This window comes from Pezoporus occidentalis, unplaced genomic scaffold (assembly GCF_034315485.1).
Source record: "Pezoporus occidentalis ecotype Australia unplaced genomic scaffold, CSIRO_AGI_Poc_V1 ctg109, whole genome shotgun sequence".
NCBI classification, from domain to species: Eukaryota; Metazoa; Chordata; class Aves; order Psittaciformes; family Psittacidae; genus Pezoporus; species Pezoporus occidentalis.
In genome coordinates, this window is record NW_026912875.1 from 1,260,213 (window position 1) to 1,404,391 (window position 144,179).

Below are 144,179 nucleotides of genomic sequence, written 5' to 3' on the forward strand. Positions count from 1 at the left end.
CTAATAAGACAGCTCTGCAACATTACTTTTATGGCACTTGAATGCTGGACTTGGCATCCTGATTAAGATGAACAAAAATGTCAACAATATCACCCTGTTACAGAAGCACAACACCTTCCCAATAGATACCAGCATTCTACAAGTGATACTTCTGAACACTTACTTTGTGAGTGGTGTCTCTAGTAACCCACCTTCAATACTAGATTGCCACTCAAAGAGAAATTCCTGTTTCCAACTCCCCATATGAGAGCAGAAAGCAGAAAGCCTCAGGAAGAAAATGAATTTTAATCTGTGACAGAAGTTTTATGGAGAAGAAGGAAAAACATTTTTAGAAACAAAGACCTCAAGACATGATTGAGGTGGCTGTGCCCAAGCCTTTGCAATTTGATGCACTGACACAGTGCATTCTATTTCATGAATGCATGAGGACCATGTTTCCCACACACACTATCCCGCAAAGTTCTTGTCTCGGAGGTGCAGCTTCGTCCTCTTGGTAACTGTGACATTCAATAAAGGGCCAGATACTGCAACTGTGAGGTATTACAAGTGGGGATGCTACTGCTTTATGCGCTTGTTTCTGCCATTCAGGGAAGCTGCTGAATATCCCCAGAGGATCACAGAAAACGGTTCACATACCTCTGGGAACAGGGGGTGCTGAACCTGAGCCCTGGTTTTGCAGCCTGGAGGGGAAAAAAAACCATACCTCCCTCAACTCCCTATTCTGATTGTTTAAATCAATGTAGTGGTCAGAATGCACCAGTCCTGTAAAGTACATGGTAAAACCATAATGCTCATGGATCACAAATAAAACCCAGATCACATACAGGTTTTAGGTGTAGTATTTCATAAGAAATCAGAAATACATGTTTTTTTTTTTTCCTTCCTAAAATAAAATTATAAGGGCCTAGACAGGATGATCCTTCCTGGATTGCAGAGGGAATCAGCAGAAGCCCCAGAGCATGACAGAAACAGACAGTGTATGTGGTGCAAATTTATTTTTAATGTTGCTGCTGTTTACAGCAGCCTACTCCTCTTAAATACCACTCCCTCCTCTTCCTGTGCTGAGACACTGTTTGCTTAGCCTTAAAATACAGGCCTTAGGGTCTATGTGTCAATATAACAAGCAGCTTGATTCTAGAAGAAAGTTTATCCAAAACTGAGAAGCAGCAGTGTTCTCTGGAGGAACAAGACTAATAATAATTGGTAGGACTTTTTCTCTGTAAAATCAAACCCTAGTTGCTGCAGTGCATCAGTTTAGACTAGACTGATGGAGTAGGCAAATACATTGACTTTGTAGCTCTAAAGCCTATCTATAGATAGGAAAGATACGAAATGGCAGCTCTAATACTGTGCCTGTGTCAAAACATTAGGGAGTCTGACTATGAGCTCTTGTTGTTCTGCATCCAGAATCAGGTTATCTACGGATGCTCAGATTTTGCCTTGTTAGAGAACATTTTGTCAAAGACATCAGCAAAAATGGAATTTGAACAATCTGGAAAAAAAACCCCATGGTTTTGGTGTTTTGGTGGTGGGTTGTGTTGTTTTTTTTTGGGGGTGGGGGGGTGTGTGTGTATGTTTTATAATTTATTTTTTTTTTAACTAGTGTCTAGTTTACTCTTCAGGAATAGATAAAGAGCTGACAGCAGATGCAGTGTTGAACAGTATCTGTATAGCTTGCTTGAGATTACTGTGAGAATCTAAGAACTCCTCAAATTTTCCAGCCTTCAATTTTCTCTGTGGAAATAAATGACAGAAGAGAAAACCAGTGACATTTTAAAGTCTCTTTGGAAAGAAAGAACAATTTAGAAACAACGTTATTATAGACTGTAACACACTTATGAACAACATGTAATACAAGCTTTTTAATAATATTTGACTTAATTACCCAGATTACTATCTCTTCAGTATTTCATGGTTATCACTTAACACCTTCAATTTACATTCTTAAATAAGTTACTGTGTAAATAAAGTACGCTCAGAGTGCCTGTATTTGGACAGTACTTACATTTAATTACAGATGATCTGGATATGTTTATAGGTGCAAAATACCTTAAAATTGTTTACAGGAAATAAGCTCAACTAGCACTAACCCTGGAATCTAAATGTTCACAACAGCACCAACAGCAGCTCAGCCATTTATTTGAACATGCGTTTCAAAATGTTACTTTGGAATGCAGTAGAAAAGAAGTTCAAAGAAATGCCAAATAGAGGGAAGCACAAAAGATCAAAACTCCATAGCCGCTTGGATCAATAAAATATTAAAATGCAGTTCTTAAATATAAGTACTACACCAAGTAGTAGTCTGGTTGGTCTTAAATGGTGTTAAAGCCCTTATTTTCTATAGGAGACAGTAATAAGCATTTTGCCTATTCAATCCAATCAAGATTTAGGCATCGTGCTATAAAAGCAAACATATCTGACACTTCTTCTATAACTTTAGCAGTTGGCTTTCCTGCTCCATGCCCAGCCTTGGTGTCAACATGGATGAGAAGTGGATTGGTTTGTTTACGGCTTCGGCCCACAACATATTGCAAAGTAGCAATGAACTTCAGTGAATGAAGAGGGACCACACGGTCATCGTGGTCTGCTGTGAGAAGCAGCGTAGAGGGATACTGGATGCCATCTTCTTCTGGTAGTTTGATATTGTGAAGCGGAGAGTACCTGAGAAGAGCACACAAATCTTTACATATTTTTTCCTCAAGATCCAACAAGAAGGTCGTCTCATACTGAAATCATCACAGTGGCATTTGATAACACCCACAATACTACAGTTTTCAGTTGCATATATCAGAACTGCATTACTGGCAACTACTGATGGTGGCCACAAAACTCTGGCTCTCAAGTGTGAAGCAAGTACATTTTTTTAATTTCAGAGAGGCATATGCATACACCACCTAGAAATGCCAAAAATATCAGGAATAGGCAATGGGGAAACTGAGGGAACACCATGCAGGAAACAGAAACAAGAGCTGTAAGTTTTCCTGCTTTTGATAAATTACTTCAATACTTATCTGCTGAACAATGAACAATCTAACTTTCAAAATTCCCTTTCTTTGCAGGAGAATGTGCATCTTTTAGCTACTGTAACTTAACATAAAAGGTGTATCTACATACCTCAACAAAAAGTACCCTCTAGTATTAGAAATTAAAGGTAAGCCACAAAGAATTCCATCTAAACATTTCATACTTCATTTAGACAAAGCTAAACCCAGGGAGAATGTTACATACCTTAAATCAAGAGTAAGATACTGTTTTCCCCCCTATTTCATGACAGGAAATACAGAAGGAAATTTTGCTTTATTTTTGAATGAATTTCTCACTTGCAGGACTACCCAGGAAGTAACTCCAAATTATGTTTAAGAACACGTGACAACATTTGAATGTCTAACCTAGCAGATCCCTGGCTTCCTCATTTTCATCAATGGAACAATGTAAGTGAATTTTCAGACTATTATATGTTTTGAAAAGAAGTTAAATGACAGTCACTACATAACACTATTTGCCTTAATGTATTTTTTGAGTGTCTGTAAAGGTATTGTCTAAGCAACATTAAATATAAATATTCCTAAATTTGATAAGCAATTGCCAGCTATTGAAAAGGAGGGAAAGAAGGAGGTGATCCTGCCCCTTTACTCTGCTCTCATGAGATCTCACTTGTGGTATTGTGTGCAGTTCTGGTGTCCTCAACATAAAAAGGACATGGAACTGTTGGAACAAGTCCAGGGAAGGGCCACGAGGATGATCAGGGGACTGGAGCACCTCCTGTATGAAGACAGGCTGAGGATGTTGGGGCTGTTCAGCCTGGAGAAGAGAAGGCTCCGTGGAGACCTCATAGCAGCCTTCCAGTATCTGAAGGGGGCCTATAGGGATGCTGGGGAGGGACTCTTCATTAGGGACTGTAGTGACAGGGCAAGAGGTAATGCGTTAAACTTAAAGAGGGGAAGTTTAGATTAGATATAAGGAAGAAGCTCTTTACTATAAGGGTGGTGAGGCACTGGAATGGGTTGCCCAAGCAAGTTGTAACTGCTCCATTCCTAGCGGTGTTCAAGGCCAGGTTGGACAGAGCCTTGGGTGACATGGTTTAGTGTGAGGTGTCCCTGCCCATGGCAGGGGTGTTGGAACTTCACACACACAGTATCACACAGTATGCTAGAGATTGGAAGGGACCTCAAAAGATCATCTAGTCCAATCCCCCTGCCGGAGCAGGAACACCTAGATAATGTTACACAGGAATGTGTCCAGGCGGGTTTTGAATGTCTCCAGGGAAGGAGACTCCACAACCTCCCTGGGAAGCCTGTTCCAGTGTTCCGTCACCCTCACTGAGAAGAAGTTTCTTCTCAAGTTTAAGTGGAACCTCTTGTGTTCCAGTTTGTACCCATTACCCCTTGTCCTGTCATTGTTTGCCACTGAGTAGAGCCTGGCTCCATCCTCGTGACACTCCCCCTTTATATATTTATAGACACTAATAAGGTCACCCCTCAGTCTCCTCTTCTCCAAACTATAGAGACCCAGCTCCCTCAGTCTTTCCTCATAAGGGAGATGCTCCACTCCCTTAATCATCTTAGTTGCCCTGCGACTAACTTGATGATCTTAAGGTCCTTTCCAACCCAAACTATTCTATGATTCTATGATTCTAAATATTTCAGATTCTGCCATATAAGATGTTTCTAAAATTATGCATTGAGATTTTGTGAGTAAGCATGTGTTTAAGTAGGTATGGAATGACTCCTTGCTGCAGATGTATTTATCACAGAATGAATTTAAAATTTTGCTTCTACTTTGCCTCTTCACAATATCTGAATTTACAGATGTGCAAGGAAATTTCAGTGTCCAAAATCATGAAGATTGTTTGGAAAAGAGTTAATCTTTTATCTAAAACCTAATTTATCCATTGATAAAAACTGAATTATGAAATGTTAGTTGTTTCATGCACTATATTCACAAAAACATATTTTCCATGGAAGACTTAGATTAGACAACTGAAGGTTTTGAAACAATCTAATTACAATGGTCCCACCTGATCATCTAGTATTTGGACTTGACACTGAATTCTAATTTTTATCTTTTATTTTTTTAATAACCTTTCCAGACCTCTCAGCAAGGAGTTAGGAAATGAATGAATACCCTGTGATGGCCATTTAATTCTTACAAATAGATCCCGTTCACATTGTATAATATAATTCACAATGGCGATTGTCTCTCCCCATTGTAAAAAACACCATTTACGTAGCAGTTCACCTGAGAATATTCTGTTGTGACAGCCTAAAGGAGTCATTATTCAGAAAGAAAACCTTACGAGTTGGTAAAGCTGTGTAGAACAAGGTCTTTGAAAATATGACCAGTTGACTCAGCAGGGCTTTGAAGATAATCTTTCATGCGAAACTGACTTGTATGGAAATGCTGTATTCCTCAAATCTAGTGTGGGAAAGGACGAAGTAATTCTTAGACTAGATATTGAACATGACAACCTGAAACTGTTCAGCAGACTATGCATTTTAACAACCACAGAGGTATTTAAAGGCACTTACTTGCACAGCCATTCAAACTGCTCTTTACGGTCAGAGCAACCATAGTCAGTGGTCCAAGCATGGCCAATAGTGTACTTGTGGAACTTGAGCATGTCCATCACTCCCACTTGGGCAATAGCACAACCAAATAGGTCAGGGCGCTGATTAGCACAGGCAGCTTTGACAGGAAAACAACTCTATTAGCATTAATATCTTAAAGAATTAAGCTCAGCAGTGAAAGGTCCACTGCCAAGTTCATGAAAGACCAACTTTCAAAAAGTTATGTTTTATAAACTCAGTTACTTAAAAACAAGAAAAAGAAGAAAAACTGTAAAGTTAAAACAATGTGAGAAGAAATATGGATTACCATATAACACCTGGAACAAAAAAACTTCAGTACAAAATATCTGATATAAACCCAATTGCACTGGGAGAAGACTGCCAGGGAATACAAAATCAAATAGACTTTTAAGCAAAACCAAAAGCAAAAATGCTGACAAATAAAAATTATAACTCCCAAGATGACATGTTCAAAATTCCTTAAGAGCAATTTCCCTGTTCTTCAGGCACCAAACATGTTGTTCTTTGAAAATCGTCTTCCAAACTAGCAAACTGGGTTTAAAGGAGAAATGCACTTTTAAAACGTGATCTTTGGCCTACTGAATTGAAGGCTCCTAAACCATTCACTGTCTAAACCGTTATTATTAACATCAACAAAGAAAAGGGCATTAAGGAACTGATGAAAGTTTTCTTCTATGATTACTATGTAAACCCATATGAAAATAGTTTTGAGAAAAGCATACTACAAAAATCAGAGGAATAGCCTCATCTTAATAGAACAAATTACTGTTATATGTTCTTTTTTTTTTTTATGGCCTCCATCTTCCTACTACTGGAAAGGACAATTTCTTCAAGAACAATGCTTGCCTCATGTATTTAAAAAATAACTACGGCCCATCTAGCTAAGTGTTCAGTTTATAAGAGTGGCTATTAGCATGTGCTCTGGGAAAAGGCGTAAAGCAACTACTGGGAGATACTTCTGTACATTTTCAGCTTTGGAACTAGTTTAGGTTTTCCCTGAGTTAGAGTTACCTGCAGCCATCCTTTTAAAACAGCCATCAAAACACATATCCTCTGTAAATACATCTAATTCCTTTCTTAAAGTTTATTCATCTAGCATTAAGTCACAAAGATTCCATCTATTTCATACTTCTTTTACAAAAAGCTACACCTAGGAAGAATGTTACATTCCTTAAATCAAGAGATCTAGTGTTCATCATATCCTGTAGCAATAGGTTATAGAACCTCAGCCTTCCCCAAATCCAGGGTAGCCAGTCTCCTGATAGCTTCCAGAGGGGGCCTATGTTGTTCCTAGTCTGTCTTTTATTTGCTACGTACCTATAGAATCCTTTTCTGTTATCCTTAACATCCCTAGCCAAGTTTAATTCTAACTGGGCCTTAGCTTTCCTAACCTGGTCCTTAGCTTCCCAGACAACATCCCTGTATTCTTCCCATGCTGCCTGTCCTTGCTTCCACCTTTTGTAAGCCTGTTTTTTCCTTTAAATTTTCCTCAGCAGTTCCTTATCCATCCAAGCAGGTCTCCTGGCCCTCCTGCTGCACTTCCTTCTGGTTGGGATACAACACTCTTGAGCTTGCAGTAGGTGGTCCTTGAATATTAACCAACAGTGTTGGGCCCCCCTGCCCTCTAGGGCTATATCCCATGGAACCTTCCAAAGCAGGTTCCTGAAGAGGCCATAGTCTGCTCTCCTGAAGTCCAGGGCAGTGAGCTTGCTGCACGCTCTTCTCACTGTCTTGAGGATCTCAAACTCAACCATCTCATGATCGCTGCATCCAAGGCTGCCCTGGAGCATCACATTTCCAACGAGCCCTTCCCTGTTGGTGAGCACAAGGTCAAGCATGGCACCTCTCGCTGTCGGCTCCTCTATTACTTGCAGGAGGAAGCTGTCTTCCACACAATCGAGGAACTGTCCCACCAACAGAAATGAGGGTGGTTGAAGTCCCCCATGAGAACAAGGGCCTGCGAACATGAGGCTGTTCCTATCTGTCTGTAGAGTGCTTCATCCACAGATACCTCTTGATCAGGCAGTCTGTTACAGATCCCCACAGTAATGTCTCCTACCACTGTTCTTCAATTCCAGTCTCTATTGCTTGATTTTAATCTGTTGTCTGGTGATTTTACAAATTCTTCTGCTTTTTTTGAATTTTAAGAAGTAAGAGCACTGGAATCTTCACATACCTACTACAATGGATCCCAGAATCCTTGTCTTTATTCAGAGCTAATCACTGTACATCCACATGTAGGCACAGTCTTTCCCAAATTATTCTCTCTCTCTCCTCATTTTCATCCATTGTGAAAATGGATCATTTATTCCCATTCTTTGCCTCCTGCTAACCAGGATATTGTTATGACATGACCTTGTTTTTTGCTCAGCAAGAACTTTCTTGCACAACCTTATGCAAGGGATCTTGTCAGAAGCTTTTGAAAATCCAAGAATAACTCCTCCCCAAGATCACTGTTAAAAGCACCATACACTGTCTGACAGCTCCTTCCAATAGCTCTAATAGATTTGCAAGATGTAACTCCAGCCTGCTAAATTCTTCCTCACTTGCCAGCTATTACTTACTGGTTTCAGCTGGTTAGCCTATCAGAAAAGGCAGCTTTACTCATGTGCAGCTTGTGGATCACCATGAACCATTTAAAAATTGGCATTAAACTTGCCCCCTTCTGTTCCTCAGATATTCAGGCTTAGTAGTCTACAATTTCGTATCAGAGCTCACTTGGATCTTGAGTGTTCACCATCTGGTCCTGGCAACTCACTACTTTTCATGTGATTGATTTACTCCAAAATCTCTTCCGCTGTTGCTTCAGCTTGAATCAGCTCCTCAGTGTTCCCCACGAGGAAAGACTCTGGTGCAGGGAACTCCCCCGGCTCCTCAGGAGGGAACATCAATATAAACACACAATTTAGTTTTTCTGCTCTGTCACTTATCTTTCCTCTAGTACTCCTTTTACACCTCACTTGATGTATATGCTCCACAGATCCTCTGGCCAGCTTCCTGCTTCTGATGTACATAGAAAGCTTTCATTGCTAATGTTTATAATGGAAGCAATTTGCTCATTAGTCTCCTGTAGTCCATCAGTCTCTCTCAGGGTTTACGCTCTACCCCATTTTCTACTTTTGAACGTGATTTCTGTTTTCTGAAGGATGCGATTTTACTTCTGGTCATCTCTGTTATGAAGATATGCTAACTCTTTCTGGTTCCTTTCTGAGCGATTTTTGAAAGATGTATATGGCACCTTAAATGGCTGCCGTGTAAAAACTCTCAAAAGTACCTTTGATCATATCCCTCTCCTTCCTGTTATTTCCTTTTATGAACATAAATTATATTCTGGTAGGAAAAAAAAGCCAAAACAACTACTGTATAATGTTTCATTTTAGCACTCTTTATTGCAGAGTGTCTCTTGAAGCACTGTGTGTTGCTCAGGATTTCATAAAAAATTGCTGCTCCTAGTTCCCTAACTAGTTATTTCAGTAAGAAATCATTTATGGAGACACTCATCCATTTCCACTGCACCCCTTAATTAGCCATCATACTTAGTTATATGCATTAATAAACTGTAACCTGGAACAGAAATTTGTGAATTTTACTTCCCTACATTTACTTGGAGCTTTAAAATTCAGTACAAAACTAAGATTTCAAAACCTCAGATCTGTTTGTCTAAGCAAACATCAGAGGTCAAACTGCATTTGCATGAAAGAGGTTTTTAGCTCACAGCTGTGGCACTACTCAGCTTAGGGATCACACTGCAGGACAAAGAAGTCTTGTTTTGCAGTTGAATGAAGCAAGAGCTCAAGGCTCTGCATTCCTCAGAGACACCTCCTGTTAGTCTGACTAAAAGGAAACGGTATTTTGGGAGAGTGACAATAGTCTTTCTTCCTTGTCACTTTTCCTTCAGTAAATGAGAACTGAGAAAATCTGGGAGTGGGTCCTTCCACCTAAAGCAGGAGTTATGCTCCCTAGTGCTGCATGAACAACTATTGCAAAATCTAGTTCTGCTTTGATGAAAAACCACTTACAAGAATTTATTAAATTCACGTAATTCTACCCAGTCAAGGAAAATCCCTTTCTGGCTCATCAAATGCATGGAAATACATGGATTGTAATCCATCTACGAGTAAAAGAGAAGGTTTCTAAAAACAGAATTTTCAGAGCAAGGAGGTCTAGATTCCTAACATCTGCCTCCTACTGGAATGAAGTACACTCTGCAGATGTCACTTGCCTCCCCTTACCTAACTAAGGAGCCCAGCTGACTTGTTCAGCCAGAAACACAGGGGGTTTGGTGACTAAAGATGGCTAGGATGAATCTCATCCTGAGTGAAACAAAGTCCATATAACCAGAAGACAGTGTTTTTGGAAGCTATGTAAAATGTTGGAAGTTTAACTGCATTTCCAATTATATATTTACACTCACATAAAATAGACTTGTGCAATGGTGTGCAAACCCTTTAATCTGTTACCATAGCATTCATTTCTACTGGTGCTCCTATTTACAATGCACAAATAACTTCTGCCACGTCTAACCAAGTAGTATATAAGCAGAAAGCAAAAATTCCATTTTACATATACTTGCTATTTTAAAAATAAGAATGCAGGAATAGCCAAGATGCCTTAGATCAAATATCTGTATGACTCCAAATCCCGCTTCTTATGCGGGATGCTACCTCACTGAAAAATAAAATCAAATCAATAGAGCCAGTATTCAGTGGCAGATAAATAGGAAGGAGTATAAAAAGAAGAGCAAGCAAAGAGTGGGCCTAGTAAGTCTCCTCATTTTCTATAAATCAAGTCATTTACGAACTTGAAATGCCTTTTTTTTTCTTCTCACGAGTAGCTCAATTCTGTCATACTGTCACATGCGTTTCATGCTATTAAAAAAAATACAAACCACAGTATTACTCATTTGTGTTCCCTTCTCCTTTCAAAATGGAATAAAATCTCCCTTTTTCTTCCACTACTTTCAGACTGAGGGATTTAAGAGAAACACATTTTGTAGTTCTTTAAATATTGCTTAGACTGTTGAGACATTTTTCTGTTTAAGAGGAGACTATTAATTTCCTTGGATTAAAGAACATGGTAGTGAATTACATGTGAAAAAGATGCATTTATAACAAAGTGCTACAACTGACAGTCCCTCAAAAGCTCATGACTTCTTCAGGTAGCTGTACTTGTATTTTACATGTCTCACCAGAGACATTAATGATTTTATTTGTGGGCATGTTTTAACTATACAATGAAAGCAGAGCCAGATTGTTACATGTCCCTGTTTAAGGCTTTAATCACAGAACTGTCATGTTTTCATTTGCCCTCTAAGAACAAGAATTTATGACCACAGAAAGAATGAGTAAGAAACTCTGCTGAAGGATCACAGGACATGGGTTTCTGACTTATGCTACAGATAACACAAAGTTCCTGATTCTACATTACAGATTTCTGGTTACTCAGTAATTATTTTGTAATAGTTAGCCTTAAGAAAGAAAAAACTAAAAAAAAACCCAAATGTTTTTTAAGCATTCTTACTTATTGTGTTATTCTACCACAGGGTTAGCTCTACCGCACAAGACAGTAATTTTAAGTATGGCTTTTAACACTCAGCCTTTGCTATAGATTGCAGAATCCCAGTGTCCTATGCAAACACCAAATGAAGTACAACTGTATGTGTTTACACCTGGTATAGACAAATGCACTGATATTCTGGCAATTTCTGAAAAGAGGATCTGGTAGATTTTTGTGTGGTTACTTTGATAAACCCAGTACCAAACCCAGGAAATATACAAGCAGTTCTTACCAACTAATAGGCCCCCATTTGAGCCTCCATTAATAGTCAACTTCTTTGGGGATGTGTAGCCTTCCTTGATGAGGTATTTGGCAGCACACTGAAAGTCATCAAAGCAATTTTGTTTGTTGGCCAAGATACCACCTAGCACACAAATAAAACAAACTAGTTGATACCATAAAATCCATTTGATACCACCTCTTCAGAGAAACATGCATGCAAAAATACCTGGGAACAATTCCAGTTTCATGAACATTTTAATAATTGATGCAGCTCAGAAAGACAGCAAAAATGAAAGATTCTTTCAACAAAGAGAGGGTATAAGATGGTTCTGTCAATAACACTAATGCTTTCAGAAACTGAATAATACATACCTATACTGTGGAATGAGTGCCAGGTAATGCTTCTAATTAAAGCTAAAAGCTTTGCATTGCAAAACATATACAAAATGACCACATACAATCCACTTGAGGCTTGATTTAATGGGACTTTAACAGCGTTAAATTCAGTGACAGTTTCTTATGGCAGTAAAGCCTCAGTTTATAAAATAAGCTATATAAAATAAGCACTTCTAATTTCCTGGGCACAGAATATGTGGCTGACAGTTATTTTTTGATTAGTTGCCTTCTAATCAGATGATATATAGCTATGATCAAACAGGGACTTCGGAATTGCATCTTGGTTTGAAATTTTATTAACTACCAATATGGAAATGCTTAAGATGCTGCCATCCTGTTAAACAGAATTCCAAACATCACAAGACGTATGAGCAATAAATCATGACTGAAAATGTAGGTCCAAATGATATCATTGGATATCATTCAGTTCTCAAACCAAAAAATTTTGCATGGAGGGATGTGAAAGGAAAAGCATGGTTTCCCCTACAATCTTTCAGCTATTTGAGCAGAAGATTATCAACCCAGACAACACACAGTTGATCAGATTTCACGATCTTCCCATTTTAGATGCCTGTTTGGCAAGATATAAAACTGGCTTCTCCTTGAAGGTTATCCTATCTTAAGACTTGTTGTCTTCTTTCTGAGGCAATTATATGCTAGTAAGGAATAGGAACTAGGAAGAATTTCCTCATATGCCTATAGCAAAGGCTGTGGTCCAGGCAGGTAAGAGGAGCTCAGTGGATGCAGAAAGGGAACTCCAGTTCCTTCTACTTTAAAAGCTGGATGCTTATTCGAAGCTGAGGTTCCCAGTGTCACCCAGGAACCTGTGGGACAATTAATTCTACTCTTAAATAAGTCAGCTGAGCTATAATCTGGAGGTTTGTCTATCTCCATTGTTCATCCAGTGACCCTAGACACCCTATTCACACTGGATGCTTCATTTCTATGTTGCAAAGCTTTGGTAAGGTAACTCTCATACCTGGTCATACAAATCACAAAGTAATCTTCAAATGTGTGGCAATAAAGAGGAAATAAATCTTACTCTTTACTCAAAGTTCTGGTTTGGTGTTAGGTAAAAATCCTACCTATGCAATTAAACCTAAGTAAGCAGACTTCTGGAGTTAACAAAACCCAGATACATCTCTTATTATGCAACTGCAACAAAAGACTTGGGTCAAAATTAAGCAGGAAATAGGTGGACCAAAGAAGCATTATCATATTACAATAAATTTTATTAAAACCTATTACAAACCAATCAGAAAATTAAAATTAATGAAGGATACTTCATCTTTAGCAATAATATCCTGTATCTGCAAGCATATATAGCTTCTATTTATGAAACTATTACATATTTAACTCAATTGTGAGGAAATGACCCAGACAAAAAGTTACCACACATGAAATAGTAAAACCAAGATGTAATGATCTGGGAATACTATTCTGTTTCATAAAAAGTTATTATGGATTAGTCCCATAGCAAATTGCTGCATCATAAACACCACTGTGCATTTTGGTGCATTTGCCTTGCTGACAACATCTCCAGCAACTTATCTCCCAGATTCTTGGGATATGAATGAGGCATCACCACTAAATAATTATGGGTATGTTACAGAGATGAGTAAGACTTTTCCCATCTTTTTCCTCTGGGAAAGTGATGCACTAAACTGTCAACAATAAGGAAGGTGGACAATCACAGGATTAAGACAGTGATTAGACTGGAAAAACATGGAAAGAAACACATCAAAGGTATTAAGAAAAAAGGAAAAGAGATCAAAAGGGTTTTATAGTGAGTGATTTGGTTTCCCTGTGGCATTAAAATCAGCTTTAAAAACCTGCCTGCCTACAAGAAGTTTGACTCCCTAAGAGAGTGTGGAGGGTATGGCATGTTACTGCACGTGTAGAGCCGATTGTTTTCATATGAACCTCTATCACAGAATCATAGAATTGTTTAGGCTGGCAAAGACCTTTGAGTCCAACCTTTAACTTAACACTGCTAAGTCCAGCACTAAACCATGTTCCCATGTCCCACATCTATATGTTTTTTAAATCCCTCAAGGGATAGTGACTCAACCACTGCCCTGGGCAGCCTGTTCCAGTGCTTGACAACCCTTTCAGTGCAGAAATTTTTCCGATAACGTTCACTAAAAATAACAAAAGGTTCTGTTCATAAATTGTGCAAAAACAGCATAGAAGAATTACATTCTGAACTCACAAGTTCACATATTCTGTAAGGTTCTGGAAATAGGGATTTTTTTTTGTGTGGTACCAAAAACAGTCCAAATAGTTACTGTTGAATTGTGGGGCCACATGCAACTGCAAATAATGAGAGAGGTATGTGAAAGCAATCCAGGCCTCCTGCAGTATAGACAAACAGGTTTTTTTTTTAAATCAATTCAAGGTAAATCGCTGCATTTTCAAATCCTTAGGTATAGGGAACATGACTTTGCTTTAAAAAACGCAATAATTTCCTTGGAAAGTATCGTGTCTGTGCAAAACCATTTTTCAGTAGGTTACAAAAATTAAAACAATCTGAAGAAAACCATCAACTAACACTAGACAATGTAGAGATGTAACACAGAAGAAATTAAAAAAAAAAAAAAAAAAGAGAAAATGTTGTAATTTTCATTGCTTAGGCTGCAGTTTTTTTCCTCTGTTTGGACTGATTTACCTTTGTGCCAGGTCTCTCCGTATTCACCACCGCCCCTGATGTTCGCCACTGCTAGAACACCCCCAAGGTGTCGAACAAAAATAAGTCTTGACACACTGAAAAAGCAAACCAATAGAGGATTATTTTGATTTCCAATTTTTATATCCTTATCACTTTTATAAAGTGCCACTTTGAGGCAAAGATCTCTCCCCAAATTAATCATGAAATCATGAAGTTTCCCTTGATGGCAAACCTGAGTAGCCAGGATTTTTTCAGTAGTTACCCATGGAAATGAAACCCTCTGCAGCTTTGAGAGAGGAAAGAACCAGTGCTGGTCCATTCTTCCTCCTTTAGTTCTGCACTTTGGAGGAGATTAGCCAGTGGTTCTGCCTAACAGACCCCCTGCTTTTTCTTTATCTTCAAAGCCTTCGGTGCAGGGACTAGAGCTATGCAGTACCACTGGACTCCCATAGTTTCCTGAACTGTTTCTCTTCTGTGTGTCCTCCACCTTTTTCCGAGAGGAATGGAAGGCTTAGCCCAGATGAAGAAAGAAAAGAATTAAGATCAGCACTTGATCTTTGTTTATGAACAGGTATTTTCAGCACTTCTGCTTGATGTACCTTCTTTTTTTCACTTTTGCAAAATTGTATTTGCAAAGAAAAACTGCTTCTATCATTGTTTTGTGTCAGGCTCTGCATTCAAGGCCAACCACCTTTTTATTTATTTTCCCCTTGCACTATTAAATACACAAGAAATAGTAAAAAATAAAATTACAAATTCTGCCTTTCCTAATAGCTCTAGAACCTGCTTGAAAGCTAACGTATTACGTAGTGTTGGTTTTTTTTAATGCCAGACTGCAGAAGTATCAAAACTATTGCTACCTTTATAAAAGGGACTGAAATAATTTAAATTATATTTAACAATTAAGAAGAGAAATGGATCTTGTATCTGCTGAAGCAGAAGCTTAACACAGCAGAAGCTGCAGATGGCAAACCACACATATGCCAAGGAGACCAGTGAAAGATTAAAACTGAATCCCAACAAGTTGGGTTTATTCCATCTAGTAGGTTTAAATTTCTTACTTGAAATCTTTGCTCATACAAGAAACCACTGCCTGCAGAAATTATTCCTATTCAACCACAAGAGCAAGGATTGGACCCTTCTACCTTTAAGTTCCCCTACTGCATATAAGAAATGTCTTAGAAGATGGCAGTCCTACAGTGTCTCATGTGGATGTAATGTCAAAACAGGTAAATTTTTCATACTTTCCAAAGCAATGATCTGTGCACTGCCACTTGTTCTTCAGAGTATATACCAAGGATTAAAAAAACAAAAAGAAAAGCAGAAGGATAACTGATAGCAGATTTCTGTATTTTGATAATCCATCAAAGGAAAACCTTTCCACCTAGGCTGGTTATCTGTGGCCATCAGATGGCTCAGGAAGCATGAATTATCTCTGCTTCTGTAAAATCAGTTCTGAAGTCCATCACTACGCATAGTATTTTCTTTAGATTGCTGTGACATGCTGATCAGATCCAAGATTGATATTCTCTAAGCACACTGTGCAAAGGTCAGAGAGCATTATTCTGTTAGACTCTAGGATGCCTAATTTTGACAGGTTGCTACACAGCTAATGTGGAGTAGCCTGACAGTAAGATGCCTCATGAGACTTTGACTTCTTATTTTTTTGTATGCTAGAGCCACAAAACCTCCCAGAATATTCTGCACAGAGTCCATCCTCTTCCACCTGCTGAAAGAAACGTGCTGAGGGATCAGCATATTTAAACAGCAAAGAGTCTGTGAGCAATGCAAAACCATCCTGTTGAGTACATCCCATCCTGTCCATGGACTCTCTAACAGAGGTGGCACCTTGATGATAATTTCTAGAGGGGTCTAACTGACTTAGCCTCTCACAGGATATGCAGTACTCATTATAGGAAGCTAGTCCCCATTTCTAAAAGCAAATAATCTTTCTGTTGCACAGACCCTCAATGGGACAAAGTCCAGAGTTTGGCAGCAATCATTATGTTGCTCAAATTATAAGTAAAGTTTAGTACATCTGTGCCCACTACTACCAGGATTTAGGTACTTCAGAAAACATCACCCCGTATACTCCAACATATACATCTAGTAATGTTCCTGCTAATGACTATTAATTAATACCCATTTTGGTACAGTCAGCAGTAAAGTGAGTCGGGACTCTAACTTAGAATCATAGAATAGTTAGGGTTGGAAAGGACCTTAAGATCATCTAGTTCCAAACCCCCTGCCATGGGCTGGGACACCTCACACTAAACCATCTCACCCAAGGCTCTGTCCAGCCTGGCCTTGAACACCACCAGGGATGAAGCATTCACGACCTCCCTGGGCAACCCATTCCAGTGCCTCACCACCCTAGCAGGAAAGAATTTCTTCCTTATATCCAATCTAAACTTCCCCTGCTTAAGTTTTAACCTGTTACCCCTTGTCCTGTCACTACAGTCCCTAATGAAGAGTCCATCCCCAGCATCCCTATAGGCCCCTTTCAGGTACTGGAAGGCTGCTATGAGGTCTCCACGCAGCCTTCTCTTCTCCAGGCTGAACAGCCCCAACTTCCTCAGCCTGTCTTCATACGGGAGGTGCTCCAGTCCCCTGATCATCCTCGTGACCCTCCTCTGGACTTGTTCCAACAGTTCCATGTCCTTTTTATGTTGAGGACACCAGAACTGCACACAATACTCCAGGTGAGGTCTCACAAGAGCAGAGTAGAGGGGCAGGATCAGCTCCTTCGACCTGCTGGTCACACTCCTCTTGATGCAGCCCAGGATACGGTTGGCTTTCTGGGCTGTGAGTGCACACTGAAGCCGGCTCATGTTAAGCTTCTCATCTACCAACACCCCCAAGTCCTTCTCCACAGGGCTGCTCTGAATCTCTTCTCTGCCCAACCTGTAGCTGTGCCTAGGATTGCCCAACTCTTTGAGGCAGATGTGCCTAGAGCTTATAACAAGCTTTCTCAAAGTGACTTTTAGGTTCAAGAGACTAAATTTTGTAAGTATATAATCAGGAATTAACTTTTTTTAAAGTGAAAATTCCAAGTGATCAGACAGCACAATATTCAGGTTTCATATATAACCCTGCTATTGCCTCCTGCGTTCTTCCATGTGGGTTCTTGCTTCCAGGTTTGAGTTCAAGTCACTGCAAACTGACCAGTCACCCTAGATACCTATGAAACACCTCATTCTGCAAAGGGAAGTCTTGGTCCCTGTTCTTCCAGAAGTCTTTATAGCCTTTTGCTCATCCCTGAGTCTCTGGACTTGGTTGCTTTCTTGGCTTTTGTGGAGTAGGAGGGAGTGGTACCAAACTAACTGAAAAGACTAATCTTGCACTCTGCACCATGGCTGCTATGTTGCCTGACCTTTCTCTGGCCCTGCAGTCTTTCCCTGCACTACCTCTTTGCTTAAAGGCTTGGTACAACCTGGTCCTGTAGCAGCGAAATGCAATTTCACAGTCTGCTTCACAATCAGCTCTGTTCCAGGATGCATTAGAAACTGCTTTTCCTGTACCCACAAAGGCACATACAGGACAGTGAAGGGAAACACACTGGTTCCTGCAGGGTAATTAGCCGAATCAGAGGCATTAGTGGTACGTCTGTCATGGCATTTCCCCAGCAGCTCTGACAAGCCACTGGTGTCAGCTCCATCAGCCTTCACTCGTGCTCACTACACAGGCTGTATAATTAATGACAGTGCTCTAGTGGGCACCATACGTGACCTACTACTAAACGCAGCTCTTCAGTCTTGAGGAGCATATAAAAAATTCATGCTTGCACTCAAAAATAAACCACTACTGTAACTGACTTAATGACTTTGGCCTATCATTCTCCTAGTTATTTCTGGATCCTCTAACCTGTTGGTTTGTTTCTATTGCTTTGAAAAAGATTTTAATTTTTCTGTGTTGGGGAAAAAATGAAAAGCAACACCAGATTCTGAATCACACAAAAATAAGCTCCCCAAGCCAGAAAGCTGTCTGACATTAATTGGTGTAAAATACCAGTGAGAAAACATTGTACTGGCTTGAAGAAACACATGACAGAAACAAACCACTGTAAAGGAGAAGAAGGAGTGCTTTGTAAAAAGTTGTAAGAACCCTAAGTTCAAATAAAAAAATCAGTAATCTTTACCCAGTAACTCGTTTGTTTGCTTTAAAGGTAAGCAGGCTACTACTCAGCTGCATTTCTGTAGCTATGTCTCAGCTCAGGATCAGGTGGACAACGTGGCAAGCTTCCGCCTTGACCATCCTGCGGCTGCTTTCTAGCACTCATGTTTGTGGTCATCTACAAAAAACCTGACCAAGTCACGGTGTTGGGCTGCGGCTGGAACAGCCCTTGAACCTGGTAACTCCTTGTGGAATACTGCAATAAACAGTAAGAGGGATATAGTCAAACATCACTAGAATCTATCAGGTAAAGGGGAACTGAATGTCCTGTCCTTCTGGCATAAATTCTCTTATCAGAATTTCCTTTCCTGATCTTACCTGCCTATTTTTGCAGCACACTTTCTCACTAAGTTACAAAATTATCAAGTTATTAACCATAAAGATGCATTTGAAGGCTTTGGCTGTTCTTATTTGTCTTTTAGGAAGAGAAAGGCTGAGAAAGGGATATGTTGATATCACAGGGAGTGAATGACAGATGTGTGCCCAATCGTGTTTTATTTACATTGTCAGTGGGATAATGTATTTTGATCTGGTGATGACTGACAGTTCTCTGTGCGTTTACTTTTAAGCGACCATAACAGATTCATATTCTTATGAACTGTGTTAATAAAGGTTTCATAGGGTTCAGGATGACATAGATCACTGCTCCCACCTCCCATCTTCCTGTCTTCTGATTGTCACCTGCACCCTCTTGCTGCTGTTTGGCAGACTCTACTAGAACCAATTTTCAACTAGCCAAAATGGCAGAAACCCACCCATTCTGTTTTGTTGGGACAGTTTTTTTTTGCCATTCTTCCAAGGTAAATCAGCTTAGCAAAGATTCCAGCAAGCACCAGGGCCAATGGATGGGAGGTGGAAGGAGGCACTGTGAGATACCTTCTTTTGCCAGCGGCCAGCTGGTGTCAGTTCTGTAGTACTTCAAATTTTACCTTAAATCAACAGATACATAATATTTACTTTAAGAAAGAAAACATGATTAAGTTTTATCACAGTTTTCAGCATCTACAATGAACTCTAATTAGTCAGTGCTTCAGCCTAATCTAAAAAAGGAATTTAAAAACTATTCTGGTAATATAATTGTATCACTCAAAAACCACAGGAAATTAAACATGTAGCTTTACAAGGCAGATAAAAAGCCTTCAAATAATCGTGGACACAAGATGGGAGGCCCATTGTTAAACAAAGTATTTATTAGAAAGGACAGGAAACTGTAAATGCTATTTAGAAATACAATCGCAGTGACTTGGAAAAGCAAGTACTACAAAGGATTTCTTGAAATGTGCTGAGTCTAAAGCAAGACTGATAGCACCTAAACTTAATAGGACTGTTTCATAATAGGTTATTTTTGTGTTGGTGAGATGCTCTTCTGCTATATGAAAAATTGCTTTCCATTCAGTCCTCTGCATTTGTTTTCCCCTGCCTAAGAGCATTTCTTATGTATTACAGACAACCAGTAATTCTATAAAAATTCCCTCGCTGAAGAAATAAGCTTTTTCTTTAAAAAGATCATCTATTCAATAAAGCTTATGGCTTTTGAGGTCTACAAATCCTGTTTTGCACACAGCAGTTTTAGTTTACAATGCACTGCTTTGCATACACAGAGCCCATAGCAACTGCATCTCAAGACAATCATCTTTCCTCTTTCATGATCATATGGGAACACAGTAGGATTTTGCTTCTAATGTAATCTCCTCAGAAGTATAATACAAAAACACAGCCAAATTTTAATTATTTACATTCATTTAAACAAATGTTTCTTTAGTATGTAAACATAGGTAATTGCATAAGTTGGAAAAAATACTTGCTTAATGTATGTCCATATGCTCTTCTGTTGAGCTCAGTGACAGAATGGGAAGAGGTTAAGGTGCAATCCAAAGGGCAGGGCGCCTGTTGTAAACCTCAGAAAACCACTTCTCTGCTCTGAGACAGATATATTCTGTGACCCTGGGCAAAACCCCTGAATTCAGAACTAACAAAGCAGATAAAATAACGCCTGGACACCAATGTGCAGTCCTTATGGCTCCCATGTTGCTTCTCAGGGACCTGAAATGCACTACTCTGTGAGATCCACAGTCCACCCTTACTCAGTCTGTGACAGTTGTTGATACCTGATACTTCAGAAGAAGGTATAAATTACCCTGCTTACCTGTAACTTGGTGTAATTGATATGTTGAAGCCTCCATAACCATACAGGAAGGCAGGATGAGAACCATCCAGTTTAATTCCTTTCTTGTGAATAATAAACATTGGGATCTTAGTGCCATCTTTGCTAGGGTAGAAAACCTAAGACAAGAGAAAAAGAAATCTGAAATGCTGCTACTGTCATAACTCTCCACAAGTGGTGTTAACAAGAACCAGAAGCAATTGCTTTCATGGTGTCCAGTGAGTAAAACTTTCCAAGCAATCTGCACCAATTGTCGAGGGCAGGTTCAGTAACGGCCATCACCCAACTTGTTGCTTAACAGCTGTGGAAAATGTATCAAAATAAGACAATACAAGGAGAACGACAACATCATTTCTGTGTGTCTTATTCATCAATTCTACATACAACAGGGCTTAGGAAAATGCTGCAAAACCAATACAGCTCTCTGCAAGGGAAGACTGGTGTTGTGAAAACACAAGAACTGCGTGGTCCATCATATATGAGAGCAGCAAAGACTGAGCCGGCAAGGAGAATGAACAGAACTAAAACCAGATTTCCCATCTAAAATTTCAAGTGCTAAAACCTTCTCCTTTTTAAAAATTCAAAGTTTCAGATGCTAGAGAAGAGTAGACAGAGAAGAAAAACTCATGATAGGGTGGTGACTGAGACCCCACTAAGCATTACATTGTTTTGGATAACAGAGAGCTATGCTACTACCAGTAAACATGTAAAACGATGAAGATCTTGTCTTGTACTGCTGAAATCAGAGAATTCCTTTACATCAGTTGATGCAGCAGTCTTTGCTTGTAAAAACATAAATTTAATCACAAGCAGAAGGCCAAAGATATTTTAAAAGTCACAGTATTTTGGTTTTAGTATTAATACATTAGCATTAACAAAATTTCTTAAGAGTCACTTCATACACAAAATTCAAGTCAAAAGAGCAGATTTTGAATAGCTGATGACACTGTTTCTTACTAAGCCTTGTGAAAACAGAAAAAAGCTGACATCTCAACACTGATACTTGCAGCATGATTTCACCAAAGCAAGTCTCTATCCAGTAAAGTGGACTAAGCATTAGCCAGTCTTTCCAGCTTGTCTCATCAATCACTTCACCTCATCAAGGTGGTAACATAAGCCATGACAGAAACATTAGTAGCACTTGGTGCGTTTTCAGATATTATCTGGCAGCTAGAACCAGGAGCCCTAACACTGCAGAACCCCAGATCCATCCAGCAAGAAAACAGAACTACCTGTCGGCTTTCAATAAATCAGCTTCCAAAACGCCAAGTATGTGCATAGCACATGCTTTCCTGTGTCTTTCCATGACTGCCACAGCACTGTGTGGACTTAAAAGCTAAATTCCAAGCACGCAAACATAGATTGCAAATGCTTTATCTTGGTTGCCATATCTTGTTTTGATGCACGTACCTGCCTGCATACACTATTTTAGGACCCAGGGCGTCTTATTTTGCCAGTCAAGCAAAATATGTGGGTGTGAATGCAGATAACTGCTTGTCCTAAAGTTCTGGTTGACTACTTTTCATTGCTTTGGCTTTAGCATCATTATTTGCAGCTTCTAGTCTAATTAGAACAAAGAAGTGGTAAATAAAGAATGACATTCTTATCATTTTGCTGCATGTTTACAACCCCTGTGCTCTTAAAGGAAACAGACCTACCACGCTTTATTATAAAGCATGTGATCAGCAGTATCTATTTTTATAACACATGAACCTCATGAGTAATATGAACCTGTGCAACACATTTATTCTGAGCATTGACTGTAATGTGAAACAAGTAAATCCACATGGCATGTTGAAAATAGAATAATTGCATTTAATTTTAATCATTGCTAAGGAAATGTGAGAAATTTCTAATGAAACTACATCTAGCTCCAAAGGCTTCACCAAAACCTGCAGACATATTCCAGATAAAATCTGGTATTTCACAGTTCCCAGCAGATGAAAAAATTCAGAACAAAAGCCCGAAGGCATTTTTACACAGATTCTATCACTGTTTCTAACTATTGCTACAACTTTACTGACAAGTGCTCATCAGAACTCACTGAAGTAGGATAGAAAGGATTTTCAATTTCAGTATTTAGCCTAACAGTATTTAGCGCTCGCAGCTCAGAAAGCCAATCGTATCATGGGCTGCATCAAAAGGAGTGTGACCAGCAGGTCAAAGAAGGTGATCCTGCCCCTCTACTCTGCTCTTGTGAGACCTCACCTGGAGTATTGTGTGCAGTTCTGGTGTCCTCAACATAAAAAGGACATGGAACTGTTGGAACAAGTCCAGAGAAGGGCCACGAGGATGACCCGGGGACTGGAGCACCTCCCGTATGAAGAGAGGCTGAGAAAGTTGGGGCTGTTCAGCCTGGAGAAGAGAAGGCTGCATGGAGAACTCACAGCAGCCTTCCAGTACCTGAAAGGGGCCTGTAAGGATGCTGGGGAGGGACTCTTCATTAGGGGCTGTAGTGACAGGACAAGGGGTAATGGGTTAAAACTTAAACAGGGGAAGTTTAGATTGGATATAAGGAGGAAATTCTTTCCTGTTAGGGTGGTGAGGCACTGGAATGGGTTGCCAAGGGAGGTTGTGAATGCTTCATCCCTGGTGGTGCTCAAGACCAGGTTGGACGAAGCCTTGGGTGAGATGGTTTAGTGTGAGGTGTCCCAGCCCATGGCAGGGGGTTTGGAACTAGATGATCTTAAGGTCCTTTCCAACCCTAACTATTCTATGATTCTAAAAAATTAAAATATTCCATGGACAGAAGAACAGCTGAGGCTGGTGATGAGGAGCTCCACAGATTCCTCTTTAAGATGCTACCCATCAACTCCAGTTGCAGCAGGCAATTCATGCAAAGTGAGCACCTGGCCCTCCTACACTTACAGCAATTCCGGCTTTTGGCCAGTCCTTTCCTGATGATTAAAGGATGCCACTGATTTTACTGATTCTTTCTGAACAAGGGCTTTTTTTTGAAACAACTCCCTGAAAACTGATTTCAGTAGGGCATTTATCATCATCAGTTAAGATTAAATAACATACCATTAAATGAAAACTCAACAAAAAGACTATACATGTCAAGGTGACATTTGCAATTTAAGAGTTTTCACTCCTATCTTTGCTAAAATAATGATTACCTCTCCCTCCAAGATGAACAAACAGGAAGGGGGTGGAAATCAATTCAGTGAGACACCGAGATAGGTGAGGCTATTTAAGCTTCTCCAAATAGACTATTTTCAACAACTGATTCAATTTCACCTTTAAATTGGGTGTTATCTCTGAAGCAAGTCCAATGGTTTATTTATGTAACCAATAAAGCAACGTGCTTCTATCTCAAAGATTAAGGTAAACTGGAAAGGGCAAGCCCTAAAAAGAATTCCCCAAGATGGTATTTCATAGCTTATTTTAGAAGCAGTCAGCTTTTACAGCACTAAATGCTAATAAACGGATACTACTGTTTTCTACTTTATCACAGATAAGAGTGATCCACTTGTACTGGTCACATTATATTACCCATTGCTCATATATTTTCAAATAAAGACTCATCACTACAGACATTAGCACGTAAGAGGAGGATATATCAGCAAAGTGATTTTGGAGGGAAAAGGGTGGAGAACAATGCTCCAGACATATTATCATGAATGCTGAAACTCACTATTCATGGAGACTCACACTAAAAATACGTAATCTCAGTCTCTAGAAATGCACCACAACGCTGTGTGGTTGACAGGGCACTCCTGCTGTTTGCAAGCCTTCATGCTATTCTAGGAGCATACCGCTGAAGCGGAACAGCAGCCCTGAAATAGCAGTAGCTCACTTCATCTCACACTAATGTCCCTATCTGTCACACAGCAGAGGGGTCATGGTGCCAGAAAGAATCACTTTCAGTTCAGACTGCCAGAACCTGAGGCATGAATTTATAGCCCTTATTCTTCTTCTTATGACCCAGGGAGAAAGCGTCACTCTTTGCGCAATTACTCATTACTATAAATTACAGGAAGATCAATGTATACAAGCTACATGAAAACAAATCTAAGTCATTCTTCTTTAGTGCATACATACACATTTATAGAGCCGTGCATTGTTGGTTTTTGTTAACTTAGCATTCGAAAGCAATTTACACTCCATTTTCACCTAAAAATTACAACGGAAATTTGCTTCCAAGACAGTTTACATAGTAAGTTTTACAGGTAAATACAGTTAATGGCTGTGTGATAGGGTTTGTACTCCTGAAATAATATTACTTCTACAAAACCAAAAATTCTTCTAAGCAAAATTCAACCTTGAACTTGTACAGATTGAAAATTAACCTTATAAAGGCAAGATTCAACAGTTTGAAATACTGCTGTAAAACACAAACAAAAATAAAAAATACAGGTTTAATGGATATATTTTCAAGCTGTGAGCAATACTCAAATGTCCACAAGCCTTTTAGAATTTCTATGATTCATTAATAGCAAAGAGAAATAAAATCCAGTTCAGAAGTGATTAGTTTGGCTTTTTAGTAAGAATTATTTCCTGCAGATTATATGTGAATTTTACATATGAAAAGGAACTTTGACTTCTGGGACTTGAAAACACCCCCTAAGTCACAGTAGACTAATTATTCTTAGAAAGCCCCTAGTGATTCTAAAAATGGCTCTTTCAACCTCTCTTTCAAGATTAGGTACTACATACCAGAGATATCAATTCTTTCCATGTCTTTGTGTGCTTGATCAAAACCAGTTAAGAGTTACGCTTGTCATTAGATTGCCATCCATTGTGCGAAATGCCAAAGAATTTTACAAAAAGCAACTAAAAAGGCATATAAATTATGCTGGAATACTCCTTATTAAGAATGAATGATCCACAATTTAGGTTTAATAACACCATGACAAAGCCTTTAAAAAGAGTTTTGTTCCAATGTCCTCTACAGAATTTTACTGAGATAATTCTTTTCATTTGAAACACATATGGGATGCAGCAGTCTTGTGAAGTTTAACAGCTGTTTTCTGCTTCTAGGTAAGAGCGGCTGCCCTCACACACAGCTGCTGTGATTCCACCAGTGGCCACCACAAAGTTACAGACAGTAGTAGAGAAGTGTAATGCCCTGTTCAGTCACACCACCCATGGGCACAAGTGAAGCAGCTGATGAGCTGTGTTGAGCAGCTGATCAAAAGGAATGACTACTTCAGTTTTTATTTCCTGGAATTACATTTCAAGGGTCCAGTTTCACATAAAGTACTTCCTTCATTAAGTGTGAGATGAAGATTTCTCATCACACTTACACACATTTGTGCTTTGAGATTTGGGGAAGGAAAGCATAGTGTAAGTAAATCATGTAATGTCACTCATGCTTTCCCAAATGCTGCAAATGCTTTGTTAAAGGCTCACCATTTTAAAAGTCCCCCGCAACTATTTGAAAGATGTCTGGAAGAGTAAACATAACGGAGTAGTCCCTGGAGAAAGTATTCCTACACAGATGTGGCAAAAGGGTGTTCAAACCTGTATTTGGGTACAGAGGAACAGTGCCTGAGTCTGAACAATGCTACATAGCAACACCTCCCACTGACAAGTTCTAATAGCTGCTACTCTTTGCTTCAGGAAGGCAAGTCACAAAGACCCTGCCTTCACACCAGCAAGTCTGAACACAAGTCTCCCTTCAGCACTAGCAAGCAGGGAGAAATCCTCTCCTCCAGATACCAAGGGAGAAATCTCACCTGTTCACACAGAATCACATGCTACCTTCCCCCCCCCCCCATCTCATTCCATCCCTCATTGCCTCAGACCATATAAAAAATCTGATACCAGTGTGAGGCTAAAGATTATAGCCCATCACAAGCAAAACATCTTATTTATTGCAGCATTGGCACAGACCCAAGTATAAGACCACCAGCGGCCCCATGGATAACTCTGGCAGCCAGCCAACAGCCACTGTAAGAGCAGCTCTTACAACCAGTTTTTGTATTCCTATATACAGCATGAACCACAAGCCAGGAGAAGTAATAGAGAACGATTACAACTACACAGCAAATCCACGGGATCTGAGGTTTCTTTTCTTTAGAGGGGAATCCTCATCAATCTTCTTTAGTCCTCTTAAATTAGCTTCAAAGCAATTCTGCGTGGGTTGCGAAGCTTGCTTAATACAGAACTGGACAGGGGCCAAAGTTACTCAGCACAGTAAATATTCATGCAGGTAAAACCCAGAAAGGAGAACAGTCATTTGCAAAAGTACTGTGAAAATAATCAAGAAACCTTTTAGAAGAAATGATTTTACAACCCACTCACTGGCACAAAAAGCAGCCTCATGCTGATAGAGGCAATGTGCCAGGAGATGGTCTTTTAGAAGAAATGCCTCCTTACTAAGTTCAGCTGCTTAGCTCCAAATGATTGCAGGGAGGTGTATCACAGGCTAGTGGGAGGAGGGAGGGGAAGGCAAGACAAAAATATAGCTGAAAGTTCAGAAATCCTGCAAGACTGATATGCGCTTTTAAATTACACTTTTCTACATTAGTTAAAAGGCAGCATTCCCTTTGCATAAAGCATTAGAAGCAAATGGGATGCAATGAGAATCCCCTCTACTCCACTTTTGCAACCTGGATGACTTCTTACTTCTTCTCTAAATGTTTATCCTCTGCCCCTTTCAGAGTTCCTTGCAGCAGAATTAGCATCTGCCACATCGTTTTCATTTCTTTTATCAATTTGCCTTAAAGAAAACTGTGTACGGTGCAGAGACAGGCAGATATCAGATAGGTAACATTTACCTTTTGAGCTAAATATACATTGTAGTCATGTGAAACAGAAAAGTGTCCCAGGAGCCTCTAAAAGTTACAGTCTAGTTACTTCTGTGGTTACACATTCGAGAAATTATTATTATGTAGTACAGCATGAGATAAGCAAAGTACTGTCTCAATAGGACGAGCACAGTTATAAATAAAAACATAAATAACAGGTGCTGGGTAGTGCAATTTCTTTCATTAAATCAAGCTTTACTTCATTGAGAAAACCGCTCTGGCAGGAGTCAACTCACTGTAATAGCGTGTAAGCATTAGAAAGTAAACACTACTCATCTTTACCATGCTGGGTATCAGCTCAAGCTGTAGTGAGAAACACTACAAGAAATAAAATGTAGAAGCAACTTACCATGGGGTAAGCAAGGGGAGAACTTAGCTTATATAAGCTACTCCACAACAACTATTCTTATTTATGATTTTGCACTGTTATAGGTACATACATCTAATTCAACATAGTGAGAAAAAGATATATTCACCTCAAACAGTAACTGTCTCATTCAGTTTTTCTGTTTCTGTCTTTGTCTTGCTCAAAACTGGCTTGGTTACCTCAACCCAGCCCTGCTTCAGAGCTCTTACAAGAGTCAAAAAGATTACACAACCACTGTTGGTTTTTCTCCCTTACACCTACATGGTTCAGGGTGCTCAAATTTCACCTGTAAACCTGTATCCAAAAATTCTTACACAGAACAAATTCAGTCTTGACACTGGTAATGTCAAGTGCCCAGCTTGTGTTAATGCCTGAAGAAGACCCACATACTCAACATTGCCAAGATGTTTTATTTATGACTTTCAATCCCTGGACAATTTCAGAGCACTCTGCTTTCTCTTCCTTAGAATATCATAGCATGTTTATAGGTATCAAGTTGGTTACCCAAAACCAGAGGTGCTATAAATCACTAAACACCTACAAAAAATTCTGAATGTGACTAGTATAATATTGAAAAAACAGCTGATACGTTTCATTCACAGGGCTGGAGGACCTCTCCTGTGAAGACAGGCTGAGAGAGCTGGGCTTGTTCAGCCTGGTGAAGACAAGGCTCCAGGGAGACATTAGAGCAGCCTTTCAGTACCTAAAGGGGGCCTGAAAGTAAACTGGAGAGGGACTTTTTACAAGGGCATGTAGTGACAGGACAAGGGGAAATGGTTTTAAACTTAAAGAGGGTCAATTGAGATTAGATATTAGGAAGAAGTTCTTCCCTGTGAGGGTGGTGAGGCACCGGCACAGGTTGTCCAGAGAAGCTGTGGTTACCCCATCCTTGGCAGTGTTCAAAGCCAGGTTGGACAGGGCTTGGAGCAACCTGCTCCAGTGGAAGGTGTCCCTGCCTGTGGCAGGGGGTTGAAACTGGATAATCTTTAAGGTCCCTTCCAACCCAAACCATTCTATGGCTCCTTCTTTTTGGTTTGAAAAGAAACAGAGATCACCTACACTGGATAATACATCTTTCAAAATCAGTCATAGGTCAACCACCCTGTGCATATTTATTCTGAAGAACTTACTGGAATAAACAGGTCACATAAAAGCATTATGAAGCACTTCCTGTGTCATTTCTCACTCACATTGTAGCTACAAATAATTTATTTTCTGAGATTTCAGCTTGAATTTAAAGTTACCCATTTGTGTCCCTACATCATTACAAAACTAAAACGTCAGCAGCAGGAAAAAAAAAATCCCTTGAGAATGGTCAAGGATAAACTAAAGTACTAAAATCCTAGAAAATATTTGGGTTGCTAGCTTAGAAGACAATAATTAAGGATTCAGATGCCACTGATTTCAACATTTGTGTCTGGTGACCACCCCTTGCCGGGAGACAATATTTCAGGCTCATCTATTGTTTTCAGATTTGCAGCACTCATTGTACAACAAAGAAAAATCACCCAGCGAGTAGCAAGAAGAATAAAAGAATTATGAGAATGAATTGCTATGACACTGTTATAACACTACTTAGGGAAAAATTTAAACCAAAACTAGTATAAAGCAACCCAGTAAAAATTCCAAGTGACAGCATAATTTCCAGACAAACATGGTAAGCAAGACTTTAAGTTACCTCGTAACATGAACACCAGGATGTGTACTGATGCATCCCTATAATACTATTGGAAGAGGGAGGAGAAAAATGAGGAAAACAGGAATGCCTTTTCTTTTTAAAGCCATAAGACTAAGGACAGCTCGCAACAATCTTAGGCAAAATGTGAACAGTTCAACAAACTTGTATCAGATATAAGGAATTCAAGTACTAACAAATCAACAGATCAAATGCCTAATGATCTCAAGTCAACTAGAGTGAGTGCTAACATTTCAAAAAACACCAGTATTAGAAGGAAAAAGTTAAGGATGTTCCTACTGGTAAAAGATTGCCTGATTTGAAGCTTTTCTATATCTTGTCTATTTTTATCTGTTAGCAGTGATCTCTGTGCGCTGCTACTTTCAAAAATAATTGACAAATTGGCTGAAAAGCAAGCACTTCAGGGAACTGTCAGGGAGAATTTATGCCTCAGTTTTTCCCTGTCTGTGAGAATAGCAAGCCAGAACTAAGGAAATCATCCATTTCTTTATATCATTCATCTACACAGTTGAAAAACTAGTTACTATGAATAATAGCAGTATTTCTAAGAGGCTCCCCTTGTTCCATAAATTTCCTGAGAGATGTCTCAAGGACAGATCAAAAATAATTAATCTTAGGATAGATTATATTCTTTCAGTACCTCTGGGTAGTGTTGATAAAATTAAATCAACTGCTAAATGAAGATGCAAACTACAAATTACTCTCAATAATAAATACTGCACACTGATGAATTTGTACTGGATCATAAGCAGACAAAAGCCCACAGAAAAAAAAGCTCTCATAATTAGTGGATGAGCTGTTTCTGGGTATAAAGCGAAGTGCTGCCTGGCTTTCTGTTTCTTTGGAAAAAAATTCCTCCAGAATGCCCCAAGATTTTATAATTTTTAATTTTTTATTACTTCTGATCTTATACTGTGAGCATACAATACTGAAGTCTCCTGAATGATCCCACCCATATATGGTCCACTTACACAAGTTCACAACTGCATCTCTGGATACTTATCAAAGCACTTGGTGTTCAAATTGTCCTCTCTCTTCACCAGTGAATGACAATTTAAGGAAAACTAACCTACCAAATCTGTCTAGATAAAATCCTATTGACTATGCACTATTCCTCCTTCCACTGGGGAGGAATAACCCCATGTGCCAGTACAGGTTGGGGGTTGGCCTGCTGCAAAGTAGCTCTGTGGAGAGGGATCTGGTAGCTCCTGGTGGACAACAAGTTGTCCATGAGCCAGGAGCAATGTCTCCTGTGGCCAAAGCGGCCTGGGCTGCATTAGGAAGAGTACTGCCATCAAGTCAAATGAGGTTATCTCTACTAGCCCTGGTGATATCACACCTGGAGTACCATGTTGTCGTGGTTTAAACCCAGTCAGGTAATTCGTTCGCTCACTTCCCCCCCTTTTCTTGCCCTCCCCCTGCTCTCGGAGGGACGGAGAGGAGAATCGAAAAGAATGCAACTCCCACGGGTTGAGATAAGAACAGTTTAGTAACTAAGGTATAACACAAATCACTACTGCTACCACCAATGATAATAATGATAAAGGAAATAACAAGGGAAGAGAATACATCATCTCACCACCAGCCGACCGATAACTCGCCCCCCAGGCCCAACCAAGCTCCGACCGATACCTCCTCCAACCCTGCCGTCTCCCAGCCCTTCCGGCTAACTCCCAGTTACCTCCTGGGCATGACGTGCTGTGGTATGGAATACCTCTTTGGTCAGTTTGGGTCAGGTGTCCTGTCTCTGCTTCCTCCCGGCTTCCCCTCCTCCCTGGCAGAGCATGAGGCTCACAAAGTCCTTGGCCAAACCAAAACATCATTGTTATCAGCTCCGTTCCCGAGCTGAAAGTCAAAACATTGCACTGCACCAGCTACCAAGAAGGGGAAAAATGACTGCTACTGCTGAACCCAGGACACATGTCCATTTCTGGGCTCCCCAGTACAAGGGACATGGAGCTCCTGAAGCAACTCTAGCAAAGAGGCACTAGAATGACTTAGGGTCTGGAGCATCTCTCATATGAATTAGAGATGTGTGCATGTCTACGGGGGTATCATATAATAGGCATCACAGAAACATGGTGGGATGGCTCCTGTGACTGGAGTGTTGGAATGGAAGGTTACAGGCTCTTTAGAAAAGGCAGGCCTGGCAGGCAGGGAGGGGGAATTGCCCTTTATGTCAGGGATAGGCTGGAGAGTATGGAACTGTGTCTGGGGACAGGTGAGCAGTCCACAGAGAGTTTGTGAGTCAGGGTTAAAGGGAATACAGCTATGGGAGACATTACTGTGGCGATCTGTTACAGACCGCCTGACCAAGGAGAACCTGTGGATGAAGCACTCCACAGACAGATAGGAAAAGCCTCACACTCGCAGGCCCTTGTTCTCATGGGTGACTTCAACCACCCTGACATCTGTTGGAAGGTCAGTACGGCCCAGCACAAGCAATCCAGGAGGTTCCTCGATTGTGTGGAAGACAACTTCCTTCTCCAAGTAATAGAGGAGCCAACAAGGAGAGGTGCCATGCTTGACCTCGTGCTCACCAACAGGGAAGGGCTCGTTGCAAATGTGAGTCTCCAGGGCACCCTTGGATGCAGCAATCATGAGATGGTCGAGTTCGAGATCCTCAAGACAGTGAGAAGAGCGTGCAGCAAGCTCACTGCCCTGGACTTCAAAAGAGCAGACTTTGGCCTCTTCAGGAACCTGCTTTGGAAGGTTCCATGGCATACAGCCCTAGAGGGCAGAGGGGCCCAAGACTGTTGGTTGATATTCAAGGATCACCTGAGCTACCAAGCTCAGGAGTGTTGCATCCCAACCAGAAGGAAGTGCAGCAGGAGGGCCAGGAGACCTCCTTGGATGGATAAGGAGCTCCTGAGGAAAATTCAAATGAAAAGAGAAGTTTATAATAAGTGGAAGCAAGGACAGGTGGCATGGGAAGAGTACAGGGATGTTGTCCGGGAAGTTAAGGACCAGGTTAGGAAAGCTAAGGCCCAGTTAGAATTAAACTTAGCTAGAGGTATTAAACATAACAGGAAGGGATTCTACAAGTACATAGCAAATAAAAAACAGACTAGGGAGAACATAGGCTCCCTCAGGAAGCTCTTGGGAGAACTGGCTACACAGGATTTGGAGAAGGCTGAGGTTTTGAATGACTTCTTTGCCTCGGTCTTCACTGGCAAAGTCTCTGACCAAACCACCCAAGTCTTGGAAGGCAGATGCAGGGACTGTGAGAATGAAGACCTTGCGCTCACTGTAGGAGAGGATCTGGTTTGAGACCATCTTAAAAATCCGAACATGCACAAGTCCATGGGTCCTGATGAGATCCATCTGCGGGTCCTGAAGGAGCTGGCGAATGAAGTTGCTAAGCCACTGGCCATCATATTTGAGAAATCATGGCAGTCAGGTGAAGTTCCCAACAACTGAAAAAAGGGAAATATAACCCCCATTTTCAAGAAAGGGAAAATGGATGACCCAGGGAATTACAGACCAGTCAGTCTCACCTCTGTGCCTGGCAAAATCTTGGAGCAGATTCTCCTGGAAGGCATACTAAGGCACATGAAAATCAACAAGGTGCTTGGTGACAGCCAGCATGGCTTCACTAAGGGGAAATCCTGCCTGACCAATTTGGTGGCCTCCTATGATGGGGCTACAGAACTGATGGACAGGGGTAGAGCAGTTGATGTCATCTACCTGGACTTGTGTAAAGCATTCGACACTGTCCCCCACAACATCCTTGTCTCTAAATTGGAGAGACATCAATTTGATGGATGGATCACTTGGTGGATAAAGAACTGGCTGGATGGTCACACACAAAGAGTTGTGGTCAATGGCTCAATGTCCAGCTGGAGACCAGTAACGAGTGGTGTCCCTCAGGGATCAGTGTGGGACCGGTCTTGTTCAACATGTTCATTGCTGACATGGACAGTGGGATTGAGTGCACCCTCAGCAAGTTTGCCGATGACACCAAGCTGTGTGGTTCGGTTGATACGCTGGAGGGAAGGAATGCCATCCAGAGGGACCTTGACATGCTTGTGAGGTGGGCTGATGCCAACCTCATGAAGTTCAACCATGACAAGTGCAAGGTCCTACACCTGGGTTGGAGCAATCCCAGGCACAGCTACAGGTTGGGCAGAGAAGAGATTCAGAGCAGCCCTGTGGAGAAGGACTTGGGGGTGTTGGTTGATGAGAAAATGAACATGGGCCGGTAGTGTGCACTTGCAGCCCAGAAAGCCAACCGTATCCTGGGCTGCATCAAAAGCAGCATGACCAGCAGGTCAAAGGAGCTGATCCTGCCCCTCTACTCTGCTCTCATGAGACTTCACCTGGAGTACTGTGTGCAGTTCTGGTGTCCTCAACATAAAAAGGACACGGAACTGTTGGAACAAGTCCAGAGAAGGGCCAGGAGGATGATCAGGGGACTGGAGCACCTCCTGTATGAAGAGAGGCTGAGAAAGTTGGGGCTGTTCAGCTTGGAGAAGAGAAGGCTGCGTGGAGACCTCATAGCAGCCTTCCAGTATCTGAAGGGGGCCTATAGGGATGCTGGGGATGGACTCTTCATTAGGGACTGTAGTGATAGGACAAGGGGTAACAGGTTAAAACTTAAGCAGGGGAAGTTTAGGTTGTATATAAGGAGGAAATTCTTTCCTGTTAGGGTGGTGAGGCACTGGAATAGGTTGCCCAGGGAGGTTGTGAATGCTCCAACCCTGACGTTGTTCAAGGTCAGGTTGGACAGAGCCTTAGGTGACATGGTTTAGCGTGAGGTGTCCCTGCCCATGGCAGGGGGGTTGGAACTAGATGATCTTAAGGTCGTTTCCAACCCTAATTATTCTATGATTCTATGATATGCGGAAAGCCTGAGGGAGCTGAGCCTTTTCAGCCTAGAGAGGTTAATATTCATACTTTTCCAAGGTAATCACTTTCACAGTGAAAGCAAGAGTTGTAGCTTCAGTTTACAAGACATGCTATTATTTGCTTAGCTTTTTTCCTTTAAATTGCAGTCTGCTCCAAGCAGTGGCCACACAGCCTCATTTACTTTGCAGAGGCTCCTGGTCCTGTCCTATGAACAACTTAGTTATACCAAGTGTGAAACAAGTCTATGTAAAATCTCACCAATATTTGAAATTGCTGTTTTCCACTCTCAACTCCATCAATCTGTTTTCCACCACGATGATGAATGTTAATTAACATCAGCATAAAAAATCCTAATCCACCAAGCAGTTTTGGCCCTGGGTGAAGACAGTATAATTTCATTGTGCTGTGTGATATGTGGCCAAAGTTTATATGCATTTTTCATTAGTTTTAAATATTACCAATTCTAATTTGTCTCCTGTATGCAGAAAATGAGTAGTTATCATTAATCTTCCAAAATCAACTTAGTTCGCTGTTCTGATTTCAAGCTGCTGTTGGTAAGGACCCTGTGATGGCCTGCAGTTCTGTGCTATGCAGCACACCGGTGTATGTGGTCCACGACTAAGACTCTGAAGTACTACAATAATGCAAGTGCATACAGAAGCACCAACCTTCTATTTTGTTATCCACAGGCTCCTGTACTATCTTAAACCTCTTTGGATCAGTCACATGTCAAGCCTAATAGATGACTGCACAAACTAGTTACCGACTTGTGTGCACTGGAGGCCTGCAATTCTGAAACACAAACCTCTCAGATCTGCCAGAGTCATTTCTATTCTGAAAACATCCCAGTCCCCTGATAGTCTACAAAGACACCATTCAGAATGAGAGATGCATCCCACGTAAAGTATTTAAATGGAATATGGAGCTGCTGGGAAGCTTAACTGCTAACAGGAAACACTGAGATGCTGCAGAAAAGAGGTAACAACAGAGTGCTTTTTGGAATGCATAACAAAGGGAAAGCAAAACTACCTGAAAAAGTACAATGCAATTCAGTAAGGCCAGAAATGTAACATACTATACTCTGACAGGTGCAATCACATATAGTCAGAGAACAACTGACTAAAAAATAATTCAGAGAAGTATTTTGGGAGATACAGTACATGCCAAACTGAACTTACACGAACAATGAATTGCTAAGGAAAAGGCAAACCCTAGAGTGGGACATCTAAGCCAAAGTCTCAACCACAAGACTTACAAATAACTCTTTCTGCTGTATGCAGCATTTGCGAAGCCTCAGCTAGAGTGCTGTGTTCAGTTTAAACCATGGCACACCATATACTGAGCATCTAAAGAGACTCCAGTGAGAGGAAGAAGAGTGATAGAAGGCTCAGCCAATACAATCCGCTAAAAAAAACAGAGTGCAGGGGTTTTCTTATATATTTTTAGTCTAAAGGAAAAAAATTGCAAGGACATAACAATGTCAATCTCTAAATATGCACAAGTTTGCTGTAACTAGAAGAGAATAACCCATCTTCCATGTCTGTGAGGGACACTAAGCAATTCAACTGCGGCAAGGGAATTTACGTGAGACCTTGTGCTTGTGAAACTCTGCTCCCTGCAAAAGCTTTCTAACAGTAAATACAGTGAGACACTGGAACAGATTGCCTAGGGAGACTGCAGGCTTTTAAGTACAAGGCAGACAAAAGCCAACCAGGCTTTTTTTTTTTTTTTCTGTACAGGCAGAAGTGACCTACCACTGTGCTCAGGACAGATCAGTATGCTCTAGCTGTGGTAGCCACAATGGTCAGTTTTGGGACATGGGTACATGCCCATGTCACCACCACCTCCAACCACATTCAGGAACTTTAGCTTCTTCTCTTTCCCTGTTTTTCTGTCTTTTGGTTATCACAGCAGTTCTTCTACAGGTTTTTTAATTCACAGCTGCCACCACCTGCTGGGTAATAACAGCTGGTTTCTGTCTCGCAGGAAAAGCCAATATCCTACCTCTTGGACTGTAACACATTCCCTGCTTTGGAAACCTAATGACTCTTCAACAGACTTACACAACTCTGCCAGCACAGTGCTGAAAAAGGCAACCAGGAAAGTCTAGTTGCCTTGGTGGCCTGATAAAGGAATTCAATGCTTTTTGCTACTAGATCAATGGCTCAAACGCTGGCCCACACCAGTGATGACTGACAACCTCAGTCATTTAATAATCTTTTCCCAGCGGTGTGAATAAAACCAATGACTGTAGCCCCAGAGCATCTGTCCTCAATGGAACATTATCATTATGGTTTAACACCCTCCCTGCTAGGCTCTATGAGGCAAAGTAATGGGTAAGCAGATGGACAGAAAAATTCCCACACTCTCAGAGAAGCACTCTCATTCTGAACAATGCTGGCATGCTGAAGCTTGACATTTAGCCTCAGAAAAGGGACAGAGAAAATAAAAGTGGCAGCTACCACTTCTTTCTTTACTGTGCTGATGGAATTAGTCATTCAATCTGCACTATACAGGACACACAAATACCATACTGATCAAAAGACAGGGTTTTCTCAGCATGTAATACTATTAGAGAGATCGAGACTTGGGGCTTTTTAATGATACTGAAGTTTTATGAACTGTTACTTGTTTAAGACTTTAATAACTGGTGTGATTAAGTTTTTAAACCATATCTGAAGATTGAACTCAGAGGATCAGCAAAAAGAGGAGTAGCAAACTACTGCCACTAGAATAGTAAACCATCAAAACATATTCCCAGTGTAACCTCATCAAACCACGGACAAATTTCATTCTGAATCTTCCTGTTCCTGTAGAATGGAGCTAATAATACTCACTACCTTTGAAAAATAACACCAATATCTTACACAAAAGGGAGAAGAAAAGTTGAAAGAAGATTCCCAATGAGAATCATTAAATAGAATTCTCACTTATCTTGTAAGAGAGTTAATTAAAATAGTAATATGTTCATGGTTAATTACTGGAGGTGAGATCAATCACAGGAATGAATATGAAAGCTGGAGAAAAAAAGAGAAGGGAAGAAGTCTTCAGTGATTTGTTTAGAAAGAGGACAAGAAACAAGCATTTTTACTGCAACAACAGTCTCATTTTAATCCCTGTATCAGTAAAGAATCTACCTACAGAGATTCCTGAAAGCTTAAACACACACATTCATTTAAGATGCCTTGAGTGAATGGCCTTTAAGATCTTTTTCCTGATAGGAAATCTATTTCACCATTTATTGTAAGAATGAAAAATATTTTTTTAATTCACAATTAAAAATTGAATAATTTAAGACATGGGAAGATGTAAAACAATCCTTTAAGCTCCATCAGAATTGCTTAAGCTCCTGTGTGTAAAAAGGGAGCTCACACTACACTATGTTCAATGGTTATAGCTCTGTTTTATTCTATGTTATTTCTCCTTGTGTTTTAAGGAATTCTGAGACAGCAATGGAGCACAGAATGCAGCTTGGGATCAAGCATGCCAACTAATATCTCCATCCACTAGAAAAGTGGAAAACAAACCACTGTAAGTTCAAAAAAAAGTTCTACTAAGGCATAAGAATAATATTTCATAATGAGTTTTAGTTAAACTACTAAGCAATTCTCTCATAGGCTTAAAACATGTCTTGAGCATGAAGGTCCTACAGACTAACATTTTAAGCAGCTTTTCAATTCCCTGCACACTTCACAGAAAAATAAGCAATCTAGTACTAAAAGCTTGGAACTAGTGAATCACAAAGCCTGTATGACAATCCAAATGAACTCAGAGACTGGTATTTTAGTATTATCCCCCATACAGTGTGGTCTGGTATTGAGCTGATTGTTCCAAAGAGCAGTTCTGTACTCTCATCCCAAGCCACATTTCCATTGTTCTGCATTCTGCTGAACAAAAGCTCCCACCATCCTAAACTATGCAACAATCCCCTGCGGTATGGAAGAAGGGGAGAAAGCAATACCAGACATTTAGACCTTAAAACAGCGTTTGAACTGGACTGGCAAAGAAAACAATGCGAAGTCCTACCACTTCATCCTCTTACTTTGAATAGAGAGATCTGGTTCCTACTCCAGACATTTAAGGAATACCATGGTCTGTGAGAATTACTGGTGAGAATTACTGGTAAGAATTATCTGAAGTGTACTGGATGGAGCTCCTTAAATATAATCAGTGTAGAACCAACTGCTACTCATCTGCTCAGGCATACGGATTTAAAAGGTCAAGAGCACATAAGGTCATTATGGGAAATTCTTCACTTGATACTCTTCTCGACATGTATGAAGTCTAGCATGGAAGTCCTTCATAATGCCAATTTTCCCCCTTAAAATTACATGTACTCTGCTTGCAAATCTGTAACATATTTAATACACAATCTTTCAGCTTTCAAGAAATTTAGGGCTTTAAAATTAGGGGACTGCATTTTCAGTCAGTGCTTTTTCAGTGACTTGCAATTAGAAGAGGTAAAAGCAGATTAAAGTGGTGTGTTTGTAACAACCACATGCCACGGTTGTAAGATGCTAAATTCACATAGGCAAACAGCCAATACTGCCACAGCTGTCACTGTGATTTTGTTGATGTCCTCCAGAGCAAGCCTGTTGCCTTGGTGCCAAAAACACAGACACTGCCAAAACACTGGCAGAGTTCAGAGCTGAAGACTTCAGTCTTCTTCCCAGGAGCTCCGACGGAAGCAGCTCAAAGCTCACTGTCCCCCTTCAAGAGAGCAGGTGCCTGCCACACTGTGGCAATGACTAAAACTGGTGCATTCTATGATTTGTTCACATTCCTTCCTCCCCCCAATATTCCTTCATTTTTTTCCTTACTGCAGTGTGGAACCACAAGGAAATAAAAGCAATAAAATAGAAACAAACAACAACACTTATTTTCCCCAAAGTATTAATTCTATCCTTCCATTCTGTAAGATCAAGACAGGATTGAAACTCCAAGTACAGTCAGAAGCAAGGAAGTACCACTCCTTTTGGCTGTGCTGGATTCTCAGAAGAGGGAAGAAAATGATGCCAGAAATACTTACTCCTCTGAAGGGAAGACAATTCTTTGTTCAGAATTAATGTAAAAAGTCTATGCCTTTCCTCTCTGGTATGAGAATGCTTTTCCTCAACAGAGACAGTCAAAGCTACTGAATTTCTTTCCAAACTCCAGTGATTTATTCATATACACATAGATAAGGAAAATAAACAACATTAAGACTATCACTACAGCCATACTGAAAAAACAATGATAACACCAGTTCTTGCATTGCTAAGCAGGTTGAACTTACTACATCTCCCACAGGACACTGCCCTCCTCTGCTGCTCTCTGTTACTTTTTATCTTAATGACGGAATTTAATGCTCATGGAATGACACCAGCAGCAATGGAGAGATCCAGGAATAGCGTGGGCAGATGCTGTGCACAAGTTTCTCCCACAGCTCTGCCAATCAGCCTCAAGCCTGACTCATCTGCTTTCAGTATTGTGTTTTCCTGAAACTGTTTTTTTTTCCTGTGCCAAACTGTATGGTGCAGAGTTCCACTAGGTATTAAAATGACTGTAGACAAATTTTCCCTATCATGACTCATAACTTGAAATCAGGGATGTAAGGGCTTGAAGATGGGGGTAAAAGACTGAGGAATAAACCATTACCTATAAAAATACTTTCTGCAAAAGAAAGAGTAGAAAATTAATCCCAGGTGTCCCCCCCCGAAGAATAAATACCCTTCTTGTCCTTCTTTCATCTCTGCAACAGTATCTAAACAGCAGCTGCTTCTGAATCAAACTAAGTTGTAAAACTAAGCTGTGTTACAAATTTCACCGTTCTTCTGCAAGGGCTACTCTGAAGTGCATCTGTCAATAGCAACATCTGGTTTTGGTTCATCTCAAACTATTTTAAGGGCAGTACTGGAAGGTATTCAAAGTATGGCAAAAGGAGCCAAACAACATTTTTATTGTTGCAATTTCAACACTTACAAGCCTGCATATCAGCCTAAAAGTAGGCGAGTTGTGAGCCAGGCCAGATGACTGTTTATCCACAATTAAGTGTCACTGTGAGGTGTTAATATGGAGAGGTATGCAAGAACTTAGTTGGCAACTGTGTGAAGATAAAAAATAAAGACTATTTAAAGGAGCATTTGTATTATTGACGCAACAAACAGTAAAGACTCTTTATTTAAATGAGCATTTGTATTATGGATGCAACAAACAGTTTATGGCAAGTGCCATTTCCAAGTTCCTGTAAAAGTCTTTTTTCCTCCTGTAAAACCCAGCCCAGGCCATATCCTGAAAAAGTTTGTCATCGTGATGGATGGAAGTGTGCATGGAAGGAAAGACAGATTTTAAGGAGCCTTTGGCAGAGGAAAAGTCATTAACACAACTTAATATACCATTTAATAAAAGTAGCCAGGATAATTTTTTGATGTGGCAAGCATTTTAAACAGAGTGACTTTTTCATGAAGGTCAGAGAGTCTTCCAAGGTAAGGGCATATACACAAGCTATTGCACAGTAAGTTAGACTATGTACTTCCATGGTGTCAGAGCCAACAACCTACAGGTATACTCTTAGCCTGGTGGAAACGTCAGGTATGTTGAAACATCTCTCCCTTCCGTGCAATCTAAGTTGGCTATTTTGCTCTTGAGTTGCCAAAGGGTAAGAACTTAACCTCAGGTATTACAAAGCAGCTGCTCTACCATAATTATACTTAGCGTAGTAAACTTTATTACTGGTCCACACTTGCACTGCACAGCATCTGTGAAACACTGCGAAGTGGATCCAAAAGAATAAGAAACAAGCACTGGCAATTTCTAATTGCTGTTAATTCAGGTTTCATATACACGACACCTTACACCTCAGTTCAAATCTTCTTAACTCGGTTATTTTCAAAGACTGCTAAAGAAAAACTCTTCATTAAAGTTTCATATATGTTACACAGAGAAAGCTAGGAAGTTAGCTAGCCTTAGCAGGTATTTATTCAGGTATATGTGAATAAAGGAAGAACCTTGGCAGGAGACCTGCCTTTCATAAAGGACACTGATCAGGACAGAGTCAGTAACATTTTTCTTTACTGCTTAGTAATTCTGATGGAAAGTAAAATTAAGAAATAAATTCCACAGTGGTGTTCACTGTCCTGTAATCAGCAATCTTTGCCTATTCTCAGTATATATCTTGAACTCTTAACTTTGAGTTTCTTTCATAATTCCCCCTGAGTTTTGCAATGGCTATGCAAGGCTTTCATCTAGGCTGACAGCCATTTATAAGCTGCTTTGGTAAGCTGCCATTTCCCTTTCTCTCCTCCAAGAAGCAGCATCATCAAGGGTCCAAGTGGGACCCCACAAATGGACACAAGGACTGGCAGAAGTGGGCAGCACTGGCAGGCTGAGTTACTTATAAACGTAACCAGGCAGCCCCAGGTCTGGCTCTGACAAACAGCCTCTTTCTCAGCTCAGCTGAGATGTTTCTGTTTATTTGAATGATAAGGGAAAACTTAATTCCCAAGATGTCACCATACTGAGATCATTTGTTGATAAAAGGCAACACTAGATGAGTGGTGAGCCAAGACTGCTTTTCGTAAGCACTGATCCCAGTGTAACTACATGGGTCGCATTTCCCTAGAGCTGGTACTGAACAAGAGTAAGGAGAAAACCAGAAACAGTGACATTGACTTCTATTGCATTACAGCCTAGCGGTGAAGCTCTGCCAGTGATTTACAAAGTGAAGGCTTCCAAGGGCATAGCAACAGCATGTTGCCTCCTTGAAATTATTTGTATTATTCTTCTACTTTACCTTATTTTAGCATGTAATTGATTTAAACATAAAATAAGATTTTGTTTTTCCAGACATTTCATAAAATTCTGTTTACTACAAAAATACATTATTTCTAATTTATGGCAACTCCTTCTAAACTCTTTTTAATTACATGGGTATTTGTGTTCCATTATTATCCTTCTGAGTCTGATGGCAGTATTACAATGTAACAAGTTCTTTCCTAAAGAGAATGCTGTTTTCTTTCTCTTTTTCAGCTCACTATACCCTGAAGTTATCCTAAGGAAGTCCCTTAATGAATTTAGGAAAAGCAGCAGAAACACATCCTCTGTGAGAACATTTCCAGCAAACTGTCCTCTACAACACTTCTATTTCTCTCTGGAGACACAGAGACATATGGGACTGTTTACAACCACCTTGTGGTTGTAAACCTGGGTCCTTGCTGAACCCAGGACATGCACACATACTACTGTCATTATGCTTTTAGAGAATCTGTCCTGTATATATGCCAGAAGCAAAATTAAAAATAAGAGATTAAGAAAAATATCTAACCTCCTTTCGAAGACTCCAAGTTATGCTGTCACACTGTTGCTTAACTATCTCCCTAGGTCATTTCACCTTTTTCCTGCCTAAGCTTATTTAAGTTCCACTTTATGCACTGGATCTTGTTATACCTTTGTGTATAGAAAGAAAAATCCTCTATTCCACTCTTAATTTACAGATGCGAAATCCTACGTATAAAATAATTAATCCACTATTCAATATTTCTTCTATAAATTGCAGGTATTAACTATGCTAAGCATCACAGTATAACTGTTTTTCTAGACCCCTAATTATTTTGGTTGAGTCACCATCACTGGAGATATCAAAAGACATGTGGATGCGTCACTTAGGGGTATGGTTTAGTGGTGGACTACGTGTGCCGTCTTAGTGTTTGGAGTTGATGAGCACAAAGGTCTTTTTCAACCTAAATGATTATATGATTTCAGCAAATTTCTATGAATCCTAAGACACACTTCTTGTAACTGTAGATGTAGCTTATGGCCTTCCAGGGATTACAAAGGGAGCTCTGGGATACCCACTGACATAACCTACCTGATTTCAGATTTTGAAGTGGGATAAATCGCTCCCTGATTCCCAGATGTCTCACCCACACTTGGTTATACTGAAATGCAGATTATGATAATGGGACCATTTAATAAGCAGTTGACATCATTATAAATCAGTAACCTGCCATCCTTGTTATCTGCCAGTCTTTGTTAACTCCAAGTACTTTATCAGCAAAGATTTCATTCTCTAGGTTTCTGAGGAGTTTCCTGAATGTCATTAGACCTTGCTAGGAAAGACTTCACTCATTTCTCTCCATGTTCACATCTCTCAGAACTAGGCTGTAAATGATCGATGTCTGTAACTAACTCCATTTGCACAAACTTTTAAATGTGGGGGCCTTTGTTTTATCAGGGCAAAAAGTCACTAACTGCTTCACGGGGGTTTTTATTAGAAATATTTATATATATGTATGTATGTATTTAAAATTGCTTTTACCTTTTGCTCCTTGTTCTAGTCCCAGCACTGCAAAAAAAATGGTCTAATCCTGCTCTTATGACAATCAAAGTTAGTTTCTCCAAGTGTAACTGCACTGATGCACTAATGAACACAATATACTCTGGCACTGGAGGAAAGGTGGACTCAAAACCTTTTGAGTAAGAACTCAAAATTCTTACACAGCATGCATGAAAATGACTTTTCTGCTCACACCACTAGATATTCTCCTGCTTTTCTTCCAAATAATCATAGTTAAGTCCTGAAACACAGAATGTTTCACCTATTGCTGTCACTTTCACCAGTGGGCCTCAGAATACTTTGGAATAGCTGGGAAGATGACTGGATAATCCAAGCTTCCTCTATTTCTCCACTGCCTCTTAAGTCTTGCCCTATGACACACTTGCCTATGGCAGCCATGGCAAGCTGCCCTGGAAAAAACATGGAAAAGCAGCTGCCTGATGTTAAAACAAATATCAAAGAATACTGTAATATGGGAAAAAAAGTAAAGAACATATTGTCTCATAATGTAAGGAAAGTGAGGATTGAGTCTGCCCTGGTTACCTGCAGTGACATCTTCCAATCTCTCTAATTAAGAGTTGGTAGAATTCCTTCAAAGTGAGAACAGACCTCAAACCAGAAGCTAATTAAAGCACTCTCATCCTTAGCCAAGTGCAATTTTCTTAAACTCTTGCATAAGTGATTACAGCAAGACAGCAGGATTCATGTTTATTACCTGAATTGTCTGGTAAACTGAAGGATCAAATCCTTTCACAGTCACCTCCCGAAAAACTCTTGGCTCCAGTTCCTCTTTGGTCAGATCACAGTGATATATAATACCTAAAATAGAGTGCAAGGTTGTCAGCTTAGTGTATGTCTATCATTAAAAGGATGCTGATTTAAGTGCTGTGATGGAATAAAGAATGGCAAAGGTAACTTGGCAAGGTGAAGAACAGTAGCTCTAGACACATTCTTTCAGTTAATATATAATTTAACACATACATATACGCACTTCATCTAGGCAGGGTGCAAAGACTTTCTGTACAGAAGGAATAAATCTCTGTGCCCATATAAAGCCAGCTATCCAAAGTGGCTAAAGCAAAATGGAAAAAATCCTTGTTTTCATAAAGTTACACAGCACTTATTGAAAATGATGATGTTGGAAGAAATAAACAGGATGTCTGTTTTGAAACATCTCCTCTAGAGCCACCATACTGAGACTAAATATATCAAGAATTTCATTCAGGTCAACATTTTTCTCTTTATGATAGAGTATTTTGAAAATACAATTCAAACAGACTGCTGGATAATGGAAAAAGCTAAGCATTCACTTGAAATTGTAGCAGACTGGCACAGTTACCTGTGTAACTGAACAGAATTTGGTCTCATGCAATTTATTTCACAACCTGATCCTGTAGGTTTGAAGGCAACTTGACTTGCTTGAGGTGCACCCATGATTTCCAAAGGACTGTGCGCATGAGAAAATTTATGTATATAAGCAGTGTAAGATTTCTAGGTTGCAGCAGAGGCAGAATCTTAGAGACTGCAGCAATCTAGATATTAAACAGACATGTAATTAGCCAAGAAGAATTCTGTATTTAGACTATGAATTATATTTCCTGTCATTCATCCTTAATAGCATCTGAGCATAAACACTTAGGGTAACATTTTACAAAATCCTAATATTCATGGATATACTGCAGATACATCTGATACATAAAACTAACCTCGGTGTTAATTATTCTTTGTTTTTCAGCTTTACAAAAAGGTGGTCTCTATAAAATTTAAAATGTGTACTAAGGAAAAGAACACTGAAAGTTAAGGCAAAAAGCTCCTCAATGTCATAAAACTAAGGTGGACAGGACTTGATTGAAATACTGTTGTATTGTCTGTATTTTAATTACTTTCAGGAAATCAGAAGTAATTATTACAGAGGTTTAGCAATAAAAAATATATTGAAACATGAAATAATGAGGAAACATATCTGATACAAGAGATTGTTCTCATTAAATCACTGACTGTGGAAAAATCAAAAAGACAGATTGGCAAAGGAACAGAGATGAAAATTAACATTCCTGATAACTGACAAAGACTTTCTATAATGGTGAATTAATAGGGAATCCTATCTGCTGGGAATTAAATTTTTTTCATTTATCACAAGTAAATAGCGAGCCTAATGCAGGGTGACAGGTACAAACAAGTATTAAAACGGCATTTCCCTTAAAGATTAGGATCCAGAAAGTCATGCCAAAGCACAAAGAAAAGCACATGAGGTGGTAACAGGCAGAGCAGACATCTGACATATATTTACAGCCACCCAAGCTGGATAATGCATTGGCAAACATTACACACAGAGCAGGCCGAATAGCTGCGTATTAGGAAACCACATGATAAAGTATAAGCACGGTCACAGACTGCATTTCAGGAGTCAATCAACCTAATATTACAGTAATATGCAACTGAATCCCTGATACTGCATCTCTTGTTCTATTTTTAGTGGCATGGCAGTTAATATGCAAAACCATAGTAACATTGGTGCCTGCACTCTTTTGCTGGGTGGCAAATAAATGCAAAACAATAGAGTGCTCACTTAAGTATCCTACTGGAGTGGACAGCATGGATAACCGTATTTTTTAGGGAACAGCAAAAATTATTTTTATGGTGTCGGAATCTATGGTTTTAGAACTGCTTTCTTCATTATTTCATACATACGTTTATTATTACTTTTGTTTTGGGTATTAAGCATAAATAAACAAGAATTAACATTAAATGTCAATTTATTTCTCATTAGAAAAAAAAAGTACAACTTAATACAAATGCAAATTATATTTATGTAATTGCAAAGTATGAAGATCTATGTTTACCAAGGACCAGCTCCATACCTTTTGTCTGATTATTCCACTGATGGGGCAAATGAAAGCTGCATGCAAAAAAAATATCCACACACCTACCTAAAAATTGTCTCTCTGGTCTGATTTCCTTACCCTTTCCTTATGCCCATACAGTCTACCTCCATTTCTTTCCTTCCTATTTCTTCTAGATTCCAGGTTGCTCATCGCAAATTCTCTGTAGATGCCAAGCACGTGGATAAAAAGTCTGCCTAAGCAGCCAGCAGGCAATGAGAGCAGCCATTGCTGGCTGACAAGCCACAGATTAAAAGAGATCTCTGGGCTCTTCCCCTCCACATGTTTAGCAGTTGCAGAGACTCTGCTGGCTCAGCAGATGTGAACAGTGCAGGCTTGTAAGACTGGCAACTTCTTGCCCATGAGCTGGGATGTGAGCAAATGAGCTAGCTGAACCATCATGCTGGGATGAAGTCAGAGGTAAATTCAAGAGTGTCCTTGAGCTTTTCTCCAGTTGCAATGATCTGAATGCTGTTTAAAAGTTTGTTTAAAAGAGGAACTGGAAACCTATCTTATTTCTGGTTATGCAAACAGTAAGATAATAATAGGAAATCCATCACCCTTCTTATCTGCTAAGCAGAAACATAATTTTGATAATTTGACACAATCCTTTAGGAAAACCATAAAACCTATCAAAACTGTCATACAGCCATTTTGCAACGTGGCTCTGCCCTAACTCAAACAGAGGAAAAATATATGTCAGATGCTGTAAGAACAGTTTGGATCATCTTATGATTCATGATCACTTACAACCCTGGACTAAGATAAAGATTATGAAGCCTATCTCTCCTCTCCATACTTCAATCCTTTCCTGCATTAGCTATTGATTGTTTGGGCTATAAAGGAATTTAAAATAAAACAGCAACAGCAAAAATCTCCAACAAAAACAACAACAAAAACAACCAACCAACCAAAAAACCCCAAACAAACACCACCACCCCCCAAAACAGCAAACACATTTTCTTGTCATATACTAGCTTGACAATTGCATAGAAACTCCCTTATTATTCAAAATCCTAGAATACTTAGTGATGTTCCACACATGTATTACAGAATATTTTGGACAGCTCTGGCTTTGCAAGAGGATTCCTACAGCAATCCAACAGATGTAAGCACAGATAGTAAGAATGCTCTTATGAAGCTATGCATAAATGCATCACAAAGCTATCAGAAAAAAAAAGTGTCTTTTTAAAATGTTCTTCAAAATTGTGACAAAAAATCCCAGTGAATACTTTAAAAATTGTCTTCAACAGAATTTGTAAACTTGTATCTTGCTGTATGAAGCAAGAGCTGTGAGAATGCTACGGTTTCCTCTCTAGTACAAGCCAGTCTTACGTAATTTCTCAATGCAGCTCTCAAATATTAGTATGCTATTATTGAGGCCTCATGGATCAATGCCTGGTACATTTTGAAGTGCACAACCACTGTTTAACTACATGGTGGGGAAGCAGTTTTCACCGTATCTTAGAGATACCTAATAACTACTAAACAGAAAATGAGAAAGATACCGTTTCCAAGAAAAGTAACAATAACTAGGGGAAAACAATCTTACCTGGAGATAAAAAGGAAGTAAACTGATAGAATATTTCGGTGTCCTTCTTTTGGCCACTATATCCCACAATACTGCCAACTTCTAGGGGGAAAGTCTTGAGATGTACACCAGTAGCTAGGTCATGAAGTTGCAGGATATTCTTCACATCATGCAGGTAGCACAAAACCAGGAAGTTGGACCTCACACAAGCAACCCATTCTGCAGATTGCAGAAAAGAGAAACAAATACAGTGAAAAGAATTGTTAAGAGGGAAAACAATCAGACATAATCTGACTGCAAAATTCTTTAGCATTACTAAATACATGAATCAAAATTTCTGACACGCATTGAGGTTAAATCTTTAGAAGTCACCTGCCTTCTGAAACAAAAAGGTGAACCCAAAAGTAAAGGCTGACATTCTTTGGAAACACACCACCCACGATGCTTGAAGCTAATTTATGCAGACAGAGGAGTAATGAACTGCTCAATCAAGATACTTATACATTTGTGGTGCTTATAGACCATTACTGCTCTTAAATACCACATATTTCAGTGTAAAACCGAAGAAAAACACTGATCTTTGCCAGGAAAACTTATGGAAATGCATGAAAACAGAAACAACCATTATGATTCAGACTTAAGCTAAACTCGTAAGAACAGACAGACATGTCCTGTACTGCACACTGAAATATAGCACCTTAAGTATTCAGGAGGCAATTCTCTTAAGTAAGCTCTACTGGATATAAGAAAAGGATTAGTCTGAGGTGACATCCTCAACACACCGTCACAAAAAAAATGTTTATTCAAGAAGCTAATGTTAAACGGCATTCTTCAGACTGTATGCTAGTAGGAACACAGTCAACATAATCTGGCAAAAGGATCAAGGAACAAAATCCTCTACAGAGGTCATTTCCTTTATACCTCTCCCGGCAGTCCTGGACCTTGCAGAGCTGCCCACCTCGGCAGTGCAGGCACGAGAGCTTCTGTTTCAAAGAACCTTTCAGATTCTGAGTTTGTTCCTCAGAACAGTTACCAGAAATGTGTGAACTTTTTAATGGAATGCTGATTTTCTTAACTGGACTTTGGGAAAGCTAAACTAAAAAAAAAAACAAAAAACAAACAAAAAAACCCAACAATAAAAAAAAACCCAGCTCTGAGCTGGCAATTTCTACAAAAATCCCTGCAGTTCTACTGACCATCTCCTTTCAATCCCCACCTTTATAGCCTGTGAATTGTAGAAACTCTTCAGGGCTCCAGTTTACCTGGAATATATCATGTAACATTCTCTCCTGTCTCCTCTGCCACTGGCTTTAGATCTTTAGTGACAAATTCTATTTCTTTACTTATGCAGGAAAAAGACTGAAACCTCTTCATCTCTCTTACTACTTCTGTCATTTTAAAAAACAGCTACCCTACTTTGCAACAAAAGTATTTCAGCTTCTTCTCATTAAGTCACAAATCACACACAATCAAGACAAACTACAAACCAGGTTAAAAGTCAAGGAAAAAAAATCTGGAAGGAAAGAAGGCCATTTTTCGTTTTTTTTTGTTTGTTTGTTTGTAAGACTAGGTGAAGTGATGATTCTTGTCCTCTACCAACTTTAGATGTGCAGCTTCTCTCATACTGGCAACCTAAATCATGGCAAGGTACCACGGACAATGACTTCTCTAATGTGTTGTAAGCAAAACCCGAAAAGATGGAATAAAATGAGCAAGAGAAATTAGGTAGAACCAACAGGGGCACGCAGTAATGTCAAAGTAGCACTGTGAGAAGAGGAGTTTAAAATACCAATATTGGAGGAAAAAACATCGAAAACAAAACAGAAGCAAGCCAAAATTGACTGATTTTCAGTTTTACAGTTTTATGTTACGCACATTTTAGCAGGTCTTTTGAGTTTCCCCAGAGTCCTATAAAACCAAATAATCTGAATTCAGAGTTTTACTGAAGACAGTTTTTTATAAATGGATCTTTGCACATTCAGGCTCCAGAACAAAAGTTCAAAGTTGTATCATGTGCTTCTTCCATTAAGGCTAACAAAGTCTTTCTGAATTGTAGGTCAAAATTCTTTATTCTGTGGCATTTAGCTTCTTTAACAGTCCCTGCTTTCATATACAGTTCAGGTCTGTCATGACCCCCTACAGCTCCAAGACCTTAAAATCCTAATAGCTCAATACAGTCTACTTTCCTTTTAGCTTGCTCCTGAAAGACCTGAATTTAACACTAGTCTGACTTTCTAGCCATACGAATTTATGTTACATAAGCACCAAAATAAAGTTTTAGTACTCTTTTCTTCACAAAGATCACTATTAATACTTTTTTACCCTAAGACATTCCAACTTCCTCATGAGCTTCCAGCCTAAATCTGGGAATTTTCTAACCAAAGCCCCAGAGTACACCACTAACTGAAATTTCAGCCACGAAGCCAGGACCTGAAATAATAAGACACAGCATAACATAACACTGTTTATAAATTAGTAATTCGTGTGTGATTTTAGCTCTGCAGTGACTTAAACTGCTTAAGTGAGGCCAGAGAACAGAATAAACTTTGTAAGTTTAATCATTATATCCAATTACATATTTTGAAATACAGCATCGTTCTTGGCTGTATGAATAAGGAGAATACGCAGTAAAATACTTATTACATTGTCACTGCACATATCTGCTAACATTCATTTGTATAACTGGTTTAACACAAATATGAATTTAAAAAAACAGCATCCCTACAGTAACACACTATTTTTGCTTGCAGATGTAACTAAAATGTCCAGTTTTTTTACTCTTGAAATTTCCTGACACTTGAAAGTTTCACAAAATGGATTACAGATAAAGTTTAAATGTATAATATATAGATTTGCTTCAGCAAAAATACTACTTAAGCAATTTTACAATTAAATTGTGATGATCCTTAATTCCTCACTGATAATTTTATGAAGTATTGCTGTTTAATGAGCGTTTTAATTAAAAGCTGAAGCACATTATTACTTTGACTTAAATTACGAAGAGATATTACTCTTTTACTAAAAAAAAAAGCAGTTGTTGCTGGTTTATGTGAAGATTCCTGAAGAACTTGCCTAGAAACAGCAATATTAAATCAAATCAGAATCAAAACAGAGCAAAACACTGAAGCAGACATGAAAGAGCAGGAAAAAAAAGACACTAAGAACCTACGTTTATACATAGCAAGCTAAAACAATGCTGAATTATTAACAAGAGGTATTTTTTGACTGCAAGCTATATGCTGAGTCTCTGTTACTCCCATGCTTGGCACAGATAACTGCAGATACTGTTGAGTTTGTTGCATTAGCAGACTCCTTGGTTTTGCCCATGCTTTGCAGACCACATATTGCATACCTCTGCACTTCCTGGAACCTTCTTCACATACCTAAAAGTTAAACCTGACAACATTCCTGAAGGCGCCCTTTATAGACAATAGGCAGAAAAAAAGTACCTTTAGAATGCAGTTCACCCAACTGTTTTGGATACACCATTCTGGGATACTGTGAACTTCTTCGCTGAGCAGTTTCTCTAACACAAGTGGGATTTTTATAATAACCTAACCATCTAATACCTCTCTAATATATAAGGTTGGTTTATTTTCAGTTAATACCGATGAACAGAGCAGTTATTTTCACAGTTACATCTAAATTTATCAATTATTCTTCAGTATACTTACAATCCACCTACTTACAATACCCATTCAGGCAAGGGACTTATTTAACAATAAACAAGTAGAGGTTGCCTCTTCCAACCTGAGCCTGTTGGCTCAGGCATCAGAGAGATGGACACAGCTGGAGGCACTGGTAGGTACTGAAAATAGATGTGAAGAATTATTGGCACTGACCATTTCTCTCTGAAGATGACAATGACCACCTGGATAACTACAAAAGATTACACACAATTTTTCAACAGCTAAATTTGGGCTAGACAAGTTATACCTCTTAAGAAGGCTTAGAAAATTAAGCTCAACCACCTCGAAGTTGCAGCTCAACCTCTTAAAAATTCATATACTGCTGCTTTACAAAACCTTTAGTATTTCGACAGTCTTCATTAGTAGCAAAGGCATGCCACTAACTTGGCACCTGCAACATTGCTATGAACAACTTTTTGAAACTTTCTGAAAAGTTTCAGAGAAAAAAAAAGGTTGAATCCTCACACCAAACATCTGTGCCACTAACCTCAATTACTTATGACAGCTCTGACCTTTCATTTCTGCAGCAGTAGCTACAGCACGTCAAGTGTCCAACTGTACAAACATGCTTTGACAGATGCAGACTGAAATGTTGATGGAGAACATGCCAAGCAAGAAAAGCTAGGTAGTCATGAGCTGTCAGCAAAAAACTGCTGAGTTACTTGCTGCATAGTGTGCTTGCGCATCCTCTCAACAACTAGTGAATATATTTCCATGGACTGACAAAGCTGTAGCTGGATGATCATTTTGGTTTCTTTGGTCATCACAGACAGCAACCACATATCACAGTGTCTCCAAGATCAACAGGTATCCATGGTGACCTCAATTAAAATGATCTGTAACCACATCTCAAGGCTACCTATGGAGAGACTTGAAAGAAAAACATGAGCAATTTAGAGAATAAGACATCAGTCATTCTGAAACATGAGTAACTGTTGATGAGCCCTCACAACATAAAGCATGTGTCTTCTCCCTGACATGCCATCCTCAGTGACAGCCTGCCATGTTTAAATTAATGGAAAAGCTCCAACCAATTTCAAGAAGTATTTTATATCCCACATCCTCTCAGCATGACACACAAACAAGAAACCTCAAAGCTCTTCTGAAGCTGCAAACATTAGGAGAAACGCTTCCTTAAGTAACCTAAGGCTTTAGCCATCTGTGACTGATGCAGTTTTTCCATGGTAAAGAGAGTTAAACAAAGCCACAAAAGCCTTGTAAGGGGAGCAGAATAAAACTTTCAGTCAGGAACATTCATCTGGACCACATCTTCTCCTCAGTGACTGAGGGACTGTATCTGGCTTGGCCAGAACTTAGGGGGTGCTTTTTATTGCTGGGAAACACTGGAGCTAAGCCACATTCCAGTTGGTTTGTTTGTTGGGGGGGACTGTGTGTCTGCATATGTGTCCCATTTCATATTAGAAGCTTATCAATCTGGTCATTTGCATTGCAGCCATTTCTGTCCTCACTGCCACACTTCTGCACGAGCTGTCTCTGTAGGATGTTTCCTCTGAGCTGTACACAGGTGGTCACACAACTGTTCCTCACAACAGAGACACAATCCTTCACGCCCCTGCTTTGCAAGCAAAACTCCCAAGAGTGTAAGGCTACAGGTACTCTGAAAAACACTGCAGGGTAACAGAGTACACAAGCTTCCTGACAGCCAAGATGAACACATGGGATTACTCACACCCATGCACACACATCCTAGTCACTCAGGATCAACAATTTCTTGGTGCATATTCCAGACTTTTCCTCCTGGTTTCACTACAGTGCCAAAAGATACATTTCAGTTTTGGGAGGGGAGTTACTGCAATTCTTAAGCATTTCTGAACTAGCTAGCAGATTAAAAGCATGAAGAAAAATACTCTGTTTCACCTGGAGTGCACATTCCAGCTGAGGGAAAGGAAGCAGTTTTTATCACTGAGTTTAGATGTGCAGATGTGTGCAAGGTACAGGAGCATTGCTGGCTTAGACACTGCTTCGTAAATGGCTGAGATTCAAGGAACTGTTCAGGATCACTCATCTCATCTGTGACACATTCAGGAATATGTCTTATTTCCCAGCCCTCCTTACTCAAGGTATCTATTCTGTTTTTCTTTAAATTGTCACAAGTACAGGGCTAGATATAACTGCTGTTCTCAAGGTGTCTTGTGCTACCAGCATTAAGCACTTTTTGGGGGGAGTCAGAGTTCTCAAAATTAATTATTTAGGCTTCTAAAGACAGCAACTTTATCCTATGCCTTAGAACCAGTGTTGCAGTGACTGTAATGATCAGTTTACATTTATGGTTTCATAGCTGCCTTTTAAGTAATTTAGCACACCTACTTGCAGCCATGTGGTCATTTAAAGCCCTAGTTCAATGTTAAGATGTGAATCTCTCCTATGGTTATATTTTAGACTCCCTGAAAATTAAAAGTAACACTTTATAAACAAACTCCAATGGGGAGGAAATGAATCTCATCAGACTTCAGTATGCTCTGAGGCCCCCCTCAATTTCATTTTAAAATAGCTGCAATTTAATTCTTCCCCTCAGCTCAGAGTAGAGATCTAAATTTACCTCAGCTCTGTGTGAAATCCCTGCTGAAAGGTGTAAAATGAGGTGTGTGTACGACCTCATTGCAGTAGTATGTTTGGTTTTTTTCCTGTAATTCCCAAATTAGCTTATTTATAAACAGTTCTGAAAACAAAAAAGGTCAAAGCCAATAAAAAAAGTCTGTCTCGAAGAACATGATGGAACCAAATGACATTCACATGGCCTTGTAGGCATATGTGTTAATTTTTTAGATTACATTAGCTATTTAACATCTTCTCTAAGAATTCATTAGGATACTTTGTGGAATTTCTCTTTTGCACTGATGGATGCTGGCAATTCTTAATCCTGAATTAATTATTCATAAATAAGTCTATTCCTGTGTGTGCACAGTGCATCTTTTATGGAACTGAATCTATGCAGAAGGCTATGGCTACCAGGCTCTTCACACCAGAGTAGGAGACTTTTGGAGCCAAGTACCTATATATCTCCGTAAAACACATTTGTGACCTAAAGCATCACTAAATATAATGTTTGTAAATAAATTCTAATACTTTTTATGAAGATGTAATTAGTTGTCACTCTCACACATATTTAATATTGGACATGCAGCGATACTGTTTTATCCTTTCAATCACTGCTGTCCTAGCTTTTGCAGAAGGGGTCTCATTAGATTGTCATCTCTGGATCACAGAAAATCAAATTCACTTCACTGTAAGGCTTTCAAGACAATGAATTATTAACTGTCTTCTGCTATAATTATGTTTACCTAAATAAAATCTTGGAATTATTAAAAAAAAAACATAACAAAGAGACTGGCTTGCTTGCTGACTTCATCAAGTGAAGGAGTATTTTTATTTATTGAGGGCTACAAACTCTTGAACACAACCAAAATCCCTTACCTTGATGCTGAGAATACAGCACTAATTTGCTTTGTCTGCCACGAAGAAGCGACTGAACAATCCAAACTTACTTTACTGTAGCGTTAAGATCAACTTAAAACTCACAGTTTGATTTTTTAATTTAATCCAATTCCTTTACATACGACTCCAAAAAGCTGAAGAAATGGACATAAGCCTATTCTGGCTTCACATTCAAATACAGTAGGTCACATTCAAATACAGTAGGAGATTAATGACACACAACAGACTCCTGAAAGTCACCCTGATGGTTTTATACGACAGATTATGTTTGCTTTCAAGTGTTTAAGAGCTGAATGCCTGTTGTGTTTACAGTATGAAGGCCAGTGCCCTCAGCAAACCCATTTATCAGAACTTTGTTTTCTAAGTGCAGTTCTTATGTTTGTATAGTCAAGGCTGTCATGTGTAAGCCATTAAAGGAGTGTTGCATGCAATAAATTATTCTTTCATGTGCACAAACATGAACTCAGCATGACTTTGCCTTTAGAATGAAAGCAAAATGGAGTTCAGCTAAATACTGCAGTGTAGTGAAGAGCAGATGCGGCCTTTATCTTACTGGGAAGGAATATATAGCCACTGGTCAAAGCTCCTTATGCTGCCCAAACCACATCTCGGGTAAATCCACACACAGTAACTTAAACTTCATGTCAATCACATGCTTCTGTCCCATTCTATTTGAACACTCAGCATCCCCAAGTCAATTCTTCGGCTTGGTCCCACTTTATAAATTGCTGTTCCTCATAACTTAAGCATGGCTTCACAGACTGGCAGCAAATTTGCATGCAACCTAATCAGACTTGGAAGCAATTTTTCACTTACATGTCTAATTTATTACCTGCTTAGGAACTGAAAGGTACTTCCTCTAAGATGTAGATGGCTCCTGATTCAAACAGTTCACAGTCTTAAGAGTTGTGTCTCACCAAGCTACAGTTTGCTAGTTTTGTGTTTACCAACATGGTTTGCAACATCACTGCAATTCTGGGTGTGCTCAGAGTCACTATTTATGTCACAGTGGGGACACACTTTACCTAGGCTGTGGCAAAAAAACATGCAGAGCACACCACGAAATGCAGACAGAGATTATATTTTTATGTGTCTTGAAAAGCAAGATCTTAAGAGGAATTTAAAAAAGTAGCCAAATAGGTTTGTCTTAGTGAGAAAAGACAGAATTCTACTGATTCTATAAAGCAGCTCTTCACCAGAAAAGTAGCAAAGATCAATGAACTTGTACAAAGATGCTTTAATAATAAAAAAAAAAACAAATAAACAAAGCACAAAAAACCCAAACAAAAACCACAAAACCACAAAAAACAACAAGCGGTCTTTGTGAATAGCTATAAATACGCTAGTCAGATAAATCATAACTGTACCCTCTACTGTATGGAGAACACACTACATAAATGTACACACAGCATTTTTCAAAAAACGGCTTACAGAAGGGTTTTCTGCATTATCTGAAACTAATTCAAAGTTTTCATAGAAATTTCCACAAAATGATGAGACTAAAAAAAATACATCTTCATATTAATTATATCAAAACAAAAAAAAATTAATGTTTTGAACTTGCTTTTATACTTAGAGAATTCCATGCCCTTCAACTTTCTTCAGGCTTTTTTTCAAGTGTTGTCTATTTGTCTTATCCCATGAATAAAAGAAAATCCTGTTTCAAACTCTGAACAAGTCTGTTCATAGTGTGCTACACTATTGCCACTCTTTCTCTCTGCTTCCAAGTCCCTCTTGCTGTAATCTCCAGCTATCTAGTATATGTTTACTACATAGACATGAAGCAGGAAATGAGAGGACAGTATTTTCCTACAAACACAGAGTTAAAACAAGGACAGATGAAGCAACTTCCCTTTGACCACACAGGACATTAGAGATAGAAATAGATCCTGTATCTCTCGAACCTCAGCAATCTTTTAAACCCGAATCCTGAACAAAGTTTAAACACAGGAAAAAAGTAAGAAGGTCTGTGCAGGATTCTCTATAGACTAATCACTGCATCAGTTTGAAAAAAGAAGAACAGAATGTCTTTCACTTTACATGAACTCTTACCTAGAACATCTCTTTCATGTTCAGGGACAAGAACTTTCCATTTGGATTCCCCTGGGTCACTGAAGTCGATGTTGATTAACCGGTAATTTGGAGAATGGCGGTTTGTCTTGAAAGTGAACACTGTTCCTTCGTTGGTGACATACTCATACTCAGCCTCAAAATTATCTATCAGCTTCACCCACTGAAGAATTCCTGCAAGATGAAACATACAATGTAAGTTCTTAACCTTCTGTAACAAAACCTTTTAACACATGAGAGTAAGGCATTCCTGACAATTGCTTTAGGCTCTTTCTCGAAAAACAGCAGCAACTACAAGAAGTGCAGCTGTGGAAAGAACTTACAAAGAATTCTCCAGATTAACAGGCTACAGTTGAAAAATGCCAGTTCATGAACATGTTAACATAATAGTTTTGAGGAATTTCTAGAAAAATATCTGCACAAAACTGACAATTATGGCTAACATTTCACTCCTGTTTTAAGAGGCTGCTGGAAAGCTCAGATGTTTGCTGCAAAGGTGCCATGGAGATGATGCCACCAAGCACATCAGATTCTTGCCAATGGAGCTCACAAGCCCCTACTTCTACAGACTTCTTGGAATGGGGAGTCGCAGCTGAGTCAAGACTGAACTAAACTTTCCAAGCTCGATTTTATTTTTAGTAGATTAAAAAAAAAATATTTAATGATAAAATAAATACTTGTGGTGGTGTGGGGTTTTTTGTCTTTCTGCAAAAAAAAGTTACTTTTTCTTAAAGTGGAAAGTTTTCTATCATCCTTACAAGCCCAGAACCTCCCATAGAATAGAGATGATGCTATCTGAATGAGCACAACAAACTTTAACAGCAGGAGTTTCCCTGTCGATTCAGAAACAATATTCCAGAAGTGCTGTTCTGCAGAAGCTTGCCACATCCAAAGAACAGGTACAGACAGTTAGCTAAAATGTTAACTTCTGGGTTTGCAAAGAATGAAATTGCATTTTCCCTATCAACCTTCCAGAATATCATATTCTCTAATAGAAGGGCACTTCTCTCAAGCATGAACTGCCTCAGTTTACTCACTCTGTATCATAACATTAACATTGACTCAACCTGGAGTTGGGACTGAAAAAACTCCACTACTTTTTATTCACAATTTACTGTTTTGCAGTAGGTTTAGAAAACAGTAGAAAGAAAAAGCAGCAAGGCTAGATCGAATATGCAATATGCATGTTATATCTACAACACAACCTATCAACCAAACTTAATATTATAAGCATCGTACATTAGCTATGCTGAAAAATCAGAATCATTATTGATATGTGAAATTAAAGCTTTTGCATTTTAAAATAACATTTGTCACATCCTCTGCCTCTTTTCTAAAACTAAAGGTTTAGTCTTTTAAGTATAAACACATAAACTGTGTAGCTTAATATAAACATATATATAAACATATATATATAAAGAGATTAATGAAATCTGTTAATCTGTTAATGAAATCCTATAATTCAATGTTCACGTTACTAAAACAGCACATCAGCTTATTTTATAGTATTAAAAGCTTAGCAGAATAATGGAAGTAGATGATAGCTGAGCTGTAATTACTGTAAGTTTAAAAAAAAAAAAAAAGAATAATTGAGGAAGCAGTGCGATGTATAAGGTCATTAAATGTAATAAGAGTATAGCCAGGCCGAGTATATTCATGAAGCTTGTATCTCTTAATTGCCATCTTGGTTTAAGGAAAACTTCCCTGTCTCTTCATGCAATATGATAGATTAGCCAATTAAATTCTACTTTTCATACTGCTGTAATACAAACTATGCAGACAATCCAGCCAACTTAGTATTCTGCCTCTGAATCAACCAACTGCATGTTAAATCTTGATTTTCGCTGAGGTCCGAAGTTTTGTCCTTCAGAAGAGATTTCATGTTGAAGAAATATCCTGCTAAGTCTCTCCAGTTGCTCAGAGTTCTGTAGAAAAAACCTGCTTTGATGCCCACTAAAATAAAGAAAATCCAGCCTACAGTGAACTGTGATATACACCAGTGAAACTGTTTTATGATCCCAAGTCACGTGCAAAAGTGTTTTCGTAAATAAAAACTTAATTGCAATATAACACAGTAACAATATTGTAAAACTTGTATTTTGGTATCTGATAGAATGAAACCATCATACTACCGAACAAGACTCCATAAAAATGAATCCCCAGACTCTTGGAAAAAACACTTTCTAACAGTAAATGTGCACAATAACCATACCTCCATGACTGCAACAGAAGTTGGATTCCATGAAAAACAAGAACAGTAATGTGACAATAGGGATTTACATTGTTCTTGCAACTCATTCATCCACTCCCAAATGAACAGCTAGTAAAAAAAGCAAGAGTGGATATTCAACAGGGACAAACTAAGTTGTTATTATAAAATCTAGAGCATTTTTCTTGTTAAAGAGGATGCTATATAGTCCTTAGAAGACAACTATTGCAAATTAATTACCTCTAAATCACTGTCTCACTGAAGTGGTTAAATTTACCAGTATCTTGTCTAAGTTAAGAGTTTGTAATGAGGAAATTACAAGCAGTTGAAAGAGACCATTATATCAGGTACATTTGCTGCTATACAAAGTATGTACTGTAGTTTTACAGTGAAAGGAAGAAACAGTTTGCAGTGAGAGAGATACCAGAAATAAAACGATGCATTTCTATGGCTACTTGCAGTTGATCCCGTTGTGGTCTGTAACTGAAAGAGATGTTCTATTGTTGCCTTAGGCCATCTGCTTAGATCTCTCCTTTGGGCTAGGAATAACAACCTGGTGAGAAACACCGAGGGGGAGTGAGCAAACAGCTGAGTGGTCCTTAGCTGCCAGCTGGGGCTGAACCATGACAACAGTCATCACCCTTTTCTGGTGCCCCAGAACACTAACAGAAGCAAACAAACAAGATAGTAGTGCTTAAAACCTACAAAAGCAACTATTAAGTTGACAGGTAGATGAAGGTTCGTCTTTTAATTTTCACCGCTGCTTCTCATACCAGTCCTCAGCTTAACTGCACAAGGTTTCATCGTTGAGGGTGCAGTTACCATATAAAAAGTACCTGAGTCTTCATCCAGAAGCACATTTTCATTGCTAAATAAAGCAAGTCAGATCCATCAGACTTACTTAAGAGACTCCTCAGACACTGAAAATTCATACACTCAAAGGCTTCCAGATTTCAAGCATCGTCTACATGAGGAGATTCTGAAAAAAATGGGCATTTAGTCCAGAGTTTGTCACAGTACTAATCAACAACGGTTTTAATGTTCAACAGAAGACACGGTACACAGTGTGCTTCAGATCGATAGAGACTGTTTCAGGGCCTCAGTGGTATGTCTATAACGTATCCTGGGAAATGAATGACAGAGCACAGCCTTTCACTCAGACATCCAACAACAGAATCAAATTTCTTTTTGAATCATGCAATACCCATCTTGCTCTCAAGCTGTCTCTTCTGAGCCAGGCAGCTATGCAAACAAATTCAGGGGTTTTGCGTCCTTCTTCTTCACAACCACAAATATTTAATTGTCTCATCTGGTCTCCAAAGGCAAAAGAGACTTTCAAACAATTTGGACTGTCTTTGAAAATAAGATCTCTTAATCTCTTGGGACCTGACTTCGCTTATGAATGTCTGAGCGGGGGAATACTTGAGAGGACATATTAAGATGTCCCTGAAAGGAATGCAACTTGTCATGTTTGTACTCAAAGGACTCTCAAGTACCACTCATCCTGCAGATGATGGATGACAGCTATTTAATGATCATGGAAAGTTAATGTATTTGCAATTTAAAAAATAAATGAATGGAAGGAGGCAATATTTATTCCTTTGAGTTAAAAAGTTCAGACATGTCAAGACATATTAAAGATTAGCCCAAAAGAAATAAATCAAGCACTTTTATGAGCAGTTTTCTCAATCAGTTTCAAGAATTCTATTTTACCTTCATTTGGATGATGACTCAAAAGACCATGAAAAAGAATATATATGCTTTCTCTCACTCCACACTTTCTCTAATATATACAAAGAAAGGCATAAATACATTATCTAAAAAGTAACTTGTCAATACTATTTATAAATGCAATGTCCAGCCGGACAGTAGCAGCATGAAGATCTCCTTGCTCAAATCAACAGTAAGATATTTAATTTTATTACTAATGATTTGCCTCTAATTAGAAAAAAAAAAAAACAACCAAAACCAAACCAAAACACAAAAGCACCAAAAAAAAAAACCCACCCCAAAACACTGACAGCTCTTTGGAATTACCATTTAAGGGATAAGAATCTTTTCATTAAATAAGCACTCTATTGTTGAGGCCTCCACATATTTTCCAGGACTCAACTGACTCTCTTTCTCCCTGTTGTTTGGAAACCAGCATATAAAGGCTTCAATTCAATACTCATTTTTGAAAGTGGTGTTTGGTTTTTTTTTAAAGTTACTTTAATCACAAAAAAGTCCTTAAATAAAAAAAGAATAGTACTCTCCCTCTCTCCACATTCTACTTTCTAGCTGATGTCTACTGTCTCCTCACTATCATTTTTTTCCTTGTTTATTTTCATTAAAAAGGTTTTGATCTACTTTTTCAAGCTTTGTAGAAGATGCTGACTCATCCCTTAGATGTTACTGTATATAGCACTATTCATTGTGCTTAAAATGACTTTTAAGGGTGTCTTATAAATTGCAAGACTAAACTAAAACACAAAAAGCCAGATAATCCTATTTTCACCAGGAAGTGGACAAATATCACCTTTGCTTTTCCACCTGCCCTCAAGCCACACACATGCTTTCTTCAGTGTGGGGGGAAAAAAAAACAACCTTCTAAACAAAGACACAAAATAAAAATTCTTATGGCTGATAATCCTGCTTTTCAATTCCTTCTTGCAACCAGTCTCTGCCAGTCCAGTGCAAAGCAGTTCCAGCTGACAATGACTAAGCAACCAGCAAGCCTGAACTTCAGTTTTTGCTCAATTCTTTTTGCATCTTTCCAAGCCAGTGGTTCTCAAATAGCTCCTCTTCCTGTGTATGTGTCCTCCCACCACCTTCCACTGTTTCCAACAGACACAAACTGCCCATTTCAAGCAGCCCAATATCCAAGCATAAGAGTCCCTAATACCGTTCTCTCTCCCTAAAGTCCTTGTACCTCCAACTTACATAAACCTATGTTTAGCTTCTAGCCAGTGCAATCTTTTCCAATCCAACAACCCGGGCTATGCTTTCTATCTAGACATTCCTCTCAACTTTTTTTGTATTCCAGAAGCCACAGCAGCCTTTTCGAGTTTTTACGCACCCAGAGGTTATAATGAGAGCTACTTCTTCTGCTCCCCATGCTGCCTTATATCCTTCCTTTTCCTCTCCTCCTCTGTTCTCATGTTTAGGTTCTCATGTTCTCTGATTAAAGACCTTCCTTTTTTTTTTTTTGCACACCAATAGATTTGTGCTAAATTCCCTCTTCACTGCACCAAACCACACAATCGAAAGTCCAGGCTGACAACCTAATTGAAAAGAAACAATCTCATTTCTCAAAGAAAGGGAAAACCAAAATTATCACCAGCCACAGAAACAGCAAGAGACATACTATAGAAAAAGCACTGCTGGGTTTTCATTTGGGTTCGGGGGGGTTGTGTTGTTTGATTTTTGTGGGATTTTTTTGTGGGTTGGTTGGTTTGTTTGTTTCATGGTTTGTATTTTGTTTCTGTTTTTTGTAAAGTGTACAACAGCTTGCTAATATATAATTGCTTGATTAGTGTGTATCCAGCTGTTTGGCTAGTATGAGGCACTTTCAGGTATACCAAGAACAACAGTTTATATAAAGACATTGATGAGAGAAATTTTCCTGTTTGACTGCTTGAACATACAAGCAAACTTGAGTGCTAACAGTATTCTGGCTACTAAAACAATTGTGCTTTACAATGCTCAGCTACTGGGAAAATATATGTGTCTGGTTTTTACAGAAACACTTAGCATTAGATCATTTTAAAATATTTAAGAGTCTTGAAAACCCTACTTGCACTTTGGCAAGGTAAGTGGGGAAAACTGGAGTCCTAAATGAGGGATAGCCACCTGAACATGAACCTACAGTGCTGACCTTCCAGACACAATGTACAGCTGTTGCAGCTTTCCTACTGAAATTTCATAAAGCAAAATGAAACTGCATGAGTTGGTTCAGTGGCTGACAAAGGGTAGTTTTCACTACCTGGCAACAATCCCGTGATTTGTTTTCCCTAATCTTCTTAAACTCCACTGCATAAGGAACAAGAGGCAAGAATGAAGGCAAAAGCCTGCATATCCACAGCCACTTGAAGTAGAGTATATATAGTAAGGAAGTTCCCCCAAAAGTTTAAAGAAGAGCTCAGCTGTCTTCTCCCATTGGTGTCTACTCACACTATCGTCTTGCCAGCACAAGATATTTGCAAAACACTTTTTTGTATGAGATAATAACAGTTTTTTTGTTTGGTTGGTTTTTTAAGTGCATTTGGTTAAGTTGTAAACTTATATTTATAAACATAAAATTCCAGTTGGCAAACCTGCTCATTTCTAACACAAAGAATTTTGTGGTAAAAACTAAGCCACAAACTGGTTTAATGTGGTGAGAATCACAAGATACACATGGTAGTAGGGGAGTAGGGGAAACAATATCCCCCAAACCTCTTCTCTTTCAGACTAATTTAAAATTCTCATAAAAATAGGTATGTATTTTTCATAAGTTACTTATCCCAGTAATTTTCTGTTCTAAAAAGGAGCATTCTTGGCACAAAGAGCTCACAATGGCCTACTTAAAAACCTAGCAAACAACCTGAATATTTGAAGAGGAAAATGACTCAGTCTGTATACAGGAGAAAGACTGTGAAGGGGGAATGGAAAAATAAAGAATATTTTAGCTATCTGGGAAGCAGAAAAGATGCTCAGATGTTTCCTGTAATGTTCGTGGAAAGAAACAGAAACACCACTGTTCAGTTTATCTTCCAGGGAAAACAAACTGACAAGGATTGTTACAGAAGATTGAAGTGCAAACTCAACCTACACCTGCTGACTAAATATCATGAGTAATCACACAGCAAAAGGGGGAAGGGCTGACACAAAAGTTTCAAATGTACAAACAAGCAAGTCAAATCCTTTAAGTTTCTTAAACATTTAGAAATAGTCTGCTCTCATTTATAAGATGTGATCTCCACTCAGAGCCAAGATCATTTCCTGCCCAACACAGAACATGGAGTACCTACATCCTGTGTAGTTTCAACTTTGTCTCTATTTCCTAATTTCAGTAGCTAGGTTGGCAGGTTATCATGCATCCTTATCTATGGGCCGTGCCTCTGAATTTTATAGACTAGAAATGTAGCTCAGGACTGCAGGTTCCACAGGGTAGCAAAGCATCTGGAAGATAAGTACTGAAGTATTTCAGAGTTGTAATGTCCAGGTGATGTTACAGATCTATACAATATGGTATAAAACCCATGAAAATATACATTATGTTCCTTATTTTTAAGGCCCAGTAATCTTTCTTCACTAACAAAGTGACTGAAGACGACTTTCATTCTTCCAAACGGAAGCAACACATGCTGTGAAAAATGGAAATAATTTAAACCAACAAAGACAAACAAAGGTAAGCGAACTAAAACCTAAGTCAGGCACCTTGAAACAGCAAGGCATTTTGATTTATCATCACTGCCTGCCAGACTCTTGTTCAGAAAACAAGATCAGTGGTTTAATGAAAAGCTTAAAAGAGCTGGACCCCCCTTCCCCCCCCTCCCCCCCCCCATCTGGGATTGTTAGCAAAAAGGAGTGAACTTTCTCTTTCATTCCATTCCAGTTGTTGCTGATACTTGTGAGACAATCTGGATCTTCCCTTTCAGTCTCAGAAAAGGTGCAGATTTACTTATCTATTTGTATTGTCTAGATATGTAGTAAAAACAGGACAGGCACATCACTGAGCATAAATACGGAAAAAGTTCACAATTTAAGGAGGCAAAAAGGGTTTTACAGCTTTTCCATTTCATATGCTTATCCTGTTGAATTAATCTTTCAGAACAGACAGAAACTACTGAATTTAATGTGAAATTAAAAAGGAAATGCTATAAAAACAAGCTATATGTAAATAAGAATAAAAAGGGAAGACTATGCATTCCTTTCATCTCCTAAAGAAATAACTGAACCACTGTAAGCCTGGTATGAGATACATTATGTTTCTTAATGAGCAGCTGACTCATCCCTGAATTCAGTCATCTTCTGAGTTTTGCCAGGCAGACATTGATAAGTGGTTCTCATTTCCACACATGAAACACACTCTTCCATTTGCATTCCTTTTTTTTATTTCTTTTCACAAGATAGATGCCCCCCTCCCTTCTCCATTCTATACTTCAAATTTAAGCAAAATAACTCAACCGGATACTGTGTTCTTTGAGGGAATTTTTTTTCCTTTTTTGTCTTTCAGACTTTACACTGAGCAAGCAGCTCTCTTAACTCATAGGTACAAAAATTAAAATACATAAATAAAAAATTGTACCATGTTCTAATATACACAAAGATAGAAACAAATCCCACAAATGAGCCAGCCAACCTTAATTCTAACAACCCTGAGTACAACATATTTATTCCACTGTCATGAGAAACTGCAATGTAACTTTTCTAAACTATGATTTTACAATATAAATTCAGAACTATGGGAAATTAGTTGATACCAGACTTGAAATATTCCACAAGCCCATCTGTGTGTTGAACAGACTAGTTCAACTAAATCAGTCAAGCCCCCAAAGATAAGCATAATAATGAAAAATGGTACAATAATCTCGACACATGACAGAGAAGACTTTCAGTTGTATATGCTCATATATGAATTCTGCCACCTCCCAACCTCTTAAGAATATCCAGTATAATATTACCAGATTGCATGGAATTTAATTTTTTTTCTTAAGTCCTGCTTTAAACAAGAAAAATTATGAAAGCAATTACTATTTCTAAATAAACTGTACAGCACTCCATGAAAGGGATCCAAACTATGAATCATTTCATGGAAACACAAATGTCTTCACTTGTTACAATAGCCTCGGGCTAGAAACCAGAACATTACTACTCAGTAGGAGAACAACTAGCAACAAGTAACACAGAACCACAGAATCATAGAGTAGTTAGGGTTGGAAAGGACCTTAAGATCATCTATTTCTAACCCTCCTACCACTGGCAGGGACACCTCCCACTAAACCATGTTGTGTCTGGTATAGGAATAGTTTATTACCCTGATGCTTTTGCAGTTGAGGGAAGCCCTTCCTTTTGTTTTGCCTGATATAGGCATGAGAAATCAGATCTGCCTATTTACCTTTGCTGCTACAGCCAAGATGCTGCTGTAAAGCAACATACTCAGTACATTGAGCATGTGAGTTTCTACAGTGGTAGTGTGGCATTAGTCCTCAAGTATACACACATGCACTTATTTTGACTCATGGCTCTAAAAGTATTTAAATTCTGATGCATTTCAAAGAAATTTAACAGAATAAAGGATACTCCTATAACCAGACTATGTGAGACTTTGAAGTACAGGTCCAAACACTAAATGTTATAAGGAACAGGGGTGTCAGCAGTTACTACAAGACCAGTTATAATATCAGAAAACCAGTCGCGTTCTTTCAATTTTGAGGTGCATTCCATATACTAGGTCCTTTCCCTTAATTACCAGCTCTGTAATTTTTTTTTCAGCTCATTACACAACCATAGCTGTGTCTGGCAAATTTAACAGAAGCTTTCTTTAGCCAATCAACAATCCAGTAACTAGTTTAGTCAGTCTCACCTTAACATGATGCTAAAACCTACATAAATAAAAATACAGTGGTCACCTTTTCAACTTTCAGTTGCAAATTCAGACATCATTCCCTCAGCAAGTATCTCCAGGATGTAAAAGCATTCTTAACAAAACAATCAGAGCTCTCCTCTTTCTAATCTAGTATTATTTCATCTTTTCTTTAAGGTCACTAAATTGGAGTTTCACTGTCAAAGCACTCCCCCTAAAACATACAAGAAGGATCTGTATCAGAAGCATTATCTGCTAGATCCTAGGCTACCTATAATATCTCAACATTTTCTTTCATTTTTCCATTTCCTGCATTCCCTCTTCGCCAGTCAATACAATTTCTGAAATAACTAATATTGACTTAAATAGTCCTGCAACTAGTTCTCTTTGAGATCTTCTTTCACAAACACCTGTGTCTTACGTAACTTTCTGCCTCACCTAAGCTTTGCACTTTTTTCAAATGCCACAGAAGGAATGTTCTTTTCTAATTTTGGAAAGTGGCTTTCAGTTTTGCAGTCTTTCCCTTTTATTTCTCTCCCTTTAATTTTAGAAGCATGTGACCTAACAGCCATGGGCACCCTCTGCAATCAGCACAGAGGTCCAGACCTCTCCAGAGAGCTGCCCTTATTCCACATGACTGAATCATCCTTGATGACTCGCATTTCACACAGAATTTTTCTGCATAATAGCACAAGAACACAGGAGTCCCAGCTAATGGTCTAAACAGGTAAATTCAGCCCATCATCTCCTCTAACATATCTTGGGTCTGGAACTGATTCTCACTTTACCTCCAACACATAATCCGGCAGTGACCGAATTCCTGCAGGACAGCACTATATAAGAACATTCATGAACCATCTCGTCCACAGTTTGGATCTCACAGCAGTGATGTAACTAGCTGCCAGAAGAACTTAATGAACACTATGACTTAGAGCAACTTAGTCTTGTTATTACCCAACTGACTTCTCAGTTAATAGCCCATTCAAGAAAATGAGCATACAAATTTAAAACCAAATATAACTACCCTATTTATCCACCCTATACATCCTTTAAATCATACACCACACCAGCTAATATTCCTTTACTATGATATTTCATTGAATTTTCCCAATTATAGCAGTTAGACTTTATTTCAACTCTGAGAACACACTTGTCTAACATACTATAAATTGACCTATGACGTACAGTTGTTACCTCTGGGAAAAGTCAGCATAGAAATCAGGTTGTTTAAGGAGCTCTCTAGAAACCTAGCTGCGCTTACTACTGCTCCTTCTAATCCATGGATCAGTTCTGAAACTGTGTCATCTCAGATCACAGTCCCCCACAATGACAAAGCCCTGCTGAACACTATCACAATTTGAGTAAACAAATGCACAAGGGACCCTCTTAAAAGACTACAAAGCATAAACAGAATGTTGCATGTAATGAAGAGACACTTAAGTCTCTGAATGCTGGAACTAATGGAACCTGATGTACAGAGTTATATAAACTTGGCTGACATTTTACCTCAATTCATAATAACGTTCCGCATAAGCAGTGTGCCATCACAGAACACACACAAAAGAGAGCTGGTAAGAATGTAACAGTTGAACCACGAACTTCCATTATCTTTCATGTCTCTGATAATCCACATGGAACCATGACTGAAAGTGTTTTAAGTCTAAGACGGCACAACTTTCTTTTGAAGTCCTCTCTATACCTCAGGCAACCATGATGTTGCTCATCTGAGTGAATCTTCAAGGTATAACAAGATCAGGTTTATGCCACAGCCCTTACTTAACAGGGTCTCACATCTCCCTGGCCATTTGACCCCCAGTGCATTCTTGAGACCCCATATCAGCCTTCCAGTATCTGAAGGGGGCCCATAAGGATGCTGGGGAGGGACTCTTCATTAGGGACTGTAGTGGTAGGACAAGGGGTAACGGGTTCAGACTTAAACAGGAGAAGTTCAGATTAGATATAAGGAGAAAGTTCTTTACTGTGAGGGTGGTGAGGCACTGGAATGGGTTGCCCAAGGAAGCTGAGAATGCTCCATCCCTGGTGGTGTTGAAGGCTAGGTCAGACAGAGCCTTGGGTGACATGGTCTAGTACATGGTGTTCTTGCCCATGGCAGGGGGGTTGGAACTTGATGATCCTGTTTACTCTGGAGAAGAGACAACTGAGAGGGGATCTTAACCAATACATACAAATATCTTAAGGGTGGGTGTCAGGAGGATGAGGCCAAATTCTTTTCAGTGGTGCCCAGTGACAGGATAAAGGACAATGGGCACAAACTGAAACATAGGAAGTTCCAATTGAATTTGAAGAAGTTCTTTTCTGTGAGGGTGACAGAGCACTGGAACAGGCTGCCCAGAGAGGCTGTGGAGTCTTCTCTGGAGATAATTCAAAACTGACCTGGACATGATCTTGTGTAACCTGCTCTAGGTGAAACTGCTGGACCTGGGCTGGACCAGATGATCTGCAGGGGTCCCTTCCAACCCCAACCATTCTGTGCTATCTCAGTGTCCTTTTTAAACCTAACTACTCTACAATTCTATAAAAGAAGACAAAGTTGTTTAGGGAACAAGCATGCATACACATTCACTCTTTCAATGTACTCTGCTATTTTCAACCCTACTCTCTACAAATTCACAGCTAATCTACAGATAAGAGGACACTTTCTCTTCCTCTTCTAGTTCTTGGCTATTATAGTTCCTAAAATGAGAGATACTTTTGCACCTCCCATCTCCAAGAAATTCCTTCTGCTTTTTCAGAAGCAGAAAGTGTAACAACATTTATTTTCATTGAACACAGAAGTTCATGACTTCTTTGCAGAATTTTGCTAGCAAGGGGGCCAAATAAGCAGCCTTTATCACTGCAACCACCATCTCTGACCTCTGACAAACAGTACAGAATGACAACTAACTACAAGGCCTCAGTAAATCAGAACGGAAAGAAATTCACTCTTCAGTGGTTGTACATATTGATTATGAGAACGTGTTCTTTTTTTACAAACATTTAGAAAACTGTTTAAACAACCAAGAAATTGGACTGCCTTCTGTCAAAGGAAAGGAATGCACTACTAACAATCAAAAATCAAGAAAAGAGTCCCTTAGTTAGTTAACATGACATTTTGAAATAGATTTTTCAGGTAGTAAGTCACAGATAAGCAGCAGTTCTTCGCATTTTTGTGCAATTCTGTGTAACAGAAAATTCTTTAACTGATGGTTTGACATGTAGCATTTTGAACTATGCAGCAGTACGTTTACTTTGAAATTGAAATATTTTTAAGAAAAGAGCAGTTTATGATTACATGATTGAAATATTATTTTATAAACAATATACACTACAGAGTAGCTTTAAAAACAATCTGCTGAAGCATGTTGTTCTGTAATTAGGGTTTTGCCACAAACTTCATGAGAATCAGAATCTCATCCAATACTTTTGCTTTGCAGTTGCTCTTACTTCCTCACAAAGAAATATGTGGTGTAAGTAACGGACGCCATGTAAAATATTACTGCCTATTACTTTTGAAAAGGCCTCATTGCCTTTAGTGTTTGATGCCTTTGAACAAGTCTAAAGAAGTTCAAGACTTGAAAGATCTAAAGCATAAAAAGAAAACACTCCAGAGAACTAGTGTATTCTTGGACAACCTGGATTAAAAAAAAAAATAGGGAAGGAAAAAAAGTGTCTGAAATTCTGATTATTTATCTGTATTAAGTACCATCTAGGACACTTTAAAAAACCCCACTAGCTATCCTAGTTTTCTTTCCTTCATATGCTTTCCAAAACCAAGATGAGATATTCTGAACTCCAGAACAGAGTTTTGGACAAACAGAATACTGTAAACAGGTCAAGTAAAAAGGCTCAGATTAAACACTCAACAGTTCTGAAGGAAGAAAATGACAAGAAGTATCTTAGATGTCACCAAAGGTGAGGTCTACCCATAAATAAAGTTTGTTCTAAAAGACAGAAGGATAATGTAATACATCTTAAAAGTACAGGTATTTCTCAAAGACGCTTGATTTTCTTAACACTTCATAACAAGTGGTATGGTTTGATACTTACATAGACCCTTGTCCAGAACACTGCATTCTATTAATGGCGTAACAAGAGCCAGGAGTCAGTATTTTTGTATCTCATGGTTTTGTTAATTATGTGCTTCTGTTATACTTAATTCTCTAAGTAGCACTTAAACTTAACCCGTCTGAACATCGTTTGAAATATATTACTGAACAGTCTGTATAAATTGGAAGTTAAATGCAAGTCTTGAGAGACTTGCAGTTAAACTCTTGTTATTCTAGAGTTGCTCATTTACTTCTCTAAAACAGCTAAAATAATGAAATTTGGCATTAATTTATCCTAACTTCACAAGCAACCCCTTCTACACCTTCTGTCCCAAAAAATTAAAAGTTGAACTGAAATCATACCTCTTGCGGTCTAGACTGATAGAGCCAAGAATTAAGCTTACATATATCACTGCTTGCTCAGCTTACTGCCTCTGGCCATCAAAGGCTGAAGGACCAGTGGGTTGGGGTATTTACATTTCAACTCTAGGAAGCATCCCAGATGCTTACTGTTAGGCCTGTGCTTACTAACATGGAGGTAGAAAGACAAGGGTAAATGTAAAGAGTCTTCGCACTGAAAACACATTAGGCAACTTAGTGACACAGATATGGAGAGTTCCAATATTTATAAAATGGAGAATTCATGCAAGCAAATGGCTACAGTTAGATCTTATATATATAAAAGCTTATAGTATTTCAAGTCTTGTCTTAAAATTAAGCAAAACTTCAAAAGAAAGACAACACATACCTGATATACCCTGAGACTCTTTCTGTAGATCACAGTACCACAATCTGTTCACTGGATCACAGCCTTCTCGGATAGACAGCAAGACATATCGACCATCATCTGATACCTGTGAGAAGTTACAGAAAAATCAAAGACAATTCACCCTCTGGGGGGGGAAAACCCAAACAACTTGAAAAGTTAGTCTATAAACCCCTACCAAAAAAACAAACTGATGCTGAAATTAGTTAAGTGAACAAACAAGTATGGAATATGAGAACTCACCAAGAACCCACATTCATCACCTACATCAACAAATAAGGTAAGTATACTCTGCTGACATTTCAGGAGATGAAACTCAAACAGCATTATCTGCTTATTTCCACTGTGAAAAAAGTATGATTATTAGAAGTATTACAGCTAAAAAGATGTTTGAGTCAGAGTGGATACCTGCTCCATTCTGGGCCTCCATGGGCTGCAGGAGGACAGCCTGCCTCACCATGGTATACACCACAAACTGCAGGAGAATCTCTGCTCCAGCGCCTGCTCCTTCTGCACTGACCTTGGTGTCTGCAGAACTGTTTCTCTCACATATCCTCACTTCTCTCTCTGTTGTGCAGTTGTTTTTTTTTCATTTTCTTACATATTTTAACACAGAGGTGCTACCAGCATCGCTGATGGGCTCAGCTTTGGGCAGTAGTGGGTCTGTCTTGGAGCCAGCTGGCATCGGTTTTGCTGGACATGAGGTTAGCCCCAGTGCCTTCTCACAGAAGTCACCCCTGCAACTGCCCCAGTACTGAAATATACCACATATGCCCACAGCTAACACACAGCACTAACGTGACATTTTAGTAACTAAGAATGGACTCACTATAAACAGTCCAAAAAGCCAACCTGCTGGCAAGGAGGAAAAAAAACCAAACCAAACTAACAACAGAAAACATTAAACCAAAAAAAAAAACCAAACCATCCAAAGCCCCCCAAACAAAACAAATCCCACAAAACTCACAAAACCAAAAAAATGGGGCAACCAGTGGCTTCTGTCCAAACAATACCCAAAAGGTTTCTTGAAGATGGTGTCAAAACTTATGAACTTCCAAACCCCTTTATCAAGGTATCAATACCATGCAAAAAGGAATTTGCATCTCTCTCCCCTCCCCCCCATAATCTTATGGAAACAGCCCAGAAGCAACATCAGAAGGCCCAGTTGCAAGTATCTCTTTGAAAATCAGCAATTTGGGATATACATATTAATTCAAGTATTTTAAAAGATGCAGAGATGTACCAGGACTGCACTTGCTCATCAACCAAAGCAAAAGTTGTGCTGCTAAAACTGCTAATACTTCAGTGAAAGAGGCATTTATCTCAGCCAGGTTTTTATTTTGATCCCTGTGTAAGCCCTTTTATTACTTATTTTACTGTGTAACCTGTCAGCTAAATAGAACCTGCTTCTTAAAACAGGCCCTCAGTGAATCTTACAGGACTACATAAACTGTATGCTGCCTCCTTTACATGAGGAGCTCTCACCATTCTTCCTCTCTCTACTATATCCAATACAGTCAGTATTTGAACCTGTGAATATCCTAGATATGCCAAAATCCAGGATTTTCAAACAACTCTAGATTCACACTTGTCATGAATTGAGCCCTGTAAGATAATACAATGCCTGCTGCTTGAATGGGAAAACCAAAATTCAATTGCTCACAATGGCAGGACAGTGAATACCATCAAGTCAGCTCTTGGCATATTGCAAACATACTTGCTCTACATAGCTGCTTTGCCAATCCAACTTTTAAAAGCAAAAGATGAATACTCATCTACTTAATGCTGTTATTCACAAAATGACATACAACAGGAAGAACTACCCAAGTGGTAGAGGTTAGCTTTGGATTTCTGGCTGCCTTAAAGTACCTACCAGAAGTTCATCTCAGATGCAAAAAAAAGCTGGCAGCTTAGTCCATCTGAATTGACAATCACTTAATTCATAGCAGATTTTCCCTCAAGTTCTCAAGTGACAGAATTAATAAGATGTGTTTTCTGTCACAAAGCAGTATGAAATTTCTTAGAAACCATCCAAGCTGATAATCTTAAGGACACTTCTGCTTATTATGGCAAGCTAAGTGACATTTAGAAAGTTTGAATAGTTGACATTTTCACTAGGTTTACATACACTAAAATCTAACACTGCTGTTAAATGAACATTAAAGCTACAACCACATTACAGATTTTCTGATAAAGCCTCCTGGTTTGCTTTTGCACACACACACACACACACACACACACACACACACACACTGCAGTTTCCAAAATGGCATGTAACATCATTAATGAATTGTTCTTTCTACTCAGGCTTTGCAAACACACTGTGTCCTGGCAAAGCTTTTTTGAAAGTGCAAGTCCATCAAGGAAAGGCAGGAAGTAACAAGAAGTCATCAGCTTCAAAGTTTTCCTCTCCTGACTTAAGCTGTTTTGAGCGTATTCCAAAATTACCAGAATTAGGGGTTTTATTAACAGCTGATAGAGAAAGCTGTTTCCTGCCCATGTTCTTATATGACAATATCTCATGGAAAATGTCACAACCTAGTTCTGGAAGCTTTCCATTTGGCCTCAAACACATCTTCAAAAAAATTTTTATATATTGTAATTACTTCTTCAATTCACTTCAATATTTGTAACATTAGTTGTGCAAAGTATCTCTAGAATTAGTTACACAAAATAAATTTCAGAAGAATTAGGTCCCAATTATAATGCTGTTCAAACACATCCACAACTTTGAAGACACAAGAAAGGAACTTAGGAGAATACAGAGGCAAAGCTCCATGTATGAAAGCTAACAAAAAAAACCCAACCACCAAAGACCCCTCAAAACAAACAAAAATAATCCCAAAGGTGTGTCTGTAAACTGCATTTTTTACAGGCATTTTGTCAACAACTAATTATACCCCTAAAAAAAGTCCATGCAGCTGAAAGCTCAGAAGGAAAATAGAAAAGAACACCCAAGACTCCTACTGGACCAAAAAACCCCTATTGTATGAAACAGCTAAGACAGCTTTAACAGGACAGTCTGCAAAATCGAGACATTTTGCCTCCTTCTTCCAAGATGGGAGTATATTCAGAAATAGAAACCAAGATCAGGTGATCTTTTTTGAAAGAAGCATCTTCAGCATTTTCAGACAAACATCAACTGTGAGTATCAGTTCTAATTAAATTAGTGCCTGCAATATGCTTCTTAAACAACTGTTCATACTGCAAAAGCACCAAGTCTCCTTCTCTCCCTCACAAAACATGTCAAATAGTTTCAAGTAGTATATACAAAGACAAATTTCAGTTAAACTCAAGAGTATGACACACAAAATTCTTTCAGTCATAGTCAGAACCCACATAAATTTCTTCTTTGATGATGTGAGTTAACAGAAGACCACTTGTTTTGCCCAAGAAAAAAAACCTATTCACAAATTTCTGATGTTGTTGCTGCCAGGGCAATTCAGAACCTCTGATGACAGCAAATGTGAGTACATCTAATGAATTTTTTCCTTCCACATTCCCAACTGGACTAGTGAAAAGTTCATAGCAGTTTATGTTTAATTTGAAGTAGGAATTCCCAAAGCATATTGTTGGTGGGATGCCAATTAGGTCTGTCTCTATTACTAAAGCTGAGGTCTATTACATCAGTGAGTTCTATAACCCAAAGGAATTTGACAGAAACAGGACAAGACACTGTTGACTGCAGCATGCTAGAATGTTTAGTATTATACTGCAGATTTAGACATCCACACAGCAAAGTCACAATTTGATGAGCAAATACTGGCAGCAGCACCTCCTTATGGGGTCTCCACCTCTAGTTCTTCTTACGGCTATGGTTGCTTGTATCCCTATAAGTTCATTCTCCTAGTCATGTCAGTACAAGCATTCACCATTTGTGAGCTAAACTAGACCGAGGAACTGATCCAGCTGAAAAAAGCAGCATGTTAAACAAAAAGAAAACACCAACAAAAAAAAAAAACCAAACACACACACACAAAAAAACCCAAACAAAACACAAAGCACCCAAAAAAGTAATAAAAGAAAATTAAAAGAAACAAAAAAAAAACAAAAAGCAAACCACCCAAAACATAACAAAAAATCCAATAAAAAAGAAGCAGAATAAAAGCAGTTCTTCTGCCACATTAGTATCTCGGTCAGTTCACTGTGCAGTTGCACAAATGGCTGAGCTAACATACTGGAGCAAGCAGCTGGAAACATGAATAATAGCGGAAGAGATTGCTTACAGCAGCTCAGATGGCAGTACTGATGAATGTGTTATCACAGCCTTAATGCCACTGACCCTTCTACACCATAAGCAGACAAGAGTCTGGGTTTCAGAACGGCAAAAGGAAATAGGATTTCCCCACTATCATTTGGGTTATTCATACACTGCTACATCATCTTCATGAGCTGAATGGCAATCCTTGCTCTTGGCCCACAAATTTATGAACTGAAATTCAGCATTCCATGCAAATCTTAAAATGCGTTCATGGTTCAGCATAAGGGAGACAGCTGTAAAGTCAGAACTGACAATCTCGATCAGAAGTAAATTCTCCCAGTTTCCCACATCCAAGCTCAAAAGAAAACACATCTCAAGAATTTCTTAAGAGATCTGCAATACTAGCCAGCACACATTTCTCCCATTAAAATAATTTCTATAATTTCAAACAACACCCACCAGTAAAAGGTAAGGAGGCTATAAAGTAATTAAACATTTTTAAAATATATTTAGGTCCTGTCAAAATAGGACAACAGCAGTCCTGTAGCCCTTCAACTGGAGCTTTTAAAAAACATCAGCATAATAATGATTTTATTGGCATAAAACAGCACTAATCCCTAAATCAGCACTAGTAAAGGAAGGATTATTTCAAAGAGCTGATGCTACTAACACAGTTTGTAGTTTCATTGCTGCCATTCAGTCACTTGGCAATTTTGAATTTATTAGCTCTATTATTTCTGAAATATTTGCTGCAACCATCTTTACACCATACAAACATACAGAAGTATTACAATAGCTGTGCTCCCAAGTACTGTTAGTCTTTGAAGAACCAGACTCTTGGAAGTAAAATCTTTACTGCGAAGTTTTGGTTTACAAATTTTGCAGATTTTGTTTCAATGTTACCTGTTCTATTTTGATTAAAAGTAACCACTGCTTTGAAAATCATCAAGAGAAGAAGCAGTTTAACTGTAACTTCAATAAATCAGTGGACATTAAAAAGATAAATTATTTAAAGCCTAATTAGTAACAATTTTCCAATTACTTTTTTCTTTCATTACAAAACATAGTTAATTTCATACCTCCCGTATGAAGATAGGCTGAGAAAGTCAGGGCTGTTCAGCCTGGAGAAGGGAAGGCTGCTTGAAGAACTCATAGCAGCCTTATAGTATCTGAAGGTGGCCTATAGGGATGCTGGGGAGGGACTCTTTATTAGGGACTGCAGTGACAGGACAAGGGGTAACAGGTTAAAACTTAAACAGGGGAAGTTTAGATTGGATATAAGGAGGAAATTCTTTACTGTGAGGGTGGTGAGGCACTGGAACTGGTTGCCCAGGAAGGTTGTGAATGCTCCATCCCTGGCAGTGTTCAAGGCCAGGCTGGACAAAGCCTTGGGTGAGATGGTTTAGTGTGAGGTGCCCCTGCCCATGGCAGGGGGGTTGGAACTAGATGATCTTAAGGTCCTTTCCAACCCTAACTATTCTATGATTCCATATAAGGGATCCCAAAAGGGATACTTACATTGTATTCTATTACAACAGTAGTAACCATCTACTACAATCCACAATGAAACTGAAGTTAAATATTTTGTCTACTAGCAGCAAATTTCAAACCAAAAATTCATACATAACTAAACCAGAAAAAATAATGAGCAGGAGAAGGCTGTCAGGTTTTCAGACTTCCTGACTTCATGTATTACTCCTCAACTAAAATGTCAATAGGAGAGACATTAAAGTGCTTTGCTTCCATGTAAAGCACATGACAGCAAACCCAGTGAATATTAATCCTATTTTTTTTTAATACTACCTGGGTCACCACTTCAAGATTCAAGATAAGGAAGAGCTCTCCATTTTTAGTTCACAAATAGGGGCCCTTTGAGTGCATAGTATTATATTAAGGCAACTATATGTATATACACATCATTCCTTTCTAAGCTAACCAATTAAAAGTTTTACCACCTCTGCCCTTTTTATTATCAACATGGAAAAACACTAATCATGGTATAACTTGCTTCTGCATAACACAATACTAAAAAATTAGTCAGATTCAGTTATTAGAGAATACAGTTACATTGAGGAAAAGATAAACTGACTTCTACTTTAACTACACACATTAACACTACTACAATCCACAACCTAAAATCCATCTGCAGTTATTTCACAAACTACTGCTTTTCATACACTAGTGCCCTTTGCATATGGAACAAGGCAGCTGTCATTGCTATCTAATACATTTCCAATGAAATGGAGCAAATGAATCACATGAAAAAAAAAATCAAAGCTCACTAAAAATCAGAGACAGAATCAAAGTGTCACATTTTAATGCTCTAGCAGTCTTTTGGCCTTTTAACATGATGATGATTGCAGCAAAAACTTCCTTCCACTAAGAGACTTGCGACTGTCTGCACAACCTAAGCCCCCTGCCCCCCCCCCCCCCCGAAACTGGTACTCTAAGGCTGCAAATGCTTCATTTTTTTTCTATTTGCATCATACTGATTTAATAAACTAGATTTCAGCAGCCCTAATGATGGGTGATTATAGGAATACAGAACTTCAGCATCAGGTCCAACAGAATTCTATTCTAAGGTGACAAACATCACTTGTGACTCTTCCTGTGGTTTTCAACTTGCTTTCAAGTGCAACAAAAGTACCACAACATCAGGAACCTGGCTATTTAAGAGATTACATAGCTTCCACAGCATAATGCACAGCCAGAAAGATTTCCTACCTGTTTCTTAATAGTAAAACTCTAAAATTCTCCAGACCTATTCCATGGCTGTAGGAAGATATTTATAGTAGGCTTCTATTCCAGATTGAGCCTTGACAAAAGCAGTGTAAGGCTTTAGAAAAATACCCACAGACCCATTTTATCCAGGGGCAAGTCTCACCCAAGCAAACTGACAATGTTCTGAGCCCTTCCCCTTCATGCTGCTTGCTCTTCCCCTATGGATGCTGCACTTCCACACTCCTTCAGTAAAAACATACCATAGCCTGCATACATCTGGCACAGCTTACTCCTCTGGGCTCTGAATTTCATTTGCAAGATCACCTCCATAGTTGAAAGCCATTGATGGTAACTGACAGCTCTAAACATTTAAAAAAGTCAGTTCAGAGACTGTGCACTGTGTTTCTTAGACAATATGAGAAATTGTACTTGGTTTACTGCTGGCAGAACTGAGATGGGAGGGTGGGAGGGCTCTCCTCACCCCCTCCTTTCTTTACAATTTACTTTCCTGCTGGTACCGTAGGCACTTTTAACGCTACCGACTGTGAAAGGCTCTTACATAACTTTTTGTTTAACTTTGAGAGTAACACTCTGGCTGTGAAAGAGAGATGCTCTGCAAGTCTGGAAAAGAAAAAGCACACGCCACTTAAACAGAGAAGAACGGGAAGCTCCCCTTTGCTGCGAGGAGCTGTGACATTGCCAAGGTTTCAAAAATCTTCATACCAGACTGCCCTCTACTGGGATGTCATTCAAATAAACTCTGCCTCTGCTCTTCGCAGCTCCTCCGCCAGCCCAGAATCTGTACCAGAAATACACATGCTTTTTCTAGAGTAATGAAAAGGTTTGATACCCTCTTTTTTAAAACTTATACATCCGACTAACAATAAACAGATTTTATCTTTTTCTCAGAAGTAATCCATTCAAGTGAGGAGTTGGAATGCATCTGTATTTCTATGCCAACACCATTCTAAGCACCACAGATTTTGAATCAAACATACTAGGGGCTGGTGTTGAATGTGTAATGAGGCAAAAAAACTGAAGCTGTTTTCTTGCATGTTGTCTTGTAAACGTATTAAGTTGATAAGATTTTACACAACCCTTTTTTGTCCTAGTCAGGGACCTAGTTTCTCAGCTGAAAATATATACCACAACAACTCCCTACAACGCACTTGAGATTACTGAGTTTTAAGTATCATGGCAATATTATTTTTGTTGAAGTCTCCAAAAGAAGCACCTTATCAGGTGTTTTTCACTTGTAAGCAATGTATTTCTCTCCCTTGACCCAACGGTTGCAAGACCTGCAAATTCTGCTTTAAACCCAAATATGGAAGATCAAGCTGTCCCCACTACAGACAACGGCTTGGTAGTTTTGGCTACACCGTCCTTCTCTGTCTTCACTGGAGCTTGTGTAAAACATAACCAAATGTATCTAAATATCTGGCCTATCAAGGCTCTGTAGAATAAAAACATTTGTTAATCTGACAGGAATGCATCAAAGCAGAATTTCACAAAACGTTGAGCTGCACAGAGCTGTATTTTAAAATCTGTGGCAGCATATTAGCATCAAGCAATAATATTCAGCACAATAATTTAATTTTCACTAGCGATATCTTAATTTTCCCCCATTACTTTGTGGTGTTCCACTTTCTCAAATAGATAAAACTGACCATAAAACTTGTGTGAATAACTTAAAAGAAGATTTTTTTACTTACTGCACAAGGATGAAACCACATTTTGCAGTTGCACTTTTGCGCATTTTGCAGTTGTGTTCTGGGGTTTTTAATTGCAGAATATGTTTCTTCCTGACCATTAAAATCCATTTTTCATTAGTGCAAGGATGACAGAGCCACATTTTACAGCTGAAGTTTACAGCACAACCCCAGATTATTAGCTGTTTTAAAAGTACTTCCACTTAGATAAGCTCTTGTTTATTTACCAAGGTGTATCTCTGCTTTATCACGCCTCCTTAAGAAGCATTTCTTCTTAAATACCAACCAGCATCTCTGGAAGTTTATGCCTCTTAGATGTCATAAGCAGCCATATACATTTAGTAAACAAGCACCCAGAGTAGTGGGGTGTTTCTCTATTCAACATCCTCCCCGCTTTCCCAATACTTACAGGGCTGTTTCAATTCCAGTGCCTTCAGAACTGGTAGCTGCACTAGATTCTATTATTCTTTTATCCTAACTGCAAAAGTTACTATCAGTCCCTTCTTCCCACCCCAAAGATCTTTTGAGCATTTAATGTAAGAGCTATATATTCTTATTAATGACAAAATTTCCCAGAGAGATTTCATATCAGATAAAAAGATACTTCTTTTACATTTAAGGCTGGCCTCAACCTTTTATTTCACAATAGAAGAGCCAGGAGATGCAGGCTGCTTCTGGGCACCTTGGACAGGCAAACTCTTTGCTACTCACTGCAGGCACTGTACTACGAATTCTCTTCCATGGTCCTTCCCATAGTCATTTCTGTTATTTCTGATCTTGAGATGCTCCTTCAACTTAGATAAGAAAAGGCTCTGTTAGTATGCTATTTTCTCAGAGGTGGTTTCGCTATTTGTAAGAGAAAGGTGCCTCTACACCCAATACAGAAGATAACATTTTCATGGGATTTAATAGCATCTGAGACTGCAAACTTTCACTGTCCTAAAAAGATGTATAGTCTAATGAATCAGACTACAACAGCCCTCCCCCACGGAACTAAATTTGCCTTCATAACAACATGTGTAGTTTAGCTCACGACACCGCAAAGCAATAATAATAAGCATCACTCATATGAATCAGTGGATACATCACTACAAGACATCTGTTACAAACAGGAAATCCATTTATTTATGGAACTAGGGAAAAATAAGGATAACTATTTCCAAATTCTATTTTATTGCCAGTTAAATTCAACATAACTGACTAGTTTTAAACAGTAAAAAAAAAAAAAAAAAAAATCCCAAAGCCCTATTTGCAAGTTTACACTGCTATTCAGGTCAGTTGTTAAAGGTATGTTTCACTATTCGATGAGATTATGTAAAAAAGGCTCTGTTTATTCACAGAACCTACAGGTAAGTCTGATTTGTATAAAGCTCAGTGTGGTCACCTTGCTGAGGAGCCTTTCACATTCTTACTCACTCTTTCATTTTGAATCCCACTGCCCAAATTCTTTGAAAGAACCTTTCTGGCAGCCCACAGAAAAGAAACCCCCACCATATTCATAGGTTAACATGTTGAAAAGTGTCACATTTGATGACATAGGGAAAAGTAGTTCTATAAAATGAATAACCCAAATCAGGGCAAAATCATTTCATTTTCATCAAAAGCATCAAACCAAAAGAGACCCTATAGAGAAACAAAATGCACTGATTAAACACAGTAGCTAGGAGACTATGAAGAATTACAACAGGTTTTTATCCACTGCAGAAAACACATCAGTTCCCTGATAAAACACAATGATCACCACTACATTCCAACAACACTTAAAAGGGTGCCTTCAATCAAGCACTGTTAAATCTAATACGAATAATAAAACACACATTAATTACAGAACTTAGGGTCTGTTGAATCATTCATGGAAAGCACAATATATTACCTAACACTGTTCACTGGGACTTTGCATAAGATAGTACTAGCTCAACAAAATAAGCTTAAGAAATCAATTCTAGCAGTCACCTGTTTCAGTTCCAGTGACACAGTCCACACTATATTTGTGTTAATAAAACTTGCTGTAGGGAAACTGTAAAGCCTCTGTAAAGTCTCTACTGTAAAGTACACAGTATTAACAGTTTTTAACTTGAATGCTTCCATTCTTCAAGTAAGCAGAATAGATGTATTTCATTTTCAGGAAAGACATCACAGAAATAAATCTAAATAAAATAAATACATGGCAAAGAATATCTAGACATCCTGATTACTAGAATAAGCTTTTTGTGCAGGGACTGAAGGCTGCAGCTCAACACTGACTAAGAAGAAACAAGTATAGTGACACATTGTCCACCAAATGATCCTTCTGTGTCCTGGAATGTGTATCAGTGAAGTGTCCTCAGTGAAGAAAAAGGGTATGTGATTGTGTCATTATAGGCTTGAGGACCAATGTAAATCAAACTGGACAATCTTATTTTCAGCAATTCTTAGTCAAGGATTCTTAGCTCAGTGATCAACTCTGCAACACTAAGGAAAAGCGTTTAACAAAATGTTTCCTGATTTGTAGCTACTATCAGTGTTAGAAACTGAAAAACTGAATATAACAATGACAAGCTTCCAGGTGTTTACCATACCTCAGCTCCACCCATCCATTTTGGCTCATCAGGAAATTCAGCACAAAGGATATCTTCTGACTGGTTAGTTCCTAACACATGATAATGCAGCTTTTGGTGCAGATTAGTGGAGGTCTCAGTACCTAGTGAAATGAAGATATTTAAACCAGTCAGTTCTTAAGGAAATCCAACAACCAAATAACCCTTAGAAAATTCTGTATTCCTTTGCATATAAAAGAATAATTTAGCAGAGAGAACTAGCACTGCTTCAGTCTACAACCATTCACCTCAAAACAAACACCTCCCTACAAGACAAAACAGAACATCAAACCATGCTGCGAACCTGCTACCCTTTCCTTTTATTGCTGACAATACATTCTTTTAATTTAAAGATTTACCACATCAAGATCTACTTTCTATAAATACTCACCAAGCAAAGAAAAACAACAATCCTTGCCACCCTCTAATGCTATTTTTGGTCCCATTTTACCCTAGGCAACTAAGGGAGATTTATTGCTAAGTAAGATTCCTAGAAACCTTCATATTTCCGTTTGCTGAAAACAAAACCAGTCTTTTAAAGCACTGCATGAGGTACTACTTGATTATTTTGTTGTTGTTGTTGTTTCAAGACTTCACCTTCTGAGATACAAACATAATTAAAAGTAAAAAACTTGCAAGTCTGGTGAAATGACAGGCTGCAAAAGCTTTCTCAAAGGTTTAATAAAGAGCACAGCTCCAAAAGAAACTTCATCAGTAGCACTGCCTTATAATAAGAGCTGCTAAATTCCTTCCCTACTGATGCTCCTCAGCAACTTATTCCACTTTTTGCACTGTTCCTTGAATTTTGCTAGCATAAACATTTTGTGTTGCTGTGCTGTGAACCACAGATGAATTATTCTGGCTGTATAACAAAAACCTTATGCCCCAGATTTCTGGGACATATCTGGTCAATCTCCCAAGCCACTTCACCTATCCCACAACAATGAATAAGGAGATCTAAGCAAGCTATCACCAGACATCAAATTCCAGCCTTTCACACACTTTGTATGAAAGCTAAATAAATCATTGCAGAGAAAAAGAAAAGAAGCAGCAAACTTTTAAGAGAAAGACATGGACAGACAGACAAGAGGATACTCACACTAACTGAGTATAGGTTTTGGTCATACAAGACATAATATGATATTTAATTGTATAAAATAGTACAGCCAGTTATTTCAATATAATCTCATAGAGCTGTTTGTTACACCAATTTACTGAAAAGGTAATTTTGCTTCCCCAAAGCATGCAATCAGTATAGCCATACTTACCATCACTTTTCCCATCTTGTTTTGGATAGCAGTTATAGAACATGCCTTTTCCATCATGAGTCCATGCCATGCAACTGAATTTAACTCTCTCCAATGTGTCAGGAAGATCCTCAGGACCTTCTACTTTCATAAACTTGATAGTAACCCAATCAGAGCCACTAGAACTCAGGCCATACGCAAAGTATTCACCATCTTCACTGAATGCATAACCTAGGAAATTGGAGTCAAGCAAAATAAAGTAATAAGCAGCAAAAGGGATCAATATTCTCAAGAAAGTGTTAGTTATTTTGCCACACAACTTCTTATTTTTTACTGCACGCTAGCCAAGTCCCAATGAAAGAGAGGTGAAATTAGGAAATACTTAAAAGAACTGTGTTCAGTGAACACTGAGAGAAGAGGGTATGCTCTCTAAAAGACAGTGCAAGCAATTATATCTGCTATCACTTGGGACTCACAGCACTTTTCTAGTCTCTGTGGATTTCAAGTTGTTCACAGATATCAGATGAGTCCAGGCATGCATACTTGGAAAACATGGATACATCACTTATCCCCAACAAATGAATTATGATTTGAGTAATAGTAACTTCTCCTTCCCTGAGTTTGGAGGAGAAGAAGTGGAGACTGAAAATGCACACAGGTAGAGAACTTGAAGTGAGATTTCAGGAGAGAAACAGTAGCAAAGAAGTCAACAGAAATTAAGATGCAAGCAATGCATCCTGAAATATAGCAAATAACACTTCAATATTGGAGTCACTGAAAACTAGACCTTGCAGAAACCATTGAAACTGAAGTAACTGGAAAAATTCGCCACCGGATGCAAATGGATTAATCCCCAGTATACTTTGCTAAAAACTTTGATATATATGTTGCTCTATCCAAACTGAGGAAAACATGATTCTGAAAAAAACTCAAGAGCTTCCGGCATAGCTAATAAGTATCGAACTCACTCTTGCAAATCAACTCAAGTGAGGAGATTAAATTATCACAGGCCTGTACAGACCTCAAACTACTGAAAAAACACACAAACAAGACACATTTCATAGAAGTCGTAGGTTTGAGAGGCACCATTGTGCCTTCCTAACATACTGTCCCCCATAAGAACACAAAAGTGGCCATTCTGATTCAGAACAAGATTCCACCTAGCAGTCCTCAGGAGTAACCCCAAGGAGATGCTTACAAGAGTAAGAACAATGCAAGCATATGTACTATTTTCCTCATTCTTGCAACCTCTGACTGCTTTTAGCTTAGGAGACTTCATTTCCATGAAGTAGCTGGTTAATAATCCTCAGTGCTTCCCTCTTCCTTGACCTTGTTCAGCTTGCCTTTAAACCCAGTTTTTTTCACCACTAATGTCCATTGGTAAGGGGTTCTACAAATCTACTTGTGGCATGAACCATCACCTTCTTTTATTTGCTCTGGACTCAACTCTACTGCCTTAATTTGATATCCCCTAATTCTTGTAATAGAAAAAGGATGATTAACCAACCCCTTTTAGCACTCTCTCCATGCTACTGCATGACACAAATGATTCCATAGACTTCTTATTATATACCTCGTAAACTGTCCCTTTTCCAAGCTGATTGATCCAGGCACACTCAGTTGTCTCTGACCTTTGCTCCATACCCTCGACTGTTGCTACTGCCCTCCTCTGAACTGTATTTCAGAGCCCCTTTTGAGCTGAGGGGACTGGAACTATATTTAGTATTCCCTGCTACTCTATAAATCTCTGGGTTGCTAATGTAATGGTGTTTTCTGTTTCATTCTCTATTTCCTTCTTAATAATTTCTGATACTTGATGTGCTTGTTTGGCTGCTACTGATAACCAGGCTGACATTTTCATGGAACTATTATAGACTAAGAATTGTTCCCAAGTGGTCATGGTCAGTTCAAAGTCCATTCCATCCATTCCTCTGCAAATGAGATTTGGATTGCTTGTCCCTGTGCTTCACGTAATTTATCTGCACAGAGACTTTTGTTAATTTATTGACCATTTGCTATTGCGAACATCTTCTTGCAGCTCTTCATTCTTCAGCTTTCACCTGGAATAACTTTGCATCTTCACCAACACTTCTGCCTCACTGCTCACTCCTTTTTCTAAGAAATATGAACATAGTGAACAGTGCGAGTACTAGCATAGCCCCTGACAGAACTCTACTTATGATTTCTACTTTGACAGTTGATCAGCTATTCCTGTCTCTGCCTTTAAATCAATTACGTATCAACATCAGGAGTTTCCTCCTCCTGTTCCATGGCTGTTGGTTCTTTAAGTGCATTCAGAAAGAAACTTCGTCATAAGCTTTTTAGAAATACAGAAAGGTTATATGAACCCAATTCCTTATACCCACAGTTTAAGGAAAGGCTTCTCACTAAGGAAAGCCATATTGATTCTTTTCAACTAGATCACACTTAGAGATGCATCCACTAATTCTGATTCTGCCCTTCATTTTTATCAGCTGGTCTTGAACAGATTTAAAGGCTTCTAGGTCCAAGACTCTTGCTTCTACAATAACCCAACAGGGAGTGGGAAAATGGGCAGCTAACTCAAGTTAAAAGCAACAAAGTAAACACAACTAATTTTGTGATTCTCATAAAAGTTAATGTTACATTCCTCCACAGTCTCTAACTTACTGACTTGTGTTAAAGATGCAAAACACAATTTTAAGAAAATTAGTCAATATAAATACATATGCTTTTTTTCCTTGCTATGGACAGCATCAAGATTTGTTCATATTTCAGTGGAAACTTGCTACAAAATTGTAAAAAAAGATGTTGAGAAACTAAACAAAGTTAATTGTGAATACAATGTAGATTTAGAAGTATTCTTCTGAAACACTACACAAATCCACATGTCTATTGTGACTACTTTAATTAAAACAAGCAACTCTAGCCATACATTTGTAGGTGAAGAACTGGAAACCATTTCCAACTTCTGCTAAAGACACAGACTTACTCAGCAGGAACTTCCATCTCACTGACCTCGTAAAGCTACAGTGCCATCATCAGAAAGCTTATTTGGATCAAGAAAAACTTTGGCATCGGCATCCAAGGAATCTTGTACATATAAAACACGCTGGTTCTGCAGTCCTGTATTGTAGAAGTGGAAATACCTAAAAGAACACAAGAGGCAAAAATAAGTAGGAAGAACTGAGATTTTTAGCTAGACAAGCATGAAAAACTTGTATGAGATTGTTACAAAGTGGAAAACAAACAAACAGAAAGATAAATATATAAGGCAAACAAAAGCTGGATGGAAGCGTAGGAATCCTGGTTTCCTCTGTGGCCAACAGGGATTTAACCACCCTCTCTTTTTCGACCCCCCCTTAGTTCAGAGGAAGCTCAGACACCAATTTCTAGGCCTCTAAAAATGAGAGGAATCTCATCCCAGTGATACAGATTGTACAGTAGAGACTGTAGGATATATTCAAAACATCTTTTAAAAACAAAAGCTGCATTTGACACAGTTCATTTCAAACAAAGCCAAGTATACTACAAACTCTACATAACTCGCTATGTTAAACAGCTCCGGCAGCCTTACCATTTCTCTGTTACAAGTATTGCTACAGGTTCCCATTCCCTGTTCTAAGCTCTGTTATTCATACAGCTACCTTCAATCTGCATCCAGTGGCAGATAGATGCTCAAATGAAACAACTGAAATTTTCATCTGTATTTCCCACTGTCCCTAAAACTGTAAGTTTTGAAAAAGTTGCAGAAGCAGAGAATTACAGAATTCTCCTTAGGGAGGGATACTCTTCACATCGTAAGATAGTACAGAGCTCAAAGAAATAAATATCTCTATGTAATTCATATGTAGTACACTTTCCTTCTTTCATAGGACTTCCGAGTTTTACCACACAAACCCGTGACTTAACAAATCAAACAGCAGCTTCACCTAGAGGAATAAGGAAATTTATGGAGTAATGTTCAAACCTACATATAAGTTTACATATTCTCTGAGACTGTGCAATATTTGGATACAATTGTGGGAACCTGGTAAACCCAGAAGGGGAAACTATACTCACAAAGGCCTGGCTAACAATCTGAACTAGTAATATGTTCAAATACTAACAATAACGTTCAATGAGTGAAAATTGAAAGATTCAGAGGAGTAGAAGATACATAATTTTCCATCTGACCATACATTTTCTAGCAAATTCCATCTCTGAAATACTGGGCAATAAGCTTGGAAGCAAAGGTCAAAAACTGTGACAAACGCACCACCTCCCTGAGCACTCTTCCCTTCTGCAGATTCTACAAAACAGCATTTCAGACACTGTCTTTAGCATCTATTCTTCAGCAGAACATTGGAGAAATTACATTTAAGAATTTCTAAGTGTCACAGGAAGCTTAGACAGCTCTTCAAATAGAACAGTTCCTCTCCCTGCCCCTTACTAAGTGTTACTTAACTTGGTAGATCCTTCTTGATCACCTCACACACCATAACACACGATTTTTAAACCCCTGTGATTTAAGTTTAGCATGTGTCAATAAACAAGAGTAATACTAAAAAAAAACCCCTAAGACAACATCTATTAAAATTAAAGTAAACTGTCATAAGCTAAAGCACATTGAACTCCTGGTATAAATGTTCTTCCTGGAGGACAGTGTGTTGCATCAAATTAAGCCTTATCTCTAGTGGAGACTATATTCATCACTGCCATGAACACTTCTGCAACATCAAATTTCAACAGTACTGAAGATAACCACATGCAGGCATGTTTGCACTGTACATGGAGAATGGGTCCAAGAATCCAGAGCAGCCACTGACCAGGCCTGCTCAAGAATCTGATTCAGCATAGCTGTATTTGCATGAGCAGCACATACAAAATATTCTTTGCCTGACTCGCTCAAAAAGGCCTAGTCTGGATACAGCACTGCCCTAAACAGCTCCACAGCTTCTGGGCTTAAACCTCACACTGACATGCTATGCTACATCAGTGACAAACCAACATCAGCTTGGGTTCACTCCTCACAGTGTACTTTCACAAAAACCCACACAGTACAGGCTTTTCCTCCCTTAGTAACAAGTACCTGCATCTTCCTCACAGCACAGGACAGATAACTAAAGAGTAGCAGATTTTCCTCAATATATGTGCAGAAATCTTAAGGCAATGAGACATATTCTGCTCTTTCCTATGGATGACAGTGAAAACATACCTGGTATGCCTGGGTGCCCACTCAACAAAGATGAAACAAATTGAAAATGCCATGAAAGACAATTTGTGTTTCACATGATTTAAGAATAGCTAGTTGTTTAACACTATCTCTTTTTCAACTGCCAGAACAGTCTTTAGATGTTACTAAGTTAACCAGCAGTTTAATCCTTTTACTCCCTTCCTCTAGGATATTGTCAGTGTTTCTCAAAGAGGTCACAAAACTGAGTAGCAGCTGCAGTCTCCAGACCTCGGGTAAGCCACAGAAGCACCATCTCTTTGCCTAACCACAACATTAAAACAAGTAGGCTAGATACTGGAATATAGGAAGGTTTGTTTATTTCTTAGAAGACAGATCTTTTTGCATCAGTTGCCTTAAATCCTCCAAATGATTCTTCCCCTGTCCTCTTCAGGTACAGGATCAGTTTTTCACAAGAGAATCCCACTGGCTATGACTAAACAAAAATCCTACCAGCTGTTCAAAGTACAACCAACATAAGAGCAGTGTTTTAGTGAATATTCAGAACAATATGCACATGACAGACTTGTGCTGTTTTCAGCATGAGGTGCCTTTAACTATACTGACAGTGACAAACCCTGAAAGGAACTCCTAAAAGTTTTACTTTTAAAAAATTCATTCTACAAAGTTGTCTGAGTTTTGATAAACTCACAAATCTTCCTATGAAAAGACAACAAAAACCCCAAGAAGATAATATGATTGAGAACTGGAGACAGTCAAAGCACCTTGTGCTCTGCATCATGCAACAATATATATTAACAACGGCTTACTTTTCGTACTTCCCAACTATAAAGGAATTAATACAATTTATAATTTGCTTTGTTACTAGTAGTTGCTTTTGGCTTGCTTCACATTCACCATCAACTACAAAGACATTCCTCACGTACCTCTTTCCTTTCTTGAAGTGGCAACTGTACTTAGGATAATCGTAGAGTTCAGTCATTCGTTCTTTGAACAGTCCTCTGACAGGACACTGCTCGAGAAAGGGTACTGTAAGCTTGTTCTGAGCCTCCACAAATGCCTGAAAGAAAACAATCCACCCAAAAGAGACATGAACTCAAGCAGAAACATGTTTCCCACAGGAAACCCTATTTTCTGAAGCAATGCATCACAGACATCTTCCCCACATATAGGTCGTACAGAGTGTTACACCTGAAGATTCTTATACACTTACATTACGGGATGCTGGGGAGGAAGTCCTCGTTAGGGACTGTAGTGATAGGACAAGGGGTAACAGGTTAAAACTTAAACCCGGGAAGTTTAGATTGGATATAAGGAAGAAGTTCTTTACTGTAAGGGTGGTGAGGCACTGGAATGGCTTGCCCAGGGAAGTCATGAATGCTCCATCCCTGTGGGGGTGTCCAAGGCCAGCTTGTACAGAGCCTTGGGTGAGATGGTTTAGTGTGAGGTGCTCCTGTCCATGGCAGGGGGGTTGGAACTAGATGATCTTAAGGTCCTTTTCAATCCTAATTATTCTATCATTATGCCACAATACTGTAATAAGACTGATCTTATATCCTGAAAAACTTCTCTCCATGGCATGCACTGAGGAAGCCAATGTTCTGGCCCAAAACAGCCCAGATTCCTGCCATTACTCTTAAAAAGAAAAAAAAATCAAAAAAACACCCAAGCATTATGCTTTTAAAAACTGCCTTTATATTTACCTAAATGGCATAGAAAAGCTACAGTATATACCCTTGAGATACCATCTTCTCCATCTTCCCTTACTTCATCACAAATATACATCACTCCAATACTCTACAATAAGAAACAAAGAAGAGAGTCCCTTTTGCCCACAGACAGCACTACTATTTCAAGACTCAGAAAGGGCTGAAAGATGATACAAAACATCATGTGCACCATCTGTTCATCCTATTAACATAACACAGAGGATTAGTCCCAGACAGTATTTCCTGGAAAGGTCAAAGCACTGTCCACAGATCAGTTCTTAGTTACAAAAGTCAAGAGTACCTAATCTTGGAGAAGGTAACTTTGAGGAGTCTGATTTCTTTCTCTGAGTCACAAACACTTAAGGACAGTGGCCAAAACCATTACTACTCCAGCTTTTTGTATAGGCTGCCACTCCCATGGCATGCACAGAAAAAAATGGCACTCAGTGTTAGACCATTTCTATTTATAGCACAATACATTAACATAAAATTAATACCTAAGTGTCTTAAGGGCAACCACAGCTACTAAGAAGCAGACATGCAGGCTCTTCAGTCTCTAACATAGAGCAGGAAGGACAGGACACAGTGTAAGTGATTGATTCACTGCCAGATATCACAATGATGGCTGCAGTACCACTCTCGGACCCCACCCTCTTTCCTCCAGCCTTAAACGCTGTCCACTCATCTCTTGCTTACACAGGTCTCTTTCCCAGTTGCTCTGAAAGATGCTATAAATCAGTCACACAACAAGCATATGAACACAGGACAACTACAAACGACAACAGTGAACTGCATTGCAGGGCATAACCCACAGAAACAGAAGGGCTACAATCCATATTCCATAACTTGAATTTGACAGTTCTTCAGAAAAGCCAGCTGCTGTACAGAGTACCTGGCATACATTCACCAATTGTTACGAATGTTTACTCATTTACTAATTCTTCAGGTGAAAAGATGAAAGAATACAGCATAAAACCCTTTCAGCAGCATTTTACAGACATGTCACATTGTGAGAAGTGAGCACGTGGGGCAAGTAGAGAGAAACTCTCCCTCCCATTTACCTTGCTGACTCAGCTATGCCTAGCCAAGAGCTGCACTACATGCCAAGCTGTGTTTTCAGAGCCTTGCCAGGACAAAAGGTAAAGGTGAAAGTGCATTAATTATGGTCAGTCTCCCCCTGAGATGTGTTTGTTCATGCCTAGCAAAGCATACAGAAACTGATAAGCTTTAAACACGTGAGTGCAGAATTAGTAATGCTCTAAGAGCACTGGGCTAAGTGCTGAAACATACTAGTTTAACAACACATGGTTTGGCTACACACAAGTCAACACTCAAGGATGACATAAGAAAGCAAGCACTATAGCACTGAAAATGAACAGATTCAGAAGGCTGACAATGATGACTTTTGGACCTTTATTCAAAATTAGACTTTACACATCAGCAAGAATCAAATCAGGAAATGACACCTTAAGAAAAAGGGAAAAGATGAATGCATTGCCAAAGAAAGGCAAATTTTTGCTTCTGATCTCCCTTTGAGGATCATAGTGGCAACAGACAGCTTTAATACCCAGCATGGCAGTACAGCACATCCTAGTGGTAAGTGAAAAATAACATGCAGCCTTCACACACACCCCACACCCCCCCCACAATCAGATGATGGAAAAAACTTAACAAACTCTACCCAAGAATTATGTGTATCTGAGTTTGTTTTCTCTAAATGGAAATGCAAATTTTAAAGACCACATATACAAAAATCTAGACAGCACATGCTACACAAATAAACTACTCAAATTGCTGTGACATTTTCAGAGCAAAGATGTCTTTAAAAAGCATGTATAAAACCATCCATTGCACTGAATGGGCAAAAGCACTTTCCAGTTGCATTTACTGGACAGAAAGTGGCACACATCTCTTTCATCTATCAACAGTGCAATCAAAACAGTAACACTGCTGCAAAGGCATACTAGAACTGTGCGTTACTCACTTTTAACTGCACAGCCACACCTTAGCACATCTGCTTTCATTACTTTCATTTCATTCAAAGAGAAGACACAAACTTTTCTTTACAAACATGGTAAGAATGCACAACAGCATGCTCACATACTAACTACTGCACTCACAGCTGAATCAGTAGTAATTCTGTTTCTAGAGAAACTTAATACAGTTTTCTCCTTTACCCTTAGCATGCAACAAAGATTCGAAGACTATTTGTAAAAGGGAATGACGCTGCTACCTGAAAAAGGAGGAACGAATTACAGGTTTTTGAAAGAGCTCCACTGAGAAGAATCCAGCCCAGTCTGGGAACTCTGTTGTTCTTACACTTTTAAGTACAAGGTTGTACTTACGTTCAAAAAGCAATACATAATTGAAATATTGCCCTACAGGAACAGATGTCAGCAGAAACTTTCAGAGTAACCAACTCCATCCACCACGCTGAGCTAAACAGATGCCACCCAGGCTATAGGGCTAACAGTAACTGTGTATCTTCATAAGCCTATACAGAAAGATTCTTATTTTGCCTGTAGAAACCTACATCTCTTGATTGATCGTAAGCATTGAACCAGGACAGAATTTGCTAGCAGAAGAAAGGACAGAATAAGGGTCTAGGTGAAAGACTTTGCTATGGTCTAAAAAACTGCTTATTTCCCACAAAGTGTTAAAAACAAACCAAGAAGTTGAGAAGTCCCTCCAAGTCAAACCCAAGACCACAGTAAAAGTGTACATTTGCAGTTGTGGCCTATGTTGTCATCAGAAGTGTTTTACCAGTGTTAACAGAACTTTTCAACTATGCTGGGGATAATTCCTCAGTCTATCTTGAAGGTCAGTGCAAAGGTAGTAGCAAAGCAAGAACCCACATTCTCCATTTCCTCTCTCCAACATGAGGTAGGAACTTTCCCATCTGACCAGGGGCTCAGTTTTTATTTATGTATCTGGAGAAAGGAGTTTTGTTTGCTTACGGCTGCACATGACTACTCCAGCCAAGCATACAGAGGGAAAAAAAAGCATGCAGGTCATGAACATGAAAGAACATACTTCTTGAACAACCGCTTTTCCAAATGAGATAGAGGATGTGGCTTGATTGAGCTTAACCAGCAATAAGACTGAGCATCTGACAAGAAACAGTTTTGCTTAGCCACCTGCAGATTTCAATAATCTCATTTTTGTAGTAGATTATATATACACTATATATGAAATACGATCATGTTAGTGACCTGGCTGGCATCTTCTATGAAAGAGGTACAAAAAGCAAAATACTTTATTTCCCTTTGATCATTAATTCCTGGAATTTTGGAAAAATATGACATACAAAAGAACTCCCTCTACTCTTTGCATCATACTACTACTGCACTGCAAAATTCTGCCAAGGCATGTGTTTTTAGAGTGTAGGCAAGTAAGATTCAACAATATTTTCATTCCACCAACATGACATCTTATGTCTTGATTGCTGCATTTTTAGGAAGATGTTATAATCCCCCATTCCTTATTTTGCTTCCTGTATAAGCTACAACCTCTGGAGAATGAGATTCACCCTTCTCCAACTGTTCTCACCCAACCTGTTCATAATGTGTCATGAGAGAATTAAACACTGTCAGGTCTTGACATTTTCTCAATCCTAACTCTTCCATAGGATCCTGTAAACCACTTCAATAGATATTTGTAAGGCCGCTGAAAGGCAGACATAACCATATCTCCCCACACATACTTCCCTCTGAATCTGGCACAAACTATTGTACGTATATTGTTTCTTAAGGATGCCAAAATCAAAAAATCAAAATACTCCCAACTTTCTAAGTATCTAATTTTCAATGTTGTCCTGGGCTCAGTAGTAGCAGTCATTTTTCTCCTTCTTAGTAGCTAGTGCAGTGCTGTGGTTTTGACTTTCGGCCTGGGAACAGCACTGATAACACCGATGTTTTTAGTTGCTGCTCAGTAATGTTTACTCTGACCAAGGACTTTCTGAGTCTCATGCTCTGCCAGGGAGGAGGGGAAGCTGGGAGGAAGTAGAGACAGGACACCTGAACCAGACTAGCCAAAGAGGTACTCCATACCACAGCACATCATGCCCAGTATATAACCTGGGGGCAGTTACCTGGAAGGGCTAGATCACTGCTCGGGTCGGGCTGGGTATTGGTCGGCGGGTGGTAAGCAGTTGTATTCTCTCCCTTTCTTTTCCCTTATCATTATTATTACTGGTGGTAGCAGTAGTGGCTTTGTGTTAATACCTTAGTTACTGGACTGTTCTTATCTTAACCCGTGGGAGTTATATTCTTTCGATTCTCCTCCCCATCCCTCTGGGAGTAGGGGGGAAGAAGCAAGGGGGGAGTGAGCAAGGGGCTGCGTGGTTCTGAGTTACTGGCTGGGCTTAAACCATGACAGTTCTTTGTGGTGCCCGACATGGGGCATCAAAGGGTTGAGATAACAACAGATCTGACTGGATTGTGTCTAATCGTATTTGTGATAAGCATTTATTGTTTCGGATTAATAGTCACTCGTCACAATGCTGATTTATTGGCTCTCAAAGTTGCTGCTCTTGATTTCAGAGTTTCAGCATGTTGAACCTTACTTACAGCCAGTATTTGCTGGTTTAGTGTTTATCGGCTGGAAGGCTTGGGCTAAGGTTCTTGTTTCACTGTACTTTATGCTAATGACTTGTAATACAATAGACTCACTGATCATAAAACTGCTCTGGTTTGAATTCCCAGTGTGGTCATCACCTCTATACTTTGGGAGATATATAATGGAAGTGTTTAGCAATTACACATCTTTATTTTCCTCCTTGAATGGTCAACCTATGAAGGAGACATTCCGTTATGCTCCCAGCTCCCCCACCAGTCTATTTACAGCATCATTTGAGAGTTCTGAAGGTTTTGAATGGCCTTTGGGTACCCTTAAGACCTGCCTGCTCATTGTGATGGGGATTAGCATGCTGGTACACGTACAGAGTGTGTTTCACCCATGACCATTTCATCTGATCTCAAAAGTTAAGCAGAGTCAGGTTTGGGTCTTATCTAGGGTTAGATGATGATATAGGAGGACCAAGAGATTTTCCCCAAGGCTGGACAGTTTTGAGTGGCAGGGTGTGTGGGACAGTATGGGAAAGTATCTAGGCCAGTGGGCCCCTCCAGTGCTTTGGAAGCATCGGAGATGGAAGGCAACTGTATGGAGTACCCAACGACAAGTTGCAGAAACTGCTGAAGGAGAGGGTGAATGGAGTCAGTCTGCTGAGGTGAAAGCCATCCAGCTGGCCTTGGACATTGTTGAACAAGAAAAGTGGCCAGTACTTGATCTCTATACTGACTCATGGATGGTGGCAAATGCCCTGTGGGGATGGTTGCCTCAAAGGAAGCAGAGCAACTGGCAATGCAGAGGAAAACCCATGTGGGCCACTGCACTGTGGCAAGATATCACTGCCCAGGTGCAGAACCTGGTGGTGAAGGTACACCGTGTAGATAGATGCTCATGTACCCAAGAGTCAGGTCACTGAGGAACACCAAAACAACCAACAAGTGGATAAAGCTGCTAAGATTGAAGTGGCTCAGACAGACTAAGATTGGCAACATAAGGGTGAATTATTTTTGGCCTGGTGGGCCCATAACACCTCAGGCCATCACGGCAGAGATGCAACATACAGATGGGCTTGTGATCAAGGGGTGGACTTAACGATGGACACTATTGCCCAGGTTATTCACAAGTGTGAAACATGTGCTGCAATTAAGCAAGCCAAGCGGTTAAAGCCTCTTTGGTATGGAGGAGGATGGCTGAAGTACAAATACAAGGAAGCCTGGCAGACTGACTATATCGTACTCTCTCTCCTGCTCTGAAAGACTCTTACAAGAGACAGAACCCGCCATCATGGACCGGATGAACTCAGCAGCTTTAAAGGGATTGGTCCATGCACTAAGGAATGATATCTCTCACTCTGTGTGTATGTGTGTGTGTATATATATATATACACATATATATATATGAGATGAGTGATGGTATATTGAAAAATGTGGGATCTGAGCACGACATGAAGGGTATGGAATAAGGGGTGGATACTGTCCTGGGTTCAGCAGTAGCAGTCATTTTTCTCCTTCTTAGTAGCTGATGCAGTGCTGTGGTTTTGACTTTCGGCCTGGGAACAGTTCTGACAATACCGATGTTCTTAGTTGCTGCTCAGTAATGTTTACTCTGACCAAGGACTTTCTGAGTCTCATGCTCTGTCAGGGAGGAGGGGAAGCCGGAAGGAAGTAGAGACAGGACACCTGAACCAGACTAGCCAAAGAGGTATTCCATACCACAGCACATCATGCCCAGTATATAACCTGGGGGCAGTTATCCAGAAGGGCTAGATCACTGCTCGGGTCGGGCTGGGTATTGGTTGGCAGGTGGTGAGCAGTTGTATTCTCTCCTTCTTATTTCCCTTATAATTATTATTATTGGTGATAGGAGTAGTGGGTTTTGTTATACCTTAGTTATTGGGCTGTTCTTATCTCAACCCATGGGAGTTACATTCTTTTCATTCTCCTCCCCACCCCTTCGGGAGCAGGGGACGGGGTGAGAAAGAAGTGGGGGAGTGAGAGAGGGGCTGTGTGGTTCTGAGTGACCAGCTGGTCTTAAACCATGAAAAATGTTAATGTCAGTGCCAGAGTTTTTCAATAAACCCTGTTCTCAAACGGACCTTCTTAATCCGCATGAGTCTGCTGATAGATTTGTAAGAAGGCAACTGGATCCTAACTGTACAGACAGTAAGTTCTATTTGACTACCCTTTAGTTCATCAAGATCTATTATGCAAGCACGTAGATGAGAGAATCTAGAAGAAATCTCACTAATGGAAAGCCACCCTGCAGAATATTTTTAAACAGAGATCCTGCCCTCCATCATCTTTCTGACACTGTAACACATACTAGATATACACCAGTGATTTAGATCTGGAACTACAGTTATCACAAAATCAGCCATTACAGAGGAAATGCCTTCCACACTGTCACCTACCACTTTCTGGCCATCACCCCTGCAATGGCCTGTGCCTTGACTATCGGAGGAACTGGCTCACAGTCACACTTGTTCTTTTTCAGGATTATCTCTCAGCAAAAGACCAGTTCCAGCAGCACAGGCTAGCTACACCAGATGCAGGCTGAAAAACACTGCAACATCTGTAATAAGAGAGACTAATAAAGCCTAACTTCAGGAGGAAAATGGGTTTGTCTGTTTTTAAAAAGGGATAAGAAAATAAAAGATTCATACACTGTCACTGTACGAAGAAAGCAAGCCAAAGGAGTTTCCTTTCTACCCTTTTTTATTATGGCAATTATGGCATTTATTATTTATTATGACAAATTTAGATGCACTTAGGACAGTGGATAAAGCACTCTAAAAATCAGTGTTTCCCTTCAGTGTGATGACACCATCTTCAGCATTCATATCGTCCAAGAAAAATGGGTCCAAGGCCAAGACAAGGCCTTAAGTTTACCAGATTCTGTTATCTAGGTGATACCAAGTGTTTTAGTCTTTCCCCCACTAACACAAAGGTACAAAATAATGGCATTGCTGTTGGCTCCAAAAAGCCTTGGCAGATCCTTGAAAAACAGAGTACCCATGCACCTAGTCTATAAAAGAGAACCATGTAGAGACAGCTACTCCCATTCAAAGAAAGGTTACCTTTGTCTGTTCACTGTCAGGATCTTCGAGCCAGCAGTATGGGTCGCTTATTTTACAGCCATGATAATCCAACACCTGAATTTATAAAAGACAGTACTTTAAAAAAAGATATGCACAGATGCTATTCACCAAGAAATGACAGGCATTGAGATGAAGGGTATTTTTGAATTTCATAAAAGAAGATAGCGCTAAGCAGCAAAGGAAGAGAAAAGCAACACCTTGCTCACACATGAGTTGCTAAGATTACCACCCTTTACTGGCACCAAGGCAGCAGACTTGTCCTCAGAAAATACACAGAAAATACCAGGGAAATACAGAACATGAATATAAATTCCTTGTACAAGATAAGACTAATAAAGTAATAATAGGAATAAAAACAAACCAAGAAACGATGAAAAAACAAACCCCCCCAAAAAACCCCAAACCTCCTTCAAATCCAGCATCCAAGTCAAATCACAAAACCTGATTACTGGATGCACCCAAAATATGCCCTACCTACTACTGCTACTCACAAACATGTGAGTGAAGTACATACATAAACTAAAACAAACAAACAAAAAAACCCTAACAAAACACAAAAGACTAACTTTATCTACTTCCTTCCTCCAATGCACAAAATAAGACCAGACACCTGCCCTCAGGAGTTGCATAGTTCAGCCTTTCAGTCAACTATGAAAGCAAATACTTCATTTTTTTCCAGTGTTGGCTCATATTCGCAAACATTTCTGTTCAAAAGTAATGTCAGCTCTGTAAATAATTCCTGTACTCAACCCTTTGCAGAAGGCAAAGGCAACCGAACCCATTTCAGCCAAACTTCCACTATAATCCTTGCATATCAAGTTACTACGGATCACAAGCAGATGGAACCATCGTTTAAAAACAGACTACCTGTCCCTCCGCACGCAACTACAGCCTTCGTTGAGGCCTGGACTTCCTTGTCCGCACAGCCGTACTGAAGCGGCGGGATCTGCACGCCCGCCCGGCAGCCGCGAATCTTGCTCCCACTGCTACCCTGTGGCCCCGGTCCGGCTCCCGGCCCGTCAGCCTACCTCGGGCTGCGCTGACCCCGCACACGCGAGACGTGCCCGCAGGCACCGGCACGACGGGCAAGAATCCTGCTTTTACCCAGGCCCGGCAGACGCCGCGGCCCACGGCCGCTAAAACCCCACACCCTTTGAAGAGAGCCCGCTGCGGTTTTAACGGCCGAGGCCGAACAAAGCCTCGAACGCCGAGAAAGCACTAACACCCCTCCCCCGAGGCGGCCCACCGCGGCACGGAGAGGGCTGTCGAAAGAGGCTGTCCCGCGGCCGGGCCCGGCAGCCGCCACACGCCATCCGCCACACGCCCGCGGGCTGCCCCGGCGAGTGTCCTACTCACGGCGGTCTCGTCGCGGTACACCTCGGGGTACTGGAAGGCCTGCATGGCGGGCGGCAGCGGAGAGAGGCGGTGAGAAGAGGAAGATGAGGAGGACGAGGAAGATGAGGAGGACGAGGAGGACGAAGAGATGCGCGGAAACGAACACGAGGCTCCGACTCGAGCTGTAGCGGCAGCCGACAGCAAGCGTGCAGCGCGGCCCAGGCGGAGCGGAGCCGCCATCCGGCCCGCCCCCTGCCGGTGGGCCGTGCCGCACAGCGCCGCCTGCAGGGAGCCGCCGCACTGTCACCGGCGGGCTGCTGAGAGCCGCGCGGGCGGGGCGGGGCCGGGCCGGGCGAGCGGGCCGCGAGCGTGTGCACTGCCCTTGGTCTGTGCTCGTCCCGTCTGGCGCGCCCTGCTCCGGCAGTGGAGTTGTTTCGCTGTCACCAGGTGGAGAGCGTGTTCCATCTTCCCCATACTGAATGCTTAAAAAAAAAGAATAACGGGGTTTTATTCTTTCAGCTTATTTTTCCTCTCACTCCCCAGCTTAACGCAGGCTGTGTGGGGAGCTCAGGCTGTGCACTGCCGGGAAGACAGCAGCTGTTTCACGGGTGGGGGCTCAGGCTGCTCAAGGCTCGCCCAAACCTGGATTACATTTCCATTTCAAACACGCTTCTCTGCACGTTACCGAATCTCCCCTTCACCCAAAAAGCAAAGGCGAAGCTCCAGCATACCAGCCTGGGCGGTGTTTGTCTTGCTCACTGCCTGTGCCAGGAGCTCTGGTCTGCGGCCTGTGCAGCCACTCTGGTGTTTCAAGTGGGCAACCTCGGGCTCACCCCCCAGGTGTTTGTTTTACAATAGTTTTCTGGGTTAGAAAACTTGCAAACGTTTTTCCTTCATCAAGATTTTCCTTCCAGGTAGTGACCCAGAGAGCCCCCGTACACTGGAAACACTCAGAGGACGAGCTGTTGTTTGGCCAGCAGCATGGCTGAACTGGTGTTCTTCCAAATAGTCCTTCCTTCAGAGTTGCAGCAGCAGCCTCGCCCAGGTGTCCTGTCAGCCTGGGAGAGACTTCCCTGCAGCTCCTCCAGGATAAACTCATGTGTAGGTGGGATGTGTGGCACCAGCTGGAGACAAGGTTTGCATGCCATGGTGTTCAGAGGTTCCGTCAGCCCAAAGAGCATTCACAGTTGTGAATAAAGTAACTGCCTGGGATGACAGTTGAAACAAGGAGGAGTTTTCTCGGAATCACAGTGATGTAAAACATTTCAGAAATGGCAACAAGCGTTTATAGTTACCTGCTCATTTACTCTTAATGAAATGTTGCCATCTCTAATTGGGCATCCTGTGGCGAGGCTGAGGTTTGTGTGCATAAGAGGAAATAAGCCAGCCCCATAATGATGACTATTACTGACATAACTTGTGTTCATCAGCTTCACTTCCATCCTAAACAACACCTACACAGCTTCTTGTCTCTTGTTCCATCTGCTTTGGTCATTTTTCCTTTTTGCCTTGTTTTTCTGTTAAACTCCTCCCTTTGCAAGGTAGGAGCACAGCTGCCCACTACACGGTCCATTGTGGCACTCACGAACAGGCAACCAGCACAGTGGTTAATGGCAATGCCCTGACATGCCCATTGCTGATAAAAGCTTGCTAATTGTCTGAGCAACTTGCTCAGGTAAATAATGGCAGGCAAAGGTTGCTGCATTTCTGTCTAGAGCTTCCTGCACAGATCATGTACGGACAGAAATTTGCATCTATGGGAGAATTATTAGTTCAACACCTCTCTGAAGCATTCAGCTTGCCTGTGTGCCACACAGACAGTCTACATGCACATGTATCTGAGAGTTTTAAGCATCCTCAACTGCAGATTCACTTCATACACAGCAAAGGCCTTGCGTCTGATTCAGAGCTGCAGTTTGCCTGAAGAAAACCACTTCCAGCCTCAGGATGCTCTCCAGGATGAATGCATTTCACATTTGTCAAGAATTTCTTGATGTTTAGCCCCTCAGTCAGGGTTGCGAGTAGCTGTGACTGAGCAGCAGTACATCCACATATCCTGGGCATTTCCATAATGTCCCCGTAGATCACCTTCATGATGTCAAAGCAGTCCTCCTCGAGTGTGTTGGAAGTTTTGGGCCGCAGAAGAGATTCGGCCTGCCGGGAGAGGGCAGCCTGACTGCAGCTGGCACACATGAGCGCCAGGAGTTTTTCAGGCTTCAGCAATCGTTTCAATCCAGGGCATGGTAATTCCTGAATGGGTTGGCAAGCACCCAGTAATCACAGTAATTATCCATTACCATACCTTCCAATTCATCCCAGATACAGAGGAGGCGGGAATATGCAAAGAAACCCAAGTACATGGTTGTCCAAGATAAGATCTTTGGGCCTTTATTTTACAAGCAGTAATTTTCTTTCAAAGGTGAGCACCAGGGACAGAAAGCGAATTTTCTCCTTTGAGGGTGGAGGCAGGGAAGGATGACACACTAACAGCAGCAAAAGGAACAAATCTAAGCTGTTTGATCTCTTCTTATTAGAAAAGCAGTTATGCAGGTTACATAGTGTTTAAAACGGTGCCCAAACCAGTTTTTTTCTTACCAGGGACCATGCACCCCCTGTACAAACGAAATGGAGTGTTCAGTGTGCTGTCTGTTAGCAGAAATACTTATTATGAAAGGTGTAGCAATCTACTTTTTTCAGAATGTTTGCTTAACACAACGTTAAAAGTGGTTAGTAAATATTTGAAGCTTATCTTAATTGCTTGGTGTTATAGGAACAAGTAAAATTCTATTAAATTGTTACTTTTTTCTTGGGCCTAACCAACCCCATCAGAGTTCAGATATGAGATTTGCTGAATTTTGAGGATAACCTACTGAGTAAGCAAAAGAAATTTCTTCCTATATTTGGGGGGAAAAATAAAGTTTGAAAATGTCTCTGTTTTCTTTGTCATCTTACTGCATTCTCATGTTAGCATGAATCCGATCATTTCAAAACCAGATACTGGTCTCTACTGATATTAATTATGCTGATCACCCAGTCATTAGCAAATCTCTTTCAGCTTACTCAGCATCTCCACAATGACTCACTGCAAGTAGTGTATTGACTCAGTAGGAAGTGACTTCATAGTCCTTGACAGAAAATCTAGCAGCAAATTTTGGTTTTACCTTTCCTTTTCGTCCTTTCCCCAGCCTTACTTCACCATTATGACTTAGCAATGACTGGAAACTTTTCTGCGATAGAAAGAAGCCTGATCTCTACCTTTATTCTTGTTTTCCTACATATGTTTTTTTATTCCATGTGCCTAATTGTAAGACTGTTCAGACTGTTCTGCTGTTCAGACAATTACCAGCAGGTGTCAGCAGAACCTCAGTCTTTCACAATCATGAGCTGTGCTGAGCTGTACAAATAACTCGAGTTTCAGAGGAATGTGACTCTGAAAGTGTCTGTCCTGCTGAAATTCTGTTTCGAAAGCACTGACTCAAGAGCCTAATTCGTGTTGATTTTGTATGAATATTTGATTCCTAAATTATGTTCATCTACTGTACATAATAATTATGAAAATTGTGTATTGTTTATGGATAATTGAAGAGTTGCTTGGTTTTTTAGGCTGAATTATTAAGTGGCTTACATAACAAAATATTTTTTTTTGTTATCTCAGTTACAAAAACTTCTGCCTGATGGAGGTCTGGTCAGTATTTGAAAGTACCATCAGGCAAAGCAATATTTCATTGTGGTAAATTGCTCTGCGCACCATGGGACGTGATGGGTGCATTTAAGTCAGTGTCATGGTACAGAATCCTACCCTAACTTGCCCTGGGGTTCTGCATTGGTGTGCTTACAATACTGGTGCTGTGAAGTCAGTTAAGCGATGTAGTGATATCCACATGGGGAGTTACTATGGAATAGCAATTACAAAGTAGTATTTCAAAGTATTTGATCAGGGAGACAAACTGAGCCATAACTATGGTATGATAAATGTATATAAATTGATGTAAGAGTATCAATACAGAGATCATAATATAACTACACCAAATTAACAGTAACTTTTTTTTTGAAGGATTTTTTTTTCAGGCAGATGAAAGTTAAGGTGTTTAGGCTCACCTTTTTCTTCTGTAGTGACCTTATCTGTGAAAAGAAGAATGGAAAAAATTCTAATCCTAGAAGAAACTGATGACCACAGTTTTTCATTGATGCTCTGGTTTTATTCTTCAATTTTTAACTGAAACCAGTTGGCCATTAAAAGAAGGATTTCTCAAATACCAGAGGTCACATAGGGAAATCTGGGTCCTTGTGTCCCTGCATAGATAGTCAATACTCAGCTTTCACTGAATTTGGTGTGTTTGGTTCTTTTAATAGGTTATCAGGGAGGTCCCCAGTGTTTGCAAGGTTAGGTGCTGTCTACTTGTGCACCAGATCATTGTGTATTCCTGACACCTAGGTTACACTTACTCCAGCATTTCTGGAAGTGTATCCTAATGTTATGCAATTCGGCTGGGACCCCATGAACCATGCATTTTGCTGTTCTTCTAACAAGGCTATTGCAGAAAAGTTAGAAGGGCTTGAACTTCCCTTTCTACACAGTATTTAACAGGGGAAAGGGTGTGACATGAAGTCCAGTGACAATCAGTAGAAGTTTTTCTATCTAGTTTTTTGCACTACTGATTTCACTGATCTTTGAATCAACCTGTCTTCCATCTTCCTCCCACCAAACATCATTCTTCAAACAGAACTACTTTTATAAGCATAATTTTCTGTCTAATGAAAAGTTACTCATTTTTTTGTGGGGAAAGATAGCAAATCCATATTCATAAAATTGTAAGAGAAGTGATAATTTTTTTGTGTTTGCTTTTTTTCCTTTCTGAACTATTTTTTATTGTATGCTGCAAAATACATTTTATAAGCTGATTCCTGTCTTCAGGCATCAAAACCAACTAAGATAACCATATTGAAAAAGATGGTGATAAAAATAATTCTTACATGGCAATATCTGAAAACAGAGGTAAGTATGAATTGAAAAGAGGCTTGTTATTCTTTTCAGTTCTGAAAATGTAAGGATAATAATTTTCTTGCTTTGGATGAAATCTTCTTCTGATTGAAGTCAAAGGAAGTTTTGCCATGATTTCAAGAGGGTAGGAATGTCACCCCTAATCTTGGCAGCAAGCAAAATAGAAAGCAGCTTCCTGTTAACAGCTTATGACTTGTTGACAGAATTTGGAATACACTAAATGTAGTGAAACTGATATATTTTTCTTGGAAAAGAAAAGAATTTTAGCTCATTTTAAAAGACTCCACATCTAGAAATATCTTCTTCAGCAGTCACCATGTACCCATGTTTAATACATTTCTAATATATGTGTTCAAATGGCTTAGAAATAGAGCTTTCTATTGTGTTTCAGCAAACATTTGGTTTGGGTTATAACACTATAGAAATGATAGATCCCTGCAGAAAAAATAAACTTTAAAGTCAGAGCACCAGAAATGTGATCTCAAGCAAGACTTACACATACCATTGAGAATAACTTCTCAATACATGAGGAAAAAACAAAAGAAAGAAAGAAAACTGTATGCAATTCACAGACCACTGAATCTGAAATTTGAACTCCATTGGACAGTGTGCAAGGTTATCACACACAGTAGTGCTCTAGCCACCCTGTTGTAACAAGTCATTTAAAATATTACCACTGCAATTCCATAATGGAGACAAAAATAAGGAAAAAAATTCAGTTCCTAAATGCTAGAGATGCTCAATGCATTTGTGATTTAATGTTTACAATCAAAGTGAAAAAAAAACACAAAACAACATTCAGGGGCCTGAAGAAAAATAATATGATGTTACAGGTCATTGTGCATGTAACACTTGTAGCAACATGGCTTTTTTTGCAGACAGTGTGAAAAAGGAAAGCTCCTGGGGAAATTCTGAAGGTGCATAATGGCAGGGTGAGGTATGCTTTTATAGAGAGTTCCTCCCAGGCTCGCAAGGTAGTATAGGAGAAGGACGTTATTGGTGTGAAAGGTTTAGTAATGTGCCGTGACAGCTGGTGGCAGTTGTCAGAGATGGCAGCAGGGCTGCAATCTGCACGGAGGAGAATTACATTGTGCTTGATGGTGGGGGAGCTGGTGGGAAGATGGGATGAGAGAGGAAGCCTACTTGAAGTTGTGGACATGAAGAAAAGAGCAGGAAATGGACTCTGTCAGAAGCAGGGAGAAGCATCTTGTTGTGAAAGGATGAAAACTGAACTGGTAATTTTGGCTCTATGGAAGTATGAAGAAGGTCATAGCTTTGAAGTTTTATGTATCAAGATTTACACAGAGCCTTGATATGAAAAGCTGACATGGAGAAAATCCCAGTCTGAAGGTGGTGACAAGTTCAAGGCCCAAGCAGCAGATGGGCCATCACTGCAGATGGGCAGCAGTGATGTTAGCCACTGTGCCTGGAAGAAGCAGCAGCAAAGAGAGCTTAGAAGACGGATTAAGGCTCTGGTGAGACATACTGAGCTTGAGCCGTTGTCGAGACATTCAGAGGGAAGAAGGCTGAGCTCTGGGCTTGGACAGAAAGGAACATATGGGTGGATTTGAGTCATCAGTATGAGAAGTTTGTCTTGTGTTTACAGACCAGCTTCCCCAGGGAGGAGATGCCCTCTCCAGAGGGAGGAGGGAAGATGATCAAGGACAGAGCCCTTTGGAGCCCACAGAAAGCTGGAGAAAAACAAAAGCATGTTATTCTCCTGTTCCAGCATGTGATTTGTTGACAATAAAAGCTTTTTATAACTAATTTTAAATCCTACTATCAAAACTTTTGAAGACACAGATTCTAATGCAGTATGGAGCTGGTACAGAAGCCCTACACAGTTTACTGAGTAAATAGTCACTTCTGGAGATTAATTTGAAGTTTCTTAAGTTACAACAATGTTACTGAAAACGAATGCCTGTTATGTATTTTGTTATTCCCTGCTCCAGGAGGAGTGTGCTGGAATTTCAGAGGAACAGAAAATTCAAAAAGCCGATACATATTAGAACAACTTTAATATTTTTCTGGAAAAAAAATAATTTTCATGAAATTTTTGCAAGCTTTTCTTTTTTTCATTTACTTTTTAATCTAGAGGGTTCCAAATTTTGTTAGAAAATGAGGGGAAGGAGAAATTGAGACAAATTACATAAAAATAAATTCCTTTTCTGAACATTTTTATTAGATGTTCTCCCTTTGTCTCCAGTCTAGGCAGAGGAGGCATCATTTTCACTGACTGCAACAGGTTCCTGAGCATGGCCAGGAAACACGGAGCAAGTCAGAGAAATTGCAGGAATAAGTAGGGCGCACTGGGTGGCAGAAAATTCCTCAAAAAGATCCTTACAAACTTTCCTCTAATTCATTGAATCTAAATCTTACTAATTTTTATCTCTTGGTGTGAGTCCTATTCTAAATGCAACACATGCCTGACAGTCACCAAAAGGTACAGAACAAGGTAGAAGAAGGCCTCTGCCACATAACTTTACAGAGGAACTATTAAATTATCCAGTCAGAAGGATCCTTCATGCATCTTGGGGAAAAATTTTAAATCAGCATTTGTGCTAAATAATAGTAATATGTCTTGCTTCCCCTTGCCCCTTTCTTCTCATATGCAGTGGTATTCTGAAATCAATATCCAGCAGCCATTTCTGACGTCTAGTTTTTGTAGATCCCAGAGGTTACTGCTGCAGGTTATTTGATCCATTACAAGCATTATTTAACTATCTATGGTTAAATATTCTAGAGGAAATAGAGGTACTTGGGAAAGAAAGGAGAAAAAAGCAAGAATTAAAGACTGTGAGACCACATCTTCTTCTGCAAGAAGGGTCTTGCCTGCCTGGTAGACTTTCTTTGATGTCTAATTATGTTAGATGTTAGTGTTGTAGTAGTCAGGTTTTGATCCGTAATTATGTCAGATGTTATGTTGTTGATGTTACTTCTGTAAATAACCCCTCTCTGAATTCACTAATTAAATCTCTTAATATTATTTATTCCCTCCTATCAAAACTTACTTCAGTAATTAAAAATATGATGGTAATTTATTCTGGCCGTATGACCATTTTGTTCAGGTATTTATTTAAATAATTGTATTTCATTACAACCTCACAAAAAAATTATCCTCTTCATATAATTAGAGATGTCTGTGAAAAGCCAAGAGGTATTAGGAGTTAGGCTGTGTTTATTCACTTTATGTATGCCCTTACTCTCGCAAACTTCAGGGTATTTGCAAAGGGGTAAAGGGTGTTACTTGTTACCACACAAAGTAAAACTTGCAAAATATCTGAATTTGCTTCACGATAAGCACGTTATCTAAATCTTGTAAGCACTAAAGAGATCAGAGAAAGAAATGTACCTTTCTCTTGTGTAATGTTACCTGGATTTTCTTTTTCTCTTGTAGGAGGCTGGCACGTTGCTGTAAACCAGCCTTAATCACCTGTGCACTCACTGCCTTCACCAGTATCACTGCTGCTCTCAGTATTATACAAGACACAACTGCAGGGACATGGAAATAGACATATTTCTGCACAGCTCTTAGGATTTCTTTTTCATCAGAGCTAACTAAAGGTTTCTGCCTTCATAAGGTCTTTGTTCGTGCTGGCAGGTCACGATTCAAGCTGGCAGGTTTCAGCAAGAGACACATCGGGGCATCAGGTATAATATATATCAGGGAATAACAGACTTGCTCCAAGGCTCATCTCTTTGGAAAAATGCAGTAAATTTTGTAACTCTGCCCCTACACCTACCAAAGAAACTGGACTGGCCTTCTAGCTTCAGGATAATAGACTTAACAGCCTCATTTCCTGGAGGGTGCTGGAAATAAATCAAGCCAGACTCCCTTGTTCCAGGGAGTGGAAAAGTTGGCAATCAGTCTTCTCCAAGGGAACCAGACAGAACTAGTCCCTTGGTCCTAAACACAGGAGAGCTCTTCTGTTTCTTCTTGCAGAAGAGCACAGAGCTGAAATCATGGCTGAGTGAGTTAAATTAACTCTTCTTTCTTCCCTGGAGGCTGCCTGATGTGCAAGAAAGACACTGTGCCAACCACTGGGCTGGAACAGGCAGCTTGCCTGCTGAGCCATCCACTTCCTCCAGCCCACCACATCTGGGAGAGTTTGAGCTCCCCTTATTTACTCCTGCTAACTTCTCCTTTCTGGGAGTATTTGCTCACCAGCAGGGAGAGGGACTTAGCCATCACAGGCAGTGCTACACCTGAACCTGAGACTTCACAGCTCACATTAAAAGAGCTTTGTCCATATCTTCCCCACTGCCATCCAACCACTCCAATCCCCTTCATAATCTGTCCCTGAATGGTCAAGATCAGGCTTGGAAGGACAGTGTGGCAATGATGAAGAGGGTCTTCTTCCCCCAGTTCCCTGGGAGTCTGCCTTAGAAACCACCCAACCAGCACATGGCTCTCATGACTGCACTAGTCCAACCAGTGGGCTCATGCCTACAGGCAGGTTTCCTGTGGTACCTCATGGTTCTGTCACTCCATCAGGCTCTTGCCTTTCCTTACATACATCTGAAGGACATCTTCACCACCTGTGAGAAGACGTCTCATGATACTTTATGCTGTGGTAGACTAAACCACTTGAAGATCCTTCTCCAGTGACTCAGCAAGAACCTCACCTGGTCTAGGAAAACAGCGAATTCTGTAATGGCAGCACTGGAGGACCATCAGCAGGTCTGTGATCCAGCCTGAACCTACAAAGCAAGTCCTGCTAGTGAACCTACTAGCAGGAGTGAGCACAGAATCAGTTTCCAGCCCATATACCTAAACACTTCTGCCGACATGCAAGTTAACTCTGCAGTGGAGACAACTTGCATTGTTTCACTACTAATCTTGCAGAATTTCATACTCCCCAACATGCATGCTCTGAAAGTCCGTTTACCAGTACATCATAAAAAATGACTAGTCCCATGAACTCAGGTTTGCTTCTCCCTTTCCCCTGCCTTTGCATACCTCAGCATTTACCTCACATACAGCTTGAAGATCTTTCTCTAGATTTGCTTTGCTTGCTTATCATAGTCTGAAGAGTTAGTATTATGCAAAGTTAAAATCTGTTGAGCACAAGGGCATTTGACCCTGACCACAACCTGCTGTTCCTTTAACAAACAATTAAGACATTCCACTTGTGACTAAATTTGAAAGCAAACCCAAGAATTAATCTGCTTGTTTTACATAGGGATATAAATAAGAACCAGCCCAGCCATTGCCCAAGAGATAAGCCAAAACTTTGAGGTTCAATAAAAGTTCAGTCACTTCCGTAGTTTCTTAGGTAGGATTTGTTGGATCTTTATTTAGGGAATAGGGTATTAATTTATGGAAAAGGTCTTTATTTAGGGTTTTTAGTGAACACAATGTCCCCCTGAAGCTTGGAGTATGTGTCTCATTTCTGTCTGAGGAACAGTTTCCTCTGGGTGTGAATGATACCAAAAGAAAACAGCATATCCAAATCCATTCTTGCCTAGCACAGATAGTATTTCTGTGGGATTTCTAATTCAGGTGTGCAGTAGCAACAAATAAAGTAGTTATAAAGGCATCTGCATATTCTGCACTATGTGTATGTATCCCATGGTTTGCGAGAAGATAATGCAGTAAAAAAATCTCAGCATTTAAATCGGGCCAGTATAATACAGCTTAGATTTTAAAAAAGATACTAACAAGAAAAAAAAAAGGCTACCAAATTTTCAAGTAAGTGGCAACTTGCTTGATCAGTTTTGTTAAAATGGTAAGGATCTTATATAGGATGGTATATTATATCCTTGAATAAACTAAGGAAAATACATCTTCTAGATGTTCATATATTTCTGTGTTACAGTTTTGGATCATGTAATTTAGGAAAGCATAAAATAGTTTTAATGTTCTATCTAGGTAAAACTGTTGTAATAAAACTACACATAGCAGGAGAACTATTAAAGTAGCTTTTTAGCATGAAAAGTGTGGCAGAAAAATAAATGGAAGGAAAATTTTGGCTCAGCTTAATACTGTGAAGTTAACAAAATCAGTGATAAAGCAATGAGATCATGGAAAGTGACTATACCCATACATTTTTTGAGGAGGTATGGAGTGCAGAGAGTTCATTTTTCAGTGTTTGTAGATTGAAGATTACATATTAACCACTAACCTAACTGATAACTCTATGGACAGAGTCCACTTTTCCATGTAATATGGCCTCACTTGTCCCATGCATAATGTTTTATGAGAGCTCTAAAATTTGTGCTCACAGTGGGCCTTTTTTCAAATTATTTTCCCTGTAGGTCAATAGGGCCTTTCTAAAGGATTCAGCAAAATATCTGAGTATTTTCATGTAGATAAAATGAAACATTTTGTGAAAACTGCTTTAAAGAGGAGTTTTACTTCAGAATAGCAAAGTGATCAAGTATTCCTATTACTGTTGCAAAATGAGCTTGGAGGAGCACTGCTGTCTGCCTAAGAGCTGCACACTGCAGCCTATCACTGCACCATAAAGCCGAAATACTTCAAGGTATTTAAGTACCTAGCAAGTATGATTTCAAAGGGACTAGTTACATGAGTGTTCTCTACGTAAAATCAAGGGCAGTAGCAAGATCAAGGGAATTTCATGATGTTTCTGGCACTTCTTTTTGAGAGGTACTTCCTCAGAGTAGCAGAGAGATTGTTAATTTTCCTGGAGTTGCTAATTAGTATTCTATTTTATTAGCAGAAGAAGGTAAACACATTTTTACAGCAATTCTTACAATGGTAAGATTTTTTTGAAAGGAAGGAAGCTTTCATGCAACATTTTAAAGCTATGTTTCATGGCAGTATCAGGAATGTCCAGTGAAAGTCAGAAGATGCATTTATTCTGTTATAACAGGAAAAAATATAAGTATACAATAGTATGATTTTCTTTCAAGTTAAAATACTTAGTGTCTCATGCTACAAGTGAATGAAAATCATGTAGCCATTATGATGTTATTTCTCAAATGCAACATAGCAGTATCAATATTGAATTCTATTGCCCTGTAAATCCACTGCGATAGGTTTTTTTGCAAACTTATGTAAATCAAGTAAACACATTCTCTTCATTAACAAGTGTGTAATTTTATTTTTGCATTCGTAACATTAACAAAACATTCATTTTTCAACTCCTCTTTTTTATGTTTCTTTGTCCACAGACGTGCTATGAAAGTGTTTCAAACACCATGACGTTGAGATTTGGCATATTTTGATGTTGGCATATTTTATTAACCATACATTTCAAATTTATATGTGCCGACTGTTTCAATTCTATCTAGTAACTAATACCATGATATTTCAGCAGTATTTTCAAAACAAATCAGCTGACTGATTGCTCCCCCCAAATTTCTGGTTTCCCAAGAAATTTCAAATTGACATCTTTTCTACAATGAAAACAAAATATCAAAATGTAAAAATATTTGCCCTAAGAAAAAGCTTTCTTTTGCAACTAGCAACAGTAATTTTCTTTTGGAGTAATTTTGAAAATGCATTTCTTTTCTGTAAGACATGAGTAATATGTTATGTTTTCACTCAGCTGAGGCAACAGTTGCCTTTCTGAAGAACTTCAAAACCAAAACCTTTAGAAGGTTTTAATTAATGTCAGAGAAATTGTATCTTTTTGATTTCCTGAAACTCACTTTAAAAGGCAGATACCATCTTCTTATTTAATTTTTGCCTGTTTTGAGGAGGTTCCTAAAGATCAGAAAGTTTAGAGGTCAACAAAATTATCTGACCCTTAGCCAGTGAACCCCTAATTATTCCAAACGACTGAGGCACCAGGGATCTGGGATCTTCATTATTCTCTAAAACACTGTGTTTCCACTGAGCTCTGTTGAGAGATCCCTTTCCTCAATCAGCTCTTTGCCTGCCTGTCAATTCTATACTTTACATCCTGATTTTACAGATAACACAAAATCTGTCAAATGAAATATAAACTCGGTATTTGTTATCATGTGGTTTTACCACAAATGTCACAGTGCATGTTATACAATTGTAAAATAGCACAAGAAACTATTATATTCCCCTTCCAAAAATGAGGCTGCCTGAAGCCCTCAGACACTGGCAATATCTTTTCGAAACCTTCAGGATCATGATCCAAAGCCAGCTCAAGCTAATGAGATGTTTTCCACTGACTTAAAAATGTAATTCATCATAGCACAATACATGTTGCATGTTACAAAGCAATAGGTGCGTTTTACTTTCAGACTTTTTATGGAGTTGTGGTTTTGGTGTGGTTTTCTTTTGTTGTTTTTTTTTTGTTTAAACAAGCAGTTTAAAAGCTGATTCCAAAGTCCACAGGTCTCAGAAAGCTGAATCAAGCTGTAAGTTCTGTTCTGTGCATATTAAATATTTTACCAAGGTAAAATTAAGCTCAGAAATCCTCCCATCACTTACCCAGCTGACTAGTTTCTGCCTCATCTGCCCTTGCCCCTCTATTGAATGTAGGATGAGTGGTGCTCATGGTTGCAAAGAAAGGTCTTTGTACTGAGATGTGTTGTTTATAGTTAGATTTAAGGACTGTGATCTGTGCTCCTAAACTGTAATGAATAATGTTACAATAATGCAAAAGTTTCAGGCTCTGTCCAGGAGCTCTGCTTGAGTTAAATATGACATTATTCTACTTCTGCAGGGCTGTACACCTCAGTGAAATGCCTTAGCCTTAGTATAAAGAAACAGCTAGGTTTTTGTCTTTCACCCATTTTTATTGCAGGTTCGTGTCTTTTAACTTCAATTTGTATGGCTGTGCTGTCTGCTGTGTGCCAGTGTCCCCACAGGACCCTTTGTTTCCTACCTTTGAAAACATTCAAAATAAACAAGACCCTTTCTCTTCCCATAGACAGTATACATAATATTAATGGTTATCTACCTGCGATAAGCAGAGCAGTATCATTTTACATGACTTGAAAGGGTCATCCATATCGTCAAGGACAATTAACTTGTCTTACTCTCACAAAATGGGCTGGGGGAGGTAACTAAGAGGCCATACTTCTCCACATACCTCAGGAAACAGTTCCAGGACAAGGGGATAGCCAAAAGATACAAAAAGCTTCGAAACAACAAGCACAACAGGCTTTTTATTGAGATCACAAGAAGCTGTACTGCACTTTCTTGATGTGATACCTTCTGCGGTGCCCCTGTATTTGTTCAATGGAGATGATCAATGACATACAGGTTTGAACAAGTCTAGCTGCCAGATTTAACTTGCTATTTATCCCATTTTTAAAGAAAGAAAACTCTCTAAAAATTTTCTGGAAAACAGGGTGAAAGTTGTTTTGAGAATATATTCAGTCTATAATCAAATGTGTGCTGGAATCCCACAGAACTTGCACTGTTTCTTTATTTTGTTTTTGTTTTGCAGCCTACCTAGATCAGCAGAGCAAACAAAGAATGAATGGTAACTGCAGTTCTCTGAAGGAGTCTTTCTCATTTTATGTACTAGGTCTCCCTCAGTTCTCAAAACTAGTAAGTTTAACGAGGATCATGCTTTGAGGAGAAAATCTCCAGGTGACAGACTGTGTAGAGAAGGATGTTTGTAATTTAGCATGTTAGCATGTTAGCATGTTAGATGTTTGAGTCAGCACTGAATCAGTGTCCCAGCTGATGTTTAGGGTAGTGCTACATTGTTGAAGATGCTGTGATTCAGATAAAATTATGTTGACCACTTGAGCTGTGGAGAATTGCATAGCACTTGTGACAATAACACACCTATTAAATGTGTGACGTGACCAAATGCCATATCAAAGTATTGCTCTAACCACATACATTATTTCTGTAATTAAATGAAATATATTTCACTTCCTGTCTTAAATAACTGGGTACTATCGCTCCCAACAAGGTGCTGAGTTTCAACAGAAGAATGACTGACTGCCAATGATACACCACTGTATCTTTTAGCATTTTTTCCCAAAATGCTTTAGGATCCTGGATTAATCCTTAACTTTAGGTATTAATAACATGGCAAGTTTGAACGTGCTTTATCTTTTTATGACTAATGTAATAATCTTTATAATGCCAATTATTTTGTGTCTTTCCCCAGTTTAATATAGATATATATGGAGAGATGGCTAGAAGGAAGTTAGTGTTTCTTACTCAGATAAAATTTGAAATAGAAAAATAATTGAGAAATGCCTTTTTTTTCCATATTTCTACAAAAAAAAAAAGAGTATAAGATTTCTAGACTTATTCATTAGAAGAAAGGTGGTTTGAAAAGGAAGAGAAAATTTTCCCACATAATTTCTGTCCCTTTTAAATTATTCCCTTATGATGGAATCATTTCTATGTGTATTTTCCCCTTGATAAAAAAGTTGGAAATGCGTCAGACTTCCACTTTGATTTCTTTCACAAGATTAAAGATAAACTGGCATATTTTGGTGAAGAAATTGAAATGTCCTTTCCTCCTGCTGTCCTGTGGTGTCAAACTGTTGCCAGCTCCATGCTGAGTGAACGCAGCCTGCTTGAATAATGGGGAGGTTCACAGGGGCTTAAAATAGGAAGCTGTGGAAAGCGAATATTGTCCATAAGGAGAGAGGAGTTGCAGTGAGGGGTGTCTCAGAGTCCTGCTGAAGATGGACGAGCTCTGATGGTGCTTGCAGCCAATGGCTGCAGTAACATGAAGCTCATGAAAGGTCAGCGGCTGCACTCTGTAGTCTGCTCTCTGCCTATCTGTGCCATCTCTTGAAATAACAGTGACTTCCAGGACTCCTCCACCTTCTTCCCTCTCTGGCCCCAGTATCCCCTCCCTCCCTGGTCCTTCTCTGGCACACATCCTTCAGTGACACTCTCTCTTCTTCCTTGAGCTTTTCCTGTTGTCATCACAAAGACCTCTATGTCCTTTATTGTATTGTGTTCTCTCCTTGCGTGGCTCAAAGGCTATCTCTGGCTCTGGAGATAAAGTCACCAATAAGAGAAGGATTGAGATTCAATTTAGGAAAAAAAAAACAACAAAACAACCCAGAAAGGGTTAAGGAAAAGGAATACACTGGTGCCCTGTTTGGGGGACAAGTGCACTGCTTCTGTAACTTAGAAAGGTAAATTCAAAATTTGCCTTTAACCATCTACTTTGTCATTATCGTACCCAAACTTTGTGAATTTCCTGAACAATCTATTTATGACCTGTTCCCTTGAAACTTGGAAGCAGTTCATTTGAGAGAAGCTTCCATATTACTCTGCCAAGAGAATTACCAAAATAGACCTGCGGCATTGTTATTTTTGAGGATTCATTCGTTTGTTTATTTTAGAGGGTTTTTTATGTTTGAAGCCATTTTGTCTTGGTGACAATGAAAGCTGAACGAGGTGTTTTAAGTAATAAAAAGTAGCTGTTTCTGTTTACAGCACAAATTTCAGAAAATATTATTATATCTGCGTAGCTGATGATAGAAAGAGAGTTCACATTGCTGCTATAACATGCTATTACGTGGTATATCAGGTATTAAAAAATTATATACTGTACTAAGAAATTTCACTAGCCTGGAACTGGAACTTAGGGAAGAAAAGTAATCTTGTACATTCTCTTAGGACGTAAAGTCCTGCTTAAATTCCCTTCTGAAATGAGGAAACTGGCCTGGCAGCAAGAGCTGTACCTGGGGTCCCAGGGCATGCATGGTTCCTTTTCCCAGGGGGGTTTCTTACAGATGTGCCAGCAGATGTGCTGCTGAGAGTTTTTGCCACTAGTGGGGCCTCCTTGACACCTACTCAGGTGAGGCCCCAGCCTGGTAACTGGCAGGTGGGGGGGGGCACAAGCTTTGCTGATCACAAACACCAGTCCCTAGTCCTGTGCAAATTAAATAAATGTCTGCAACGTGTTGGGGCAAGAACTTGAGTTCCTTGTCTTGACTGTGCTTTTAGGAGCGAGAGTGCCATGTGCACTGTCAGACCACCACACTGATGTCATTGAGGTGTAATAACCTCTTCTCTCCCCTGTTTTCTAAATCCTTTTGCTGCAATATATCTTAAACACAGGGAAAAATCTGCAGCACCCGAATGACATGCTTACCCAAAGATTATTTCACATTTTGAAAAAAAAAAAAAAGCAAACAAACCAGGTAAAGTTTATTAACATAATAGAAATATGATGAGCAGCACACAGAAATTTGCAGACTTTGTCATTAACTGTTCCCACTGCCTGCCAAAATATTTGAGCAGGATCTCAAAGGGAAGTCAGTTATGATTAGTTAAATAAAGAAAGCAGCAAGGCCTATTTATAAGGAAGGTATTTGTAGTAACATAGATGGAAAATATTTCTAGGACTGACAGATTATTTCTAAAAAACTTCCATGCAATGTGCTACGATGCTGCCAATGGATGCAAAAAGACATGTAAGCTTAAACAGACAGATCAATTACAGTAAACTCTCAAAAATCTATGCTGAAGCTACATTACAATTTAGAAGCATCCTTACATCCACTCTACAGAAGACACCAAGCCTTTCTTCCTCAACCCTGAGTGCCTGCAGCCTACTTTCAGACTAAGCATTTAAGGAGTGCTCTGAACACATATTAAGCACCTTTGTAAAAAACACTGTACATATACAAGTTGCCTTCTCAAACAGCCTGCTACCTGTTAATCAGCAGCTTATTTGCATTGCTTGTTCTTTAATTTACTTTTGAAGCTCCTAACACCCAAGGCAAATCTCAGCTCAAGACAGAGAAGTGATGTATTCTTCCTCACTTGTGAAACAAAGTTCCACTGGGGGACCTCTGAAATGAAATTGCCACTCTTTCACTAGGAGAACATGTACTCCTTATTCTTAACAAATGCATAGACATGTGACTATGTGGTAGTCAAATACCATTAGACAAACATACCTCTTGTAAATCTGGAGGAGTTAAATGTAATTTACAAGCTTATCTTCTTGAAAGTAATATTTTAGATCCAGAGCAACCTACTTTTTCAATAGCAATTTGTCAAAATTATGGCTTACTCCATGATTCCAGTGAATAGGTGTGCTTATAGGAATATGCATGCATTTCTGTCTCCTAGACCCTTGTTTAGCATTTAAATTTCCACTGACAGAAGTAGTAGGATTTCAGGTAAATGAATTAAACTGATATCTCACTTGAGGAAGTCCTAATTTTTATATCTCTTTCACCTTTCTTTTACACTATTACTACCAGAATAGCCCATTTATTGGACAGGTCAAATTATGATTAAAGAGTGATTGATTTGAAATAAAGCCATGATAGAAATAGTGTGATTGGATGGTGTAAAGTAATTAGATGATGTTCAAGTCATAGTGAATAATTTTCTTGGCTTTAATAGATTTATTTGGACTGTAATCTAGAAATATTGTTGAAGTCCTGCTCATCCTAAATGACAACACAGCCACTTTTCTGTTGTCTCTGGCCACTGAAGAGTTTCTATCTAATCACAGTAGATGATAAATTGGCTTTGCTTATTTACATCCTATGGGGTCTGAGAAATAACATAAATTCCACCAACTTTCCTTGCAAGAGCCTGGCACACTGAGGCCCCTTTCTTGGACCTTGCCTGCCCTACAGTAATCACTTATATTTCGAACAGAACTGAGAAAACATTTTTCAGCCATTGAAACAGTGGTTCTGAAATAGCCTTCCTATCAGAATTGTGGAAGAAATAATCCAAAATTACTTCTAAGATAAATTTATGGATAGGATTATATGGCAAGATACAATGAACCCAGCATACAAATTAATGTTTGAGATACCAGTCTCTGTTTCATATTTGGACCTGCTGATCAGTAATGAAAGTACATGTGATCTCTGTTGTTCATGAGATGAGTTGTGTCACATTAACATAAGGCTTCATGTTTCTGCTGACCACCTGCAGAGACCAAGGACTTTTTCTCTCTTCTTTGATATTAAACTTGGCTCCCAATCTATTTTTAAAATAATTTCAGCTTGTTCCTTCTGCAGCAATAAAAGTAATCTACAGCAAGACCAAGGATATCATGCAGATGTGCTGGGGCTCCAACCTGCTATCTTAGGTGCATAAAGTATTCACCAGATTTGGGATCAGGAACACATTTTCTCTCATGCCAAACTGGTGAGGCCAACAGCTGTCTGAGAGGCAGTGGGGGCTTCTTTACAGAGGAGCAAATAAATCATTTCCTGTGACCCTGTGAGCAAGCCAAACAGCAAACATAAACAGGACATTGTCAGTGATCTTGATTTCTTTTGCTCCCTTCTTGTGGCACTACATAGTCCCACAAGAATCTTCACAAATCTTTTTCTTTGGCATGCCGGGAAATATATGGGTTGTGGCAGATGGAGACATATGGAATACATGTGCTCAGCATCCTTTTAGGCCTGTTCTTTGTATCCCAGTCTGGGATAGTCTTATATTCCACATAGCAATGTGTATATTAAAAAAAAAAACAAATGGAAGGCAAAAAAAGTCCAGAACTATGTATGAAAACCAAACAATTCATTGCATGCCTCTCCTCTTGGGAAGAAAATGAGAAAACAAACAGCATTTGATAGACACTAACTGTGCTACTTACTGTACTAATGACAATTACTTGCAAACTTCTGATGATTGAGCTGTAAGACTAAAGCATAGACTGGAATAAAGTAAGCCAAAGTGATATGGACAAGTAGAGATTTCATTGTGTAACACCATAAATACTTCTAGCATGGTAAGCATAAATTTCTTCCAGTTATACAGATAGGGGAACTCAAAGGTAAATGTCATGGTTAATATTCACAGTGTGTGTATCTAAAATGTGTCATTTATTGAACATTTATACTATGAACAAGTGTACTTAAAGACACTTAGTGTAAACTGCTACTGTCTGCTAAAGATCACTTAATGTTTGTAGAGTCCTGAGTGGTTTGCAAGTCAATTAAACACTGATGGAACAGAGATAAACACTTCCTATTGAGAAATGTCACATCAGCCTTTCTGCTTCATTTCATTGTGTCATTTAATGTACTGAAAGGCATTCAAGTGACACAGCAGTAGTTATAATATTGTGGCACAGGCTGTATAACATGCTGAGCCACGTGCAGATGGGTAAACAGTATTATAGTCATACAAACTGGCACAGAGAGCAGAGAGAAGCTGTCATGTGTTTACTTTTAGGGCATAGTAACATGCAACCAGAGTCTTGATAAATGGGTTTTCCCTCACGCATTACTCTCTAAGCAGCAGCATACTGACATATGCAATTTAACACCCAGTAGCTATCCCTTCCTTGAAAATTAAGAAATCTGGCAACAACATTATCAGGATCCTTTTAGGATTAGGTTTCCTCTTGCTTTCTGCAAATGAGAATGTTAGCAAACACTGTCACTGTGCTTTACATGATACATCACTCACATTGTTCAGGATAATAGATAAAGCACTGGAGTTTCAGGAGTGCTTAAAGAGTTGCACTTCAATTAATGCTTGCAATTTTTTAAACATCTGAAATATCTACCTATTATCAATTGTCTTTGTGAAGAGCTCAAGAAGCCTTGTTTTCTTAATAGCTCTGTAGTTACAATGAAGGTAAAAAGCATGCCTGGTAAGCAGAGAAACTATATGTCCCTATTTTAATATGAGGCCTCGTGAATTTATTTTCAAAATACTTGAAAGCTTCCAGATTTTTATTTCATTGTTGGGATGCTCTGCTATTGTTGCTAGCATTTTACTTGATAACAGCAAAATCTATGTTTAGAGATGACTTAGAATTCATTGTTACATTGAGTACTATGTTTCATTCAAGTGTAAATACTGAAGAAGTATACAGTAACATTTAGAAGTACCTTGTGAGATAAACACAGAAAAAGGATATTAAAGCTCAATGCGTTTGATTTTGTCTTGTACTTCAAGTAGATGCTGGTGTCATATGATTCATACTTTATGATAAATTAATGCAGCACCCTGAAATAGAAATAACTAAGTCTCCAGTTCTCAGAAATGTGCATGCATTACCATTGAATCAGAACTTGGCAATGATATCACTGGCACGCATGAAAGAAGTGCCCTTTTGTCTTCCACAGAGATATTTTTGGAACCGTGTTTTGAAAATACCGTACAGCTTGTAGCTGTAGCAAACCAAAGATCACTAGGTTTTGCTAGATTTTTGGTTTCATTCATGATATAGCCATGAATGAAACCTGCTGCATTTCCTAATCAAAGCAGTGACACAATCTTTCTTCTGTTCCCATTGCCAGCTAATGGTGCAAAGCCTCCTTCCTACTGTGACTGAGCCACACTTCCTGCATAGGCGCATCAGATAGAAGAGAGACATGGGTCCCTCTTTTCTATCCATGCCTTTACTCACAGACAAGCACCTCAATTAGACCTCGATTATTTTTATATATTAATGGCCCTTTTTTTGTGCTGCTTTTAAAATCGAAAAATAGAAATTAAACTGCAGTCAGGGAAATGTGGTTGAAAAGAACTGGAGAATTCAGTTTATGGCTTTGAGAAAGCAACAAGACATGAAAAGATAAAAAGACAAATATGTACAGAAAACCAAAGGCAGGGGTTTGTGTGTATTTCTTGTCACCCTACTGTAAACAAGTGAAAGTCATTAAGGTTACCAGTCATGACAGTTCTTCTTGATGATAAAATTGCTTTGTCAACAAAAGGGCTGAGTATATAAACGTATCATATATCATCTCCTGCTCTTTCTGTCTATATATTATATGCTTGCTTGTTTAAGTATAATAAACCCCTAAAATTTACAGCTTCTCCCAGGATTTTTATGTAAAGTTAACTGAAAACAGATTTTACTTGGAAAAAGAAAACAAAACCCACTATAGTGTTTGCAACCAAAATGCTTCTGCTTGGAGTCAAATCTCTGAACAGAGAAGGAAAGTTCTCCATGAACTGCTGCTGTTGGGACCCTCTGCTGTGGAGCCTATACCCACGGCTCTTTGGCAGACATGAATACCCCATCTCCCCTGCTACATATCTTCCTCAGGAGAGCACAGCATCAGGTGTTTTCTTATTTACTCTTTGGCTTGACATGTCGTAGTTCACCCTGACTCATCTGCAGCAGGAAGGGTGGGGGTTTATCTGTCTCAGAAGAACCGATCTGCTGGTTGCAGGGCTCTTCTGGGATGTGGGAATTCTGGAATCAAGCCCTCTGAGGCTGAGGATACAAGCCAGATTTCCTGCTTCTTGGATGAGGGGACTGTGGCATCAAGGCACAAGGTGAGCATGGGTACTTTCTTCATCCAGTCTTAGGAATTATGGGTATAACATTGCTTCCCTGGGCACACTGAGGCTTTGAAGTACAGTTTCACAAGGGTGCCAAATTCAAGCAAGAGAAAAATATTCCTGACTCCCTTGTTTTTTTTTCGGTGCTTATTATAATCTGATTTGGAAGTCCTGCCATACTGAGTAGAGGATTCTTATCCATTCTTGGATGCTCAGCTCTCTCCCTTCAGCCTCCTAGGTACCTCACCCAGCATTGCGAAGTCCCCCTCCACAGCTAGGTGCTTCAGCCTGTGTGTAGGTTGTTGCAAGGCTGAAATTCCTTCTGGCACCTGGCCTTAACACTGTTCTCCCAGAATAATAGACACTTAGTATTGGTGTGAGTCATGTGCTTCAGTACATTCTTGTTCTGTCATGGACAGTACACGCCATCAAGTGCTGAAGGTTACCAGGAGGTCACCTAGGAAGGCATTGGGTATGGATGAATCCAGGTATGGATTAACATGGCCACAGAGCTATCTGTGAGACTCTCACATTTTAGTAACCAGGATCCATCCAATCCAAAGCTTATAGGATTCAAAACAGAACCTGCTGTCTTCCATATGAAGGAGCTACTCCATTAGGTGCATAAGAAAAAATGAGCTCCTCTTTCCAGCACCAGCCAGGTATTATAAATGAACATTAAGCCAGTACACTGTTAAAACTTTATGACATGCTAACATGAACACTGTTGAGAAATCAGATGAAATTCTTTTAAAATGGCTCTGAGTGGAGACACTTCACTAAACATAGAGATAAGATTTCATATTAAGGGAAATTGCCAGAGAGCTTAGATCAAAATACCAAGTATTGAAATATCTTGAAATAGGCAGCATCTCCCAAGAATTTCACCAAGAGCCTGGAATTTTGTCTGGAGAAAATGGAAGTGTGAAGTAACACCAGAGCAAACTAATGCACCTGTAATATACTGCTGCAACAAGCCGGTCCTTGGGTAGCATCTCTGCAGCTAGTGAGGCCAGACACATTGACTTGCAGAGTGCATGACACATGTGAACAACGCTTGGGATGAGCTGGTCTTTCATGCCTTAAATCCTGCCCAGCTTAACATTCTAAATTATATAAATATATATATATATATATATAAATACAGTGGTGGTATCAGAGCTTAAAATATATCTTTCCCGGTTCCTTGTGTGTGTTGCCCTGAGAGTTATTCTTGAGGCTAATGGAAGGCAGGAAGTTAGGTGCTGTTATTTTTTTTCCATGTATATGTAAAGTTTAATAGACTAAACTAGCAGGGTCAACAATAGGCAAAAGTAAAACAGTTCTAAAAATGAACTAGACAAGAGGAAACAATTACAGGGCTGCTATTTGGAGGAAACAAGCACTGGGTGGTTCAGTTGCTAACACAATGAAAAAGGCAGACATGATAGTGCTTCTAAACCCTTCCTAGTCTGGTTTTCCCAAACTGTCCAGTGTTGTTTACTTGCCTGGAACGATGCCACAGACATATCCTGATAGGTTAGGAGTGATCCTCAGCGATTGCTGTGAGAAATAGGAAGTGGGCAGAGAGGGCAGCAGTGAGCAGCGACTGCCTCTCCTCTGCTGCTTTGTTTTGAGGAGCAGAGCCGTGAGTACTTTCTTCTCCCTGGGTTGTCTGAGGCAACACCTTTGGTCAAAAAGTAACTCTGAGATTTATCATGGGCTGCAGAAAGTATCATCAGATAGCCTTCATGATTTCTCAGGTCTGCTCTTAGGATGTCAAACTGTTTGGTGGTACTCCTGCTGCCATACCAACAAATGATTAAAGCAATAGTAATTGGTGGCAGGGAAAAAAAGACATGATCTTAAGCCAGACACACTGACCAGGGACTCAGGAAACCTGTCCTGGTTTTTGCGCTGACACAGACCTACACTGCATCGTTGGATGTCTCAGCTTCCCGCCTGTGACTAGCACATTGCGTTCTTGCTCCTCGTCCTTTGAATGCGGATACATTTCAGCTGCATGGAGTTTGCAGCAGGTGATGTCTCACACTGGGTCTAGATACTGCACATGGAAAAGCAATGTCAGGTTTCATGCTGCTATAGCAATAGTAAAGACTCCTGAATTCATCTTACTGCTAGTTAACGAACTTATCAGTCAAACTATATATCTGTACAATAATCATGGCTCATTTTTAATGTCAGACATCAGTCAGGCTCTCTGTTTTCTAACTCAAGATAATGATTAAAAAAAGAAAAAGGTGTTTTCCTTTGTTGAAAGCACGGAGATGTCAGAAATGGAAAGCACCAAGAGCCCAAGAAATATATTATGCAAATATCCATTAATCAAGCAGGACAAAGAAAAGGAAGAATAAGATTTTCCCTGCAGTATCACTTTTTTGTCGTCCCCCCCCCCCCCCCCCCCCCGAATTTTCTAGTAAGTGAGGGGAACTTAAAAACTTTCATTCAAAAGGGTAAATAAAACCCAATGTGTTTTCAAACCTTTGCTCTGACAAATTTGTGAAAAGAATCGTGTGTAGATCCTCTTGTCTGTCAGGTTTGTTTTATCATGTGAGGCGAGAGTGGTGGCTTGTTTGAATCCCAAAAACAATGCAGACCACAAGCATGTCATCAGAAACCTACCACATAATTATTATTATTTTTTTTCTGCAAACATTTTAATTGCAGCTGCAAGAGACTGAAAAAATCCTGCCTGATAAGCATGCTTTTCTGCTTTAAAAATACAATCGAAAGCATTCTGCTAGCAAGCCTGCACAAAAGCTCATTAAATAAAATGCTAGGGATTATCTCTGAAGGTAAGTCAATATAGAAGGCAGGTGGAGATAATGAAAGTAGGATATTATCCCATTAGCATTTGTTCTGTTACTGCACCCACTTTGCTGTCATTTCTCATTAGCATCCTACCAGAAAGTTACAGACTAGTTGGTGACTACCACACTAAAAGGGTAGCCTGCCCCCCCTGCAGAGCAAAGGAGGGTGCTGATGGCTCGATGTCAGTCCGGGTAGTCATATGTGGAGGAAAAGTGCAAGCTATGGATATGGCTGCAGAGAGCAACAAGGTACCTGATCCACCCTTCTCAGCAAAGCCAAATGCTGTCGGTGATGCAAGAGCTATGCTCAGAGCCTGCCAAAAAAGTGTACACTCTTTCAATGTTTCATTACCTCACACCACCCATTCAGCTGCTAATGGCACTCCTTCTATTGAAAAGTGATCTAGCATGATGCACGTGTCCCACAGCACACACAACACCTCCAACCCCTTCTTTAATAGCTGGGAACTCAATGTACTCTCTAAACCCAGGCTGGTAACGGGGGTGGCGCAGAGCTACGCTGGCCCTGGGGCAGCTCAGGGAAGGGAGGCACAAGAGGTGAAGATCCTCTCGCAGCTCCTGGACTGCAGGAAGGAACAGAGGGTGACCTGGTGGGGTCTGCAGCTATGTCCCTGTGCTGCACCAGGCTCCCCTAGAAGGAAAGTCAAAGGGAAAGATGAGAGTAGTGCAGATCTGCCATCTTCTCTCTGCCCTCAGGAGTATCCCAGGAACAGGAAAAAGCCATTTCGCTGCTTTCCAAGGGGTCCTGCTCCCTGGGGAATCCAGGTCATGGTGAACAGAGGACAGGAGCCATTGTGAGCTCCTGTTCTGTGCTTGCTCAGGAGACTGGGTTAGAGCTTTCATTTTTGAGAATTTGAAACCACACTTTTGCAAGCACAGATTGACCTTGTGTGTTCATCTGGTTAAGCACAAGCTTTTGCCACTCCTGCAGAAGATGGGGGTCTGGAGGAACAAAAAACTTTCACAGAAGAGTCCTTATGATGCCCTCAAGCTGGCAATATGTCTTACATGAGAGCAGAATTTGCAGGAGAAATGGGGACGCTGTAATGACTGGCTGGCCATTCACCGCAGCTTCTTCCAGCCAGTACCTTCACTATTTTTACCTCCTTTTTTTTCCTCTTCTTTCCCTTTCCATTGGAGTTTTTCCTGCAGCTCCTCTCTCTTCCTTGTCTTTCCATGTAACTAATCTCTTCATAATTAAATCCCATCCCAAGAACCAGACTCCCAACTCAGTTAATCACTACTCTCCCTGCTTTTATGTTTTTATTTTCCCTTAACCCATCTCTAGTTTGTTTACATACACTAAACCAAAAATATCTGTTGAGGTGGGGAAAGCCCATTATTCCATGTTTCTATAAAATCATCTTCCCCTTATTGCTTTCCCTCTCTCACCCCCTAAATGCCCCTAAGGCCTGAGACTTATAAACGTAAATACAATTGCATTTGGCTTTGAAGCACACCAGCCCCATACAATAAGATGCCCTACAGAGGATACCTATAGTCCATGCTTATTTTTTTTAACTGTTTTCCTTCCTCCTCTCTGCTCCTGTTTTCCTTGTCTCACTGTTTTTGTTTGTCTCCTCTGCCCCATTTTTCATCCGGGACCTCTCTCTGCTTCACCCCACCCTTGCAGCCTCACCTCGGAGGAATGCAAACCAAATAACCATTCAAGGCTGACGAACTTTAAAACCCATGACATTCAAGTGGGTTGGAAATTAGACAAAACAATTTCACCCATCCCTTGTTTAGGGCCCTGATGAACAGCTTGCTGCAGCTCCTGGGTTAGTGTGCAGGAGGATGTGCTGCTGCATGTCTCCCTTTCATAAGGGAAACACTGGAATGTGGCTGTGTACCAAAAAGCCTGTTGTAACATGGTTTGTTAGAAGGACACCCTAGATCCCCCACATGCATTCTCATACACAGGGCTTTTCAGCTCACCTTCTTTGATAGTGAGCACATGGAAATGGCAGGATGAGTCTTGTTGATTGCTTAAGTGGAGTAATTTTTTTGGGTAGTGAATAGACTAGTTGGCAAATCTGCTTGGCACACGATGATAATCTGTCTCAAACAACCAAACAGAGCTTTGTTTGCTTAAGCAAGAAAACAAGATCAAAAAGAGTCCCCAGTTTTCATTTTCTTGCTTTTTATAAACCGTTTCTTAAGGCTGCCTAAGAAGGGCACATGCAATCCGTTTACTTTCTTCAAAAATCACTTCCAAGCAGGGTCAAAAATCTATTTACTTAGCAAGCAATTTTAAGAAGTCAACTAAAGTGCAAGTAAGAGCAGAGCTGGGGAACTGGGGTCTGAAACATACAGAGAAGGCACTTGCTCCTGTGCCTGACGAGTGGCAGGGCTGTAGGCTGCAGTGAGAGATGCTCCATGCAGGGGCTCCCAGGCAGTGGGGAGCAGCAGTGGGTCCTGGGGATAGAAGGGTCCCTACCCATGGCACAGCAAGCAGGGAGGGAGGACACAGAGGGTTCAGGTACAGGGAGCCAGAAGGACTAGTGCTTTGGCACTGCGTGCAAAAGCAGCAAAAGCTGATCTGTGTTATTGTTTACTCAGCTCTCACCCTCTCTCTTTTCACACGCAAAACTAAGCTTGCAATTATCACAATAACAAAGCTGGAACTGAATTTCTTTTCTGGAAAACCATGAATATCAGTTCTGCCATTTGGCTCTTACAGGATGAAGCTATTCTTTTTACAGGAAGGGGTGGAGATTATTTCTTGAAAATGAGCTAACAAAATGAAAATAAAATATTTTAAACTACAAAGGGAAGAAAGTGGTTGAATTCAGATTTCATCACATCTCTAGGGGCATAAATCTCATTTTCCATGCAATTAGTTTCAAATTATGATAAGTGACAGATGCTTTCATTTATTTGGCTGAATTGTGACAACATTCTTCTTTCTATTTTTTTCTGTAGCCCTCCAAGCCTTATCCAAAATCCAGTACAAGCAGTGGAAAGACTCCCACTGTCTTCAAATGGGCTTTGGATCAAGCCCTAATTAGCCTTGGGCAAACCAATAAACTCAAATACTTAAATTGTTGTATGTTGAGTCTCAAACCATACTTTGTTTGCATTCTAAGTTTACTAGAAAAGCTATGAATAGCTTACATTTCTTCATTTAGGAAAATGCAACTAAATTATCTGTATAACCCACCCGCAGCAAGTTAAAAACCTACCCTGGGAACACTATACCTATATCCTGTTAAGAAAGAATGGGAAAAGTGTGCAATCCTTCCATAAACACAATGCACATATCCAACATCATGAAAAGCATAAGCAGAAATCTTCCTCTAACAAAGTCTTTGTATTCATTAATGGTAGTCTGCTGTATATCTACGTATACCACAGCAGCTGATATATACATATGATATCTAAAAGTGTCTGGGCACACAAGGATGCATATTAAATTTAGCTATAAGCAAACTGTTATTGATGTAAAAAACCTACACTAACTGAAGGATATTTTGCTGATATAATTATATCTTCATCAGAGGTTTTTTGGCTATGTGACTGTGCTTCAGGTGAATTTTTCACACTTCATAGCAAAGCTGGCAAGACTTTTAAGAATTACTAAGTCGTAGGCTGGATAACATTTTAGTTGGCAAGGCATAAGCTTCTTGACTTGCTCTGCACTAATGTGATACAGTAGAAGTTACCTAATGAGTGCACTGAAGAAGGCACTTGATTCCAATGCTTAAATCAAAATCCTGAATCCAGAACAAAACCAGTGCCAATCACAAGTTTTTATAAAGACTAAACAATGCAGAAAAAGGTACACAAACAAGTGCAGGCAATTGCCTTTTCACTCTTTATAATTACAGCAGGCTGTACCCTACTCCCTTCCAGAAGTCAGGTAGCCACGTTATTATTGCCCCATACTCCTCCAGCAATACGGTTTATTAGTCTGGGCTTGCTGCCATGATAGCACAGCTACATGACTTTCAGAGTCCTGGTGTATGTCTGGTTAGGTCAGAACGGAACCATGTAGGAATCTGCTGCGTTGCTATACTGGATGGGACTTCTGGTCCAAAACTGGATGTCTACCATGTAGGCATCTATGTCTGAGTAAGTTCTCAAGGCTCTTTTTAGAAGCATTGAAGAGAAACTGGCACATCTCAGGTTCTATATATCTCATTCAGAGGTATGTGTCTAAAATAGGCCAGAGGAATTATATGTACGTGTGTAAACTTAGGTGGGGTGATTTCCAGCCACCTTCATAAATGGCTGCAACTTGGGTTTGATAACACATGGAAGATGTGCTGGTATAGGTAAAAGTGAGATACTACAGCATGTGAATGAAGTGAGTGCCGCATGGAGCCACAGCCATGGTATGAAGTGGAGATGTGTGCCTATGGATAGTAAAGCCTAATATTTTCAAGGACGTTACCGCAAAATCTTCTTTCGGAGGCAGATCAAATAATTTATGTTGTCTACTATTTGCTGTATGCCTTTCCTGTACTAATGTATTGGGGGCTGCTGGAAGAACAACCAGGAAGGTAATGCAACACTGTCCCAGATAAGAGTATCTCCAAACAAACTTGAAAAACAATGAGGGAGATTAAGTGGGGTAAGTGGCCTTTAAATGACTCTGTGAAGCTGGAGAGGGAGATGGATTTTCATTTCAGAGAAGGGACCATGAGGCAGACCAGTGAGCATGCAGATAGTTGTCTTATTTTGAGATAGGCTTGGACGTTTCTTTTCTATATTGCCTTTGTTCTAAATAAAACCTTAACTTTATTTTGTGCTGCTGCCCTTGTGCTGAGTGGGAACAGATAAGTCTGTATAGGAGTAGCTAGGTTAGTAGGGGTTTAGGGGCTAGTCTGCTGGCTGCTTTCAGATGGTGAAACTACACTACAATCCTGTGTCAAACCACAGACTCTCAAGCTATGTGCCAGCAAACAGGAAACTCTGCAGGCAGTACAGTGCCATTCTTGCCTCTTAGTGTCACTGGATGGGCCCAGCTGCTGTGCCCTGAGCAAAGCTCTCTACTCCTGGGGAGGTTTCATGTATCACCAGCTCAGCAGTCACCACCCTGCGTCTGCAAATACAGCTCCAAAGAACTGCAGGGGCTAGGACAGTTACCCAGATTCAGTGGCCTAAGCTTGGTTTACATTTATTTGCCTTATGTTTATATGCTAAAAGGGGACAGATTAAACCATCATACACTGATACGGTATTGAACTAGCCAACAGTGCTCAATTCCTCCTAAATTGCAAAAGCTAAGTATCTCCCTAGTGATGAAGAGGTCCTAGACACTGATGTCTCCTCCTCTTTTGGAGCTCAAATAAAATGGAGGGTGGCTGTGGCAGTGTCCAAGATGTCTTACTTAATCAGATCATTTTGCCTGAAAACAGCCAGCCCAGCCTTAGGTTAGAAAACTGTTGCAGGCTTTCAGCAGCCACCCAGCATGAGGCTTAAATCTTCCAAACGAATAAACTGATTGTGGTGCATCAGACATTTCTCACCGAGTCTGAAAGTAAAACATTCAAAAAACCTGTTCACACAGCACAGTTCCATATGTCTGATCTGGTAATTGGCACAACTCTTCTGTGAAACACTCAATGTATTTGATCTGCAACGGTTTTCCTCAAGAATTCAGACAGGTTAACCCAGTGCATTTTTAATCACTAAATCTGCTGAAAGAGGGATTTATTTTATTTTGAAAGAATACTTTTAAGAGATCTCAGCTGCGCAGAAATGAGCAAATAGGTGGGTTTAGAAGGTGCTGGCAGCAGCCACACAGCTTTTGCTGTGTATTGGATTTTTAGATAAATCTTTACATCATCAAGGAACCTCCTATCTCCCTTTACATGGAAAATGGAGATTTTGTATTGAATCATCCATTCTTGCTGGTGACTAGATAATCCTAATATCCAGCATATTTCAAAGTTGCTTTTATTTTCTCTGTCAGTGTTAAAGTCTGCTTAACAAATCTCTCTCATTACAAATATATAGAGATCAAATAAAGTTATTCAAATACATTTGAATGAGGTGCATTATTCTACAGTCTCTCCTGTCTCCTTTGGCTTCCTGGATTATCACCACCAAGAGTATGTGCACATAAAAGTAACTGAATCCAAATCAGCAGCCTGCCTCCACCTGTGATTTATTTCATTCACCTGCGGTAGGACTTTTCAAAACTCTCACAAGTTCAGCCTTTCAATGGCAATGACAGATTGTTTTCCTGATGAAGAGGGATAACATTATTAAACACCCCAGGCTTTTCAGACTGGCAATGCATAGCATGAAGGACTCTGAGCACTAGATGCAACATCTACACCTTCACCAAAGGCTATTTGTCAGACACTATTTCCTCTTGTGTATAGAAGATGTTTTTTTCCTTGATTGATTCTTCCTCCTAAGGCTACTTTAGGTATGTCTCTTGACATACTAAACTTTTTCAATCTGAGCTTTAAGTCTTGTGGGTTTTGAACAGCTTTTCATCAAGTCATTGTCAGGGGGATTACTGAAGATAGGGATATGTAAGTCAAAGGGTACAATTTGACGTCACTTAAGATGGTGTAACCCTCCACCTGTTCTTTTTCAGACTGTCCAGAGCCTCTCAGTTCAGATCCATATGGGCAATTTCTAGCCTTCATCCTGCTTTGAAAGAACAGTTAGTAACATAGTCCTGGGAGCTGAACTAACAAATCGTTGACCCAGCTACGTACAAATAAGCTGGTGTTTACTCTTTGTTTGGCAGGTTGGCAACAAATTTCACCCTGATTTCCCCAAATCCTTCAGAAAAGGTTGAATTTATTTTGACACCCGTTGTTTAGCCAGGTATGTCCTGGCAGATCAAACCAAAGTTCCTTTGGATAAATGCATGCTGTAAGGTGAGATGCAGGTCAGGGGATGATTAAAGGCTGCATGTCTGGCCCTGGATGCCAAGGTGTGGGTGTCACGCAACCCTTGTTCTCAGGGCAGCTCAGCATCCAGGTGCCCTGCCTGCCCCAGAGGATCTGGTTGCCTATGACATGGGCCTTTTCAGCAAGGAGCATGCACCGTCTGGCTTGCCCAAGCAGGGCTGTTTGATAGTGCTGTAAGGCACTCTGGGGCTGCTGGTGGAAACCCACGCTGAGCCTGCTTAGCTTTGCATGTGCTGCAACTGCAGTAGCTGTGAGTGGGGCGCGTGGGGCACAGCCTCCTCTGTCTCCCAGTGCTAGTTCACTCAGGGCTCTCAAGGGAGCCCCCTGTTGTCATCAAAATTCTTGGACACCAAAGCGGACTCAAGGCTCCTGTACAAAAGGTCTCATAAGGACTCAAATCAGGGTAAGGTAGACACGAAGCATTATCAGCCAATTTTTTCATTATTTTGGCCTTACTTTTTTGTCCAGAATGCTGGAAATGGTTTGCTCTCCCTCTGGTCAAAGACCAGACTGGTCTTAGTGTTGCCAAGAGGGGTAATGGGGAGCTCTGGTGAATGCACAGTAGCTTTTCTAACCTCAGTGTATCCACGTGAAAAGGAAACAACACTGCTATGCTTGGATCTACTATTTTCTGAATCTGACCTCAGTGGGCAATTAGTCACTGGAGAATGAGATAAATACTTGCCTAGAAAAGGGATCTCATGAGATGAGTCAGTTGTCCAACTCTGCTCTCTCCCCCAACAGGCAAATCCTTACTCAAATGGTAGTCACCAGAGCAGTTAGGGTATTTTATTAGCTGGCAATCCAGGCAGAAATACTGCAATGGTGTGAAGTAAGAAAAAGGGATATTCCTAAATGCTTTACCAATCCACTCATCCCTAGCATGAAGAATTAAATTCCATCTCTTCAACAGATATATGCCAAAGTTCACTTCATTTTATGTTTATGCTCATCAGTTGTTTTCATAAATTAAAGTTATGGCACATTTCTGATTAGAATTTCAGAGACTGAATGAACTAATTTTGTTCCTCCATTGAAACTTCTTGGCACAAGTTCTTGTGTAGTTTCAAACATGATTTTTGAAATACTTTTTCTAAAAAGCAGAAAGTCAATGCATATTTACTTGGCCTTAGCTATAGATAGATTTTCAGCCTTTGGCTGAAAACAAAAGAACTTCTCCCTTGAGTGAAAGATTTATTTGTTGTGAATTCATGGCCAAGACACTACTGAGCTCATGCTCACCACTGGTTATTCTAATATGTACAGACCTTGCCCATGTTGTTCTGTTACAGGGTCCCTGTCAGCACCCCAGGAGCCACTGTCACCCACACACACCCCTTTACTTCTTGCATGCCCAGTCTCATCCCAAAGGCAATCCATGTTTAGGGGCAGGGCTCTCTTCACGCCACTGCCTTTCAGTGGGACCTACACAGCTACAAAGCCCGCTCCCCTCCCAGACCCTGGTTTGCAGAGACACGCTGCCACCCTTCTGCTCTGGTTCCAGGCTCTCCATGTTTGGTGAGAAACTGGCCACATCTAGATGACTTCTCACAGAGTGCCTGTGCATTGGTGCAGCTTCACTAGCATGGCTTGCTCAGGCACTGTCCTTGATCCACTGCTCACATGCCTGCTGTTTGGAATGGACAGAAGCACTGTCCAGAGCCACCATGCACAAGCAGGCAGGCAGCAGGCAGCATAAATAGGAGTGGTCTTTCTTTGGGTGCAAAATACTCCCCATGGGGCACAGATTCCAGGGCATGTGGTGTTCCAACTTGCTGGTTGCCTTCCCTCCAACTCACCCCCAGAGAAGCAGCAAGACAGTATGGAGGGGGGTGAGACAATGTGTGGCCACACACAACACACTTCAGCCTGACTGTCCAGCTCCTGGGGGGCAACCATTTGTCACAAACACATGCCAGAGCAGCCTGACCTGGCACCATCACTCATTGCCAGACAGCGTGGGATCTTTGTACTCCAGGTCCCGCCAAACACTCTTAGGAAACAATTCCCCCTTCCTGCCTCCTGTGTCTATGAGCCAGCCAAGCTCCGCTGTCTTAGTTCAGAGTCCACTGCTTAGGAAAAAGCAGGCTGCAAAGCTGGCTGCCTTGGGCTGCGGAGAGACAGAGAGCTGGCTGGGAGAACAGCTTCTAGGAAGCAGTGCTGTAGATGGCTCCCTGGGCTGCACTGCTTGCACACTGGTAGGCACAGTGCAGGCATCAGGGTGGGAAGGGTCTAAAACCACTGAGAAATAGGCTCCGGAACTGCTGTGACCATTGTAGGCAGTTGGTCTGGACCCATTTCTTGCTCCCTCACAGGGCTCACCTCTCTCCCGACTTCTTCCACTTCTTCAAATTACAGACAAAACACTCCCTAGCTGCCTTTTACCAGTACCTTCACCTGAACTGCCCTGTCCCCAGGGCCTCTCAGCTCAGCACTGTTCAGGATGCTGTGTTGGCAAGAGAAGGAGAGACTCCTCTGTGCATTCCTGTTTTCTAATAAACACCTCTGGAGAGACACCCTGCCTTGGGAAGTTTTCTTAGAGAGAGAGAGCCTGGGCCCAGGGAGTAGCCTGGGAGTCGCATCCCTTCTGCTGCTGCTTCTTCTGTTTGCAACAAATGTCTCTCAGGGAGTCCTGGGAATAATTTAAATGATTACTGGTTTTGTCCTGGGAATAATTTAAATGATTACTTATTTTGTTCTGCAGTGTGTCTTAGATGTTCCCAGAGCTGCCTCAAACCATCTGCACAGTGAGTTTCTTTGCAAACCAGTTCTTTGATGGGTTAGGAGCTTGAGCTTGTCAGGAGAGCAGGTCCAACAACACAGGCCATAGGGAGGGCATAGGGATAGTATTTTTTTCACGGGTTTTCCTATCTAAAGATCCATCACCTAATGATTTTTTCTGGGTCTGTTGGCTAAGTTGCCAGCCTGATTGGAAGGCTGGCCTGAGAGGAAAGAGTGAGAGTCCATGCTTGACTAAATGCTATTAATGCAGTTTGTGCGCAATTAATGCACATTGCAGTGTGCCAGAACAGTTTCCCTTGCAAATGCCTGTCCCCCGTGGAGCAGGTTGTGGAAGCTGAAGGCAGTTTCCCCATTTCTGAGTATTTTTGTTAATCTTTAAGGGACAGGCTACAAAGCCAGCTCACCACAGCCCACGTGACTTGGAAGAACATGCGTGTTTTATCCCAGGCAGGATTAACAGGCTTTACTTCCGGGTTGTGAGGCTATGCCACATTACTGATTTGTGCCTGACTTGCTGAAGGGGGAAAGGATGAGCCCCAGGTCCTCTCACACCAACGTGTGCAGTCCCAGGGAGGGCTGCCATGACCACTTGGTGATGACAAGAGAGCTCATGCTCATTCACTGTGTGTGCTCTGGGTCCTGTCTCTGAAATCCTGGAGGGAAGATGGGGAGAAGCTTTCTCAGTGCATGTAGGCAACCAGATGGGCTAGCTGTGTGTAGGTGGAGTCTGGCTGCTGTGTCCTCCATGGGCTGCTGGGCAGAGGTGCAAACAGCCCTGGGGAAAGGGCAGAAGGCAGCTGGCTGAGAGCTTGTCTGGCTTGTGTTTTTCCTTCTCCACTGCTTTTGCTAGAAGATGCTGGTGGATAACGTGAGTCAGGCAGCTCTTACTGGTCTGCTGCATTTCTCCTGGAGACCTTAGGGGTTTTGATTTTCTGGTTTGGGATTTTTCTTTTTTCTTTTTTTTTTTGTTATGTTTTCCCACTTTCTCAATAATTGGAATGAAAGGTCAGGAGGAATAGCTAGAAAGAAGTGGAGTAGAAATACTTACAAAGTGAACTAAACCTCTGGCTGAGAATCTTGGATAACATCATCTATGTTTTGCACAAAATGGTCTGGTAGCTTTTACTCTCTGGGAGATGGTCAGGGCAGTGCAAGCTCCAGCAGAAGATCTGCTTCTGACCCCACACTAGACCATGGTGTAGATGCAGACAGGAGGGAAGAATGACATAAAGAAAAATCTACAATATCCCCAGGTACTCCTTAGAGTTGTCTGTCTCCTGTGACTGACAACTCAACACCAAACTATGAACTCAATACCAAACTATGAAGTACTGAACTATGTTCATTTGCCACTTTGAGAGCTGGGTTCTGGAGATTATAATGGGAATCGGCAAACTCAACAGGTGTTTTAGTAGACACGTAATCCAAATCCATGCATTGAATTCAGCATGCCCAATGAATGGCTTCTTTGTATTTCAGTTACATAGTTAAGTCTTAATTGAAATGGTACAAATCTGTCACTAATTGCGGTGGAATCACTGTCCCTGGAAATGTTCAAAAACCATGTAGATGAGGCCCTTAGTGACATGGTTTAGTGGTGGACTTAGCAGTCCTGGGGTAACAGTTGGACTTCATGATCTTAAAGGTCTTTTCCAACCCAGTTGATTTTAAGATTATATAAAGGTCTTTATAGAAGGCAGTATCAACCTTAGCCTGTTTCATAAGGCAGGCCAGCATCAGTTCTGCCTGCTCTCTATCAGCTTCTTCTCTACCAGCTTTCTAGCACCCTGATAACTCATCTGTCACCTCTCTTGCCAGTCTGATCAGGAAGCAGTCATTTCCAGGTAGTATTAAGTAAACTTTTTGTACTTACAAATTAGTTTTTCTGTTCCCCATTTACTTTTTGATGTGTACTGTGGATGCATTTTGAGTAATTTGAAGCAGGGCAAGGTGAATGTCAGGAAGGTCTGAGAGGAGAGGCCTGCAGAAACTAGGGAGAAAAATAGTTTGGACTTGTGAAAGGTTTTCTTAGTAAGCATGGAGAATAATAAACTAGTTTTAAAGATCTGGTGTAGTAATTACTTCTGTGGGGAAAAAGAAGATTCTAGTATAGCTTCTGAACTGAGTCTCTCTGAGTTAGGAAGGGGCAACAACACTATAAATAAATAATTCAACAAGTTTTCTTCCCTTTCTAGCCTTTTTTCTTTTTCAGGTCTCTGGAAAAAAGTCATGAGATGGAAAAGAGAGGAGTCAACAGAAAGAAAACCCTGAACTGAGTCCTTTCTAAAATTCAATCAGCAAAAGGTCTGAAATTAGTCACTGTGTCTTCCCCAAAATGACCATGAAACATCATTACCATTTTTGGCCAGCTTTTATGAACAAAATATTAAATATGATTTTGCAAGAATAGGGTCACAAGAGAGGACCAAAGCAATATTTGGCACAGACAGATGTCATAGAAATTGTTCCTTTCCCTGATAACCAAAAATTCATACCGTAGTTGGATAAAACTGTATGAAAAATTATGTGGAGTCAGAAAGGATGAATTTATAACAGCAGATTTAGATCAGAGGTATTATACATATTTCTAAAAGGGGGACTATTTCTAATAATTGAGAAATTTAGGTAGTGCAGATATGTATGTCAAAAACAAAAACAAACAAAAAAAAGGAATAAGCAGCAGAAAAATCTCTTTACAGTAAGATCCATAATTCCTTGTGGAATTGTTTCCCACAGGGGATGGTGAAAAAATATGGTCTTTTTTTGTTAGACCTGACCAAACACCAGACCCCAGGGCAAGCCTGCATTTTCATAATATTGACCATCATGATCAACCTGGTTTATTTCTTTCATGAAATCTCCCCTCTTAAAGAACTTGTGTTGCTTTCAAACTGAAACAAGGGAACGAGCACTGCAAATCTGACACAGACAGGTTAGAAATAGGTGAAAACAAAAGGGGGGGGGGTGTCCTATCAGGGTCTTTCCTAAACTGCTGGTGTAGCAGCCTGACAGGTAGGGTCACCAGTCCTGACTCCTCTGCAGGAATTACTGCACTTCATTATGCGAGAGCAGAAAATACTCCAATAACTTGGTTCCTTTTCACTCATCCACTGCATAGAGGTTAAGCTGCATTAAACCACCAGATTTTATCAAAGAGTAAAAAGAAATGAGTAGGTCTGTGAACAGCAGAGCCAATGGAGCCTGGTCTGCGAGGAATTGTCTTGTGGTTGGATTCTCTGGCATCTAATAAGGTGTGAGTTTTGCTTGAAGCTTTACGCACAAGAGGAGCATTCATTCACTATTGCTGTCTCCCATGTGAACTCTCTGATGCTTCACGAGGGTTGAACTCTGAGAATCACAGAACTTATGCCACATTGATTTCTTGTAACTGGTGCAAATAGGCTTTATTTTCTTTACTCTCTCCTCCATACACTCTGAGATCTCTCCAGACCTAACAAATTTGGTTTAGATTGGTTAGGCACATAACCCAATCATTCCTTTCCACTCCATACTCTCAGCTACCTGGAGGCTTTCGTGGGACCAGAGCAGAGAAGTGAGTTGTCCGGAAAAAAAGAACTAAAAAACCTCTAAAGGGATCTCAATGGCTTTCTCCAGAAGGAGGGCTGCCTTCTGGCAGCCATCAGGGAACTTGCGGTATAAAAAACATGCCTGGAAGAGTTGAACAGTAGTCACCAAGCAAAGTTCACTGGCTGAATCCAGGTAGTGTGTGTTCATACATATTCATGGGCAAGCCTGTGGCTACCCATTAGGTATGAGGATTGGGCTGAGGCAGGAGTCATTTCCCTGATAGAAAGCATGTCCTTGCTAGAGCTGGAACACGACAAGCACAGAGGCCTTTTCTTAATGGACATGTAAGGCTTTGTTTTCTTCTCAGATAAAGGCACCTTTAAGCAAGTGGAAATCTAAATGGCAAGAGTTGCAAAAAGGAGAGTAAGTGTTGAAAGAGATCTGTCAGGTTTTTCACCAGCTGCTGCTCCCACTCCCCATTCAGCTCCATATACTTTGTCCCAAGGGCAGGCTGTGAAGCCCAGCAGTTTCAGCAAACTGGTGGGAACTGGGAGAGTTTCAGGCCATAATCCCACCTAAACTGGTGACTCACTGTGCAATTGCCTAAGTTGTCAGACCTCTTTGTGCTCCAGATCTGGGCAAGACATGAAGGTGAAAAAGAAACAGATGCTGATGTATGACTGTGAGACAGAAATAGGTAGCTGGTGGTGAGCTTTTCTTTTGTGCATTGAAGTTGATTCTGTATGATGCTCTGGTCAGAAATTATATGGCCACCACAGAGAAACTATAAACACAGTAAAATTCTGGCAAGCTAAGGAACCCGTGGTAAACCATCTATTTAGATGAGTATCATTCATATACATAGCAGCTGGTTTAGTTCACATGGCCTCTGGTAAACTCAAATACTGTTTTATAGTAAATCCCATTGCTTTTAAACATCGTATTTCCACTGTTGCTTCCTACAGATTTCTCATCAGGCATCAATTTATTTGATACTCTGATACTGCCCTGTTAGGGTAACTGCATTCGTTTTAACTGCTTTGTGTCTTGATGCCCAGTTTTAAAGCTCCTCCCCTCTTCTTCCTTTGCTGTAGTAGATATGTCAAACATGCCCTGACTGATTTAGCTTTGTCTGCCTGTCTAGTCAGAGAGGACTGGAAAATTTATGCTCACGCAGAAACACTGAGTTAATAATGATGAGGTGCTGAAAAAGTTTTGGGTCACATCCAAGTCTATAGTTCCGAAAATGAGACCCAAGGCAAGAACTCCAGACTCAGAAACACAAAATTCAGATTCACTTTTTAACCTTACTAGCATTTTTGTCTTCATTTCAAAGGAAACTCGGTTCAGTTACACACATGGAACTTCAACAATTTGAGGATGTAATCCTGTAATTCTTTGTCAGGCAAATCTCCCATTGACTCAGTGATTTCAAAGGCACTGGTGCCTGTGTATGAATGGCAGGATATGGTGCAAATTTATGATCTTGGAGAGCTGTGCTGTGTCCTACTTTCACATTTATTTTATTTTTATTTTAATTCACATTATGGGAATATCATGGGAAAAAGATCCTGGCCTCGATTCATACAACTGGAGCTCTGCCACCCACTTCCGTGGAGCTGGGCTTCCACCCATTCTGCTTTTCACTAGACAAACAAGCAGTGGTACCTCTGGAGCCTTGAAACAGCACCCAAATATATCCAGATAGCAGGTGATTGATTTTAAGCAAATACACAAAACTGTTTTTCAGAAGATGGTGAATCATAATGGCACCATGACAAGAAATTTCACTGCAGAAAAGATCTCACAGTGCAGTGACTAGCTTTTGACAAGCAGATTGCTTATGGCTCATGTCTTAACTTCCTTATCCTCCCAGCCTCCTTCTTAATATGAACTGTCTTGATAGAAGGCGAAGGATAAGATGGATTAATAGAATAGAATTTTCTCTACACTTAAATCATGTACAAAGTATGATCTATGGCTCAGTTGGTGTCATAAAATAGAGATGTGATATCATTGCCTTGACATTATCTCCCTTGCTACCCTTGAACTCTAGAGACTTAATGGCCTGCAAATAAATGGTATTTAAACAAACCACTTTTCAAATGATCTTGTGGAACCTATTTAATCATTACCAGGAATAAATGGTCATTCCTAAGAACTGGATTTTCCTGACTGCACAAACGATAGCCAGTGTACTCAATTCATAGCAATCAGAACTTGGTTTAACAACTTTTTTGAGTGCAACTCATCATTTAACCAATTTGAAAAATGATGTTTCAAATTTACCACCCTCCAATCACAGCTTTAGTATCAGGAGCATTCTGCAAACTGATGAGCTTAAAATCCAAGCTTCTACCAGTTAAATGTACATCTTCTCATATTTTTCTTTTCTTTCTCTCTCTCTCCATATATAATATATGGAGATATATCTCCATAGCCTTAAATTTCATAATTTGTATATAAGGGCCAACAAGAGCATAACTTAATCCAGGGTTGGGACTGATTTCAGTGATGGCTAATTCACGACACTTCATGTGCTGGCAATAAGATTCCCCATTCTTTATCCAAATATGCAATTAGTCATTGTGGTTACTGTAAAAACAGAGTGACTCTGAGAAGATGCATCTGCTTAGACAGAAAAAAAAAAGTCCCAAGAAACTGAAAATACTTCCTTTCTTGTATAATTTCACTGGTGTAGCAACACCAAAGTTCTCTGAGCATGAGTTTCTGTCTTTAACTATGTCCATGGAGTGCAGCAGTGAGTGCCACATATCAGCCCTCTGACGAGTATAACAATAGTTCTCACCTATTCTCATTTTTCCACTTTATGTTTTAGCCTATTTCAGCTTTATGTCTTACGCCATCATTCATCTTAATGGGTATTTGTGGATCTTAAACACTGGCATTTAAGTGTGAGATGTAGCAAATTGGGAAGTTAGATAGATCACTGCAGACAGAAAGAAAAAAAGCTGTTATCTAACAAAATCCAGGGCTCCATATGTTGTCTTGCAGGTGTCCTTTTATGTTCTCGAGCTGAGTACTTAATGGCTCTACTTTTTGCATTAAGCACTGTCAGATTTTCTTTACCTGTTTTTATCGTCACATCCACCATGCCACAGAAGTATTTTCTGCCAGCAGAGTGCTCCTCATGCCAGTCGGAAGAGAGATTTTGGGCTTGCTCAGCCTGGAGAAGAGAAGGCTCGAAGGAGACCTCAGAGCAGCTTCCGGTGCCTAAAGCAGGCCTACAGGAAATCTGCAGATGGACTTTTACAAAGGCATGTAGGGATAGGACAAGGGAGAATGGCTTTAGGCTGAAAGAGGGGAGATTTAGATTAGGTGTAAGGAAGAAATCCTTTGCTGTGAGGGTGGTGAGACACCGGAACAGGTTGCCCAGAAAAGCTGTGGCTGCCCCATCCCTGGCAGTGTTCAAGGCCAGGCTGGATGGGGCTTTGAGCAACCTGGTCTAGTGGAAGGGGTCCCTGCCCACGGCCGGGGGTTGGAACTGGGTGAGCTTTAAGGTCCCTTCTGACCCAAACCATTCTATGATTTTGTGATTCTGATTATTATGATTCCTCCATCCTGAAACATTTTCCAACAGGCAGAGAGATAAGATACTTATCTTCCTTGGCATCCAGGCCCAATGTCACTGCCATTTTAAGGCCAGGGGAACAGCCCCAGCTCAAGGGGGCTGGGTGAGTTTTTTCCCCGCCGGACACCAGCTCGCCTGAAGTCCGCCACTCTCGCTCCAGCCTCCCGGCGCTGCTGCAGTTCCGCCGGACTGTCGCTAGTTGGGGCTCGGGGCAAAGGGACGAGCCCGGTCCCGGTGGCCGGCCCCGAGGAGCCGGCGCCCGGTCGTCGCGCCAGAGAGCGGTCCCTGCCCGGTGCTGCACCCTGGCCACGGCAGAGGGAAGGGCCCCCCGCTTCTGGAAAGGCTTTCCCCTGGGGGAACGCAAAGACTCTGTGCTCCTCCCGCTAAAACAAAAGCAAACTCAGGAGCCATCACCATCCCGGTTTTGCAGGTAAGAAGTAAAATGTCCCTGAATGAAGCATCTTTCACAAGGGCTAGATAGATCATCTACTGATCCTTTGTTTTAGTACCTACCATCTTGAGAGAGATCCTAAATTCTATGTGTGATTTTAAGGATGTGAGTGATGCCGCTGGCTTCGCTAGGACAGCTCACATTACAGCATCTTCTAAAATGTGCTGCCCTTGACTCGGTTTTCTGAATGTAGCAGTTGTTTCACATTCAAGGAGATGGCTTTGCCAGCCCTGAAGAGGAAACCTAAAATAGAATAGACTGCAGTATCTAAGGTTCTGGGCAAAGTTTCAGTTTTAATCATAATAGCCTTAAATCCATTCTTAGTTAAGATGTGAATCATCATGTTTATAGTCAGAGCTACATGGATAAAACTCTGCAGTCTGTAAAAACAGTTCTGTATTAAAATGTGAAACTGCAGTTCCTCTTCAAGTCCTAAAACCTGATACCTGATACTAAAGCCCTCTTAACACAAGTGCCAACTGTCTGTTCAGTCAGGAAAACCTGCCACAGGGCTGGTCTCCCTTTTCCAGACTCTGAAAAAGAAAATAATAAAAGACTTTCCACGGTCAGAAGCATTCAAGCTACAGAACAGATTTTCTTTCCTATTAGTGGTTTGGGGTTTTGTTGTTTTGTTGGGGTTTTTTTCCAGGTTTGTTTGTTCTGTCCCCTCCTCACAACCCACGCTCCTCTGGTACAACTGATAAACAATGTCTTTTATTGCAATAGGCAGCCAGTCCTGCCTAATACAATAGCAGGCAAGGCTTGGCGGGACTGCAAAGTGCAGGTGTTTGGTGTATTGTGGTCATCCAAACCAGATGCTGAGGAGATGGAGCACCTGTTTCCCTTCTTTTCTGCACTGGAGAATACAGCACTATGCAGGCTACAGAAACAGCCTGAAATTAATAGCTCTGCTGCTGCAGTTTTCCCTTGACAGGGCAACAGATATGTACCATCTACGGCTTTTGCAAGCACTCCTCTGAGTGCTCAGACACATGTGCTGGATTTTGGTTTTTGTTCCAGATCAACAGAAGGCAGTCAGAGATGGGTCTGTAACTTCATTTCTCTCCAGGTTATTTTATTAATCATTGATAGTGCCCTAGCATTAAAAATAAATAAATAAATAAAAAATAATTGTTTTTTAAAGCCCTGACAGCAAATTTAGACCAGAAAAGTAATGTATATTTAATATCTTTGTTTTTTTACAGGTTCAACAAACATCTCTTTTGAATGCAGGAATGCAGTTACAATGCTGTGTTCAGGATAGTTGACTCATTGCTACTGCCTCTGCAGACTATGGAAAGCCCTCTACTTATGTGCAAGGAGTAGGGATCCTACCTACACTGAAAGGTGGTAGTAATCCTACAAGAAAGGTCTCCCGAATATCAACCCTAAATAAGGTCTCCTTTCTCTGTCTGACATTCCCTGCGGCTTGCATAGCTGGGAGGCAGGAGCTTAGCTGGGAGCTCAAGGCTCCACCATTGTGGCATCTAATGAGCCTTCCCTGGCCTCAGTCCACCTCTGTCTGCCCCTTCCCACCTCCTGCTCCCCAAAAGCAGCACCCTTCAGAAAGGGAAGAAGAACAGGCGTTGGGCTGCAGTTTTTGTGGGTCCAGGTGAATATTTAAATATTTCTGTATTTGTGCTAAGAAAAGGCAAGTATTTGGACACACACCCCCCCCCCCCGAAAAGTAAAATTTGAGAAACTTTGCAGAATTGTATTTTAGGCCATGTCATTTTTAGAAACAGAGCTTAGCTCCTACTAAAAAAAGAAACTGAAATCAAATACTGT

The 144,179-nt window shown here is 39.9% G+C and overlaps 1 protein-coding gene and 3 long non-coding RNA genes across 4 annotated transcripts in view; 3 read left to right on the plus strand and 1 right to left on the minus strand.

The window, feature by feature from the left end:
• Window positions 1-1,985: 1,985 nt before the first annotated feature.
• PREP (prolyl endopeptidase) lies at window positions 1,986-100,530 on the minus strand. The gene is made up of 15 exons (XM_062624451.1): window positions 100,282-100,530; window positions 98,905-98,979; window positions 90,477-90,610; window positions 87,396-87,526; window positions 84,420-84,629; window positions 83,134-83,255; window positions 71,927-72,032; window positions 57,357-57,548; window positions 48,181-48,378; window positions 44,462-44,565; window positions 20,750-20,886; window positions 14,431-14,525; window positions 11,377-11,508; window positions 5,529-5,685; window positions 1,986-2,661 (listed from the first exon to the last, which is right to left on the minus strand). Exons 1-15 carry the CDS (start codon window positions 100,498-100,500, stop codon window positions 2,367-2,369), a joined length of 2,307 nt encoding a protein of 768 aa, XP_062480435.1. The 5' UTR covers window positions 100,501-100,530; the 3' UTR covers window positions 1,986-2,366.
• LOC134166707 (uncharacterized) lies at window positions 2,832-12,446 on the plus strand. The gene is made up of 4 exons (XR_009965961.1): window positions 2,832-2,971; window positions 3,060-3,151; window positions 3,275-3,431; window positions 12,330-12,446. It is a non-coding gene; the product is annotated as an uncharacterized LOC134166707 (long non-coding RNA).
• Window positions 95,452-97,009, plus strand: LOC134166711 (uncharacterized). Its single transcript, XR_009965962.1, has 2 exons — window positions 95,452-96,438; window positions 96,777-97,009. It is a non-coding gene; the product is annotated as an uncharacterized LOC134166711 (long non-coding RNA).
• A 42,987-nt stretch (window positions 100,531-143,517) lies between the features above and the next one.
• LOC134166588 (uncharacterized) overlaps window positions 143,518-144,179 on the plus strand; it is a 9,851-nt gene continuing 9,189 nt past the window's right edge. The window contains exon 1 of the long non-coding RNA XR_009965923.1: window positions 143,518-143,738. This is a non-coding gene — a long non-coding RNA (uncharacterized LOC134166588). The remainder of the gene's footprint in view (window positions 143,739-144,179) is intronic.

Coding starts and splice junctions, on each gene's coding strand:
- PREP (XM_062624451.1), bottom strand. CDS start 100,500: ATGGCGGCTCCGCTCCGCCTGGGCCGCGCTGCACGCTTGCTGTCGGCT. Junction 98,980..100,281: donor TGTACCGCGACGAGACCGCC/GTGAGTAGGACA, acceptor TTATAAATTCAG/GTGTTGGATTATCATGGCTG. Junction 84,630..87,395: donor TGGCACTGTAGCTTTACGAG/GTCAGTGAGATG, acceptor CCAATTTCCTAG/GTTATGCATTCAGTGAAGAT.